The sequence below is a fragment of the Macaca fascicularis genome, chromosome 16 (genome assembly GCF_037993035.2).
Source record: "Macaca fascicularis isolate 582-1 chromosome 16, T2T-MFA8v1.1".
In the NCBI taxonomy this organism is placed as follows: domain Eukaryota; kingdom Metazoa; phylum Chordata; class Mammalia; order Primates; family Cercopithecidae; genus Macaca; species Macaca fascicularis.
The window spans coordinates 59,112,160-59,249,228 of NC_088390.1; the positions used below are offsets into that span (position 1 = coordinate 59,112,160).

Below are 137,069 nucleotides of genomic sequence, written 5' to 3' on the forward strand. Positions count from 1 at the left end.
AAATAGTGCAGTTCACATCTCCAGTGAGGAAAGAACATTGAGTGAATTCATTACATGAGCGACTTAAACTAATTGAGCCAGGAACTTAAAGTCACATTCTTCAAATGTGTACACTCCACAAAACTGGCGTTTAACATCAGGAAGTCAGGCTGGAAAACATTCATGAACCAGTGACTCTAAACAAGGAAGAAACACTTCTCAAGGTATGCATTTGCCAGCTTGTTACTTTGTTCACAAGTAGTCTTTAGTGATTAGCTTCATGTCTTAGGACATGGGTGGCAGCTCTGAGCATGGCACATTTAGCTTCATACAGCAAAGACTGAAAACACGTGGCTCTGGTTACATGGTCGGACAAGTGAAGGAGGCACAGCCTATCTTCATTACTGAAAATACACAAAATGCATAGAGTATAAAAACGTAGATGAGTTTGTAAGAAGAGAGTCACTTTTTTCCCTTCAATTTTTAGAAAATGAATACGACATGTATTACATTCATGAAAAATAAAATTTTAAATGAATAGTGGTTAGTGATATAATGTTCTTAGATGAACAGCAGTTGGTTACAAGATTAGTAGAAATGTAACTTTTTTGTTTTTTTGGAGACAGGGTCTCACTCTGTTGCCCAGGCTCTGTAGTGCAGTGGCACAAACACGGCTCACTGCAGCCTCCACCTCTTGGACTCAAGCGATCTCCCAACCTCAGCCTTCTAAGCAGTTGGGGCTACAGGTGTGTGCTACCACACCCAGTTAATTTTTCAAATTTTTTGTAGAGACAGAGTCTCACCATGTTGCCCAGGCTGTTACTTTCAATGATACACAAAAAAATACACTTGCATATACGAGATGTAGCTCAGGGTGGTCCAACAGAACTTTCCTAAGTGATGAATATGATTTGTATCTGTGCTGTCCAATACAGTAGCCACTAGCCTTATGTGGCTGCTGCACAGTTGATATATGGCTAGTTCAACCAAGCAACTTTTTTTTTGGAGACAGAGTCTTGCCCTGTTGCCCAGGCTGGAGTGCAGTGGCGTGGAGTGCAGTCTCCACCTCCTGGGTTCAAGCAATTCTCCTGCCTCGGCCTCCCTAGTAGTTGGGATTACAGGCATGTGCCTGGTTACTTTTTGTATTTTTAGTAGAGACGGGTTTCGCCATGTTGGCCAGGCTGGTCTTGAACTCAAGTGATCCACCTGCCTTAGCCTCCCAAAGTGCTGGGATTACAGACATGAGCCAGCCCCAAGCAACTTTTTATTTAATTCTAATTAATTTAAATAGCTACATATGGCTAGTAGCTACTGTATTGATCACACAGGTCTTCCATTTGCTGAGAATAAGAAATTAAGAGAAGGCCAGGTTTGGTAGCCAAGAGATCTAAGTCATGCACTATTTCATTATTTATCCAGTAGTCTATCTACTCTGTTACTGTTATAAGAAGGAATTAAGAGGCCAGGCACGGTGGCTCACACCTGTAATCCCAGCACTTTGGGAAGCCCAGGCGGGCGGTTCACCTGAGGTCAGGAGTTCAAGACCAGCCTGGCCAGCATGGCGAAACCTCGTGTCTACTAAAAATACAAAAATTAGCCAGACAGGTAGTGCGTGCCTGTAATCCCAGATACCCGAGAGGCTGAGGCAAGAGAATCGCTTGAACCTGGGAGGTGGAGGTTGCAGTGAGCCGAGATCATGCCATTGCACTCCAGCCTGGGCAACAGAGCAAGACTCCATCTCAAAAAAAAAAAAAATTAACTAAGGCCGGGCAAGATGGCTCATGCCTGTAATCCCAGCAACTTGGGAGGCTGAGGCGGGTGGATCACTTGAGCCTAGGAGTTCGAGACAAGCCTGGGCAACATGGTGAAACCCCACCTCCACAAAATCAACGAATTAAATTGGTGTGGTGGCACACACCTGTAGGCCCAGCTACTCAGGAGGCTGAGGTGGGAGGATCCCTTGAGCCCCGAAGTTCAAGGCTGCAGTGAGCCGGGATCGCGCCACTGCACTCCAGCCTGGGTGACGGAGACCATCTCAAGACAGAAAAGAAGAAAACAAAGAACTTCTTTGCACTTGTAGAGGGCACGGTATTAAGTTCATTCTATCACTTCTGTTTACATTCTGACTTACAAGTGCTCTGCTGATAGAAGAGGGAATTGACCTGTTAGAAAAGCAACAGCCATCTCATCCATTCTCATTCATCTCAAATATTTTAAGTGCTTTGTACTTTTTCTTGTAAGTTGTTTCCTTCCATCTCCCTTCTATTATTTTGTATGGTGTTCTTGAGACTTCTCCCACTAACCTAATAGCCATTCCACATACTGATTTTTTCTTCTCCTTATTTTTATTACTGTTACTTTTGTTTGTTCGAGACAGGGTTTTGCTCTGTCACCCAGGATGGAGCGCAGTGGTACCATCATGGCTCACTGTAGCCTCAACTTACTGGGCTCCAGCAATCCTCCTTCCACCTCAGCCTCCTGAGTAGCTGGGACCACAGGCACATACCACTATGCCTGGCTTTTTTGTATTTTGTGTAACGAGACGGGGTTTCGTTATGTTGCCCAGGCTGGTCTTGATCTCCTGAGCTCAAGCAATCCACCCACCTCGGCTTCCCAAAGTGCTGGGATTACAGGCACGAGCCACCACGCCTGACCCTATTATTGAGACAGGGTCTCACTCTCACCCAGCCTGGAATGCAGTGGTGCGATCATAGCTCAGTGCAGCCTCAGCCTCCTGAGTAGCTGGGACTACAGGCACATGCCAACATGCCCAGCTAATTTTTTTACTCTTAGTAGAGACAAGGTTTTACCATGTTGACAAGGCTGGTCTCAATCTCCTGAGCTCAAGTTATCTTCCCGCCTTGGCCTCCCAAAGTGCCGGCATTACAGGTGTGAGCTACCATACCTGCACCTCCTTAACTATTTTTTATTTTATTTTTTTGAGATAGGGTCTTGCCTTGTCACCCAGACTGGAGTGCAGTGGCATGATCTCAGCTCACTGCGACCTCCTCCTGCTGGGCTCAAGCGATTCTCCTGCCTCAGCCTCCCAAGTAGCTGGGACTACAGGTGCGTGCCACCACACCCAGCTAATTTTTGTATTTTTTGTAGAGCTGGGGTTTCACTATGTTGCCCAGGCTCATCTCAAACTCCTGGGTTCAAGTGATCCACCTGCCTCAGCCTCCCAAAGTGCTGGGATTACAGGCGTGAGCCACTGTGCCTGGCCCCCTCCTTAACTTTAAAAGTACAAGCTAATAAGCATTAAGGAAGAGAATGTCTAGATTAGTACAAATAATGCAAGGTAATCAGTGCCCTATTAAGAGTTGCCCAAAATTGCAGTGTCATGTAATATACCTGTAAAATTTGTCAAATTGATGATGAAGGTTAAAGTTGGTTAGAATAGGGGTAGGGGATGTCTCAGAGGACCATACTGGTACTGTCAGTCAAACCGTGGCAAGGATTATTTTTTTCTTCCTGGTAGTCATCTTAATTGATGTATAGTATATCTGCTGTTAGCTGCTACAACCTCCCTGACAAAGCACAGATCATGATAGTAAACTATGTTCATTCTCTGCCAATTCCTCCTCAGTGCTGGAAACAGAAGCCCAGTAGTGAAAGCTACAGCTGCCAGATACTTGCAGTGGAATCACAGGAGCAATCAGAGTTCTTTATAAATGGCAGTAACAACTCACTTGACTTTCCTTCACCTGACACTGTCACCTATCACAACATTGGCCATCAAACTGGTAGAACAACCAATCCTCTGATTTGGTTTCCTAGGGAAAGCAGTTGTTCAGCTCAATGTTTTGTTAACATCAAGGCTTTTATTCTCACATTTGACACCAAACACCTCAGTCATTTTGCTTGCACCAGGGTTGGTACAAGAAGGCATGGTCCTTCTTGGGTGGGTATTTGGCATTGTCGCAAATACTCATTTAGAGAAAACCAACTCTGAAACTCTCAAACTAGTATCTAGTAAAGGAAGAGATTCAGTTCTATCAGGCAATATATTATTCAATCAAGAATGATGCTGTAAGTATAGATTCACCAGTATAAACATATTACCAAAAGCTTGGATTTTTATTTTTATTTTATTCATTTTATTTTTGAGATGGAGCTTCACTCTTGTTGCCCAGGCTGGAGTGCAATGTCACGATCTTAGCTCACTGCAACCTCTGCCTCCCGGGTTCAAGCGATTCTCCTGCCTCAGCCTCCCAAGTAGCTGGGATTACAGGCATGTGCCACCACATCCGGCTTTTCTTTCTTTTTTTTAAGTAGAGACAGGGTTTCTCCATGTTGGTCAGGCTAGTCTCGAACTCCCTGGGTGAACCGCCCGCCTGGGCCTCCCAAAGTGCTGGGATTACAGGCGTGAGCCACCGCGCCTGCCTTATTTATTTTTAAATTAATTATTTTTTTGAGAGGGAGTCTTACTCTGCCGCCCAGGCTGGAGTGCAGTGGCGCGAGCTCAGCTCACTGCAACCTCCGCCTCCTGGGTTCAAGTAGATTCTCCCACCTCAGCCTCCTGAGTAGCTGGGATTACAGGCGTGCACCACCACACTGGCTAATTTTTCTATTTTTAGCAGAGATGGGGTTTTGCCATGTGGGCCAGGTTGGTCTTCATCTCCTGACCTCAGGTAATCCACCTGCCGTGGCAAGTGTTGGGATTACAGGCATGAGGTACTGTGCCTGGCCCACTTGCTTTTATTTAATGACTTGCTAAAAAACAAAAACAAAAAACATTAGCACTTACATGTGGCTCCGTGATGTCTTTCTGGTAATTCTGGAAACTTTTTGGGTTATAGAATTTGAAGAATCTATTTAGAGCTATAGAACTCCTCTTAATCCTCCTCAAATTGTACTCAACAGATTTATTCCTTGCTCCCTAAAACCTATCCTTAGAAATTGCAAGTTAAGAATTCACCCACCACTGCCCACTGTTCCAAAAAGCTTTACTGAATCTCATTAATGAAAAGTAATGTAAAACTCTCCATAGGAGGCATTAACATACTTGTTTCTTCCAAACCTTCTGATTTCCACTAATATTCATAACCAAAATATATTAGGAAAAAATAATTAAGCTTTAATGCTATTGCGTGGCCCCATCTAACTATGATCTTTTAATTGTGGAGACATGGCAGTTCCCTGGAAGACCACAGCCTTAGGAGACTAGCAAGCCTGGCTAGATCACTGGTTCTGATAGTTATTTTGCTGTATTAATTTACCTAACTTTTCTGAGTCTGCGTTCTCATCTGTAAAATGGGTGTATGACTTATGATAGGGAGCTACTTGAAAGACAAAACATCTGACACAGAAAAGGCTGGATTAAAAACCTTTAGAGACCCAAAGCAGCAGGGCTATTGTACCCAAATCACTCAAGGTATTCGTAGGAAAGAACACAAACTGAGGAAGGTTTAATAAAGGACTATTTACAAAGACATGGACAGAGTACAGGAAAATCAATGAAGAATAATGGCATAATCCAGGGCTGGTAACTGAGTTGACCAGGTTGGTCTCAAACTCCTGACTTCAGGTGATCTGTCTACCTCAGCCTCCCAAAGTGCTGGGATTACAGGCATGAGTGACTGCGCCCAGCTTGAGTCTTTTTTGTTTTTTTTTGGAGACGGAGTTTTGCTCTTGTTGCCCAGGCTGGAGTGCAATGGAGTCTCAGCTCACTGCAACCTCCACCTCCTGGGTTCAAGCGATTCACCTGCCTCAGCCTCCCGAGTAGCTGGAATTACAGGCATGCGCCACCACAACCAGCTAATTTTTGTATTTGTAGTAGAGACAGGGTTTCACCATGTTGGCCAGGCTGGTCTTGAATTCCTGACCTCAGGTGATCTACCCATCTTGGCCTCCCACAGTGCTGGGATTACAGGCATGAGCCACCGCACCCCGCTCTCAAGTTCTCCTTCCTTTTCCTAGATGTGAAGGAGCAAAGAGTAGGAGCCAGAAGCTAGAGGGGGCTGCTTGATAAGAGCTGTGGTCTTTGGTAAAGGGATACAGACAGCCCATGTGACCTGGCAATGAGAAAGCCAGAGTACTCTGACCATCTTTTCCTCATGTCTTTTCATCTTCTTTGGATATTACTAATTGGATAAACACAAGCTCAAGTCAGAGGGCAAAGGAGCCATTCATGCAGTCCATGTGGGTCAGCACCCACTGGGGTCCAGAGTGGGATGAAGAGGGGTTCTGAAAGGCAAATGGAAGACATCCAGTATAATCTCTCCCTGAATGTAATTCAAACTACTTATTACACAGAAAAATCGTGTGTATGCTGAAAGTAAAATAACCTGTTTCCAGAATTTCTGATTGTAAAATTCTGAGTTCTTCTATTAAAACTGCATTTTTCTCAGTCTTTTTGGTGCCCCTGCTTCACTGGTGCCTTAAGCACATTTGGAGAGCCTGAGGGCAGCCCTGAGCATGGTGCCTGGACTAGGGTACCTCAAAAGTAGGGACTGAGGAAGTCTCAAGTTCATTCCTGAATGCTGACTCTAAGAGTCTCCGAGAGAGTTTTGAGAATGTAGAACTGATTTAGAATGAATCTCAGGATTTTTCTGTTAGGATCTATAGATTAGGAATTAAGGAACTGGATTTTCTTGAATTTGAAAAATTCTATGATAGTATAACTTTGCATAAGCCTACTGAATAATAGGAAAGTTTTTAGTTTCTTATCAAAGAGAATAAAGTGAATCAGGACATCAATTTCACATTGACATTTTTATTAACGCCAACTGTTTTTTAATTATTATTTTTTTAAAACAATAGCACAAAAATGTTTCAAGGAAGCAGTCTCACAATCTGATGACCTTCTGAAATACAGTTAAGCCACACCAAATATGAATTTATGTTAATAACACAAAAAAATTTTTAAGAAAAAAAGAAAAAGGTAGGGAAAGAGGAAGGGAATGAGATTTAGATTTAAAACTCATTGGATTAAATAGGTGAGGCTTGTTAGTAGGATATACTGTTGAAGCAAACAGTGGCACACACAGGCTTACAGTCTGTTTTTTAAACCAGTTACCACTAATGTAGAAGCCCTGCAGCAGTTACCACTGACTTCTTGCACACATAAAATGAACCAGGAGAAACCAGTGTTGACACTGTTATGAAGAGGTTCAATAGTTGGCTTGTCAGACAACTAAGACCATTTTTAGCAGAATAACTCATTCAGAAAGGCCTGGCTGAAGATCTTTTTATTTCTATTGTCTCACCTGTGTGAATTTCAGGGTTCTTATAAGTCATCTTTAAAAAGAAAAAATAATGTGTATCAGTTTCTCTTATTTAACGTGGCTATGAAAGATGTTTCCTTATTATTTCTTTATCTCTAAGAAGGACCCTGGGGAATGGGGGTTGGGGTGGAACTAAAGGGAGGAAAAAAACCAGAACAGGGTAGGTTTTTTAACTTTTTTTTTTTTTTTTTTTTTTGGGGGGGGCCAAGGGGTCACAAAGAAGGGAAGGCAAGGAGGAAAACTACAATCCTTGGTTCAGATTGAGTTATGCAGGAAAATATATTTTCCTGGCCAGTCCCCATGCCAAAAAAAAAAAAAAAAAAAAAAGCCACTTGGAATTATGCACTGACTCCAACTATGTTATGCCAGCTATCAGCCTTTTGTGTTTAACCATTCCCAGAAATGGATGCCACCCTTGACTTATAGGCTGCTTGCAGAAACCACTTCACAAAAATCCTCTTCACCAAGAAGCCTCTAGTTTCCTTTTGGTAAGTTATAAAAACAGAACATCTGTCATTAACAGTAGAGTGTTAAATACTTTTAACCACTGACAAGGCTTCAGAAAGTTTCACAGTTTCGTTATGCTCTATTTTATTACTATCATATTTACATTTTTATTTTTTATTTATTTTTTGCTGAATTGCTGATTTTCCTTTTTCAATAGAATTTAATTCTGGAGTGTGAGCAGGAACCAGTTAACTACATTCATTGTCCAACCCCCACTGGTTTGAAAGAAGACTCCAAATTCTTGGCATATGAATCAGCTGTTCGATAGCTCCTTATCCCTGCAGCGAAGCAGCAGAACCGCCAATGGCGGCACCTCAGGATTCACACTGTAGGTAGTGAGGCCTTCCGCTGAAGGAGGTACTGGTGGATGCTCTCAGCATCTCGCTTTAGCCAAGCAGCATTCAGCAGAATATTTTCACAACACTGCTGGATGGTACGCTCAGCTGAAGGAGCTGGGTGACTCTCGAAGAAAGCCTGGAATAAAACAACCAAGAATGCAGGATCATTACTAGCAATAAGAAGTTAATATTACAGGTTATGAAAAAATAACCACTGGTCTATATGAAGGATGCATAACCTTCAGGCATGAGAATTTACCACTGCCACCCTCAGGCTAAAAGAAAACAAGCAACTGCATATAGGAATTCTCCCCTTAAATATTATATGCTTAACAGCCTCATCAAAAGTTAATAAAGAGACAGAACCTACTGCTTTTCTTTTAGGCTAATTGTGTAGTGGTAAATATAGTCTTTGGACTGAAGACTTGGAACTTGAATCTAGGCTTTGTCATGTACTAGCTTGTGAATGAGAAAATTAACTGTTCTAAGTCTCAGTTTTTTCAACTATGAGAAAATATTTACTCCAGAAGATTAAAGAGACAATCCATATAAACATTTGACAAAACACCTAGCACAGAGTACTTAAGGATTCAACACATTTTGGCTGCTTCAAATAAAGATTAATTTGTAAGAGATGATAATACAAAGAAGTTTAAATTGCTGCTGTGCCCTAATAATTTAACATCCCAGAGTCTTTTTTTTTTTTTTTTTTTTTTTTGAGATAGGGTCTCACTGTGTTGCCCAGGCTAGAGTGCAATGAAGCGATCATGGCTCATCGCAGCCTCAACCTCCTGGGCTCAAGTACATCTCCCACCTTAGTTTCCTGGGTAGCTGGGACCACAAGCATGCACTCCCAGGCCTAACTGATTTTTCCTTTTTGTAGAGATGGGGTCCTAGCATGTTGCCCAGACTGGTCTTGAACTCTTGAGCTCAAGCAGTCCTCCCACCTCACCCTCCCAAAATGCTAGAATTACAGGAATCCAACATTTTTAATACAGTAAAACAATTTCTAAGTTTATAATTTATCACAATGCTTAATGATTAAAAGTTGAATAAACTTTTCTAATGGTTTCACAGAAAACAAAGCAACTCTTAAACACCAACTGGCAAAATGATGGGGCTTTTCCTTTGAATTAGTCACCACAGGAGTGAAAGACAGAATGACTAATCCATCTGATTAAACATAGACCTTTTAGAAATCAATAACCCTATTTAGAGAGATGACAATTGCTACTGTTCCAAGACTCCTAAAAATGGTTCAGTTCTCAGGGCCTCAAGTCTTTTTCCCTTCCATCTCAGTAAGTAGTACCAACATTTACACACCAGAAACCTGGGGATTATCCTGGCTCATTTTATGCTCACAACAGAGAAGCCAATCAATAAATATTGTTGAACTAATGGTTAACAAATTCAAGCCCCTGAATCTCCTTCATTACTCTGTCTCCTCCACTACTGCCACGACCCTACTGTAAGCTATTCTATCATTCTTGCTGGGAGAGTTAGCTTCCCAACATCTTCTCTTCCTCATTCCAAACTATTATCTACATTGCAGCCAGACTGAAATTTTTATAACACAAATCAGATCAAGTCACTGCCTTGTTTATAAACCATCTGAAGGCTTTCCATCATTTTTAGGAAAAATTTTTTTTTTCTTTTTGAGACAGAGTCTCACTGTCACCCAGGCTGGAGTGCAACGGCATGATCTCAGCTCACTGCAACCTCTGCCTCCCGGGCTCAAGTGATTCTCCTGCCTCAGCCTCCCGAGTAGCTGGGATTACAGGTGTGCACCACTGTGTCCAGCTAATTTGGAGTTTCACCATGTTGCCCAGGCTGGTCTTCAACTCCTGACCTCAGGTGATCCACCCACCTCGGCCTCCCAAAGTGCTGAGATTACAGGTGTGAGCTACCATGCCCAGCCATTTTTAGGAAATTCTTACGGCCCTGCATGATGTCTTTCTCTAAACAAAAACACAGAGATGCTACAGTACATTATCCCAACACTATAATTACAATCAGGTTATTGATTTTACTTACTAGATTGAAAAGTGAAGAGTAAACAGTGTTTTCCTTACCTTAACCTCTCCAGCCATTTTATCAACTGCAAATCCCTCAACTGATAGCTGTAAAACAATGGTTTTAAATAGTAAGTGAAACTAAAAGAGGCTGGGAACAAACTTCCATTTACCCTAAAAACAAATCATTATGTTCTCTGCCAACTTCAGTCTGTTATAAAGGATGTGTGATGGGAGATGGAGACGTCCTTAAATAAAGCAGTAACTATTTAAGGAAACTCTTTTTTTTTTTTTTGAGACGGAGTTTCACACTCATTGTCCAGGCTGGAGTGCAATAGCCTCATCTCACCACAACCTCCACCTACCAGGTTCAAGCAATTTTCCTGCCTCAGCCTCCCAAGCAGCTGGGATTACAGGCGCATGCCACCACGCTCGGCTAATTTTTGTATTTTTAGTAGGGACAGGGTTTCACCATGTTGGCCAGGCTGGTCTCGAACTCCCGACCTCAGGTGATCCATCCACCTTGGCCTCCCAAAGTGCTGGGATTACAGGCGTGAGCCACTGTGCCTGGCCATAGGAAACTTTTAAAGAGCAAAGACCACCATGTATGGGTGTAGTGAATCATGGATGTCACTCAATAATATCCATGATTAGCAAGCTACTCAAAATTTTTCACATACCTTTATTAGTCTGGATATTAAGAATCCTCCCTGGTATCGGTTATAAAGTTCTTCCCAGTTGTCCTTTATGAATTTCCAAGCAGCTTTCCTTCCATGCTTGCTGCCTCCAGCTACTCCACCAATTACCGATACAGTGTCCTGTGGACGTACCTCTTCCTAAAAAAAGAAAGAGCTAAAAGTCTAGTGTACCAAAAACATATTCTGGTACCAGAAAGTGCAACATACTGTTGACACTGAAGTAATCACACTGAAGACACTTATTCCTTGTTTTAGGAATAACTGGCACCAGAAGTTCTCAGCAAAGAGGATAATGTTTAACCTAAAGATCAACCAAAATAAGAATGAGATACTGAGACAGGTTCAGACAGACAGACTGCTCAACAGATACTTGCTTAGGAGCCTATAGGTTTAAGAAAGGAAGAGACACAAAGTAAGCAAAGGCATAAGCCAGTTTCCCAGTTTTCAAGAATCCCTGTCCTCACAGTTTCCATTCTGGAGAGAGAATTCTGATTCTCGCCACTAGTGGGACAAAAACAGAAGTCAGTAACAAAAACTCAAGCCAGTTGATCTGGAAAAGGAAGCTTTAGTTAGGGTTAAGGCAGCTCAAGAGGATCAGAGCTGAATCAGAGACACTTGTCACAGATGGCTAATGATTCACTCTAAATGCAGTTTTCACTATAACTTACTGAAAGTGCAAACGTGAGGACTTTTTGAATCAGGTCAGGCAAAAGAGTAGCGCCAAGGACTCTTTCGATTCGGTTTTTCTCTTCTTGCATATCTGCTTGTTTATGAAGCTACAGGAAAAAAGATAAAGATTGGAATAGTTAACTCTCCCTTGGATGTTCTGTATATAATTACATGAGCTTCTTCCCCAATAAGGTAAAACTTAGGTTCTATATTCTCACTAGGTAAGAATGGCAGAACATTACATTAACAAAAGAGAATACTTTTCAAGAGAATACTTTGGGCTGGGTGCAGTGGCTCACACCTGTAATCCCAGCACTTTGGGAGGCCGAGGCGGGTGGATCACCTCAGGTCAAGAGTTCGAGATCAGCCTGGCCAACATGGTGAAACCCCATTTCTACTAAAAATACAAAAAAAAATTAGCTGGGTGTGGTGGTGCCCACCTGTAATCCCAGCTACTCGGGAGGCCAAGGCGGGAGAATTGCTTGAACCTGGGAAGTTGCAGTGAGCTGAAATCGTGCCACTGCACTCCAGCCTGGGCAAGAGCGTGAGACTCTGTCTCAAAAAAAAAAAGAGAAAAAAAATGATGCTTTGGCACTAAATTTGTCATCTGTTGTTACACTAAGTAAATCACTAGATGTAAATGCTCACCAGATGAACAGCCTGTCATTAGTTCAGACTAGTTTAACATCAAGATCTAAGAGGTAAAATCTATCACAGCCAAAAATTCTTTATATTATTGATATCTGGCTAATGTTCTGTGTTAAAAGAACAAACTAATCATTAGTAATCTTATACCAGTTCATCAAATTAATTTATAATAGTGAAAAACTGAAAATGAATACTGTAAGTACTTATAAAAATGCATTATTTAAAGTTATATTTTAAGAATATCTCATGATACAAACATGTTCTTATATTTAAGTATATGTAAGAAAGTAGATAAAGGAGAATGATCCTAAATTTAAAAAAAAAAATATATATATATATATATATATATGGCTGGGCACAGTGGTTCACGCCTGTAATCCTAACACTTTGGAATGCTGAGGTGGAGGTTGCAGTGAGCCCGTATTGTACCACTGCACTCCAGTCTGGACATCAGAGCAAGACTGTGTTTCCAAAAAAAAGGGGTGGGGGAGAACCCCTGGAAATACATCAAAATGGTAGTATTAATTAATGATGGTTTCTGATCAGTGGGATTATGCATCTTCACACTTTTTAACTGCAAAAGCAGCACATACTGAATGCAGAATATCTGAAAGACAGAGAAGCATAAAGAAAAAAATAAAATTACTACTATATGTACATTATCAAATCTGGAATGAGAGCATGTTATACATGCTGTTTTTGCTACCTGCTTTTTAAATTACAGGTAAGTTTTATTTTCCTCTTTACACTTTTCTAGTCTCTAAATCTTCCATAGTAAATATATAAAATATTTTTTTCATAATCAGAAACAAAATGTTATAATTCTTTTTTTTTTTTTTTTTTTTTTTTTTTGAGACGGAGTCTGGCTCTGTTGCCCGGGCTGGAGTGCAGTGGCCGGATCTTAGCTCACTGCAAGCTCCGCCTCCCGGGTTTACGCCATTCTCCTGTCTCAGCCTCCCGAGTACCTGGGACTACAGGCGCCGCCACCTCGCCCGGCTAGTTTTTTTTTTGTATTTTTAGTAGAGACAGGGTTTCACCGTGTTAGCCAGGATGGTCTCGATCTCCTGACCTCGTGATCCGCCCGTCTCGGCCTCCCAAAGTGCTGGGATTACAGGCTTGAGCCACCGCGCCCGGCCAAAATGTTATAATTCTTAAAAATTAGAACTATAAATGTATAAGAGCTATGTCTTCAAGACAATTTAGACTCTTTTGATCTTTTCTACCCCTTAAGATTTAACACTGACCAGAGTGTCGTGTCTGGAGACCTCATCAAAGCTCTCAGTTTCTTCTTCCTTTCCTTTGGACACTTTTTTTTTCCCCAATAAACAATTTTATAAGAACTAGAGATGGGGTCTCGCCATGTTGACCAGGCTGGTCTCTGTCTCTCTCGCTGTTTTTTTTTTTTTTTTTTTGAGATGGAGTCTCGCTCTGTTGCCCACGCTGGAGTGCAATGGTGTAAGCTCACTACAACCATACCTAGCTAATTTTTCTATTTTTAGTAGAGCCGGAGTTTCTCCATGTTGCCCAGGCTGGTCTCGAACCCCTGGCCCCAAGTGATCCTCCCATCTCAGCCTCCCAAAGTGCTGGGATTACAGGCATGAACCACACCAAGCCTGGCCCCTTTCGACTCTTGAGAAGCAGTGCAGTAAAACAGAAAGGACCTTGGGAGATCTGGATTCTACTCCCAGTTTAGCCTCTAGCTGTGTGATCTTGACTAAGTCCTTAATCCCTCTGGGTCTCAGTTTCCCCATGTGTAAAATGATGTGGGTGGACAGATAATTTCTAAAGCCCTTTTCAGCTCCAATATTCAAGGTCTGAACCTCTGGCTTTCAGGAAGCATCCTCCAAAGAGAACCTGTTATTCGAGTCCACTAGATGGCACTCTAACACCATATTTCAAATATACTTTGAATTAATGTTTTTTAACCCTGCCACATTATTCCTAAATTACCATCATAAGACAACCCTCCTCATCTCTTACCAAATGGCTTCTTGAAGAACCATGATTCAGCCTTCATTAGAGCTATTTCCATAGTGAAGCTGATTATCGTGAACTCCCTTGTGTTAAATAAATGCAAACTCTTAATAAATACACATACTCGTGGAAAATCTTAAAAGTGCCATGACATGAAAATGTCAAAGTATCTGCCATGAAATTTTCAGAACCCCTATTTTTTTCCATATCATCGTGGAATAGATGAAAAAAATATCAAATATCCCATTTCATACATATAATTTATAGTACACAGGTTCACAGAATATTAAGACTGAGAAGGGACCTAATGGTCAGGTGGAAGGTAAACCCAAACTTTATTTTTTTTAGGGTCTTTTTTTAGACAGGGTCTTGCTCTGTCACCCGGGATGGAGTTCAGTAGTGCAGTCATAGCTCACTGCAGGCTTGAACTCCTGGGCTCAAGAGCTCCTCCTGCCTCGGCCTCCTGAGAAGCTGGAACTACAGGTGCATGCCACCATGTCCAGCTCTCCCAAATATAACTCTTATATTCTTAGAAAGTAGGCCAGGCATGGTGGCTCACGCCTATAATCCTAGCACTTTGGGAGGCTGAGGTGGGCGGATCACAAGGTCAGGAGTTCGAGGCTAGCCTGGTCAATATGGTAAAACCCTGTCTCTACTAAAAATACAGAAATTAGCTGGGTGTGGTGGCAGGTGCCTGTAGTCCCAGCTACTCGGGAGGCTGAGGCAGGAGAATCACGTGAACCCAGGAGGCAGAGGTTGAAGTGAGCCGAGATCATGCCACTACACTCCAGCCTGGGCAACAAAGTAAGACTCCGTCTCAAAAAAAAGAAAGTAAACCTATTACAACATGGGTAAAGCAGTACATTTTGAGGCACAGTTTCTTAAAGTTTATCTTTTCAGACATCCTAATCATTTTTCAGAGGATTTGTTTAAAACCAAAATATCAGAATTTAGATCTGCAATTATGATCATTAGAGCTATTTCTACAATGAAGCTGATTACCATGAACTCCCTTGAAGTCAGAAGAGTGTTGTTAATCCATGAAAGGTAGAGATAGTAAAGCACATCCCACTCCTGTCCTAAGCGTGGATCTTTTAACAAATGGGTTTTTAGGCACGTTGTGCACATTTAATGATTAAAAAGTAGATTCAGCTACCTCCACTTCTCATGTAGCCAGTACACTCAAGCCATTTCCTTATAGACCGGTAACTATGGATAGGGACTGGAGATAGCATTTGCTTCACAGTACTACTGTTGATTCAAAGTTTCAAACAGATTGCTGCCATTATGAGGATATGGAAAGTTTTATCTATATTTTGTCTAAGTCAGAGTTTAATTATATGCTAACTACCCTGGGAAAACTAGAGAGGCTATGAAGGCAGGTGAATTAATTTCTTGTCTATTAATAAAGGACCCCGGCATAGCTCAAATGCTTGAGACACTCGATCATCATCTGTCTATCCCTTTTCTTTTTTTTTTTTTTTTTTTTTTGAGACGGAGTCTCTGCCGCCCGGGCTGGAGTGCAGTGGCCGGATCTCAGCTCACTGCAAGCTCCGCCTCACGGGTTCACGCCATTCTCCTGCCTCAGCCTCCCAAGTAGTTGGGACTACAGGCGCCCGCCACCTCGCCCGGCTAGTTTTTTGTATTTTTTTAGTAGAGACGGGGTTTCACTGTGTTAGCCAGGATGGTCTCGATCTCCTGACCTCGTGATCCGCCCGTCTCGGCCTCCCAAAGTGCTGGGATTACAGGCTTGAGCCACCGCGCCCGGCCTGTCTATCCCTTTTCTAAGCACAAAAACAAACCTTCTAAGCACAGAACCTAAGCACAGAAACAAGCCTTTTGCTTACAACGGGCAGAACCCCAAGTTTACACTGAAGATAAAATTTAAAGAAAGTGACTTGTTAATCAAAACGAACATTATTTCAGTGTTAAAATTTCAGCTGGGCACAATAGCTCATGCCTGTAATCCCAGCACTTTGGGAGGCTGAGGTGGGTGTATCACTTGACCCCAGGAGTTTGAGACCAGCCTGGGCATGGTGAAACCTTATCTCTACAAAAAACACAAAAATTAGCTGGGTGTGGTTATCACACTCCTATAGTTCCAGCTACTTGGAAGGCTGAGGCAGGAGGATCACTTGAGCCTGGAAGGCTGATGCTGCAGTGATCCATGATTATGTCACTTTAGCCTAGGTGACAGAGTGAGACCCTGTCTCAAAAAAAAAAAAAAAAAAAAAGATTTCAGATGTATAAAGTGAGTAAAAAAGGTAGGGAAAAGTAAGATGTCTTTGGCATCATACTGATAATACTGATATAATAACATATATAGACATATAATTCTTTCAGTTTTAAAATACTTGCATGGCCGGGCGCGGTGGCTCAAGCCTGTAATCCCAGCACTTTGGGAGGCCGAGACGGGCGGATCACGAGGTCAGGAGATCGAGACCATCCTGGCTAACATGGTGAAACCCCGTCTCTACTAAAAAATACAAAAAAAAACTAGCCGGGCGAAGTGGCGGGTGCCTGTAGTCCCAGCTACTCGGGAGGCTGAGGCAGGAGAATGGCGTGAACCCGAGAGGAGGAGCTTGCAGTGAGCTGAGATCCGGCCACTGCACTCCAGCCTGGGTGACAGAGCAAGACTCCGTCTCAAAAAAAAAAAAATACTTGCATGTCTACAATATGCATTTTTCTTTTCTAGGACTTTTTTTTTTTTTTTTAAACCATTTAGAGGTGTACTGTGTGTCTATCCAAGTTCAAAAGCAGGAAATGGGAGTCTTCTCAAATATACTTACTTTTAACATAATGTCTAAAGTAGTGCCATCACCATGCTTTAAAACAGTCAGATAGACCTACAAGAGAATACAGGGACAAAAAATAATTCATTTGATTAAATATACCTTGTTTCAAGTATTCTAATACTAAGAAAAGACAGAAAGCCAGTAAACAATATTGTAAATGTTGGCCGGCTGCGGTGACTCGCGCCTGTAATCCCTGCACTTTGGGAGGCCGAGGCAGGCGGATCACCTGAGGTCAGCAGTTCGAGGACAGCCTGGCCAACATGGCGAAACCCTGTCTGTACTAAAAATACAAAAATCAGCTGGGCATGGTAGCAGGCGCCTGTACTCCCAGGTACTCAGGAGGCTGAGGCAGGGAGAACTGCTTGAACCCAGGAGGTGGAGGCTGCAGTGAGCCGAGATCGTGCCACTGCACTCCAGCCTGGGTAACAGAGTGAGACTCCGTCTCAAAAAAAAAAAGTAAATATTATAAATGTGGATATTACACACGAACTGTAGTTAAGGAGCTAGCAGTGCCTGTCAGCAACCACAAAGGTAAATGGCATGTTGTACCAGCAGAGCACAGCAGCTATCATGGGTATGTGCACAGCTAATCACATTTCAGCACTGCAATGCTGACTGAGAAACGTGAAACAAATAAGAAGATGGCTATAAACCACTTAGATGGTATATATTAAAATAGAGTTAGATGTGGTTTGTGGGTCAGTTCTTAGGTCAATTTTGGCACTTAAAAAAAGTTCCAAGCTGGGCATGGTGGCTCACACCTGTAATCCCAGCACTTTGGGAGGCCAAGGCAGGTGGATCACCTGAGGTCAGGAGTTCGAGACCAGCCTGGCCAACATGGTGAAACCCTGTCTCTAGTGAAAATACAAAAATTAGCCGGCTGTGGTGGCAGGTGCCTATAATCCCAATTAGCCAGGAGGCTGAGGCAAAAGAATCACTGGAACTGAGGGGACAGAGGCTGCAGTGAGCCAAGTAGCCACTGCACTCCAGCCTGGGCGACAGAGCAAGACTCCCATCTCAAAAAAAAAAAAAAAAAGTTCCATGCTTCACAAAATGATGTAGTTACCTATAAGTTAAGGGAATTTATCATGAAAACCTACAGGACTCCTCAGATCAGCGGAGAGAATCTGTTTTCCTTCCACGTGGTCCTTAAACCGACGACGGGCTTCTTCTAACGTTGCTTTATGTCCTGCTTTTCCTAGTTTTCCCAGAACCAAGCCCCTCAGGAGTGCATCTAGATGACCTGATTTGAGAGGTAAAAGAAACATAAGACTACTTAAAAAGCCTATTTTTATAAATTTGTCATCTGGATATCTTATAATTGTGCTATACCATAACTCTATGGTCTTGAACAAACACACTCAATTAACTTAATACCTGAGAGAATACTTGTTTTACGTTTATCAAATCGTAAGAGTGATATGCTAAACAGACTAGACAAGCAAATAAAGTTGCTGACTTTCTCTGCAGTCACAAATGCCAACTATCTGAATTTACTAAATGTTTACTCAGTCTAGTTAACTACTCTGCTAAGGATTATGTGTGAAAAGGACAGGCTTACATCATGTAGTTTTGACCTAAGGTTCAAAGAAAGATCACATATGGTACTAGTATGTTCTATGTATAATAAATTGAAATCTTAGATTTTAAAAATGAAAATCTGATGGGTCCATTCCTCCAAGACACACAAATAGCCAATAAGCACATAAAAAGATGTTTAACATCATTAGTCGTTAGGAAAATGCAAATCAAAACCACAATGAGATACCAATTCATACCCACTATGATGGCTATAATAAAAAAGATAATACCAAGTTTTGGCAAGGATGTGGAGAAATTGGAACCCTCAAACACTGCTGGTGGGAACACAATATGGTATAGCCACTTAGAAAATCAGTCTGGCAGTCCCTCAAAAGGTTAAACATACAGTTATGGTCAGGCACAGTAGCTCATGCCTATAATCTGAGCATTTCTGGATGCCAAGGCAAGAGGATCACTTGAGCCTAGGAGTTCAAGACCAGCCTGAGCAACACAGCAAGACCGTTTCTACAAAAAACTTAATAATTAACCAAGCATGGTGGCATGTGTCTGTAGGCCTAGTTACACAGGAGGCTGGGGAGGGAGGATCGCTTGACTCCAAGAGGCTGAGGCTGCAAGGAGGTTGAAGCTGCAGTGAGCTATGATCACACTACTGTACTCCAGCCTGGGCACAGAGCAAGACCTTGTCTCTTTTTTCTTTTTTTTTGAGATGCAGTCTCGCTCTGTTGCCCAAGCTGGAGTGCAGTGGCATGATCTCAGCTCACTGCAGCCTCCACCTCCCAGGTTCAAGCAATTCTCCAGCTCAGTCTCCCGAGTAGCTGGGAATACAGGGGTGCGCCACCACGCCTGGCTAATTTTTTGCATTTTTAGTAGAGACAGGGTTTTGCCATGTTGGCCAGGCTGGTCTCGAACTCCTGACCTCAGGTGATCCACCCAAGTTGGCCTCCCAAAGTGTTGGGATTACAGGCGTGAGTCACTGCCACCCAGCCGATCGTCTCTTAAAAAAAAACAAAAGGACGGCCGGGTGCGGTGGCTCAAGCCTGTAATCCCAGCACTTTGGGAGGCTGAGACGGGCGGATCACGAGGTCAGGAGATCGAGACCATCCTGGCTAACACAATGAAACCCCGTCTCCACTAAAAATACAAAAAAATTAGCCGGGCGTGGTGGCGGCGCCTGTAGTCCCAGCTACTCGGGAGGCTGAGGCAGGAGAATGGCGGGAACCCGGGAGGCGGAGCTTGCAGTGAGCCGAGATCACGCCACTGCACTCCAGCCTGGGCGACAGAGCGAGACTCCGCCTCAAAAAAAACAAAACAAAAAAAAAACAAAAGGAAAGACGAGTGGTGGCTCACGCCTGTAATCTTAGCACTTTAGGAGGCTGAGGCAGGTGGAACATGAAGTCAGGAGATCGAGACCATCCTGACCAACATGGTGAAACCCCGTCTCTACTAAAATACAAAAAATTAGGTGTAGTGGCACGGACCTGTAGTCCCAGCTACTCGGAAGGCTGAGGCAGGGGAATCACTTGAACCCGGGAGGTGGAGGTTGCACTGAGCTGAAATCATGCCCACAGCACTCCAGCCTGGAGACAGAGTGAGACTCCGTCTCAAAAACAAAACAAAACAAAATAAAACAGTCATCATATGACTCAGCAATTTTGCTCTTAGATATATATCGAAAATAAATGAAAGCATACGTCTACACAAAAACTTGTATACAAATGTGAATAGAATTCATAATAGCCGAAAAGTGGAACCAGTCCAAATGTCCATCAGTTAGTGGATAAATAAAATGTGCTATGTATCTACACAGTGGAATATTGTTCATTTGTAAAAAGGAATGAAAGAGGCTGGATGTGGTGGCTCCCGCCTGTAATCCCAGCACTTTGGGAGGCTAAAGCGGGCGGATCACCTGAGGTCAGGAGTTCAAGACCAGCCTGGCCAACATGGTGAAACCCCGTCTCTACTTAAAATACAAAAATTAGCTAGGCGTGGTGATGCAAGCCCGCAATCCCAGCTACTCGGGAGCCTAAGGCAGGAGAATCTCTTGAGCCCAGGAAGTGGAGGTTGCAGTGAGCCGAGATCGCGCCACTGCACTCCAGCCTGGGCGATAGAGCGAGACTCTGTCTCTGAAAAAAAAAAAAAGAATGAAAGGTCTGGGCATGGTGGCTCACACCTGTAATCCCAGCACTTCGGGAGGCCAAGGCAGGCAGATAACGAGGTCAAGAGATAGAGACCATCCTGGCCAACATGGTGAAACCCCATCTCTACTAATAATGCAAAAATTAGCTGGGTGTGGTGGTGCACACCTGTAGTCCCAGCTACTGGGGAGGCTGAGGCAGAAGAATTGCTTAAACCTGGGAAGCGGAGGTTGCAGTGAGCCGAGATCGCACCACTGCACTCCAGCCTGGCAACAAAGCAAGACTCCCTTACAAAAAAAAAAAAAAAAAGGAATGAAGGACTGATACATGCTACAACACAGATGAACCTTGAAAATATTATGCTAAGTGAAAGAAGCAGATATAAAAGGCCAAGTATTTTATGATTCTATCTATATGAAATGTTCAGAATAGGTAAACCCATGAAATACAAAGTAAATTTGTGTTTGCCAGGAAATGGAGAGTGACTGCCGGTGGATACAAGGCTTTTTTTTGGTGGAGGGGGAGGGACTGAGAGTGGGGAAGGTGAAGAAATTGTTCTGGAAATATGGAGGTGATAGTTGCACAATCTTGTGAACATACTAACAAATACTGAATTGTATACTTTAAAAGGGTGAATTTTATGGTATGTGAATTATATCTCAAAAAAAGTTAACACCCAGGCAATAAATGATTGAGAAAAAAAAAACAACAGTTAACGACACACAAATCTGATGAATTGCAGCGGTACAATGGATAAATAAAATGTAGTATATTCATATGATGAAATACTACTTAGCAATAAAAAGCAATGAACAACCTGGATATATCTCAGAAACATTATGCTGAGTGAGAGAGGTAGGTTTAAGAACAGAACACACATTATATGATTCTATGTATATAAAATAGAAGAGATAAATATTAATGTAGGTGAAAGAAATCAGAATGGCATGTGCCTGTGTGGGGTGGGCAGGGGAGGCTCAAGTAGTAGGGACCAATTAGGAAGGAGCCTCAAGCAGCTTTCTGGGGGATGGAAATGTGGTATGTGTTTGCCGAAAGTCACGGAACTGTAACATTTAGATTATGCATTTTGCTATATTTAAATCATAATTTAACCAAAAATAATTTTAAGAAAACCATCAGAGATCAATAGATAACTACACATTATTGTGATGATTCTTACAAGAAGTAATTTATAATTCTGGCAGCTAGGAAATTGAAGGCATTCTCCCTATATTGTAAAGATGGTTTTGAAGTCAAAAAGTGTCACATTATCATCATGAAAGAAAAGTGCAACACCCATTAATTTACCTGCATCTGTGTCCATGTACTCCTATCTTGTCACTATTCATCTGTGCTCCTATCTAAAACCAACTCCTTAACTTCAGCACTGGATCTCAACTCCTCTTGATTATTCAGCTATCACTACAGCAATAACCCCTCTCTCTCACAACATGAATTTTTCCATTACTACTGCATTATGTTCAAATAGTTGCAGAAAAATGTAGTATAAAATCTCCCAACTTAAAAATTCCTTCCTTTACCCCACCTCTCTCTCGCCTACCCCTTTTCTCTGATCTTCTCAGCAAAACTCCTTTAAAAAGTTGTCTAAGTGTGTTGTCTCCATTTCCTCTCCTTCCATTCTAAAGAACCTGCTGCAAAAGTGGAGAATTCATTATTGTTCCCCACTACTACACAAAAATTGTTAAATGTAATATTGAATTAGGCTTCATCATTCTATTTGATTTAGTGTAGTAGCATCTGACACAGCTGATCACATTCCCTCTGCCTTCATCTACTGTTTCTTTTCATCTACTGTTTATTTAAATTCTGGGATACCCCTTCTCTCTCCTGGCTCTCCTACTTCTACCTTACTGGCCAGTCTGTCTCTTTTGCTGATTCTTCCTCTTCTACACAATCTCTAAATCCTGAACTCAGACCTCTTTTTTTCCACTTATACTCAGTCACTGGTTGATCTCACCCAGTTTTGTTTTGGTTTTTAAAGACATGAGGTTGCCCATGCTGGGCTTGAACTCCAGGACTCAAGCAATTCTCCTGTCTCAGCCTCCTGAGTAGCTGGGACTACAGGCGTGAGCCACCACGCCCAGTTAATTTTGTATTTTCAGTAGAGATGGGGTTTCACCATGTTGGCCAGGCTTGTCTCAAACTCCTGACTTCAGGTGTTCCACTCCCCTCAGCCTCCCGAAGTGCTGGGATTACAGGTGTGAGCTACCACGCCTGGCCCTTGATTCCCTTTTACACCCAAATATGCTTCCATGCCAGGCACAGTGGCTCATGGCTGCAATCCCAGCACTTTGGGATGCTGAGGCAGGAGAATTTCTGGAGTCCAGGAGTTCAAGACCAGCCTAGGCAACACAGTGAAATCCCATCGCTACAAAAAAAAAAAAAAAAAAAACATAGCTGGGTATGGTGCATGCCTGTAGTCCCAAATACTCAAGAGGCTGAGGCAGCAGAATAGCTTGAACCCAGTAGTTTGAGGCTGCAGTGAGCTATGACCGCACCACTGCACTCCAGCCTGGGCAACACAGCGAGACTTTGTATCTTTAAAAGAAAAAAATGAAGCCGGGCGCGGTGGCTCACACCTGTAATCCCAGTACTTTGGGAGGCTGAGACAGGCGGATCACGAGGTCAGGAGATCGAGACCATCCTGGCGAACACAGTGAAACCCCATCTCTACTAAAAATACAAAAAATTAGCCGGGCGCGGTGGCGGGCGCCTGTAGTCCAGCTACTCAGGAGGCTGAGGCAGGAGAATGGCGTGAACCTGGGAGGCGGAGCTTGCAGTGAGCAGAGATCGAGCCACTGCACTCCAGCCTGGGGCACAGAGCGAGACTCTGTCTCAAAAAAAAAAAAAAGAAAAAAATGTTTCTACGGCAGTCTTCCCTATCCCTATACACGGCAACTTCATTCTTCCAGTTCTGCAGGCCAGAATTTGATGACACTTCTCTTTCTTTCCACCACACAGTCCATCCTTCACCAACAGTTTCAGTTCCACCTTCAAAATATACAGAGACTTTACCACCTTTAAGTTCTAGTTGCAACCAGCATCTCAAATGGATTGCTAAAATAGCCTTCTGAATGGTCTCCCTGCCTCCTCTCGTCTTCTTTTAGTCTGTTCTTCAGAAAGCCGAGTAAATCAAATCAAGTTCCCCTGCCCAAAACTCCCTAATTAGCATGTCATATCACTCAATGTTAAAGTCAAAAAACTTCTCACTGTAGCAAACAGGTTCTATAGGATCAGAAAGGTCTCCCATTGCCCTCTCCTACTCAATCCTGTCCTGAACTCAGCAGCTTTCTTGTTATTCCTCGAATACCCTAAGCATGCTCCCATCTCAGGCCTTTGTACTTGCTGTTTCCTCTGTCTGAACCACTTTTCTTCTAGGTATCCTCATAACTCTGTCCTTCATGTCTCAGTTTATGCTCAATATCACCTTATTAGAGACAGTTTCCCCAAACACTTTCTAAAAAACAGTGGCCCAGCACTCCTTATTATCTGACACCTTTATTTTTCTTAATGATACTTCCTGCCACCTAGATCTTATACATTTAATTATTTGCTATGTCTCCTATTAGAATGTAAGCCATATAAGGCAATATTTGGGTTGCTGCTGTATCACCAGCTCTTAGAATAGTATATGGCATTTACCAGCTACATAAATATTTGTTGAATCAATGAAGAAAAGACATAGAAGCTGGGACCAGGTATAGTGGCTCACACCTGTAATACAGCACTTTGGGCAGCCGAGACAAGCAGATCGCTTGAGGTCCGGAGTTCAAGACCAGCCTGGCCAACACGATGAAACCTCGTCTCTACTAAAAATACAAAAATTAGCCAGGCGTGGTGGTATGCTACTCGGGAGGCTAAGGCAGGAGAATCGCTTGAACCCAGGAGGCAGAGGTTGCAGTGAGCCAAGATGGCGCCATTGCGTTCCAGCCTGAGTGACAAGAGCGAAACTGTAGCTCAAAAAAAAAAAAAAAAAGACAGAGCTCTAGGTATTGCTACTATTTTTATTACAAAAGACTTCCAGATCAAGACTGATCAGGAGGAAACACCACCTTTAGTTATCAGCAGATGATAAAAAATAATGATATGTAAAACCTTTAAATAATCATTCCCAATATTTCAGTGAGAGCAAAAAGAGTAAATATATACTTACAGAAATAACCACAGAGCAGAGAACACATGTAGAAAGCAAATAATTTCCTTAATTCAAAAAGCTGGCCCCTATGTCTCTCAGCGCCTTTACAAGTTATACATAAAGGTGCCTGGTATTTACGGTAATAATAAATAAAACTTGGGAGGCGGAGGCAGGCAGATCACCTGAGGTCGGGGGTTTGAGACCAGCCTAACCAACATGGTGAAACCTCGTCTCTACTAAAAATACAAAAGTAGCCGAGCGTGGTGGTGCATGCCTGTAATCCCAGCTACTTGGGAGACTGAGGCAGGAGAATCACTTGAACCTAGGAAGCAGAGGTTGCGGTGAGTCGAGATCGCATCATTGCACTACAGCCTAGGCAACAAGAGCAAAACTCTGTCTCAAAAAAATAAAATAAATAAATAAATAAAACAACCTAAAATTCCCTTTAGCTTTTCTTGACTAAAAATAGGCCTTTGGAATTCTGCAAAAGACTTTTATTTCCACCATGTGCACAAATTATATTTAGCAATAAACACACATAACCACTACTGTTTCTATGTTGGTAACCCATGTAACTTCACCAGCAGACTTAAAAGACTCAAGTCTTAATTTCTGGCTTGCTGAATATATATAGTAACATCCAGTAGATATAAAGATGATATTAATTATATTGTTAACCACATAAAAAAGTACCAACTTCTGCCTAATTCTTTCTCCATTTAGTATATGCATTACCTTCTCCAGGTTTGGGGTCCCAGCCCAGTCTCTCCCCTATAGGTGAAAAGACATCTTTCACAAACTCCTGGATTTCCTCATAGAAGTCTGTGTGGGACAAGAGAGTTGAGAGAATCCCCAGGTTACAGCTCAGGTCGCTCCATACAGTATAATTGGGCTCATTCACAAAAGCCTCCATGACTTTTAGAACCTCTACAGTGCTAATGATTCCAGCTCGAGCCTGGGATAGGAAAAAACATAAATTAACCTAGTCTTCAAACAAAACCAAAAAACATAAGCATGCATTTTTGGCATTAACTACTGCTAGCAATTTCTTTGGTTTAAGGAAATGGGACTGTATAAGTTCAGACACTGTTAGAATAAAAATCCTATTCAGACAACATTCCTTCTTTACTCTTTTGTTATTTTTTCTTTTTTTTTTTTTTTTACAGAAATATTAGAATGAATCATTTGCTATTTATACAAGAACTACTTTAAAAAATTAAACTAAAAGTCCCATCAATTTGAGAACAACAACAAACCAGTTAACTTCTATTTCTACTCAGTTTCTGGGGACTTGGTTTTGTTACTGTTTTGAAATTTTTCATACTTTCAGAAAAACTGCAAAAATAGTTTGAGCTTTAGTTTTTGACATTCTTTCAAAGCTGGACCTGCAAACTGTGTCAACTTAAGCCTCTCCTTTACTCATTTCTAAAAGAACATAAACTAGAAGGCACTACAAATTCAAAGTCCTTTCAGAACTAAGAGTTAGGAAAAAGAACTTCTGTGACAGCAGCCAGCTGCACAAACAGCTCACTCTCCTGGGACAGGTCTCTCTCGGCAATTAGATCAGCAGATGTGAGGTTTTGTGCATCAATGCTAATCTGTGTTTACACAAAGGCGGAATCCAAAACCAATGACTGCAGAGGGGAGGGAAAATTTCCAGTCCAATTTAAAGGAATACTAGGAGGAATATGACAATTTTATCATAAAGACATCTGGAAATTACCTAACCTATGCTGAAGTCATAAAGAAAATAATAATAATTGCTGCTTTAAATCCTTTCTGGAAGAAAGCCAAATATAATTCTAAAGCTAATGGGATACAATTTGAAATAAGAACACAATGTTTAAAAATTCTAGTTTTCCCAGCAAAGTACAACCACTATTTAGAAAAACATAAAATCACTCTGACTTAATTATTTTAAAAACCTATCAGTAGGGTCATTTCTTCAAGGCTCATATTTATTTCTACTGAAAAGCAAGGAATTTTTGCCTTACAAAGGATAGTTTAATTAAGAGTTTCAGAAAGCTGGCTCAGGAGTAGTGAAATGGGATTTAAATTATATAGCCTCAATCTTGTCATATTAAAAATCAGTCATTTGCTCTAGTCCCAAAGGTGTTTTTAACCTTCATGAAGACCCATATTCTTCTAATTATGTTTCAGACACTCCAGGAAAAACAAAATCTTTTAATCAGCAAAATCCATCATATTACTTAAGTCACAGATGCTTACCAAGGAGAAGAGGTCATTCTGTAATCCAAGTCGATCCACAGGGGGCAGAGAAAGGTCACGAATGCCTGGTAATAAACTTTCCAGCATGGCAGAGCTGTACTGGGTCCGATAAAACCCAACTGTTCCTAAGTTTAACTGCAAAGATATCCAGTAAGTACTATTAAACAGCTCCATTAATTTTTTAAATCAACCTTTTGTATGTTTACAAGGAGTTCTGGTTTTAGATATATATGGATGAAAAACAATTAAGACCATCTATGCCAACTAATGAATTAAAACAAGACAACACATCAAGAAAGAATGAATACGCAGACAAAAGAAAAGGGAAACTTGAAATTGTGGGGGCCAAAGTGAGAGACAGTAGAAAGAACATGGAAGGGACAAAATAATGTGGGTAAGTTTCTATTTCTAACCTCAATTTTAGGTTTACAGAAAATACTTAATATATATGAAAACACTTGGACAGTAGAATCTCTAAAAAAGCTTAGCCCTTTACAAACACTGATCTTATAAGCACAGAGACTGAACAGAATAACAATTTTCAGATCCCAATTTTAAAGAATTACATGGACCTAAAAGGCAATTTCATAAGATTTTTGGCGTGAGGTAATTACTGACTGCATTATTCTTTTATTATTATTTTTTTTGAGATGGAGTCTTGCTCTGTTACCCCGGCTGGAGGGGAGTGGCGTGATCTCAGCTTACTGAAACTTCCACCTCCCAGGTTCAAGTGATTTTCCTGCCTCAGCCTCCCAAGCAGCTGGGATTACAGGCACCCACCACCCACCACACCCAGCTAATTTTATATTTTTAGGAGAGACAGGGTTTCACCATGTTGGCCAGGCTGGTCTTGAACTCCTGACCTCAGGTGATTCATCGCACCTCAGCCTCCCTGGGATTACAGGCATGAGCCACTGCGCCTGGCAACTGCATTATTTTCTATAGGCTATTTACCAATAGCCAAAAAATATTTTTGAGAACATTTGTATTCAAAATAGTTTAATGGTAAAACAGTAAGATAAAAATATTTTACTATTTATATGTAAATATTTTAAAAACCACCCCTACAATTTTAATGCAACTATCACTTTATCGATTCCCTTTATTTAACTTAATCAAAATTGTACTGTACATAACTTTTTTCTCATTTATAAGAAATTTTTCATATTGCTACAACATAATCTTCCAGATTATAATTTCAAATGGTAATATTCCAGTGAGTGTATTTTAAATATATATTTTAAAAAGTAAAACAATGCCAGGCATGGTGGCTCATGACTATAATCCTAGCTACTCTGGAGCCTGAAGTGGGAGGATCACATGAGCCTAAGAGTTTGAACCTTGCAATATAGTGACACCCCCAACTCAAAAAGAAAAAAAAAGTTGATAAACAGAAAAATGGCTTCTTTTTTTGGGGGGGGGGCGGGAATGGAGTCTCGCCCTGTCATCCAGGCTGGAGTGCAATGGTGCGATCTCGGCTTACTGTAACCTCCGCCTCCTGGGTTCAAGTGATTCTCCTGCCTCAGCCTCCTGACTAGCTGGGATTACAGGCACACGCCATCACAACTAGCTAATTTTTTTTCTGTATCTTTAGTAGAGACAGGGTTTCACTATGTTGGTCAGGCTGGTCTCAAATTCCTGACCTTGTGATGCCTGCCTCAGCCTCCCAAAGTGCGATTACAGGCATGAGCCACTGCACCTGGCCGGCTTTTTTTTTCAAAAAAGCACAAATGTCTGATACAATGTGTAATTCCTATTAGGAACATATAATTAAGAGTTTGTAGTAAATACTTTCATTATGAAAGGTAGAGTACAGAATAATGAAAAATAATTCTTACCTATTGGTATTTCTGTGAAATGGTTTTGAAATACCAGCTACGGAATTTTACATTTCAGTGACACAAACCGATTATTATATATGTCTGCTCTCACTGGATTATAGTACTACACATATGGTGACAACACATCATTGAAGTTAACCTTTCATTATAATGGCAGGAGAGTTTGAAGGTGTGAGACTACAAATATTTTGGTTCATATAACCTTACACTCCATCTACTTTTTTTTTTTTTTCTCCTCTTAGTCCTATGCCTTTGGATCTGCTTCTCTACCACTACCTTCCCTAACATCTGACAAATGTCTGGACAATACTATTTGAAAATTCATCCTACGCCGGGCGCGGTGGCTCAAGCCTGTAATCCCAGCACTTTGGGAGGCCGAGACGGGCGGATCACGAGGTCAGGAGATCGAGACCATCCTGGCTAACTCGGTGAAACCCCGTCTCTACTAAAAAATACAAAAAACTAGCCGGGCGAGGTGGTGGGCGCCTGTAGTCCCAGCTACTCGGGAGGCTGAGGCAGGAGAATGGCGTAAACCCGGGAGGCGGAGCTTGCAGTGAGCTGAGATCGTGCTACTGCACTCCAGCCTGGGCGACAGAGCAAGACTCCGTCTCAAAAAAAAAAAAAAAAAATTCATCCTAAATTTCACAAAGGAAAGCTTAGGTTTTTTTTTTTTTTCTTTGAAACTACTAACCTGAAGCAGAATTTAAAGCCAGTCATAAGATGTATACATTAAGTGAGAGAAATCTGTTTAGGTAAGATTCTGAACTCACCTTCACCCATTGGTCTGGTTTGACATTTTTCAAAACCACATTCATCTCTGGCTTGTCCATTAGAATTTTTAGTTTGGCCTGGTTGGGGTCTTCACTAGTAGAGATTGTGATAGGGACCATCCACTGGGGACAATCTTCACCTAAGCAAGAGAAGAACAAATAAATTTTGCACTGGGACAAACAGAAGGTAAGGTGGAGAGAGGAGTGGTGTTGTTCTAACCAGGAGCCTAAGCCTAACTGTTAAGTCAGTAGTTCATTCTTAGTGGTACATGAACTCTTCCAGATAACCTGAATAGTATCAGTGCAAAGGAAGGGATAATCTACTAACAAAATCACAACATGTTGTCTAAAAAAAGAAAGCAGTTAACTCACTTGAAGAATCACAAATGCAATGACTTAAACTTCATTATCATTTTCCCCTTACAGAGCAAAGACAGCAATTTTACTGTTAAATTGTGAGGAGGTGAAGGCTCTCACATAGCATTTATTACTATATATGCATATGTATTTTTTTTTTTTTTTAGAGATAGAGTTTTGCTCTGTCACCCAGGCTGCAGTGCGGTGGCGTGATCTCAGCTCACTGCAACCTCCACCTCCCGGGTTCAAGAGGTTCTTGTGCCTCAGTCTCCTGAGTAGCTGGGACTACAGGTACGTGCCACCATGCCCAAAAACATACAATTTTTTTTTTTTGTACTTTATTAGTAGAGATGGGGTTTTGCCATGTTGGCCAGGCTGGCCTCGAACTCCTGGCCTCAAGGGATCCACCCACCTCAGCCTCCCAAAGTGCTGGGATTACAGGTGTAAGCCACTATGCCCAGCCTTCATATATCATTTAAAAACAAATTCTAAGGTGTAGGCCTTAACAGGTATACACACTGCTGAAATATCAAAGGGTTGATTTTTATTGTTGTGATAGACAGGATACATCCTGGGAGCTGTAATGTTCCATCACAGAGGACTCATATCTAAAAGCCAAAGCTTTTGTAAGGCAGAAACACTGTCTTATATATCAGACAGCAAAACAGACTTGGCATTAAGATGCCAAACAAAAAAGAGTCCTTGCCCAGTACCTTAATGGAAATGGAGCTACTTTAATAAATGACATAGCTTTATGCTATCAGGTTAAACCACAAAGTAAAATTTCTCCAATATTGGGATACTGCAAGTTTTAATGTTGCCTCTATTGGTCACAGAGTATTAGAAAAACCTGTCAGTACTACAATGTAGATTATAGGTAAGAGGCAGAAAATGACAACTGTAACATGTACAGATTTATTTGGATAATAAAACTGTCATCTGACTTGTTAGATATTTTTTTTTCCCCCAGATAGGGTCTCGCCCTGTCACCCAGGCTAGAGTACAAGGGCACGATCACGGCTCACTGCAGCCTCAATCTCATGGGCTCAAGCAGTTCTCCAACTCAGGCTCCCAAGTAGCAGGGACTGCAGATGCATGCCACCATGCCAAGCTAATTTTATTTATTTATTTTTTGAGATGAGGTTTTGCCATGTTGCCCGGGCTGGTCTCGATCTCCTGGGCTCAAGCAATCTGCCCACCTTGACCTCCCAATGTACTGACACTACAGGTGTGAACCACTGTGCCCAGTCTTGTTAGATATATTCATTAAAAGAATAATTCTGTAGACGGGCACAGTGGCTCACGCCTGTAATCCCAACACTTTGGGAGGCTGAGGTGGGCAGATCTCGAAGTCAGGAGTTCAAGACCAGCCTGGCCAACATGGTGAAACCCTGTCTCTACTAAAGATACAAAAAAGTAGCCGATCATGGTGGTGTGTTCCTGTTAATCCCAGCTACTTGGGAGGCTGAGGCAGGAGAATCGCTTAAACCCAGGAGGCGGAGGTTGCAGTGAGCCAAGATTACGCCATTGCACTCCAGCCTGGGCAACAGGGCAAGACTCAGTCTCAAAAAAAAAAAAAAAAAAGTAACTCTAGGCTGGACATGGTGCTCACGCCTGTAATCCCAGCACTTTGGGAGGAAGCTGAGGCAGGCGGATCACCAGAGGTCAGGAGTTCGAGACCAGCCTGGCCAACATGGCGAAACCCTGTCTCTATTAAAAATACAAAAATAAGCCGGGGGGTAATGGCACGCGCCTGTAATCCCAGCTATTCAGGAGGCTGAGGCAGGAGAATGGCTTGAACCTGGGAGGCAGAGGTTGTAGTGAGCCGAGGTTACACCACTGCACTCCAGCCAGGGCAACAAAGCAAGACGCTGTCTCGCCAAAAAAAAAAAATCAGGCCGGGCACAGTGGCTCATGCCTGTAATCTCAACCCTCTGGGAGGCCAAGGCGGGTGGATCACGAGGTCAGAGTTCAAGATCAGCCTGGCCAAGATGGTGAAACCCCGTCTCTACTAAAAATACAAAAATTAGCTGGGCATGGTCATGGGTGCCTATAATCCCAGCTACTCGGGAGGCTGAGGCAGAGAATCGCTTGAACCTGGAAGGCAGAGGTTGCAGTGAGCCGAGATCATGCCACTGCACTCCAGCCTAAAAGATAGAGCGAGACTATGTCTCAAAAAAAAAAAAAAAAAAAGAAAAAACTAATTCTAACTGCTAAGGAAGGTTAAGGGCAGAAGGCCATACGTCTTAACTGAGTTGAATGTATCAGATTTTTAGTGGGTGGAACATGACAAGGCATTGATGATTCTCATATATACCTCCCCTTTGTTGAGAACTGTTGTTTTAAAGGAAGCAAGAAAGATATAGACAAACACTTTACTCCTTGATTTTTTCAACTAATCTCTTAATTTCCTGGGTAAAATTTTATAGCTAAAAAGAATCTAATGACATGTGGAAATATATGAAAATGGTAGTTAAGAGCATAAATTCATGGAGTCCAATTATTTTGAATTCCCACTCTTTACCTTCTTAGATAGGTGACCTTGAGCAATTTAACTAAGCTATGCTGCAGCTTCCTCATCTGTAAAATAGAAATAATGTGGCCTACCTTATAAGGAAGCTGAGAGAGTAAAATAAGAGCCAGTTATAGTATGTAGCACAATGACTGGTATATAATAAATGTAAATAATCACTGGACTTTACTCACTTATTTACTTATTATGCCCAAGCATTAAAAAAAAGAATTACCTACCCCCCCCCCCCACCTACCCCTCACCCCTGACACATACAGTAAAGTCCTCTTTTGGAAGATTAAGGGTAGAGACGTCACTTCCTGGGTATTACTAACTTTCTTCATTCATCATAGCCTCCAATAACACACAGAAACATGGAATTTCAAAAACTAAAAAAGTGACTAAATACTATAAATACCTTGTGAATCTCCTTTTTTATTTCCTAAATTTTTTTCTTATTTCTATTTTGAGACAGGGTCTTACTCTGTCACCCAGGCTGGACTGTAGTGGCACAATCATGGCTCACTGCAGCCTTGAACTCCTGGGCTCCAGTAATCTGCCTCCCTCAGCCTCCCAAATACCTAGGACTACAGGTGTGCACCACTATGCCCAGCTAAGATTTCTCTCTTTTTTTCTTGTTTTTTTGAGACAGAGTTTCACTCCTGTTGCCCAGGCTGGAGCACAATGCCTCGATCTTGACTCACTGCAACCTCCGCCTCCTGGGTTCAAGCAATTCTCCTGCCTCAGCCTCCCGAGTAGCTGGGATTACAGACATGAGCCACCACGCCTGGCTAATTTTGTATTTTTAATAGAGACGGAGTTTCACCATTTTGGCCAGGTTGGTCTTGAACTCCTGACCTCAGATGATCTGCCCACTTTGGCCTCCCAAAGTGCTGGGATTACAGGCGTGAGCCACTGCGCCCCGCCTTTTTTTTTTTTTTTTTTTTTTTTTTTTAAGAGACAGGGTTTCGCCATTTTGTCCAGCCTGCTCTCAGCCCCTAAATTTATTTTTATTTTTAATTAATTAATTATTTATTTATTTTGAGATGGACTATCACTCTGTTACCCAGGCTGGAATGCAGTGGCATAATCTCGGCTCACTGCAACCTCCGCCTCCCAGGTTCAAGCGATTCTCCTGCCTCAGCCTCCTGAGTAGCTGGGACTACAGGTGCCTGCCACCACGCCCAGCTGTTTTGTATTTTTAGTAGAGACATAGTTTCACCATGTTGGCCAGGCTGGTCTCGAACCCCTGACCTCTGGCGATCCGCCCGTCTCAGCCTCCCAAAGTGCTGGGATTACAGGCGTAAGCCACCGTGCCCGGCCCTAAATTTCATTTTTTGTTCTAATATCATCATCTTGCTTTTATTTAATTATATTAAAACTTAAAAATTTTCAGCTGGGCACAGTGGCTCACACCTGTAATCCCAGCACTTTGGGAAGCTGAGGTGGGTGGATCACTTCAGGTCAGGAGTTCAAGACCAGCCTGACCAACATGGTGAAACCCTGTCTCTACTAAAACACAAAAATTACCCGGGCGTGATGGCAGATGCCTGTAATCCCAGCTACTAGGGAGGCTGAGGCAGGAGAATTGCTTGAACCCAGGAGGTGGAGGTTGCAGTGAGCCAAGATCACGCCATGGCACTCCAGCCTGGGCAACAGAGTGAGACTCCTTCTCAAAAAAAAAAGACAAATTTCCTATTAGTTGGAATACTACTGGTATTAGTTAATATCCAAATTTATCAATCATATCCCACTTACAGCCATTTACCTACCAACATATGATCCACCGGCACAGAACTTCTTTTGGGACAACCTCAATAATCTGTCATCTTCTACCTAAAGAAGCAAAACAAAGGCTGTAATAGTACTGACACCATTTGGGGTTTTTGTTTTTGTTTTTGAAGAGGAGGGAGACAACATTTCTGTGACAAATGCTGGAACTAGCACAACCAAATGTCTCATGAGTATACAAAGTACAATTGTGATGAAGACGGTAATACTACAGAGAAAAGTCCAAATAACTAAAACGCCAGAGGCAACAATGGTAAGTACATATGTTTACAAAACACTTCAACAATATGCAGTCATTTGTGTCATTTATTAGTTACCACATCCTGGATTTCAAATAACACAAGATAGGCCGGGCGCGGTGGCTCAAGCCTGTAATCCCAGCACTTTGGGAGGCCGAGACAGGCGGATCACAAGGTCAGGAGATCGAGACCATCCTGGCTAACACGGCGAAACCCCGTCTCTACTAAAAACACAAAAAATTAGCCGGGCGAGGTGGCGGTGCCTGTGGTCCCAGCTACTCGGGAGGCTGAGGCAGGAGAATGGCGTGAATCCGAGAGGCGGAGCTTGCAGTGAGCTGAGATCCGGCCACTGCACTCCAGCCTGGGCGACAGAGCGAGACTCCGTCTCAAAAAAAAAAAAAAAAAAAAAATAACACAAGATAAAACAGACTTAAGATCACCTAAATCAGGCCGGGCGCGGTGGCTCAAGCCTGTAATCCCAGCACTTTGGGAGGCCGAGATGGGCGGATCACGAGGTCAGGAGATCGAGACCATCCTGGCTAACACAGTGAAACCCCGTCTCTACTAAAAATACAAAAAAAACTTAGCCGGGCGAGGTGGCAGGCGCCTGTAGTCCCAGCTACTCGGGAGGCTGAGGCAGGAGAATGGCGTGAACCCGGGAGGCGGAGCTTGCAGTGAGCTGAGATCCCGCCACTGCACTCCAGTCTGGGTGACAGAGCGAGACTCCGTCTCAAAAAAAAAAAAAAGATCACCTAAATCAAATGTAAAATTGGGCTAATGAGCTACATGGACAAACTTACTACAAGAAATAGAATTGAAAAACTAAGAAAAAATTTAAGTGAGAAAGCAATGGCCACTTTGATGCCATAGGGAAACTATTAATGAACGTTAACACTAGAAACTAATTATATATATAATCAGTTATATATCACACAGATTTCCTTGAAAAAGTTGAAAGCTTTTACATTGATTCAGAATTAGAGCAAAAATATTTAAATTTGGGGAATGTAAAGTGAGAAACAGATCATAATCAAGATATGTTACACAGCTTTCCTATTCTTAAAAGAGTTAAGAGTTGGCCGGACACGGTGGCTCACACCTGTAATCCCAGCACTTTGGGAGGCCGGGTGAGTGGATCACAAGGTCAGGAGATCGAGACTATCCTGGCTAACACTGTGAAACCCCGTCTCTAATAAAAAAATATAAAAAATTAGCCAGGCACGGTGGCGGGCGCCTGTAGTCCCAGCTACTCGGGAGGCTGAGGCAGGAGAATGGCGTGAACCCGGGAGGTGGAGCTTGCAGTGAGCCGAGATCGTGCCACCGCACTCCAGCCTGGGCGACATAATGAGACTCCATCTCAAAAAAAAAAAAAAAAAAAAGAGCAACAGACAGGACTTTAATTTAATTAATATATTTTTAATTTATTTTTAGTTTTTTAGAAACAGGGTCTCACTATAATATTGCCCAGGATGATCTCCAACTCCTAGGTTCAAGCAATCCTCCTGCCTCGGCCTCCTAAAGTGCTAGGAGTATAAGTTTGAGCCACTGCACCAGGTCACTGGCCTTTTATTACAATGCAAAATGGAGGAGGAGTTCAGCTGTGCCTGTAGACAAAAAAAAAAACAAAAGAAAGCAAGACCTTGAAAGCCCCTGGATGGAAAGAGTTTCAGTAACACTTAGAAGTGTGGCATTAGTGTTCTCTGTTCTAACTGATAAACCATTATTTCTTAAAAGTGTGTTCTGCTTTAAGAAAAAAATTACGGATTAGGCCGGGCGCGGTGGCTCAAGCCTGTAATCCCAGCACTTTGGGAGGCCGAGACGGGCGGATCACGAGGTCAGGAGATTGAGACCATCCTGGCTAACACGGTGAAACCCCGTCTCCACTAAAAAATACAAAAAACTAGCCAGGCGAGGCGGCGGGCGCCTGCAGTCCCAGCTACTCGGGAGGCTGAGGCAGGAGAATGGCGTAAACCCGATTGGCGGAGCTTGCAGTGAGTTGAGATCCAGCCACTGCACTCCAGCCTGGGCGACAGAGCAAAACTCCATCTCCAAAAAAAAAAAAAAAAAAAAAAGAAAAAAATTACGGATTAATAATCTGCTTTATGTGTAATCATTAACATTTCAATCGTTTTGGGTTTGTTTTTTTGTTTTGGTAGAGACAGTGTCTTACCATGTTACCCAGGCTGGTCTCAAACTTCAGAACACAAGTGATCCTCCCAAAGTGCTGGGATTACAAATGTGAGCCACTGCAACTGGCCAATAGTTTGTTTTTTAATACATGGTCTTGCTCTGTTGACCAGCTCACTACAGCCTTAACGCCTCCTGTGCTCAAGCGATCCTCTCAACTCAGCCTCCCAAGCAGCTGGGACTATAGGCACGTGCCACCGTGCCCAGCTAGTTTTTTTACTTTTAGTAGAGATGAGGTCTCACTATGTTGCCCAGGCTTGTCTTGAACTCCTGAGCTCAAGCAGTCCTCCCACCTTGGCCTCCCAGTATTGTAAGTACAGTTGTGAGCCACTGTGCCTGGCCCAGCCAATAGTTTAATAGTTTTGAGGGAATGAAATGCCCAGAGGTGAAAAGTAACAATAATTTTTGTATGCTAATATTCCTTTTTTTTTTTTTTTTTGAGACGGAGTCTCACTCTGTCGCCCAGGCTGGAGTGCAGTGGCCGGATCTCAGCTCACTGCAAGCTCCGCCTCCTGGGTTTAAGCCATTCTCCTGCCTCAGCCTCCGGAGTAACTGGGACCACAGGCGCCTGCCACCTCGCCCGGCTGGTTTTTTGTACTTTTTAGTAGAGACAGGGTTTCACCGGGTTAGCCAGGATGGTCTCGATCTCCTGACCTCGTGATCCGCCCATCTCGGCCTCCCAAAGTGCTGGGATTACAGGCTTCAGCCACCGCGCCCGGCCTAATATTCTTAAAAGAGTCAGTCTATATGCAGTGTCAACATTAAATTCAATTAGTCATCTCCTGTAACAGATTAGTCCCAAGTGCAGAAAAAAGACTGCAAAGAAATAGAATGGTCACAATGGTAGGTGACTAAACTTACAGGTATTCTTTTCCACTAAACATCATCCATCAACTGCTTTCCCTAAATTGCCTTTCCAAGTTATTGCAGCCAGTCTAACTGAGAGGTCCTCCAATGTGCACACTTTAGTGTAAAATCCAATCATGTTTAAAGTTAAGATTTGGCTCTGAAAGGGTAATCTGCAAGCTTACATATGAAAATGTTCCATGTAAATTTGGGAGCATTTTGAGTGCAAGAATTGGTTTAAATGTCACCTAGAATACAAAAGTGCAGAAAAGCAAATTTATAACTTAGAGTGCCACATTGATAAATTATTTGTAAAACATACTTAGCTTTGGCTGGGTGGGCAGTGGCTCACACCTGTAATCCCAGTACTTTTGGGAGGCAGGGATGGAAGGATCACTTGAGCCCAGGGGTTGCAGACCAGGCTGGGCGATATAGTGAGACCTCATCTCAAATTTTAAAGTATAAAAATAATAATAATAAAATACTTCGCTTTGTGGACAATGTAGGACCACAAGAAAAAACACATACTAAAAAAGAACTATGAATCCACTTCCCTAAAAATGAACAGGAATTAATTCTCCATGCAGCTCACAAAACCATGGCAATGAAATTGAAGAGAACAATTTCATTTAATGAAACTGAGTTAAGATCACTTTTTGGTAGGCATTAAAGGATGATGTGTAATTCTTAGTCCTTTTGAAGTATAGCTCATACTGAAGTACTCCTCTCTGAATTCAGATAACAGTCCAATTAATGAATTGCAATTCTAATCAAAATCACACTGCTGTCCAACCAACATTAAAAATCTACTTTACACAATCGATATTATAAGTGGGTATGAAATTTTACCAAATGTTTTTTCTACATCTAATCAGTGATGATGTGCTATTTGCATTTGATTCTGTTAATGTAGTGATTATACATCAATATATTGATTTTTTTTTTTTTTTTTTTTTGAGACTGAGTCTCACTCTGTTGCCTAGGCTGGAGTGCAGTGGCACAATCTCAGCTCACCGCAACTTCCGCCTCTTGGGTTCAAGCAATTCTCCTGCCTAAGCCTCCCAAGTAGCTGGGATTTCAGGCGTGTTCCACCAAGCCCAGCTAATTTTTGTATTTTTAGTAGAGACAGGGTTTGACTACATTGGCCGAGCTGGTCTCAAACTCCCGACCTCAAGTGATCCACCCGCCTCGGCCTCCCAAAGTGCTGGGATTAGAGGCATAAGCCACCATGCCCAGCCTAATTTTTTAAAAAATGTTAAACCAATCTTGCATTTCTAGAATAAACCATATTTGGTGGTTTTAGAATTATATCAAAAATTTACAGTATTTTCCCCAGAGACAAGACAAGCAGGTAACATTTTATTTTCTATCTTAAGTACATGTAACTTTAATGATGCAGGCAGTAAAATTACTGAGAAAAGAGTAACAGCGCTGGTTTAAATGTCACTAGAAAACTTAAAGTACAGAAGCCGGGCACGGTGGCTCAAGCCTGTAATCCCAGCACTTTGGGAGGCGAGACGGGCGGATCACAAGGTCAGGAGATCGAGACCATCCTGGCTAACACGGTGAAACCCCGTCTCTACTAAAAAATACAAAAAACTAGCCGGGCGAGGTGGCGGGCGCCTGTGGTCCCAGCTACTCCGGAGGCTGAGGCAGGAGAATGGCGTAAACCCGGGAGGCGGAGCTTGCAGTGAGCTGAGATCCGGCCACTGCACTCCAGCCTGGGCGACAGAGCCAGACTCAGTCTCAAAAAAAAAAAGAAAACTTAAAGTACAGAAAAGCAAACGTGATACATTGTACTGATTTTCATTTAATACAGTATCAGACAAATGGAAAGACTTCATATGTTTACCTGTTCAGCTTCCACATAAATGAGGGGAAATCCCATTTGTTTGGTCCAGGTATTCATCACAGCTGCTATAGGTTTACCACTTGCATTTTCTAAACTTTCCCAGAGATCCTCTAGAAGATAAACAATGATAATCTAAAATGTTTATATTTTTATTTTCCTAAACAAAGCAAAATTTTATTTAACTTTTGACACTACACTGCTGACTAATTCTTTGGTTCTTTCAGGTTCAGGAAACAGTGGGCCAAATTAACATTCCCTTTGCCAGCCCTCTTCTGCAACTAAGTAAATTCTATCATAAAAGCTGGTATTTTTTGAGATAGGGTCTTACTTCGTCACCCAGGCTAGAGTGCAGTGACATAATCACAGCTCACTGCAGCCTCGACCTCCCAGACTCAGGTGATCTTCCCTCCTCAGCCTCCTGAGTAGCTGGGACTAGGTGCACACCACAACACCTGGCTAATTTTTTTTTTTTTTTTTTTTTTTTTTAAGATGGAGCCTTGCTCTGTTGCCAGGCTGGAGTGCAGTGGCATGATCTAAGCTCACTGCAACCTCTGCCTCCCAGGGTCAAGCAATTCTCCTGCTTTAGGCGCCTGAGTAGCTGAGATTACAGGAATGCACCACCATACCCGGCTAATTTTTGTACTTTTAGTAGAGATGGGGTTTCACCATGTTGACCAGGTTGGTCTTGAACTCCTGACCTCAGGTGATCCATCGCCTTGGCCTCCCAAAGTGCTGGGATTATTGGCGTGAGCAACTGCACCCAGCCCATAATTTCTTGCAATTTTTGTAGAGATGGGGTTTCACCATGTTGCCCAGGCTGGTCTCAAAGTCCCAGGCTCAAGCAATCCGCCTGCCTTGGCCTCCCAAGGTGCTGGAATTACAGGTGTGAATCATCACACCTGGCCAAAACTGGTCTTTTATTCTGAGATATACTTAATCATTCTAATTTATAAGAAAAATGACAAATTATAATAAACAGATGAGTTAAGGAGAAACAAAGAAAGAAATTGAAACATGTTCAAGATCACTACTAAACAATCACTGACAAACTTAAGACCATTATACCCATTCAATTAACTTCAATTTAAAAATATCCAGGCTGGGCGCAGTGGCTCACGCCTGTAATCCCAGCACTTTGGAAGGCCAAGGCGGAGGGGGGATCACCTGAGGTTCAGAGTTCAAGACCAACCTGACTAACATGGAGAAACCCCATCTCTACTAAAAATACAAAATTAGGCTGGGTGCGGTGGCTCACACCTGTAATCCCAGCACTTTGGGAGGCCAAGGTGGGTGCATCACCTGAGGTTAGGAGTTCAAGACCAGCTTGGCCAACATGGTGAAACCTTGTCTCTACTAAAAACACAAAAATTAGCTGGGCATGGTGGCATGCACCTGTAATCCCAGCTACTTGGGAGGCTAAGACAGGAGAATCACTTGAACCCAGGAGGCGGAGGTTGCAATGAAGCCAAGATCACATCACTGCAATCTAGCTTGAGAGACAGAGCAAGACCCTGTCTTTAAAAAAAAAAAAGAAAAAAAATACAAAATTAGCCAGCTGTGGTGGCGCATGCCTGTAATCCCAGCTACTCAGGAGGCTGAGGCAGGAGAATCACTTGAACCCGGGAGGCAGAGGTTGTGGTGAGCCTAGACTGTACCACTGCACTCCAGCCTGGGCAACAAGAGCAAAACTCCGTCTCAAAAAAAATAATAATAATCGAAAAAAATCAAAAAGTTTAAAAAAAAAAAGTAAATTTAAAATGTTACAGTAAGCTAAGGTTAATTTATTATTCAAAAAATAAAAATTATTTTTATAAATTTAGTGTAGCCTAAGTGTAAAGTATTTATAATGTCTATAGTAGTGTACAGTAATGTCTTAGGCCTTCATATTCACTCACCACTCACTCAACTAGAACAACTTCTAGTCCTATAAGCTGCATTCAGGTGTAGCCCCTTATTTTCTTTTGAGACAGCACTTTGCTGTTGCCCAGATTGGAGTGCAGTGGCCCAATCACAGCTCACTGCAGCCTCGACCTCCCAGGCTCAAGTGATCCTCCTACCTCAGCCTCCCAAGTAGCTGGGACTACAGGTGCATGCCACCACACCTAGCTAAGTTTTGTACTTCTTATAGAGACAAGGTTTTGGCATGATGCCTAGGCTGGTCTTGAACTCCTGGGTTCAAGCAATCCACCTGCCTCGGCCTCCCAAAGTGCTGGGATTGTAGGCATATCAGTAGGCTGGTGGAGCATCTTTAATACCGTATTTTTACTGTACCTTTTCCATATTTAGAAATGTTTAGGTATACAAATACCACTGTGTTATAATTGCCTATGGTATTCAGTATAGTAACATGCTGTACAGGTACTTTACAGCCTAGGAGCAACAGGGTATACCACATAGGCTAGGTGTATATGGCCTAGGACATACTGTGTAGGTTTATGTAAGTCCATTCTATGATGGTCACATATTGATGAAATTGCCTGACGACATATTTCTCAGAACATATCCCTGTTGTTAAGCAACACATGACTGTATTCCCTTTATTTTTTATTTTTTCAGAGACAGGGTCTTGTTCTGTTGCCCAGGCTGGAGTGCAGTGGTGCCATGATTGCTCACTGTAACCTCAAACTCCTGGGCTCAAGTGACCCTTCCCACTTAAGCCTCCTGAGTAGCTGGGACCACAGGTACATACCACCACACCCGGCTAATTTTTTTTTGTATTTTTTGTAGAGACGGGGGTCTCGCTATGTTGCAGGCTGGTGTCGAACTCCTGGGCTCAATCAGTCCTCAAATCCTGGCCTCCCAAAGTGCTAGGATTACAGGCATGAGCCACCATACCCGGCCCAGACTCTCTAAATTGGCAAAATATTCAGTTATGGAAAGCAGAATGCTGGAGGATGACGAAAGGGATAATGAGTCCTGATTCATGTTGACCCAATGACTTGTTGCAGGTTTAGTATCCCTTATCCGAAATGCTTGGGACCAGAAGTGTCTTCAATTTCATATTTTTTTTGGATTTTGGAACATTTGCATTATACTTGCTAGCTGAGCATCTATAATTGGAATATCCAAAATCTGAAATGTTCCAATGAGTTATTTCCTTTGAGCATCATGTTGGCACTCAGAAAGTTTCAGATTTTGGATGGAAATTGAACAATGAGAACAACTGGACACAGGACGGGGAACATCACACACCGGGGCCTATCGTGGAGTAGGGAGCTGGGGGAGGGATAGCATTAGGAGAAATACCTAATGTAAATGATGAGTTAATGGGTGCAGCAAACCAACATGGCACATGTATACTGATGTAACAAACTTGCACATTGTACACATGCACCCTAGAACTTTAAAAAAAGAAAAAGAAAGAAAAGTAAAAGTTTGGCCGGGTGCAGTGGCTCACGCCTGTAATCCCAGCACTTTGGGAGGTCGAGGCAGGTGGATCACAAGGTCAGGAGTTCAAGACCAGCCTAGCCAATATGGTGAAACCCTGTCTCTACTAAAAATACAAAAATTAGCCGGGGGGCTCCTGTAGTGGCAGGCGCCTGTAGACCCAGCTCCTTGGGAAGCTGAGGCAGGAGAATCGCTTGAACCCAGGAGGCAGAGGTTGCAGTAAGCTGAGATCGCGCCACTGCACTCCAGCCTGGGCGACAAAGGGAGATTCCGTCTCAAAAAAAGAAAAGAAAAGAAAAAGTTTCAGATTCTGGAGCATTTCAAATTTCAGATTTTCAGATTAGAGATATTCAACCTGAACACAGCTTCAAATAAGGCTAATTTATTTATTACATAGATCCTGACCTTGAGTTAAGTATTCAGAACAAAAATAAAATGTCCCAGCCTGGATAGAGTGACAATACTTTCTCTCCATTTCTATCTCAAGCTATTAAAGATTACCTGTGGCAGCATTCTTTTGTTGGAACTTGGTTAAATACATGTTCATTCCTTTCTTAAAGTCCTGAGAAAACACAATTTTTAAAAATCCAGATCTCAGAATTTATAGTATATTTGTATATTAATCAAAAACAAACTTACTCAAATACTCAAGTATCAGATACACTGAAATATATATATCCCTCTGATGCCTACTGCCTTTTATTTAATAATGCATACTCTATGCCTTCTATTCTTGCTCTTAAGTTTTACACCAGCCTCCCATTCCCACTCCTAAACATACTTGCACATCATTCATCTAAGAGACCACAGTAGTCAACTTCAAATAATTGAATTCTCATTCTTTTTGGTCATTTAAAAAAAAATGACAAGCCAGAAACTATTTGGGAACTTAATCCAAATAAAGAGACTTTTTTTCATGCAAAACTCTATGATTTCACCATAAAAAAATGAAATATTAAATTTTTTTTTTTACCTTATCCCCAATGTAGTCATGCAGCATTCGGATGACAGATGCACCTTTGCTATATGATATAGCATCAAATATCTCATCAACCTCAGATGGATGGCCCACACTGACCTGGCAGACAGTGTGATTCAGGGTTATGACAGGAAGCAGACAGCCTGTAATACTGAATTACATAAAACGCTTTCTAGGAAAACCCTTCTAACTTATATTTTTCTGCCTTTAACTCACTCATAATGTATAATGATGGTCCTCAAAAAAATGTAGTAACTAGTAATACTAAAGTTGAATAGAACTTGATTCCTGTCATCCCTCAGAGCCTGGGTTCTAGTCCTGGCTTTGTTCTGCTGGGAGAGAAGCCACTATGGTTCTGTTTATTCTTGGGGTAGTTGCAGAGGAGTGATGAGGAAGACGTGGAGGTGAAGAATATTAGATTTCTTGCACTAATTGTAATGACTTACAATTATACGGGAGCCTAATAGGATTATAACTCTAGTTCTTTAGATACAAAATTTATATATATAAATTGAACTAGGGATAGGCTAAGTCAAGAGAATTAAAGTATTCACAAAACAGACCCTGACAATAAAATATGTCCAGAATTTTCCTTGATATAAACAATGGAACCATAGTGTTAACCAACAGGTATGATTTCTCCCATACTATTCTTTTTTTTGGCAGAGTTTTTTGCTTTTGTTGCCCAGGCTGGAGTGCAATGGCACGATCTCGGCTCACCGCAACCTCTGCCTCCCAGGTTCAAGCGATTCTCCTACCTCAGCCTCCCCAGTAGTTGGGATTACAGGCATGCGCCACTGTGCCCAGCTAATTTTATATTTTTAGTAGAGGCGGGGTTTCTCCATGTTGGTCAGGCTGGTCTCGAACTCCTGACCTCAGGTGATCCACCCGCCTCAGCCTCCCAAAGTGCTGGGATTATAGATGTGAGCCACCGGGCTTTTTTTTTTTTTTTTTCTTTTTAATAGAGATGGGGGTCTCGCTATGTTGACCAGGCTAGTCAAACAATTCCTCAAGTGATCCTCCCATCTTGGCATCCCAAAGCGTGAGCCACCGCACTGGCCCTCTCCCATAGTATTCAACAGAAATGTATTTAATGAATGTGTATGGGTACATAGGCCTTGCTCTACGAAGACCAATTTTTTTTTTTTTTTTGAGGCGGAGTTTCGCTTTTGTTTTCCAGGCTGGAGTTGCAATGGCGCAATCTTGGCTCACCGCAACCTCCGCCTCCTGGATTCAAGCAAACCTCCTGCCTCACCCCACCGAGTAGCTGGGATTATAAGCATGTGCCACCACGCCCAGCTAATTTTGTATTTTTAGTGGAGATGGGATTTCTCCATGTTGGTCAGGCTGGTCTCCAAATCCCGACCTCAGGTGATCCGCTCACCTCAGCCTCCCAAAATGCTGGGATTACAGGTGTGAGCCACTGTGCCTGGCCAGACCAATTTTTTTTACTGCCTAACTTAAAAAGAAATGTTAATTAGAACTTAGACTTATTAGCTTTTCAAGACTAGAAATATGAACTAGTAAAATCACCCATGCTATTTTCTTTTCAAAGTCCAAAGTATCTATATAACAAATTATGTATTTCACTGTAAATGAGAGCAGTCATAGGCTAATGGTTAGAAAGTATGGCTCACTTCAATAGGATGGCTGTTATCTAAGGCATCAAGCTCCTGGGCACGGGTGTAATCAGCAGAAACAAACTGAGTCCAGATATCATACTCTGGGAAGCAGTGGTCTACACACAGATACTCAATCCAGGATGCAAAACCTTCATTTAACCAAAGATGAGTCCACCATTCCTAAAAACAAAAGATGAAAATACTTAAAGAAAATGAAATGATTGTCATTCTACTAATCTAAAACACTCATATGTCCCTTCCACTATACTCCAAAACTTATAATTTAATGACCTAAAATTCAGTTCAAAACATTTGGCAAAGAACTCACATTTCTGAAAAAGAGGGAAGACTAAAAGAGATGTCAAGAAAGGCCAACTGGTGATATTAGAATTATATCTGAGGGTCATTTTCTTTTCCTTTCTTTTTTTTTTTCTTTTGAGACAAAGTCTTTGCTCTGTCACCAGGCTGGAGTGTTCCCCAGTAGCTGGGATTACAGGCATGCATCACTATGCCTGGCTAATTTTTGTATCTTTAGTAGAGACAGGGTTTTACCATGTTGGCCAGGCTCGTCTCGAATTTCTGACCTCAAGTGATCTGCCTGCCTCGGCCTCCCAAAGTTCTGGGACTACAGGTGTGAGCCACCGCACCTGGCCAAGGGATATTTTTATTTTATTTTTCTTTTTTTGAGACGGAGTCTCGCTCTGTCGCCCAGGCTGGAGTGCAGTGACCGGATCTCAGCTCACTGCAAGCTCTGCCTCCCGGGTTCACGCCATTCTCCTGCCTCAGCCTCCCAAGTAGCTGGCACTACAGGCGCCTGCCACCTCGCCCGGCCAGTTTTTTGTATTTTTTAGTAGAGACGGGGTTTCACCAAGTTAACCAGGATGGTCTCGATCTCCTGACCTCGTGATCCACCCATCTCGGCCTCCCAAAGTGCTGGGATTACAGGCGTGAGCCACCGCGCCCGGCTGGGATTTTTTTTTTTTTTTTTTTGAGATGGAGTCTCGCGCTGTCGCCCAGGCTGGAGTGCAGTGGCCGGATCTCAGCTCACTGCAAGCTCCACCTCCCGGGTTTGCGCCATTCTCCTGCCTCAGCCTCCCGAGTAGCTGGGACTACAGGCGCCCGCCACCTCGCTCGGCTAGTTTTTTGTATTTTTTAGTAGAGACGGGGTTTCACCGTGTTAGCCAGGATGGTCTCGATCTCCTGACCTCATGATCCGCCCGTCTCGGCCTCCCAAAGTGCTGGGATTACAGGCTTGAGCCACCGCGCCCGGCCTGCCCGGCTGGGATATTTTTAAAACATTGTAAATAACTTATCCCCCAAACCCAGACAGGGTCTCATTCTGTTGCCCAGGTTGGAGTGGCAGTGGCACCATCATAGCTCACTGCACTCCTTGAACTTCTGGGCTCAAAAGTGATCCTCCTGCCTCAGCCTGCCAAAGTGCTGGGATTACACACGTGGGCCACTGCACTCAGTCCTAAGTAACTTTTTAAATACCAAAGGTAGAAAAGGAAGAAGAGGGGGAAAAAAAAATAAGCCCATACATGGAAAAGGAAAAGACAGCAGATAAATATAGGCAAATGGAGGTGGAAAATATAATCATGTAGAATTTAGCATATAGTAAAGGATTATCTCTGAAAAACAAAAACAGAAAACTATCAGAGCCAAATAAAGAAAAGTGGAAATGACTGGGGAAAACCTCTGACTAATGACTCAAACTGAAAAAAGAGTACTGCTTATATAAAAATTATGTGAAATTAAACGGAAATGTAGTTCAGTAATGAATGGTGTTTAGGCACTTATGGAATATAAAATTATCACCTGTTAAATAAGAATGTATAGTAAATGGAATGGACAAAGAATATGAGTGACAGATAAAATCAATTTAAAAAAATTTTAAAGATCTTAATCTAAATTTTATTAAAGTTGATTAAGCCTATTAGTAAAAGAAAGCAGGCCAGGCATAATGGCTCGCTCCTGTAATGCCAATACTCTGGGAGGTCAAGGCAGGAAGATCACTTGAGCCCAGGAGTTTGAGACAAGCCTGGGCAACACAGTGAGACTCCGTCTCTAAAAACAGTTTAAAAAGTAAATTAAAAAATTAGCTGGTCATGGTGACACACACCTGTGGTCCCAGCTACTTGGGAGGCTGAGGTAAGAGGATTAAGCAAGCCCAGGAAGATGAAGCTGCACTGACCCATGATTGTGCCACTGCACTCCAGCTTAGGTGACAAAGTGAGATCCTACTCCTCACCCCCAACCAGTCCCCCAAAAAAAGGCCAGGTGTGGTAGCTGATGCCTGTAATCCCAGCACTTTGGGAGGCTGAGGTGGGAGGATTGCTTGAGCCCAGGAGTTTGAGACCAGTTTAGGCAACCTTGTCTCTACAAAAGGCAACATAGTGAAACCTTGTCTCTACAAAAAGTGCAAAAATTAGCTGGGCATGGTGCCACACACCTGTAATCCCAGCTACTCAGGAGGCAGAGCCAGGAGGATCGCTTGAGCCCAGAGGTCAAGACTGTAATGAACCATGATTATGCCACTGCACTCCAGCTTAAGTGACAGAGTGAGACTGTCTTAAAAAGATATATATATTTTGATATTAAGTGATAAGTGGCTATTTGCCTAGTAGCTTCCTAAAATAAACTGGTATAAAATGAAACTTATTTTCCAACCTATCCCTCAGTCCTTGGAATTTCAGTTCTAATACCTAGAATAGTTATATAAAACCAGTAAAAAGTTGTTTAATAAGAATGTACACATTTCCCCTACTAAAATTTATTGCTTGCAGTTTCAAAATAAAATAATACAGTTCTCTCAAAGCCAAGCAAAAAAATTATGTGGTACAAAGTAGCAAACTTGTTGCATTAGAAGAAAAGGCCATTTCTTCACATATTTGAATACAGGAACCAACACATAGTTTCACATGAAATTATATTTCTTTTCCTTTTTTTTTTTTTTTTTTTTTTGAGATGGAGTTTCGCTCTTATTGCCCAGGCTGGAGTGCAGTGGCGTGATCTTGGCTCACTGCAACCTCTGTCTCTCAGGTTCAAGCGATTCTTCTGCCTCAACCTCCAGAGTAGCTAGGATTACAGGCCCACACCACCACACCTGGCTAATTTTGTGGGGTTTTTTTTAGTGGAGATGGGGTTTCGCTATGTTGGTCAGGCTGGTCTCGAACTCCTGACCTCAGGTGATCCACCCGCCTCGGCCTCCCAAAGTGCTGGGATTACTGGCGTGAGCCACCGTGCCCAGCCTGAAATTATATTTCAAAGAATTGTTTTCACCTGTAAAATTTTAAACATCTAAAATAAAAGGAAAAGATTTATTTTCAAGGGTTGACTTTCTGTAGAAACTCTCAGACATGGCCGGGCGCGGTGGCTCAAGCCTGTAATCCCAGCACTTTGGAAGGCTGAGACGGGCGGATCACGAGGTCAGGAGATCGAGACCATCCTGGCTAACACGGTGAAACCCCGTCTCTACTAAAAAATACAAAAAACTAGCCGGGCGAGGTGGCGGGTGCCTGTAGTCCCAGCTACTCGGGAGGCTGAGGCAGGAGAATGGCGTGAACCCGGGAGGCGGAGCTTGCAGTGAGCTGAGATCCGGCCACTGCACTCCAGCCTGGACCACAAAGCGAGACTCCGTCTCAAAAAAAAAAAAAAAAAAAAAAAAAAAAATCAGAAACTCTCAGACATGTAATAGTTGCTAAATGTTTTACATTCTTATTTATATGACATATGGACTCAATCTACATTCAAATCAGGTTCTGCTCTTTGGCAGCCTAAAATGCTGTCAGGGAATCTAGCTGGCTCCAGAATATCCAGTTATTTAATTGCAGAGGTACATCTAGTTCACTTATTAAATCCTGTGTTCCCAAGCTGTAACACAGTTGGCATTCATAAATAGTATTTATTTAGAGTAAGAGTGAAAAATCAGGACTGAAGGACAGAGATCATTTACTGCAAACATTATAAGGATTTCAAAAGAACAGTTGGAATTGTAATACAGCTTTATTCTGCAGTTACTTTGCAGTTTGTTTACTTTTATTTCATTAAATTTCAACTTAACATTTTAGGCAATGAAAAAACTGACTCCTAAAAACATTTCTCTCTAATTAAAGATCTCAGTTTGTTATTCATCAGGTTACTTTTCAGCTGTGAATCAGATTAACAAGTAAGACTCAAGAAACTACAGTTAGTCTGGAATCTCACTGCGTGATTCATTCATCTACACCTAAGAGGAATATTTTTCTCTCACCCAAATTAGTACTTTGACTTTTCCCATTTGCAGACAAATTGTAGAACAGTTTAGGAAGTGTTTGTTGAATAAAGACTGTCCATATGTCCTTGTTCAATGCAGAGATTCTGATAAGCCCTTTCAAAGTGGACCTTTTAAAATAATACTTTTCTATCACTCAATCATTTTTTGGCACAGTGTTGCAGCCAAACTTGAAATACTATGTAGTCAAAATATTGTGGAGTAGGATGAAGATAAATATATTTGAGCACTTAAAAATATTAAATACCATAGTAACAAGATTTCCAAACCATTGATGGGCGAGTTCATGTCCCACAACCAGAGCAACCCACTGGCGGGATGAAGAACAGGAATTTTTTGGATCAATAAGCAATGCAGTCTCCCTGTGTTTTAAAAAAAAGAAAATTTAAACAATAAAAGTGGGCATGCATAAGTTGGGAAGATTCAGACAGTAAGTGAGATGGACAAGTTAGGCTTTAGAGATATTAGGAAAATATTTCCTAATGTGACACAAGTTTAATTATCAGTTTGTACACTTAGCTCATCTAAGAAGGCAATTGAAAGTAGAAAGCAAAAACTTGTTTACAGACAGACTCTGCTTTTAAAAGTTATTCAACTCACACGTTTATGTTGTGGTGACAGACATGTAAAAATTTGGCTAGAAGATATGAAATTAGGGAAGGTTCTCCAAGCTGGATAAATAGCTATGAAACTACTGGCAGGAAAGAAAGGCACTGCAATGAGAAACTTAGCCAAGAATATATCTACAAATGCTACTAACGCCAGATGCTCACTTTAAAATCTTATACCCTCAGACAGTAGCACCAAAGGGAGGAGTCTCCATCTGCATTCTTGAAATGTGCATGGACGGGGGGAAGGTAGAAAAATTTATACCAGATCAAAAAGCAGAAGCTACTCAACTGTGATTAGGAGGGAAGCCCTTTTGAAATCAGTGATTGAAAAGATAAGGCAGGGTAATACATCATTAACATACCTATAAGTAACAAGGCCCCAGTTCTCCATGGCACCTTCATAAAATAAATATAAACATTTATTGATATATATACATACTCTTGCATCAAAAGTCACACAATTTTAAAAAGTTATTACAATTCAGCAATAAAATGAAATTTACTTTACCAGCTGCAAAGTCTGCAATAGCAATGAGATCAATTTTAGGTAGAGGATAAGGAACATTGAAGTAGTCCTTATAAAAAGGCAAGGTTTTAGCAGCAACCTATAAAAGTATAAACAAAATAACCATCTAATAAATATTTTATTATAATTCATATTGAAACCCACAAAGGAATCCTGTTGCAAGCCAATGTATCTTAAATTACTAGAAATGAATCCCGGGGAGCCCTACCTCCGAAGACTGCCTTAGCTCCAAACTTTGAATACAATGGTCAAACTTTAATCCACTTACAACTTGATATGAAAAATGTAACTACGTATTTTCCCACCCATTCCCTAGAGAAATCACTCTTATATTCTCTTATTATTTTGTAAAATAACAAAACACCAAGGTTGGCATTTCCAAAATTCTATTGAAAATAAAAACCAAGTAGCACAACTTTCAGATTAAATTATAAATAACTGTACTAATAATTGACCAGAAATGTAAATTCCCCAACCTGGAGTTATGGACTGTTGGAACAATCCTCTTCAAGTACATTTACCTCTAACGCAAATTTTCCTTGCTCTGCTTTGCCAACAGGAGTGTAAACACGGACACACACACCATCTTTTGACCTTGTTTCTACAAAGTCATATTCACCCACAACAAATGCCACCAGATATGTAGACATAACAGGTGTGCGGGCAAACTTCACTTCCACTAAATTTTCATCATCAGGGTATGGTTTCCGGTCAATTACATTCTTTAAGAAATAAAAAAAAAAAAAAAAAGAAAAATTTAAATAGGTTTACATTAATACTGTAGAGCAAATACCAGCCCAAAACAGTAGGCTTTATTGCATCTCTTTCCCCCTTTCTATTCTAGCATGGCTTATTTCTCTACCCCAATTCATCCAGTGCTTTTATGCTGTCTTTAAGAAGGAAAGTGGTCTGATAAAACACTCATACTAAAAAGCTGAAGGCTGAAGTGTTAAAACTACCAAGGACCTGTGAAAGAAAAGAGGAATGGACTTTTCTTGAATACTTATTATAAGCCAGGCATTGGGATGATTTAAGTAAGGGCTTCATACTTTTCAACTGACATGTTTAGGAGAAAATGACTATTAATAAAAATGAAACAGGGGCCAGGCACAGTGGCTCATGCCTGTAATCCCAGCACTTTGGGAGGCCAAGGCAGGCGAATCATGAGTTTAGGAGATCGAGACCATCCTGGCTAACACAGCGAAACCCCATCTCTACTAAAAATACAGAACATTAGTGGGGCGTGGTGGTGTGCGCCTGTAGTCCCAGCTACTTAGGAGGCTGAGGAAGGAGAATGGTGTGAACCAGGGAGGTGGAGCTTGCAGTGAGCTGAGATCGTACCACTGCACTCCAGCCTGGGTGACAGAATGAGACTCCTTCTCAAAAATAAGTAAGTAAATAAAATAAAATATAATTGCAGAATCTCCCATTTCAAAGGATACAAACTTCTAGATCTAGGGCATTTTCTACCAAAGTTGGCTCTAAGCTTATTTGAAGAAATTTCAACTTTACCTTTGGAGTCCCTAATTTCCTTTGGTGTTCTCCCTCTTTTTCCTATTCAGGCTCTGTTTCCTCAAGCTTCTTCCTTCCAAGGAAGACTTATTCAAGAACACACTGATAAATTCACTCAGACTAAAGTGTGAATGAATATTTCCGTTTAATATATTAGCCTCCTCTTCTAAGAATATGTGAGAAGAGAATGACATTCTATTTATGGGATCCTCTCCCCTAGTAAATACGTAAAAGACAGTTATTTTCAGGTGCAGTAGGTTTTTCCATGTCCCCCACACAAGACTGTCCTAGACAATACACTTCAGGTGGCGAATGCTTACCCTGTTTATGAATGAGATCAATAACACTGGTGAAGAGAATACATTCCAAGAATACAAACAGCCAGAAACCTAAATATACTTCATTATGCAGCTGTATCTTTTGAATTGTTTTAACTTTTTAAAAAAATAGAGACAGGGTCTTGCTCTGTTGCAACTTTTTTTTTTTTTTTTTTTTTGAGACAAAGTCTTACTCTGTCACTCAGGCTGGAGTGGAGTGGCATGATCTCAGCTCACTGCAGCCTCTGCCTCCCAAGCTCAAGCAATTCTCCTGCCTCAGCCTCCCAAGTAGCTGGGATTACAGGCACCTGTCACCATATCTGGCTAATTTTTGTATTTTTAGTAGAGATGGGACTTCACCATGTTGGCCAGGCTGGTCTTGAACTCCTGGTCTCAAATGATCCACCTGCCTCAGCCTCCTGAAGTGCTGGGATTACAGGCATGAGCCACCATGCCTCTATATTTTTTTTAAGAGATGGGGTCTTGTTCTGTCACCCAGGCTGGAATACAGTGGCGCAATCATGGTTCACTGTAGCCTCAAACTCCTAAGTTCAAGAGATCCTCCCACGTTAGCCTCCCAAATAGTTAAGATTATAGGCATGTGTCACTGTACCTGGCTAATTTTTAAGTTTTAAATTTTTTGTAGAAATGAAGTCTCACTATGTTGCCCAGGCTGGTGTCAAACTCCTGGCCTCAAGCAATCCTCCTGCCATGGCCTCCCAAAGCACTGAGATTACAAGCAAGAGTCACTGTACCTGGGTTTCTTTTGACATTTAATAAGTCAAGACCTTTTTTTCTTTTTTTCTTTTTTTTTTTTTTTTTTAAGATAGGGTCTGGCTCTGTCACCCAGGCTGGAGTGCAATAGTGTGATCTCAGCTCACTACAACCTCCACTTCCTGGGTTCAAGTGAATCTCCCACCTCAGCCTCCCAACTAGCTGGGACCACAGGTATGCGCAACCACACCCAGATAATTTTTGTATTTTTAGTAAAAACGGGATTTCGCCATGTTGGCCAGGCTGGTCTTCAACTCCTGACCTCAAACGATCTGCCTACCTTGACTTCCCAAAGTGCTTGGATGACAGGCGTAAGCCACCACATCCAGCCCAAGACCTTTTGCTTTTAGTTATTATAAATCTATGAAACTTGTCACTTAATTTACCTCTCTAAATTAAAAGAAGTAGATAATCTTATAAATGTATTTAACAAGGAATTTGACAAGGAGGAAAATCCTCCAAAAATAAGGCTATCAAGAAAAAGAGGTCTTGGCTGGGCATGGTGGCTCATGCCTGTAATCCCAGCACTTTGGGAGGCTGAGGCAGGAAGACAGATTGAGCCCAGGAGTTTGAGACCAGCCTGGACAACATAGTGAGACCCCCAACTCTACAGGAAAAAAAAAAAAAGAAAGAAAGAAAGAAAAAGAGGCTTATTGAAAATAAAGAAAACTATTATTTATGTTCCTATAATATACCAGGACTGTGGTAGGTGGTTTCATATTATCCCATCTAATCAGCAAACTAAATCTGGTAAAGCCTATTAAAATTTTAGATAAACTTATAAACACATACATACCATGTTTGATAAAGCTACTCTGTCTTTAGGAACAACCAATGAGATATCAAAAGTTGCTTTGATAGCAGGCTCATCCCAGCAAGGAAAAGCCCTCCGGGCATCAGTAGCCTTAAGAAAGGAATATGAAATATAAATACCTTAGAATTAACCTAACAAGTTATTTCATAAAGTAGTCACCATTTCCCTCTGTCATTCATTCATTCCCTTGTTCAAATATTTACTTTCTCTTCAGTGCCAGGCAACAAGCTAGGCATTAACTAGAAAGAAAAGACAACACTTGCTACCACTGCCATTCCAGCATAAAAATTATCCAGGAACTGTGTCTGCTATGGATTTTAACAATATATTATAATTATTTACAATTAAATTTTTGTTTACATTTTAACATTTCAAATTTAATGCAAATGCCTTCAAATCAATAATGTTAACATAACAGAGCACAGAACAGTAAAGAGTATGCTATAAGAATTCAACGTTGGGAAAACATGGTAAGTTGTCTCTCTGGTTTTTATTTTTTAATTAAAAATAAAAATATTCTTAATCTTTGATGTGCTTTGTTCTTTATCTGGAATGGCAGCAATAGGAATAAAGACAGATACTCTATCAATTCAAAACAGGTCATTCATTTAATGGCACTTCCATGTGCTACACATAAAACTGTCGCCACTTGACCTACTTGAGTCCTTATTCTTTCATTAAAAATTTTAAGAAGAGCAAACTTATGAAAGCAAAATAAAACTTAGTGGTTCTGCAGGGTATCAGTTATAAAAGAAGGAAACTTTAGTAAACAGAATGTTCCATTTATTTAGTAAATAAAATGGAACCAATGACAAGATTCTGTATCATGAAAAGAAACAACAGGCCAGGTGTGATGGCTCACGCTTGTAATCTCAGCACTTTGGGAGCCAAGGTGGGTGGATCACCTGAGGTCAAGAGTTCGAGACTAGCCTGGTCAACATGGTGAAACTCCCATCTCTACTAAAAATACAAAAATATGCCAGGCGTAGTGACACATGCCTGTAATTTCAGCTACTCAGGAGGCTGAGGCAGGAGAATGGCTCGAACCTGGGAGGCGGAGGTTGCAGTGAGCCGAGATCCAGCCTGGGTGACAGAGCAAGACTCCGACTCAAAAAAAAAAAAAAAAGAAAAGAAAAACGAAGAGGTAGAAAAAGCTTATAGAAAAGGGTTTCTCCAAGGAAAAAATTTTAGATGGCTGACTACATTCTCAAAAACATTAAATAATGAATTCTATCAATGAATAAATAAGACATCTGAAAAGAAGGGAGAGTATATGGAAAGAAATGGCAGCACAGAAGCATTTAAATTAGAAGCAGCAGCAGTAGAGAAATGAATTTATACTAGAGGAAATTAAACTAATGACATAGATAACAAGATTTAAGTTTGAAAATATCTAAAGGACAAAGTGATAAAAGCAATTAAACATACATTTGAGAGACAGATTCTAGAGCTAAACAGTATTAACTGAGAAGGGAATGGAACGGATATCACAGTGAAGATATAACAGAAAAACTCATGCTGAAAAAATATCTCAATCTAAAAATCAATAGGGTTCACCAAGTACTATGCAAAAATCAATGAAAAGTGAACACCTGGTTTAAAAAACAGTTTAATTTTCAAAGTCAAGATATAATTTAACAAGCAAGCAGGAAGAAAATAAAGCAAAATGAAACAACATCTTACCTACAAAGGAAGAAGTAACATTTTAGTCTGTGACCCCTCCTCTTGAAAAAGTGAGATGTAAAAGACTTCGGAACAATATTCACAGACTTTTGAAAGTGAAAAATTGTAAGCCGATTGTACTACTCTTACAATTGAACGAGTTGGGCCTATTACTCATGGCAAGAGATAACTCACACCATAGGAAACCACTGGTGTCTCCGTAAGAATGTAAGAAAGAACCCATCACACGATTTGGGATTTGGTTTACATGATTTGGAAGAGGGTCTAAGTAACCAGGGATTCACTCTAGACTGAGTGCTGCAAGAAGTCCTATGAGGCAATTCGATGGGTAGGTATCTCAATAAATCTTAACTATACGGAGGCCAGACTAGAGCAAATCTAAAACTGTAATTAGTAAAGAAGCAGTAGTCACTCATTTTAACTGAGAGATGGAGATGTTTGTTATTTTGCAGGTAGCATAGTGATCTTGTATGCACTGTGCCTAGGCAAAATTATGGATGCCCTTGTCTCACTTTATTATGGTCTCAAGTAGCCTTGTCTAAAGTTGGTATTCTGTAATATTATGTCTAATAGGGAGAATAACATGGGCTAGCTGTGAGTGCCAGACAACTTCTGGATGTCAAAAGTCGCTCTTTTTACTTTTTTTCCATCAACAAATCTATATACCCACTAAATCTGGTCATGTATAAAGGCAAATGAAAAATTTTTCAGATATGCAAAGGCTCAGGAATTACATTACCCACATACCTTCTCCTAAAAAAAATTGTTTAGAGACATACATCAGCCAACCATTCCAGGATGAAGTGTTCAAAGCAGGTAGAAACAGGCATTGGAATCATTCAAACATAGAATTAAACCTAAATATCTGTGGCAATATTATTCTAAACAGAAGGTAACATAAAATTATTGAAAGAGAAGATACATCAGGTAAAACAAATTAGGAGTAAACTGGATAAAAAAGTTCAGGTTATCCCAAACAAGCAAACAATATAGGGATATGGGCAGAAACATAAGAATGGATATCATGAATTATTTCTTTATCCATATTGAAATTTATAGAAATAAATTTAATTAGATTTAACACTTAAAAGTACGACTAGCAGATTCAAAACAATTTATATAATTTGCAAATACTTGATAAATAAAAATCACCCTGGCCTACGTAGGACAGTAAATATATATATATATATACACACACGCACACACACACACACACACACACGGAGAAAAAAGAAAAAAAAAAATCAAAGACAGCACAGATACTACAGTAAGATAAACAAAAGATGTCAAAGAAGGAAAGCAATGCTAAAAAACAGCTAATAATGCTGTAGGAAAAGCCATAGATATCAAACACTAAGAGGACAATTTTAAGAAAGGTACACAGTTTACAGGCAATTCAGGTATCAAAATGTGTCGTGTGTTTCAGTGTGTGTGTGTGTGTATAACTGTATATAATCACTCCCCACTCCGTACCCTTAATTCCCTCCTTTCTGTAGGCTAAATATAAAATAAAAATTCTATTTTTATTAGATTGTGAATTATTATTTATTAGTTGTGAATACAATCATGGCCAAGGGCACCTAGCCTCAAATAATCACCCCACATAATAAAACACAGCTTTGTCAGAATGCCTAATTTAAGAATAATACTATTTTAGAGAAGAAAAACCCATACCTCAAACTGTGTTACAGCAGCATAGCGCACCTCTCCAGAAGGGGTAGTATATTTACTTCTATAGAAACCTTTCATTTTGTCATTCAGCTCTCCAACAAAATCTATCTTTAAGGTTCCTGTACCTGTGATTGAAGATAAATAAAACACACTTTTATGGAGATGTTAAACACAGTTATCAAAAATATATCCTCAAGACACTATATTCAGTTAGCTATTTACAATGTTCAAATCATTCCTTCTTTTTCAAATATTCCTCCTGGCAATGGAGAGAATACAGTACTTACTAAAGTAAAAGGCAGACTAATCCTAAAATAACTCTTGAAAGTCATGTTTAGGGTTACTGCCTAGAAAGTTATTAACTTAGCCTGAAACTACCAATATGTGAAAATAAGAACAAGAAAGGAAACAAACATTTATTTTTAAATGCCTGACATGTGCTATTGTGCATAGTGCTTTTAAAATATATATAATTACTTATAAACCTGGAAGTAGATATTGTCCCCATTTTTTCAGATGAGGAAACTGAGGCTGAGAAGCTAAATAACTTGCCCAATGTCATACAATTAGTAAGTAATGAGAATGGGATAAAATGTTTAAGTCCAGAATTCATGCTGTCTGCCAATTATACATGTGAATTGGTCCTTTTACACAACTTCATGCATAGAAAGATAAACGTAGCCAATTACTCTATCATCAAGATAAGACACTAAATGTTTACTCCAAATGGAACACTGATTCCATAATTTTGTAAGGAGCTATAGGGAAGACTAATGATCTGATGAGCAACAGGGCATAAAACAAATTCTTACAAGTCACCTCAATCATTTGAAATCTGACAAAGAAATACATTTAATTAATAAATTATTAAATGCAAATAAAAATACAACTTAAATATGTATTCTATTGTTGTATAAGAGCAAAAATAATTTAGACAAAAAATGTGAGCTTTTTTGAGTTTATTAGTTTCTTTTTACAACATAAAAAATTGTAATTATTATCTAGTAATCATCTGCTAAATACAGATGCATGGCAAAACAGTAATCCCATTCTGTGTTTTACAAATCAAGTCACAAAAAAAGTAGAGGAATGTTGACTTTTTAGTTGATCCTTTTAAAGGCCCTACTTATATCAAGACTTAAAGCATGAGAAGTCTAACAAATCAAAGATAGGGCATGACTATAAAGTAATTAACCAATCATACCAAACTTTTATATCCTGATGTTTCAAATTGTCATTTTGGAATGCTGAAGAGCAACAACATTTGACATTGTTCAAAATGTTATGACTTTCTCTTTTTTTTTTTTTTTGAGACAGAGGCTCACTCTGTTGCCCAGGCTAGAGTACAGTGATGCAATCTCAGCTCACTGCAGCCTCCCCCTCCTGGGTTCAAGCAATTGTTGTGCCTCAGCCTCGTGAGTAACTAGGACTACAGGCGGGTACCACCATGCCTGGCTAATTTTTGTATTTTTAGTAGAAACAGGGGTTCGCCATATTGGCCAGCTGGTCTCAAACTCCTGGCCTCAAGTGATCCGCCCACCTCGGCCTCCCGAAGTGTGGGATTACAGGAATGAGCCACTGTGCCCGGCCCCTCTGACATTCTTTTGAATGATCTCAAAGTCAAATATTCATCTTATAAAATTGAATTTGCTTTTGGAAAGGACCGAAAGTTACAAGGAGTGCAAGTCTACAGAATAAGTGAATGACAAACTACAAATTGTTTCTAGCATGATGCCTCAAACTGGTTCTGAAAGTAATTTAAGTGAAAATTTCAGACTTTTAGAGCAAAGTCATCACCAATGAAAGTACTATATTCTTAATGATTCTGAGAAAAACACAACTCAACTGAAGCTTAATTGAATAGACATTTGTAATGTTTATTTTTTAAAAATCAGATATTTGTGAATATCTAAAGAGGACAATGAATACTTTTTTCTTTAAAGAGAATGACAGGTTACTGGGACAGTATATATGAATATAGTAAAATCATTGATAATTCTAAATGATGCTAAAAATTAAACTATAAAGCAAAATTTAAATTAAAAATTTTTAATTTCTATTTTCTTTAGAAATTCACTTAGTTTTTTAAAAAAGCAAATGTATTCACATTAATAAAGTTTGCAAAGAAGTAGTCTAACAGATTATAAAAACCTACTACCTTTAATGGAAACTATATGATGGAATTTTATGTTACAATTCCATAAGTGGAATTGCCCAATCTGTTTCACTAAGTCAATCAACTATTAAGATGTTTTTTAAAAATAATTCATATTTCATGGTAAATCTACTTGCATTTTTTCCTAGTTGGAACAAAAGTGGATTTAAAACTCATAACTAAATAAGAAAGGCTGCTTACACTTTTACTCGGTTTTAAATCTCCAAGGCCATCAAACCATAACAAGATATTGACAGTGACCACTTCCAAAAAGTGGCATACTAAACAAAATACAAAGTATTGGAAAGAGTTATTACCTGAAATTCAAACAAAACACAAGTTAAAGTATTTAAAAATCATTAATAAATTTAATTAGTGTCACATTATATGATACCAATTACAAAGTATTTACTTACTATTCAAATAGAATTTTAAGGCAAGTAGGAGAAAAAAATGACTTTTTAATAAACTTCATTTATCAAATTTACACCATATTAATGAACTGATTGCCAAATTGTCTAATTTTATACCTATCAACACACAAAATTTACACCACTTCCTCAAATTAGATACCTTATTTCATATCCAATGTGTGAAATATTTATCTGTTTGGGGTTATAAACCTTTTGAAACATACATCAAGCTCATTTATAATGTAAACAACTGAAAAATTGGGACTTCCATCAAAAACCTTAAATGTTTAAAGCTTAGGAGAGTATAACAATTGTAAAACCTGGAATAAATCTTGAAATACTTTAATAATAAGAAATTTAATGAGCCTACTAAATGCTATAAAAATAAAGAGATTAATTTATACAAGAAGGGAATAAAGGTCTTTGCCTTTGTGTCACCACTTCTTTTTTTCTTTTGGAAATGGAGTCTCAGTCTGTCACCCAGGCTAAAGTGCAGTGGTGCAATCTCGGCTCACTGCAACCTTCGGCTCCCAGGTTCAAGCAATTCTCCTGCCTCAGCCTCCTGAGCAGCTGGAACTACAGGCGTGTGCCACCAGGTCTGACTAATTTTTGTTTTTAGTAGAAAAAGGGTTTCGCCATGTATCACCACTTTTTATTACCTTGTTTTTGACTCTTCAAAATGCTGACAACTACCAGTGTTTCTCCATATAAAAGCCATTCTCAGGACCCTTAGCCACTAATTCTAAGGTGGTTAGACCTTACAATAATTATGGTAATTTAATCACTATTCCAGAATGGTGCCAATTTCAGAAAAGTAGGTTTTACTTAGCTGTATAATAGCTTGCATTACTGTTAAATTTGATGACGCTAAACACAAAGGTTATTAATGTCCTCCTAAGATAAGCTCAGTATTTGCTTCAATATCAGATAGATCACTTGTGCAATCTGTCTTGAAAAAGATTAACTTCATTCTTAAAGCAAACCTTGGGAAAATGTGAAAGCCAATGATTTCAAGCAGATATTCAATAATTCAATATTGTTGGCCAGGGGTGATGGTTCACACCTGTAATCCCAGCACTCTGGAAGGCCGAGGCGGGCGGATCACGAGGTCAGGAGATCAAGACCATCATGGCTAATACGGTGAAACCCCGTCTCTACTAAAAATACAAAAATAAAATTAGCCAGGTTTGGTGGCGAGCACCTGTAGTCCCAGCTACTCGGCAGGATGAGACAGGAGAATGGCGTGAACCCAGGAGGCAGAGTTTGCAGTGAGCTGAGATCATGCCACTGCACTCCAGCCTGGGCAACAGAACAAGACACCGTCTCAAAAGAAAAAATAGTAATAATGACAATAATAATTCAATAGTCACATCTGCAAGATAATTTTTCTGTTCTAATATTTATATTGTTGTTATATTAGCTCGAAATTGTTATACTGGCCAAAAATGTCAAAAATTATGTTAAATTATACTATACTAATGGTCATAACCTTCTCTGACTTGTTTCTGTTATTATTTGAAATAGCTTCACCATTTAGCATGTCTGCTGTAAACAGACCTTATCAAGAATGATGCATCTCTTATATACTACTAATAAATGGCCTCCAATATTTACAGTTAAGGGGAAGAGAAGAAAGGTGCAGAACATTATGTATGGCATGGTGATTTCTGTGTTCTTAAAAAGTATAAATGCTTACAAAAGCAGGGTATTGTTTTGAAAGGAAAATTTCATTTCATTCCGTTGAGGAATGGAGATGAGAAAGAAGACAGGGTAGAATGGCAAACAAAATTTCACTGATAGCATTTGAATTTCAAACTATGTAAATGTACTATGTTTTTGAAATATTTAATTTGAAAAATAAAGATAGCACAATGTGGTGGTTAAAAGTGCAGACTTTTGAGTTAAACTGCTTGGGTTTAAATCCCAGCCATGCTACTTACTAGCTATGTTACCTTGGACAAATTATTTAAGTTAATGAAATCATTTTTCTGCCTTAGTTTATCTATAAAATAGAAGTAACAGAATCTGGCTGGCATACTGGCTCATGCCTGTAATCTCAACATTTGGGAGGATGGCAAGATCCTCACTCTGAGGTAGGAGGATCACCTGAGGCCAGGCATTTGAGACCAGCCTAGGCAACATAACGAGACCCTGTCTCTACAAAAAAAATTTAAAAATTAACCAGATGCAGTGTCATGTGCATGCAGTCCTAGCTACACGGGAGGCTGAAGTGGGAGAATCACTTAAGCCCAGGAGTTCGAGGCTGCAGTGAGGCATGACTGCACCACTACACTCTAGCCTGGGTGACAGAGAGACTTTGACACAAAAAAAATCCACCTCAAAAGGTTGTTGAAAGGATTAAATAAATTAATATTTCTGAGGCACTTAAAACAGTACTTGGCACAGATTATGTCTCGTGTGTGTGTGTGTGTAATACATATGTTCTATCATGTTAGAAGTTTCTGTCTACTCTTCCCTGAATTCTAGCAAATAAACTGATTCCTTTTGATAAATATAGAATGTTTAACTTTTTAAACTGAATGAACAATGGTTACCATATTTCCTAATGCTGAACAATTCAATCTATGCTTTTATTTTCTATACTGGCTAGGTTTATATATCTTTTGGGACTATTTTTAAATATCAGTTTTTTTAATATTTCTGCCCCTCACTTATTTCATTTGTTTCTGCTCTTAAACCTTTCTTCTGCTTTCTCCAAGTTACCTTTTCTTTTTATGAGTTTAATGATTAGCTAATTAATTTTCAGTCTTTCTTCTTAACTAAATATCCTAACATTTTATCTGCATATGAAACATGTTTATCCCTCATGTTTCATATGTGGTAATTTCATTATTCAGTTCTAAATATTTTCTAATTTCCATAACAAGTCTTCTTTGACTCAATTATTCAGAGGTATAATTTTTCCAAATATATAAGAAGGGATTTTTTTTCATTTCTCTTTTTCTATTGACTTCTAATTTTTTCACAATGTAAACACAGAATATATATAGTCTGTAATGATACAGATTTAAAACTCTAAAAATTTTTAAATTTTTGCCAGGCGCGGTTGCTCACGCCTGTAATCCCACCACTTTGGGAGGCCAAGGTGGGTGGATCATGAGGTCAGGAGATTGAGACCATCTTGGCTAACACGGTGAAACCCCATCTCTACTAAAAATTCAAAAAATTAGCTGGGCGTGGTGGCAGGCACCTGTAGTCCCAGCTACTCAGGAGGCTGAGGCAGCAGAATGGTGTGAACCCGGGAGGCGGAGCTTGCAGTGAGCCTAGATGGCGCCACTGCACTCCAGCCTGGGCAACAGAGCGAGACTCTGTCTCAAAAAAAAAAAAAAATTTTAAATTTCTATCAAAGTAATAGTTCATAGTTTAAAATATGTAAGCTCCAGGTCCTGCTCAACACTATCCTACTCCCCACACCCTGCCCTTAGAAGCAATCAATTTCAAACTCTGTGACTTCTAAATGTCTTGCTTACATAGCTATTTTTTTCTATGACAGAGATACTCTTACTCTGTTGCCCAGGCTTGAGGGCAGTGGTACAATCACGGCTCACTGCAGCCTTAAACTCCTGGGCAAGCAATCCTCCCACCTCAGCCTCCCAAAGTGTTGGGATTACAGGCATGAGCCACCACACACAGCCTATTTCTTCATTTTTCAACTATAGACATTTTCTCTTTACTGTAGAAAGTCATGCTTTAGCTAACCCATCTCCCACTCCAATATCTTTTACAAAGAATCAAATTTTCCATGACCTTGCAAATCTGAAAATATCTTTATTGTACTCTGAAATTCAAAGTTGGGCTAGGTATGCAATCTTATGCTGAAAATCAGATTCATTTTGTATTTTGAATGAACAGCTTCATTAGAGTCTAAGTTTCCACTGTTTCTAACGGTAAATCTAGGACTACTCTGATTCCCAAATTGTAAAGGTAGTATGCTACCTACTTCCCTCCTATTGCCCCCTATGCCAGACAGGAACTTTTTGAGAGTTTTACTTTATCCCAAAAGTTCTAGAATTTGAGTCAGTGTGGGACTTTTTACATTTTTTAAGCTAGTCTCAATGTTGTACCTTTGCAAACTGAAGGCTCCTGCTCTATCAGTTCAAGGAAAATTTCTTGTCTTTTTCAAAATTTCTCTTCTGGCCAGGTGCAGTGGCACACGCCTGTAATCCGAGCATTTTGAGAGGCCGAAGTGAGCAGATCACCTAACGTCCAGAATTCGAGATCAGTCTGGCCAACATGGTAAAACCCCAACTCTACTAAAAACACAAAAATCAGCTGTGGTGGTGCGTGCCTGCAATCCCAGCTACCCAGGAGGCTGAGGGAGGAGAATCACCGGAACCCATGAGGCAGAGGTAGCAGTAAGCTAAGATCGTACCACTGCACTCCAGCCTGGGTGACAGAGTGAGACTCTGTTTCAAAAAAAAAAAAAAATCCTCTTCCCATTTTCTCTGCTTTCTGGTTTACTACATGGATGTTGGTTCTGCTGGACTGGTTCTCAAATCTACTTTTCTGTTTTCTATCTGTTTTTCCTACTGCTTAGAAGTTTCCTCAACTTCATCTTTAAAACTTCTACTGGGTTTTTTATACCTATTATAATTTTCAAGTTTTCCTGCTGTTAATTCTTCCTATCTGATGGCATTCTGTCCTGTCCTTGTTTAATGAACGCAATGCTTTCTCTTAACTCTCTAAGGATAGTAATTAGCTTTGGGTTTTTTTTTTTTTTTTAACTTTCTTTAGATTTGTCTTTGCTTCTTCCAACTTCGTTTATTTCTATTATACTTAAAGTTTTGCTTTTTGCCCTATCTTTAATTAGAAACTTTCCTCAAACGTCTGTTAAATGCTACCCCAGGGACTCTGGGCTTGGTATGCTATTTGCTTTGGCCAATGAAATGTGAGTAGACATCAAGTATAACACTATCATATAGAAGTTTTATTTTTTATTTTTTATAGAGACAACGTCTCACTGTATTGCCCAGGCTGGTCTCGAACTCCTGGGCTCAAACAATCCTCCCGCCTCAGCCTCCAAAAATGCTGGGATTAGAGGCGTAAGTCACCACGCCTGGCCATGCAGAAGTTTTAAATGTGTCTTTGTGGTCTAGCTTTCTCCCCATACCTAAGCCTCTGCCCTCTGCCATGCATGATACAGATAGAGGCTGCTCGCTCACTACGGTCCTGGAAAGACAGTTGGGAGCCAAGTGGAGCCAGCGGAGTTGGTGATATGGCTGCATATGATCAGCAGTCTTCATGGCTCATGTGTAAGAAAGAAAGAAATCTCAGTGGTTATAAGCCACCAAGATTTGTGATCCTATTTGTGGGTTAAATTACACACATAAATTTATATATACATAGGAATATTTCTAGACAGATTTACCAGACAACGGAAGTAGAAGAAATCAGAGAATCTCCCTCCTTTTCATGTTATATTCTTCAATAGCTTTTAACACATGTTCATGGCAAAACATTTTTCATTTTGTTTTGTTTTATGAGACGGAGTCTCGCTCTGTTGCCCAGGCTGGAGTGCAGTGGCACAATCTCAGCTTACTGCAAACTCCACCTCCCGGGTTCATGCCATTCTCCTGCCTCAGCCTCCCAAGTAGCTGGGACTACAGGCACCCACCACCACACCTGGCTAATCTTTTGTGTTTTTAGTAGAGACGGGGTTTCACCATGTTAGCCAGGATGGTCTTGATCTCCTGACCTTGTGATTCGCTCACCTTGGCCTCCCAAAGTACTAGGATTACAGGCGTGAGCCACTACGCCCGGCCCATTTATTTTTATAATAATTACATATAAAAGGCCTCCAAGAGCACTGAAATAAAAGACTAAACATCTCTGATTTGTTTTTTTCTAAAAATAATTTTATATTAATTCAATAGATTCTCAGTAGGAAAATTCTGAAAATCAGATAAAAGACATAAATAAGAATAAAAATCACCAATTATGTCAATACCCAGACATAACCCAGACATAATTATCATTTTATTTGTGCCATTTAGAGACATGATTCATCACCTTAAATATGTAATTTTATATTCTGCTTTTCAATTTTACATTATAATAAGCACTTTACAGTGTTAAGAATTCACAAACCTCACTTTTAATTGCTAAGTATATTTCACTATATAGATGTGTCATTCCTGGCTTAATCATTTCCTTAGTGTTGAACAAATACATTAATTATAATTTTTTACTACCATAAGTAATATCTCAGACACTTCTGGGCATAAAGTATTTTCTGTATTTATGACTTTTCCTTGGGATATATATATTCCTATTAGCAGAATTGCTGGGTCAAAAGACGTGAGCATATTTAGGCTCTGGATATATTGCCAGGACACTTTTCAAAAAAATTACATGGATTTATACTCCCCCCAGCAATATCAAGGCAGCCATATCATTGGGAATTTTTAAAATTTCAGCTCACATGAGAAGCAAAAATTTCTCATTACTAGGAGGCTCAATATCTTTTCACATGTTTATTAGTCATTTACAATTTTTCTTTTGAATTATCTTTTCATTTGCTCATTCATCAAAGTCTTAGTACTTCACCAACTGATTTGTATATAATTTCTTCCACATACACTAAGCTCAGAAAGTCTATTTCTTTGTGCTTTTATACCTAACAATAGTAACATATCAACGTATCTTTCTTTCTGTGCACTCTGTAACATAATACCTATCTGATCTCTGGTTGTACATTAAAATCATCTGTGACCATGCACTTCGGGGATTTGGATTCAATTAGTAGAAGATGGGGAGCTAGGTAAAGGTATTTTATTTGTTTATTTTAGACAGAGTCACACTCTATCACCCAGGCTGGAGTGCAGCGGCACGATCTCGGTTCACTGCAACCTCCACCTCCTGGGTTCTGGCGATTTTCCTGCCTCAGCCTTCCGAGTAGCTGGGATTATAAGGATGCACCACCACACAGGGTAATTTTTGTATTTTTTGGTAGAGACGAGGTTTTGCCATGTTGGCCAGGCTGGTCTCTAACTCCTGGCCTCAAGTGATCTGCCCACCTTCACCTCCCAAAGCGCTGGGATTGCAGGTGTGAGCCACCATGCCTGGCCTAGGTAAAGGTATTTTTAAAAAGGTAAAACTGAAAAGCAATCCATTACATTCTAGAGTAGAATGATCTTTAGTTTTTGTCCTGTTTTTCTCGGCTTGTTTGTTTAAAGAGAATATAGAGTGACAGGAGGTGGAAATCTTGCTTTTCATAGCCCAACTTCCGTAGAAGGAAATGCTGGTGGCCCAAAAGTTGCAATAAAACTCTTTAAAAAGCTCTTAATATGGCTGGGCGCGGTGGCTTACGCCTGTAATCCCAGCACTTTGGGAGGCCAGGGCGGGCAGACTGCTTGAGATCAGGAGTTCAAGACCAGCTTGGCCAACATGGTGAAACCTTGTCTCTACTAAAAATACAAAAAAATTAGCCAGTGTGGTGGCAGGCACCTGTAATCCCAGCTACTCAGGAGGCTGAGGCAGGAGAATTGCTCAAACATGGAGTCAAGATCATGCCACTACACTCCAGCCTGGGCAACAGAGTGAGACTCTGTCAAAAAAAAAAAAAAAAAAAAAAACAGCTCTTAATACTTTATCTGTTAATAACAATGAGGGAAAAAATGGCATGCAATAAATTTCTCTGGAAGAAGTCAGATGTCACTGTATTCATCACGAGATTTTACAAAAGCCATGTCTCTCACCTGTTTGCAGAGTACTAGGGAAAGACAAGGTGACTTTTTCATCCTCATTCTGATAGTTAAATCCTGTAGCATGTATTTCTGGAATAAGAAAAAAAAAATTACTTCACAATTCTGACTGGCCTGACAAGAAGAAATCAAGACTGCAACATTTTCAAAAGCAAAATCTCTACAAAGACTAAATATTCTTAATTTGGTGAATTAAGTTCCTATTAGCAAGAGTTTCATTTCAAATTAGCCTATTCTAGGCTACATTACCTACATTAAATATGCTCCTTAAAAATAACTACAAATTCTTTATAAATTCACAAAACGTCAGTGACGTACAAGAAACAAGGCTTTATAAATGTGATGTTTTCTATCAGATTCCTGTGTGACTATAATATTGTGATATTGCCATCTTACTCATGAACATTTGAGACGTGGCAACTTGCCAAGATTTCAGTGTTAAAGATACATCAAGAAAAGGTCTGTTCCCCCAAAGATAAGTAGCAATTCAAACTAAGATATAAATCATACCCACTTCTGGTAAAATTCTTTGTTGTGGCTGGGCGCAGTGGCTCACACCTGTAATCCCAGCACTTTGGGAGGCCAAGTCAGGCAGGTCACCTGGGGTCAGGAGTTCAAGACCAGCCTGACCAACACAGAGAAACCCCGTCTCTACTAAAAAATACAAAACTAGCCAGCTGTGGTGGTGCATGCCTGTAATCCCAGCTACTTGGGAGGCTGAGGCAAGAGAATCACTTGACCCCAGGAGGCAGAGGTTGCAGTGGGCCAAGATTGCATCATTGTACTCCAGCTTAAACAACAGCAGCCAAACTCCACCTCAAAAAATATATATATTATTTGTTGTTAAATGAAAACAGGTGTGCAAATTGAATTAAGGCTTTGACTTACTTTCTGCCAGGAATGAGAAGAGACTGCTTATTTGACTGATACTTTAGGATGCTTGGACATGTTAGGGAAATAACCAAAGAGACCAACTTCCAACTATGTCCTATACCCATTCCAGATGAAAAGCTGGCCAATCAGGCCAGAAACGATGGCTCACACCTATAATCCCAGCATTTTGGGAGGCCAAGGAGTGTGGATCACCTGAGGTCAGAAGTTCGAGAACAGCCTGGCCAACATGGCAAAACCCCATTTTTACTAAAAATACAAAACTTAGCCAGGTATGGTGGCAAACGCCTGTAGTCCCAGCTATGCGGGAGGCTAAGGCATGATAATTTAGAATCACTTGAACCCAGGAGGCAGAGGCTGCAGTGAGCCAAGATTGTGCCGCTGCACTCCAGCCTGGGTGACAGAGCAAGACTCTGTCTCAAAAAAAGAAAAAAAAAAAAGTATAACGGAGGATGTAGAAAAGCTGGAGCATATATTGCTAGTGGGAATGTAAAATGGTGCAGCCACTTTTGGAAAACAGTTTGGCAATTCCTCAAAAGGTTAAATATAGAGGTATCATATGATACAGCAATCCCATTCCTAAGTATATATCCAAGAGAAATGAAAACACATGTCCACATAATGTTTGTATATAAATGTTCATAATAGCATTATTTATAATAGCCCCACAATTAAAACAACTCAAATGTCCATCAACTGATGGAATAGATAAAATGTGGTATATCCATACAACTGAATGTTATTTGACAATAAAAAGAAATGAAATAGCTGACACATGCTACAACGTGAATAACCTTGAAAACATTATACTAAGAAACCAGCCACATATTTGTCCATAACAGGGCAATCTATGGAGGCTGAAAGTAGATTCATGGTTGCCTAGGGCTAGGTGATAGAGGGGAAATAGGGAGGGTACTTTCTTTCTGGAGAGTAAAGAAAGTGTTCTAAAATTGATTCTGATGATGGCTATATAACTCTGTAAATAGACTAAAAATTACTGAATTGTATGCTTTAAATATTAATAGATTACATGTATGGTATGTGAATTATACATCGATAAAGCTATTATTGAGGCAGGGAGAAGGGAAAGTATTACAGAAAGACAAGGGAGGGGAGGTGGGCATGAGTACCTTATCAGTCACAGGATGATATGGGTAACAATGATTCAGATTACGTAACGTATTACAGGCAAGATGCCCATAATTCTTCCTTTCTTTTATGAATCACCCAAATACAGGATTTCAAATGTTTCTATTGTCACTATGGTTCACACATTTTTATAAAGCCAAAATCTCTACAAAACCAATTAAGAGACTATAATTTCAGATTTTAAAAGGCCTTTAATAAATCCTCGAATCAAATCTTCCTCATTTTATAGTGAAGAAAATGAGACGTATAAAGTTAATGGTTTGTCAAATGTTAACTAGCTAGACTACAACTCAGTTTCGTTACTTCTATTGCCAAAATTATTTCTACAGTCATAAGCTAGCTCCTAAATTTGTTTGGTTTTGTTTTGTTTTTTTGAGGCAGGATCTCACTTTGGTTGCACAGGCTGGAGTACAGTGGCGCTATCTCAACTCACTGCAGCCTTTCCCATCAGGTTCGGGAGATTCTCCCACCTCAGCCTGCAGGGTAGCTGGGACTACTAGGCCCATCTAATTTTTTGTGTTTTTAGTAGACACAGGGTTTCACCATGTTGCCCAGCCTGGTCTCAAATTCCTGTACTCAAGCAATCTACCCACCTCAGCCTCCCAAAGTGCTGGAATTACAGGGGTGAGCCACAGTGCCTGGTCCAGCTCCTAAATTTGAATAGAAATCAAATTTGACAAGAATCACTTCAATGCTTAAGAATGTTCCTTTCTGGGCTGGGTGCGGTGGCTCAAGCCTGTAATCCCAGCACTTTGGGAGGCCGAGGTGGGTGGACCATGCATGCGTGGTGGTGCATGCCTGTTAGCTACTTGGGAGGCTGAGGCAGGAGAATCGCTTGAACCTGGGAGGCGGAGGTTGCAGTGAGCCGAGACTGCGCCACTGCACTCCAGCCTGGGAGACAGAGTGAGACTCCGCATCAAAAAAAAAAAAAGAAAGAAAGAAAGAAAAATACCTACAGCTGTTGAATAAAAAGGTAAACAACCCAATTTAAAAATGGCAAGACTAGGCCGGGCGCGGTGGCTCAAGCCTGTAATCCCAGCACTTTGGGAGGCCGAGACGGGCGGATCACGAGGTCAGGAGATCGAGACCATCCTGGCTAACACGGTGAAACCCCGTCTCTACTAAAAAATACAAAAAAACTAGCCGGGCGCGGTGACGGGCGCCTGTAGTCCCAGCTACTCGGGAGGCTGAGGCAGGAGAATGGCGTGAACCCGGGAGGCGGAGCTTGCAGTGAGCTGAGATCCGGCCACTGCACTCCAGCCTGGGCGGCAGAGCGAGACTCCGTCTCAAAAAATAAAATAAAATAAAATAAAATAAAAATAAAAATAAAAATGGCAAGACTTAAACTTCACAAATGAAAATATATAAATGGCCCAAAAAAAAAAGCACATAAAAAAAGTGTTCAACATTATTAGTCATTAAGGAAAGGCAAATTAAAATCACAACGACCTAGGCCGGGCGCGGTGGCTCAAGCCTGTAATCCCAGCACTTTGGGAGGCCGAGGCGGGCGGATCACAAGGTCAGGAGATCGAGACCACAGTGAAACCCCGTCTCTACTAAAAATACAAAAAATTAGCCGGGCGCGGTGGCGGGCGCCTGTAGTCCCAGCTACTCAGGAGGCTGAGGCAGGAGAATGGCGGGAACCCGGGAGGCGGAGCTTGCAGTGAGCCGAGATCCCGCCACTGCACCCCAGCCTGGGCAACAGCGTGAGACTCCGTCTCAAAAAAAAAAAAAAAAAAAAAATCACAACGACCTATCACTACACATCCACTATTAAATGACTGACAATAAAAATGTTGCCCAGGGCCAGGCATGGTGGCTCTTGCCTGAAATCCCAGCACTTTGGGAGGCCAAGGCAGGAGGATCGCTTGAGCCTAGGAGTTCAAAACCAGCCAGGGCAACACAGGAAAAATTTTTAAAAATTAGTCAGACATAGTGGCACAAACCTATGATCGCAGCTACTCCAAAGGCAGAGACAAGAGCATTGCTGAAGCCTACGAGTTTGAAGCTAGAGTGAGCCATGATCATGCCACTGCACTCCCATCTAGGTGACAGAGTGAGACCCTGTCTCAAAAGAGAAAAAAAAAAAAAATGTGCAGGGTGTAGCACAATAACTAGAAGTCATGCTGCTGGTGCCTCTTTTACGATTCAAAGACCGCAAGCATTTTCCAACCCCAGGGTTTCTGAACCTGCTTGCAAAGTCTTTCTCCAGATATCTAAACACTTTATGTCATTCAGGCCTCTGCTTAAATCACCTTTTTTTTTTTTTTGGAGACAAGGTCTCATTCTGTTGCCCAACCTGGAGTACAGTGGTACCATCTCAGCTCACTGCAACCTTGACCTCTCAGGTTCAAGTGTTCCTATCAACCCAGTCTCCCAAATAGCTGGGACTCCAGGCTCCCACCACCACACCCGACTAATTTTTTTATAGACATGGGGTTTCACCATGTTGCCCAGGCTGGCCTCAAACTCCCGAGCTCAAGCGATCCTCCTGCCTCAGCCTCCCAAAGTGCAGGGATTACAGGCATGAACCACCACACAAAGCCTCAAATCACTTTTTTTTTTTTTTTTTGAGATGGAGTCTCACTACGTCGCCCAGGCTGGCATGTAGTGGCATGATCTCGGCTCACTGCAACCTCCGCCTCCCAGGTTCAAGCGCTTCTGCCTCAGTCTCCCAAGTACCTGGGACTACAGGCGCACACCACCACGCCTGGCTAATTTTTGTATTTTTAGTAGAGACAGGGTTTCAGCACGTTGGCCAGGACGGTCTTGGTCTCTTGACTTCATAATCTGCCCGCCTCGGCCTCCCAAAGTGCTGGGATTACAGGCATGAGCCACTGCACCCAGCCTCAAATCACTTATTTAAAGATCTGTTCTATCAACTTGAAGAACAATCCTCACCCTATACCCTCTTGTGATTTTACAGCACTTATCACTACTTTATATCACATATTTGCTTGTTGCCTATCTTCTTAAATATCAGAAATGTTGATGCTTGGTTTTGTTCACAGCTCTACTTCCAATGCTAGCGGTTTCTGGCACATAGTGTGTGTTCTGTAAATATCTGTAGAATGAATGAATCATTCAAAAGCAACAGACTAAGTAATTATGTCATGGAGATCATTAATGTTACTCATATGAAATATATTAATGAAAAATCACATTTACTAATGTTATGTGAATAGAGACATGGCTAGGGATAAAATTTCCAGTCACAACATAATATATGGATTCGAATATGGATCTATCTCAAACACCTTAGAAGATAATAATTGCTCTGGAACTGTTAGATTGTCAAAGAGTAGAAACCCATAAATATTGAAGATGCATATGAGAAGTCTGACGAGGTTTCACTGGAGAAAAAAGTATTTCTAAATTAATGTTTACATTAATACTAATATGCAATTAGTATATATATTATAGTAATACATAATACTGATGATAAATGAATATTCACTAATAACTAATATAGTTTGCAATATATTCATATTTGGAAAGTATACATATGTAAATTAAGCACTGTAAATAGACACTTTATATAGTGTATCAGTATAACTTAAACTTGATCAAAAACTTTTTTTTTTTTTTTTTTTTTGAGACGGAATCTTGCTCTGTCGCCCAGGCTGGAGTGCAGTGGCCGGATCTCAGCTCACTGCAAGCTCCGCCTCCTGGGTTCACGCCATTCTCCTGCCTCAGCCTCCCGAGTAGCTGGGACTACAGGCGCCCGCCACCTCGCCCGGCTAGTTTTTTGTATTTTTTTTGTAGAGACGGGGTTTCACCGTGTTAGCCAGGATGGTCTCGATCTCCCGACCTCGTGATCCGCCTGTCTCGGCCTCCCAAAGTGCTGGGATTACAGGCTTGAGCCACCGCGCCCGGCCAGATCAAAAACTTTTTAAAATGTAATATGACAGAATCTTATAAGGTATACATGATTATTCAATTCACTAAGCCTCTGTTTCCACACCTATAAAATTAAAATCATATCATTACCTAATTCTTTCTTTTTAAAACTGAGATAAAGGTCTCACTATGTTGTGCAGGCTGGTCTCAAACTCCTGGGCTCAAGCACTGGCAATCCTCCTACCTCAGTCTCCTAAGTAGCTGAGATTATAGGAGTATACCATTGTGCCTGGCATCTGCTTCTTAATTAAAGATTGGGGGCCAGGCACGGTGGCTCACACCTGTAATCCCAGCACTTTGGGAGACTGAGGTGGGAGGATCACTTGAGGTCAGGAGTTTGAGTCCAGTCTGGCCAACATGGTAAAACTAAACATATGAAAATTAGCAGGGCACAGTGGTGTGCGCCTGATCCCAACTGCTTGGTTGGCTGAGGCAGAAGAATCGCTTGAACCTGGGAGGTAGACGCTGCAGTGAGCTGAGATCGCACCACTGCACTCAGTCTGGGCAACAGAGTGAGACTCCGTCTCAAAGAAAAAAAAAAATTATATATATACTCTTATGTAAAACACACAGCACAGTTTCTGGTTATTGTTAAGAAACACTTTTCAGGGCCGGGCGCAGTGGCTCACGCCTGTAATCCCAGCACTTTGGGAGGGCGAGGCGGGTGGATCACAAGGTCAAGAAATCGAGACCATCCTGGTCAACATGGTGAAACCCCGTGTCTACTGAAAATACAAAAAATTGGCTGGGTGTGGTGGCACGTGCCTGTAGTCCCAGCTACTCGGGAGCCTGAGGCAGGAGAATTGCGTGAACCCGGGAGGCAGAGCTTGCAGTGAGCCGAGATCGCGCCACTGCACTCTAGCCTGGGCGACAGAGCGGGACTCCGTCTCAAAAAAAAAAAAAAAAAAAAATGGCATTATAAAATGACCATAAGCAAAATCAAAAGAAGAATTAAATACTGGGGAAAAAAATGCTCCAACTCATGATGGAAGGTTAATTTCACTCACATATAAAGACGTCATTTTAAAAAATCAATAACAAGAATAACACTTCAATTAAAAATGGACAAATATGAATTACAGAAAAAGGAAATACAAATGGTTTTTAAAATATAATGAAAAGATTTTTTTTTACAATTAACTAATTTTTTTTTACAATTAACTAAAGTTGGTATTTCACTAGGACGATTTAGCAGATGAAAAGGGTTTAAGTTTAAAACACCATTTCTTCTTCCTTATTACATTTCACTTTTTAAGGTTAGCCCTCTAGAAACACATACATATATATACACACACATACACTCTGCATCAAAAAAGCCTTCCTACATTAATACTTGAGCATGATAACCTTACAATGAAAGGTAAATCATTAGTTGAATCTTGTGGAGAAAAATCAAATTGCTTTTCCTCTGCTCTTACACCACAATCATCAACACAGTAGACTTCTGTGACCAAATGTGTGGGGATTTCTCCCCACCAACAAGCAAGCAATCAGTTCTGCAGCAGATACCACCAGCTGAGCACCTTCTAATCCAATTCAATGTTAATGCTATCTACCTGGAAATAGCATTACATCCCACAGGCTGAGAGAGGGCTCAGTCCCACAAGACTGCCCCCACTTCAGACACTAGTTGTAAGGCCAGGCCTCATCCAGAACTTCTCACCAACCAGCTTCAAGTCAGTGTTCCCATGATCCCCTTCTTAGGTTTGATTAATTTGCTAAAGCAGTGCCCAGAACTCAGGAAAACACGTGTACTAGTTTATTATAAAGAATAGTACAAAGAATGCAGATGAAGAGGTGCACAGAACAAGGCATGTGGGAAGGGGTGCAGAGCCCTCATACCCTCCCTGGGTGCACCACTCTCTAGGCCCCTTCGCGTGTTCAGCTATCCAGAAGCTCTCTGTACCCTGTCCAGGACTTCACTGGACAGTCACGACCGAAGCACGGACAACCATGTAGAAATATGATTGGACAAAAGTAGGATCTAATGCTAACAGACTGAGTGGGGAAACCCAGCAAGGCCTCTTTGTTCAGATTCTTCTTGGCCTCTCTGTGCAACATTCTTTCCTCCCAAGTATGGGACAGGACCCCTTCTGAAATGGGGGTCTTATGACCTCCAATCAGACAAGGTAGGTCATATCATTTCTTTGTGGTCAGCTCCAAGACAGAATGTTGGGGGATGATTAGAGTATATTTTTAGTTTATATGGCCTGCTTGGGAGGAGGAGCAGACAAAAGGCAGGCAAGAAAAGGTCAGAGAGAGATTGCTTTCTGAAGCCTGCTTCTGAGGTCTAAAGTGCCTCAACATTATTACAAAAGACCGTCTTTCAGTTTTATTGTTCTGAAGTTGTTCCGAAGCCACTTCAAAAACCAAGAATAAAAGGCCAAATATTTCAGTAAAATATGTTTATTGTTTTAGTCACGTAGGAAATAACAAGGACTATGGGTGTTCTATGACAGAAACTGGACAAAAACCAACATATATATCATAATATCATAACTACCCCCAACCTTTTTTTTGTTTTTTTTTGTTTTTTTTTTTGAGACGGAGTCTCTCGCTCTGTCGCCCAGGCTGGAGTGCAATGACCGGATCTCAGCTCACTGCAAGCTCCGCCTCCCGGGTTTAAGCCATTCTCCTGCCTCAGCCTCCCGAGTAGCTGGGACTACAGGCGCCCACCACCTCGCCCGGCTAGTTTTTTGTATTTTTTAGTAGAGACAGGGTTTCACCATGTTAGCCAGGATGGTCTCGATCTCCTGACCCCATGATCCACCCGTCTCGGCCTCCCAAAGTGCTGGGATTACAGGCTTGAGCCACCGCGCCCGGCCCCTTTTTTTTTTTTTTTGAGACGGGGTCTCACTGCATTGCCTAGGCTGGACTTGAACTCTTGGGCTCAAGCAATCCTCGTGCCTCAGCCTCCCAAAATGCTGAGATTGCAGGCATGAGCCACTGTGCCAGGCCCCCTTTATGTCTATACATGATAAAACTTAATCACATAGAAGGAGGTATAGGGAAAATAAGAAGTACAAGATGGTATTCTCAAGAGGCCACATTAAAAAAGAGTGAAATTTTTAAAAATAGCTGAAATATTTATTGCTTACACCATCTATACAAGCATCTAGTGGATTCTGCCTTGGCATTACATTGAGATACAGAAATAAAATCTAAAATTCCAGTATCAGAAGTGCCAAGTCAACCGTACTTCAAATTTTCCTTTACAAATTATCTATTTGAAACTCAGAATGTGTTTTCCTCCAAGCCACTGCTATACTTAAATAACAAGTAACCTAAATCACAAAACGCTATATAGCCCACATATACCAGTGTAGCTCAGTACTAGATCAAACACATTGTGAGGTTTTGTTTTTTTATTCAGATGGCAACTTTCCTATCATATTGTTTATGTGGTTTCAGAAAGCAGTTCATGGTGCACAAAAATAAGGTTCACAGTTCAAAGAAGGCCTACAGTGACCACCTGCTACTTGGAACATACTTTGTTTCTCCACAACGCTGAAAATAATGTTGCAATGGGAAAGAAAACACACCATTCTGGAGGATATCCAAGGGGGATTCAAGTGAAAAACTGAACCAAGAACTTACTTTGTAAAGTTTCAAGGTGACCTCCTGCTCACCCTAGGGCATAAAAGCCAATCAGATATATGCATAGTTACAGTTCAAGCAGTACCTATACTGACAGTCTCGTATTTTCAAATAGATTTCATATTTATATAACATAGTGATGGTCCTATCTTATTAGGCTATCTAAAAAGAATGAGCATGTGCCAAATATAAATCTGGTTCAACAGAACCAAAAAATTCCTTCTAGGGTGCCCCTGCTCTTAATAAATGACTGTGAACTATTTCATTAAAATCACTCAGAATTCTGGACCAGGATTTCCATTGATTATGTGGTCTTACACTGTTACTTAATTTGTCTAGGTCTCAGTTGATCTTTTTTTTTTTTTTTTTTTAAGGACTTCATTTCAGGTAATGGAGGAGTATATAACTCAAACTAATTCTCTCTCTTCTACTTGACACCCACAAAACTAAAAAAGCTGGAAGGAAGGGAAAACCTCTTCAAAGAATTATAGAACAAGATAAGGTGATCAAGATGAAGAAGAGGATGAAATTCCATAAAGAGGAAGCTTTGCATTCTAGGCCATTTTTGCTCTGGGGTCATTTGCTGATCTAGCAGAGATATAGCAGATTTGGAAGTGAGGCTGTAGGCCCAGGGACAAAAGTGGGAATCCAGGGCCCATCAACACTGGGGGGCTTTGTGGCTGGGTGGGCACTGTGAGGTGTAAGCCACCTCACAGCGTGAACCACCACACACGGCCGCAAGACCCTATCTTAACAAAAAAAAGAAGCCAGGAGCGGTGGCTCACGCCTGTAATCCCAGCACTTTGGGAGGCCGAGGCAGGAGGATCACAAGGTCAAGAGATCAAGACCATCCTGACCAACATGGTGAAACCCCATCTCTACTAAAAATACAAAAATTTAGCCGGGCGTGGTGGCACATGCCTGTAGTCCTAGCTACTCAGGAGGCTGAAGCAAGAGAATCGCTTGAACCCAGGAGGCAGAGGTTGCAGTGAGTTGAGACTGCACCACCGCACTCCAGCCTGGGTGATAGAGCAAGGCTCCGTCTCAAAAAAAAGAAAGAAAAAGAAAAAAGAAAATATATCCTCACAGACAATCCTTTTTTTTTTTTTTCAGCTGCTTAGTCAGTAAGTTCATTGTCTTTATCTGAAAAATCCTCACATACAATTGTTTGATTTAGCTCTCAGCAGCCTCTTCCCAAGCTCTGAGGAAGTTTGCCTTCTTTTGAGCTACCCAATCTTTCTTCTGGGGAAGGGACATTTTGGGACTGTTCCACCTCTTTAACTTTTTTCTTGGGCTTCTAATAGACTAGATTCTATCATATAGCAGCATGAGCTTCCTTACACATCTCCTCTCCCATGTCTGGAGTTACTCTGTTCTTTATGTACTGAGAGAACTCTTTCTTGTAAGCATCTTCATCTTCTTCCATTAGGTAACGCATGTAACCTGCAACACTCTCACCATGATGTACTTCGATGCACTTCTGCATTAAATTCCTTGGTTTCAGAATCATAACCAGGGAATCATTTCATACTGCGAAGAACAGACAAGCCTCCATCTATAGCTCACTTCAGGGCCCCAAAAACTTTTAGCCAGTGGTAGTTCTGGCAAGGCCTGCATCCAGACGCACCAGGCTGATCGTCAATGCTTTCCTTGTTGTAATGCATCTCTAATCACCTCCACTTGGCCTTCATAGATGCTTTCCATGCCAATCCTACTGAGAAGCCTATGGGCCAGCATAGGCTGGTTCAACATACTGCAGCATAATTTGTCAGGTCAACCTTCATACCATATTTTGGCAGTTTGTGTGCATTCACTATGCAGATTATCATATCCTCTTCTATATGGGTATAAGCAACTTGACAAATGGTATCTGTTTGTTACGCTAACTATCATCCTGTAGTTGGGTGTGTTGTATTTATTTTTATCCCGTATCACCAAGCATTTCCAAGCATAGCAATCAGTTTTATCCTCTCATCATCTTCTAAATTTCACTTGGTATCTCTTAAAGTAGGCCACATTCTCGACAATTTTAACAAACCCCATCCTAAAGAACAGGGATGACTTGACACAGTCCTCTCCCTCACAGACAATCTTAAAAGCACATTAGATACAGCTAAAGAAAGAATTCATGAGTTGAAAGATAAATCAGAATGAAGATCCAAAATAAAACACACGGTGGCAAAAAAGATTAAAAACACAGAGGAGGAAAAAAAGATGCAGGATACTGTTTGAAAGCCAAACATAAATTTAAAAAAGCATTTAAAAAAGATATAATTATGGCAGGGCGCGTTGGCTCACGCCTGTTATCCTAGCACTTTGGGAGGCCAAGGCAGGCAGATCACAAGGTCAGGAATTCCAGACCAGACTGACCAATATGGTGAAACCCCATCTCTACTAAAAATACAAAAATTAGCCTGGCATGGTGGCGCACACCTGTAATCTCAGCTACTCAGAAGGCTGAGGCAGGAGAATCACTTGAACTGGGAGGTGGAGGCTGCAGTGAGACAAGATCATGCCACTGCACTCCAGCCTCGGCGACAGAGCGAGACTCTGTCTCAAAAAAATAATGATAATAATAGTAATAATAATTACAGTTGGACACGGTGTCTCACACCTGTAATCCCAGTACTTTGGGAGACTCAGGTTGGAGGATTGTTTGAGCCTTGGAGATCAAGACCAGCCAAGGCAACACAGTAAGACCCTGTCTCTACAAAAATTTTTTTATATTAGCCAGGCATGGTGGCACACATCTGTAGTCCCAGGTACTCAGAAGGCTGGGGTTGGAGGATCACTTGCACCCAGGAGGTCAGAGCTGCAGTGAGCTGTAATTGTACCACTGTACTCCAGCCTGAGCAACAGAGTGAGACCCTGTCTCAAAAGAAACAAACAAACAACAAAAAAAAACACTACCTGTTAAAAAACATGGAAATCGCCACGTGCAGTGGCTCACGCCTATAATCCCAGCACTCTGGGAGGCCAGAGCAAACAGATCACCTAAGGATAGGAATTCAAGACCAGCCTGGCCCACATGGTGAAACCCTGTCTCTACAAAAACACAAAAATTAGCCAGGTGTGGTGGTGAATGCATGTAATTCCAGCTACTTGGGAGACTGAAACAGGAGAATCGCTTGAACCCGGGAGGCAGAGATTGCAGCGAGTGGAGATCTAGCCACCACACTCCAGCATGGGTGACAGAGCGAGACTCCGTTTCAAAAAAAAAAAAGTGGGGGGTGGGCTGGGTGTGGTGGCTCACACCTGTAATCCCAGCACTTTGGAGGCTGAGGCAGGTGGATCACTTGAGGTCAGGAGCTCAAGACCAGCCTGGCCAACACGGTGAAACCCCATCTCTACTAAAAATACAAAAAATTAGCCAGAAATGGTGGCACAAGGCTGTAATCCTAGCTATTTGGGAGGCTGAGGCAGGAGAACCATTTGAACCTGGGAGGCGGAGGTTGCAGTGAGCCGAGATCACACCACTGCACCCCAGCCTGGGCAGCAGAGCGAGACTCCATCTCTAAATAAATAAATAAATAAATAAAAATTAACTAATTAATACAAATAAAAACCCACAAAAATTAGTATGGTGGCGTACACCTGAAGTTCCAGTTACTCAAGAGGCTGAGGCATGAGAATTGCTTGAACCCAGGAGGTAGAGGTAGCAGTGGGTTGAGATAGAGCCACCGCACCCCAGCCTGGGCGTCAGAGTGAGACTCTATCCAAAAAAAAAACATGGAATCAAATCGTAATTGCCTGGAGAAGGAGCAGGGAAAAGGGGAGAAAAGGATTATAAAGGGGCATGAGGAAATGTTCTGGGGTGATGAATATGTTCATTATCCTGGTTACATTTATGAGAAAACTTACCAAATTACATATTTTAAGATGTACCCTTTACAGTGTGTCAACATTACAATTACTCTAACAAAGCTATCAAAAAGAGGAAAGAAGCAGCAGTAAGCACCAACAGCCATAACTACTGCCTGGAGAATTTCCCCCAAAACAAACAAACTAAAAAAAGTGTGGGCTGCAGCTAAAAGTAGTACATTTTTAGGATGAAAATTTATAATTTAAATGAATATACAGAAAGAAGGACTGAAAAGTAACAAGCCAAACATCCATCTCAAGACTTCTGTTTGTTTTTTGTTTTTTTGTAAGGGTAGTCAAGTGAAGCAGTGGGAGTGGAGAAGGAATAAATAAATCTGTAACTGGCTATGATTGATAAATTATAAACACCACTGCACTGGGACCAGCCTAAAGAAGATTTTTAAATCTGCAAAGTAGACCAGGCACGCTGGCAGTGGCTCACACCTGTAATCCCAGCACTTTGGGAAGCCAAGGTGAATGGATCACTTGAGGTCAGGAGTTTAAGACCAGCCTGACCAACGTGGTAAAACCCCGCCTCTACTAAAAACACAAAAATGAGCTGGGTGTGGTGGCACATGCCTGTAATCCTAGCTACTCAGGAGGCTGAGGCATAAGAATTGCTTGAAACCAGGAGGCAGGGATTGCAGTGAGCTGAGATCATGCCACTGCACTCCAGCCTGGGCAACAGAGCAAGACTCCGTCTCAAAAAAAAAAAAAAAAAAAAAAAAAAAAAAAAAAAAAAAACCCTTGCAAAGTAAACCCAAAGGAAGTAGAAGTTAATAAAGAAATAATAGTCAACTGAGGTCTAGAAATCAATGGTTAGTTCTTTGGAAAAAAAAAAAAGCAAGAAAACTGAAAAAGATCTGGGGATCAAGCAAAAAGTAAAACAGGCCGGGTGTGGTGACTCAGGCCTGTAATCCCAGCACTTTGGGAGGCCATAGCAGGTGGATCACAAGGTCAGGAGTTCGAGACCAGCCTGGCCAACATGGGGAAACCCCATCTCTACTAAAAACACAAAAATTAGCCACGCGTGGTGGCCCACATCTGTAGTCCCAGCTACTTGGGAGGCAGAGGCAGGATAATTGCTTGAACCCGGAAGGCAGAGGTTGCAGTGAGCCGAGATCACGTCAGCACGAGACCCCATCTCAAAAATAAAAAGGAAAACAGAAGGCACAAATAAATAAAATGAGCACTGACTATACTACCTAACTTCCCTTCTAATTCTATTAACTTGAAACTCTATAGCAGAGCTTCCCTAACTGTGGCAGATCCAAACATGGATTACAGGTTTATCAAGATAATTCCCTCGGCCCTTGGATCAGCCTGGTAGAGCCTAGAACAATGAGAGATCTCTGATACCCTCCAGTTGTGAGCCTCCTCTTCCTTAAGTACCAGGAAAATATCAGTTTCTACTAATGCCTTGAAAAAAAAAAGGAAGCATTGATTTGGAGAACAATTAACTCTTACAGCTTCGCACTTAAGAACAGCACTTTGGGAGGCCGAGACAGGCGGATCACGAGGTCAGGAGATCGAGACCATCCTGGCTAACACAGTGAAACCCCGTCTCTACTAAAAAATACAAAAAACTAGCCGGGCAAGGTGGCGGGCGCCTGTAGTCCCAGCTACTCGGGAGGCTGAGGCAGGAGAATGGTCTAAACCCGGGAGGCGGAGCTTGCAGTGAGCTGAGATCCGGCCACTGCACCCCAGCCTGGGCGACAGAGCAAGACTCTGTCTCAAAAAAAAAAAAAAAAAAAAAAAAAAGAACAGCATATGTGGCTGGGCGTGGTGGCTTGCGCCTGTAATCCCAGCACTGCCGGAGGCTGAGGGCAGGAGGATCACCTGTGGTCGGGGGTTCGAGACCAGCCTGACCAACACGGAGAAACCCCATCTCTACTAAAAATACAAAATTAGCCGGGCATGGTGGCGCATGCCTGTAATCCCAGCTACTCAGGAGGCAGGAGAATCACTTGAACCCAGGAGGCTGAGGTTATGGTGAGCCGAAATCATGCCATTGCACTCCAGCCTGGGCAGTAAGAGCGAAACTCCATCTCAAAAAAAAAAAAAAAAAAAAAAACAAAGAACAGCATACACTACAATGTTATTAATATGATTCAATGTTTCCTCTCCATTTAATGCAAAAACTACATAATTTACAGCAGTTTTTTATGCTTTCCATTTTCTAAATATTTAAAACACTGTAAAGAATCTTTACAATTAGTAAATAACATGATGGTATTCCTCAAAGGGAGGTAAAATACAAGTTAAAGCTGGTAACAAAATAATCCCAAATACAAAATAATTTTGTTACCCATAAAGTTAACAGAATAGAGCACATGAAGAAATGCATACCTGACAAGTCCCCCCTTATCCGCAGTTTCACTTTCCATAGTTTCAATACCTAGAGTCAACCACAGTCTGAAAATATTAAATGGAAAATTCCAGAAACAAACAATTCATAAGTTTTAAACTGTACTGTTCTGAGCAGTGTGATGAAATCTTGTGCCCTCCCATTCCATCCTGCCCAGAACATGAATCATCGCTTTCTCCGACCTATCCATGCTGTATATGCTACCAGCCCATTAGTCACCTCGTAGCCATCTCAGTTATCAGATTCACTGTCAATGTATCACAAGGCTTGCGTTCAAGTAACCTTTATTGTACTTAATAATGGCCTCAAAGCACAAGAGTAGTGATGCTCGCAGTTTGGAAATGTCAAAGAAGAAGGGTGAGTACAATACAATAAGATACTATAAGAGAGGCTGAGCACAGTGGCTCATGCCTGTAATCCTAGCACTTTGGGAGGCTGAGGTAGGAGGATCGCTTGAAGCCAGGAGTTCAAGACCAACTTCAGCAACAAAGCCAGACCTGACTCACAAAAAATTTTTAAAAATTAGCTTGGTGTGTTGGTGCATACCTATAGTCCTAGCTAACTGGGAGGCTGAAGCAGGAGGATCACTTGAGCCCAGCAGTATGAGGCTGCAGTGAGATATGATGGCACCACTGCACTCCAACCTGGAAAACAGAGTGAGACTCTGCCTCTAAAAATAAATAAATGAAATAAATTTTTTTAAAAAGAAGATATTGGCTGGGCACAGTGGCTCACGTCTGTAATCCCAACACTTTAGGAGGCCGAGCAGGGAGGATCACCTGAGGTCAGGAGTCTGCAACCAGCCTGACCAACATGGAGAAACCCTGTCTCTACTAAATATACAAAATTAGCCAGGCGTGGTGGCGCATGCCTGTAATCCCAGTTACTCAGGAGGCTGAGGCAGGAGAATTGCTTGAACCCGGAAGGCAGAGGTTGTAGTGAGCTGAGATCAGACCATCGCACTCCAGCCTGGGCAACAAGAGTGAAACTCCATCTCAAAAAAAAAAAAAAAAAAAAAAGACACTGTGGCTGGGCGCAGTGGCTCACACCTGTAATCCCAGCACTTTGGGAGGCCAAGACAGGCGGATCACGAGGTCAGAAGACGGAGACCATCCTGGCTAACACGGTAAAACTCCATCTCTACTAAAAACACAAAAAATTAGCCAGGTGTGGTGGCATGCAACTGTAGTCCCAGCTACTCAGGAGGCTGAGACAGGAGAATCACTTGAACCCGGGAGGCAGAGGTTGCAGTGAGCCGAGATCACACTACTGCACTCTAGCCTGGGTGACAGAGCAAGACTCCATCTCAAAAAAAAAAAAAAAAAAAAAAAGATATTCTAATTGGGAGGCCGAGGCGGGCGGATTACCTGAGGTCAAGAGTTGCCTGGCCAACATGGTGATTACCTGAGGTCAAGAGTTACCTGGCCAACATGGTGAAACCCCATCTCTACTAAAAATACAAAAATATTAGCCAGGCATGGTGACGCGTGCCTGTAATCCCAGCTACTCAGGAGGCTGAGGCAGGAGAACTGCTTGAACCCCGGAGGCAGAGGTTGCAGTCAGCTGAGATCACACCATTGCACTCTAGCCTGGGCAACGAGCAACGTCTCAAAAAAAAAAAGAGAGAGAGAGAGAGAGACACACACACACACAACATTCACGTAACTTTTATTACAGTATATTGTTATAATGGTTCTATTTTTTATTAATGTTAATTTCTTACTATTTCTAATGTAAAAATTAAACTTTATGATAGTACATATGTATAAGGAAAAACATAGTGTATATAAGTTTTGGTACTATCTGTGGTTTCAGGCATACCATTGGGGGTCTTAGAATACAACCGCCATAGATAAGGAGGAACTACTATATGACAGACTTACTCCATTTATCTAAATTTTCTTCATTTCATTCAATGTATATTTATTAAATCCCTACTATATGTCAGATACCAGGGAAAACCACAAATGAAAAAAGAATGAATCACGATTACTGGTCCTCAAGGATTTTTTTTTTTTTTTTTTTTTTTTTTGAGACAAAGTCTCGCTCTTGTCCCCCAGGCTGGAGTGCAATGGCGTGATCTTGGCTCACTGCAACCTCTGCCTCCCGGGTTCAAGTGATTCTCCTGCCTCAGCCTCCCAAGTAGCTGGGATTACAGGAGCCTATCACCACGCCTGGCTAATTTTTGTATTTTTTTTTTTAGTAGAGATGGGGTTTCACCACGTTGGCCAGGCTGGTCTCGAACTGCTGACCTCAGGTGAGTCGCCTGCCTCAGCCTCCCAAAGTGCTGGGATTACAGCCATGAGCTACCATGCCTGACCCCTCAAGGATCTTAAGATTCCATTGAAAAGCAGTACATGGCCGGGCACAGTGGCTCACGCCTGTAATCCCAGCACTTTGGGAGGCCGAGGCGGGCGGATCATGAGATCAGGAGATTGAGACTATCCTGGCTAACACAGTGAAACCCCGTCTCTACTAAAAATACAAAAAATTAGCCGGGCTTGGTGGTGGGCGCCTGTAGTCCCAGCTACTCAGGAGGCTGAGGCAGGAGAATGGCGTGAACCTGGGAGGCGGAGCTTGCAGTGAGCCAAGATCGTGCCACTGCACTCGAGCCTGGGCAACAGAGCGAGACTCCGTCTCAAAAAAAAAACACAAGAATAGGTCGGGCGCGGTGGCTCAAGCCTGTAATCCCAGCACTTTGGGAGGCCGAGGCGGGCGGATCACAAGGTCAGGAGATCGAGACCACAGTGAAACCCCGTCTCTACTAAAAATACAAAAAATTAGCCGGGCGCGGTGGCGGGCGCCTGTAGTCCTAGCTACTCAGGAGGCTGAGGCAGGAGAATGGCGTGAACCCAGGAGGCGGAGCTTGCAGTGAGCCGAGATCGCGCCACTGCACTCCAGCCTGGGCAACAGCGTGAGACTCCGTCTCAAAAAAAAAAAAAAAAAGGCCGGGCGCGGTGGCTCAAGCCTGTAATCCCAGCACTTTGGGAGGCCGAGATGGGCGGATCACGAGGTCAGGAGATCGAGACCATCCTGGCTAACACGGTGAAACCCCGTCTCTACTAAGAAATACAAAAAATAGCCGGGCGAGGTGGCAGCGCCTGTAGTCCCAGCTACTCGGGAGGCTGAGGCCGGAGAATGGCATGAACCCGGGAGGCGGAGCTTGCAGTGAGCTGAGATCCGGCCACTGCACTCCAGCCTGGGCTACAGAGTGAGACTCCGTCTCAAAAAAAAAAAAAAAAAAAAAAAAAAACACAAGAATAGTAGTACAGACATGACACAAATAATTGCAATATGGTAAGGTTACATTAATGACAGGCAATACAGTGGCAAGTACATGGACCCTAGATCCAAACCGCCTGGGTTTGAATCCTGGCTCTAACATTTATCAGTTTTATTACCCAAAGTAAATTAGATAACCTCTCTGTGCCTAGGGTTGTTCTCTATATGAACATGTAATGTACTTCGTGCCTGGTATAGAGTAAACACTGAACTCATCATTATTTTTATAATTATCACTATTAAACCTTATATTATGAAAAACGTTTCACTTGGTTAGGCACCTAACCTGAACTGGTTCCCTCTATAATCAGTAACATAAAACATTCCCTCTGCCGGGCGCGGTGGCTCAAGCCTGTAATCCCAGCACTTTGGGAGGCCGAGACGGGTGGATCACGAGGTCAGAAGATCGAGACCATCCTGGCGAACACGGTGAAACCCCGTCTCTACTAAAAAATACAAAAACTAGCCGGGCAAGATGGCGGGTGCCTGTAGTCCCAGTTACTTGGGAGGCTGAGGCAGGAGAATGGCGTAAACCCGGGAGGCGGAGCTTGCAGTGAGCTGAGATCCGGCCACTGCACTCCAGCCCAGGCGACAGAGCGAGACTCCGTCTCAAAAAAAAAAAAAAAAAAAAACATTCCCTCTATAATCAGTAATAAGCCAACTAAATTCCTAAAACAGCAGTCACTAAAGCAATCCATATCACCTTAAGGCTATTTAAATAATGTTTTAAAACTTACCAAATATAACCAAGACAAAATTTAAAACTATTCTACACTCATATACTTTGTATATAGCCATATGGAAACCTACACAGGTTCTTTATCAGACAGCCCCTGAATATTATTCAAAACCAACAAATGTAAAAGTGAAAGAATGCAAATACACTGTAAACTTCATGTTCTTTATCTCTGATTTGCACTAAAAAGGAATAAAGGGGCTGGCTAACTATCACTTGCTCCTTCTAACGCTGATATTTCTTTATTTGACTCCAGTTTGAACTAATGATACTTAAGCGTTATTTGAGAATGGATCCATCCTGCATAGAAAACAGAATATATTTCACAGATAAGTGTAGAAATCCAAACAAGGGCCAGGTACAGTGGCTCACTTCTGTACTCCCAGCACTTTGGGAAGCTGAGGTAGGAGGACTGCTTGAGTCTTGGAGTTTGAGACCAGCCTGGGGAACATTGTGAAAAACCACCTCCACAAAAATTTAAAAATTAGCCAGGTGTGGTGGCACATGCGTGCCATCCCAGCTCTTCAGGAGGCTGTGGTGGGACAGTAACTTGAGCCCAGGAGGCTGCAGTAAGCCATGACTGTACCACTGCATTTTAGTCTGGGTGACAGAGAAAGGCCCGTCTCAAAAAAAAAAAAAAAAAAAAAAGAAAAGAAAGAAATTCCAACAAACAAGATCAGAAATTAGAAACTTAAGATTCCTGTCTTTTTTTTTTTTTTTTTTTTTTTTGAGACGGAGTCTCGCTGTGTGGCCCAGGCTGGAGTGCAGTGGCGCGATCTCGGCTCACTGCAAGCTCCACCTCCCGGGTTCACGCCATTCTCCCGCCTCAGCCTCCGAGTAGCTGGGACTACAGGCGCCCGCCACCACGCCCGGCTAGTTTTTTGTATTTTTAGTAGAGACGGGGTTTCACCATGTTAGCCAGGATGGTCTCGATCTCCTGACCTCGTGATCCACCCGCCTCGGCCTCCCAAAGTGCTGGGATTACAGGCTTGAGCCACCGCGCCCGGCCCAAGATTCCTGTCTTAATGTTAACACTATATAAACCATTCCTCTTTGAAAAATATGCCTTCTGTTTGTCACTATTGTCTTGGCAATTAGTTATAGCTTCTGGCAAGCAAAGAAACCTATTTCAGACTTGCGTTCACACATTAAACTATCACTTAAACAGGAGTATTTAAGGTCTGGTGCAGTGGCTCACGTCTGTAATACCAGCACTTTGGGAGGCCAAGGTGGGCAGATCACCTGAGGTCTAGAGTTTGAGACCAGCCTGGCCAAAATGGGGAAACCCCATCTCTACTAAAAATACTAAAATTAGACATGTTTGGTGGCACACATCTGTAATCCCAGCTACTTGGGAGGCTGAGGCATGAGAATCGCTTCAACCCAGGAGACAGAGGCTGCAGTGAGCCGAGATCCCACCACTGCACTCCAGCCTGGGCGATGAGTGATACTCTGTCTCAAATAATAATGATAATAATATTTAATAAAAACTCCTTGAATGACACAAATTACTACTTAAGCAAAAAGAACCTTGATATTTACAGGGGTAAAAAGTTCAAATAAATACTAAATTTCATTTATTATTATACATAAGCCAAGGGAATTTACTATATGCAAGAGAATCACTGTTCAGACAGTGAGCTGAGGGGCCAGAATTTGTGAAATAGAAGGGGTCCTTTTCACACAGTATTTACTTGAAGTTTCACAATAATCAAAGGTATCTGCTTCTAGCCCAATTATTCATGCATACACATCAACAAGATTTAAATTAACCAAAATGTTAAATGTGTATTAAGCAACCACCATATAATGTAGGTTTGGGAACCAGTATTTAAATGGAAGAGTGTATATTCAGAGTAAAGTTCCACTGAGAAATAGAAAAGTCTGTAAAAACCGGTCTTGTCTTAATACAAGAAACTGATGCTGACTTCTGTAATATAGCTAGTCTCTTGATGTGTAGTTGGCACAATTCCAGAAATCTAAACTGCTAGCAAATTTGCTTACATCTGGTATAACTGTTACTATATCTAAAGAAAGGGATGAGAGGCCGGGCGCGGTGGCTCAAGCCTGTAATCCCAGCACTTTGGGAGGCCGAGGCGGGTGGATCACGAGGTCAGGAGATCGAGACCATCCTGGCTAACATGGTGAAACCCCGTCTCTACTAAAAATACAAAAAACTAGCCGGGCGTGGTGGCGGGCGCCTGTAGTCCCAGCTACTCGGAGGCTGAGGCAGGAGAATGGCGTGAACCTGGGAGGCGGAGCTTGCAGTGAGCTGAGATCGCACCACTGCACTCCAGCCTGGGTGACACAGCGCGAGACTCCGTCTCAAAAAAAAAAAAAAAAGAAAGGGATGAGAAACAAACCTTTAATCTCTACTTGAAATGATCTCTTTTATTTTTGCAAAGAGAAAAGGGTACACAACTAATATCCAAACAGAGTTAACAAAAGGCCTATTAAGGATTATTTTAAAACAAGTTCTTTATAAAAAAACAGAAAAGAAAGTTCTACTAGTTCTAGAATAAGTCCCAAGATTATTCAGTGACTAGATGGTCACAAAATGTTAATTAGGAGTTCTAATTTGTAGACTTATAATACCACATATTAAATCAAGTTTAGAAACTTTAAAGAGTATAAAAATCTAAAAAGATAGCACAAAAGAGAACTCAAGCTGAAGATGCAAAATATCCTTTTAGTAAGTCAAAGACTAACCATGAAAGTAGAAACCTAATTTAAAATTCACTCAGCCAGGCGTGGTGGCTCACGTCTGTAATCTCAGCACTTTGGAAGGCCAAGGCAGGTGGATCACCTGAGGTCAGGAGTTTGAGACCAGCCTAACATGGTGAAACCCTGTCTCTACTAAAAATACAAAAATTAGCCCAGCGTGGTGGTGCGTGCCTGTAATCCCAGTTACTCCAGAGGCAGGAGAATCGCTTGAACCCAGGAGGCGGAGGTTGCAGTGAGCCGAAATTGTGCCACTGTAGTCTAGCCTGGGCAATACAGCAAGACTCTGTCTCAAATAAAAAAAAAAAAAAAACAGGCCGGGCGCGGTGGCTCAAGCCTGTAATCCCAGCACTTTGGGAGGCCGAGGTGGGTGGATCACAAGGTCAGGAGATCGAGACCATCCTGGCTAACATGGTGAAACCCTGTCTCTACTAAAAATACAAAAAACTAGCTGGGCGCGGTGGCGGGCGCCTGTAGTCCCAGCTACTCGGAGGCTGAGGCGGGAGAATGGCGTGAACCCGGGAGGCGGAGCTTGCAGTGAGCCGAGATCGCGCCACTGCACTCCAGCCTGGGTGACAGAGTGAGACTCCGTCTCAAAAAAAAAAAAAACAAAAACAAAAACAAAAACAAAAACAAAACAGAGACATATGCCCATAGGTCTTTCAGGATGACTGCACATATCACAAAAAAATGGCCTTTTTCTTCAAATAAAAAGTTACACGAAGAAGCAACAATTTCATGCCTTAAAAGTAATTTTGATTTTACTTTTAAAGTGCCAAGATTTAGTGGCTGCAGATACCTAAATCACTCTTGCAGAAGGCAATCATAAGTATCAACAGGCACTAGATGAGATTAGCTGGGTTTAAATATGACTTCTCCTATTGACTCATTTATTCCCATCACCAGCATACAATCCTGGAAAGAACTAACAAATTTGTAACTCCCAGTTTCTGAAGAAACATGTTATAACCTCACATAAGGTAAATATAATGAAATGCTACCATGTCCAAAGGCAAAAGTAAGCTCTGTGTGTGTATGTGTGTGCATATATGTGTATGTATGTGTGTGTGTGTGTGTGTGTGTGTGTGTGTAAGGCCAAATCTATCCCTGTTGCCGATCCAAACTTTTTTTTTGTTTTTGAGAGTCTTGCTCTGTCACCCAGGCTGGAGTGCAGTGGCACAATCTTGGCTCACTGCAACTTCCGCCTCCCGGGGTCAGGCGATTCTCCTGCCTTCAGGCTCCCAAGTAGCTGGAATTACAGGCGCCCGCCACCACGCCCAGCTAATTTTTTTTTTTTTTTTTTTTTTGAGATGGAGTCTTGCTGTGCCACCCAGGGTAGAGTGCAGTGGCACGATCTCGGCTCACTGCAAGCTCTGCCTCCTGGGTTCACGCCATTCTCCTGCCCCAGCCTCCCAAGTAGCTGGTACTACAGGGGCCCACCACTACGCCTGACTAATTTTTTTGTATTTTTAGTAGAGACAGGGTTTCACTGTGTTAGCCAGGATGGTCTCGATCTCCTGACCTCGTGATCCGCCCGCCTCGGCCTCCCAAAGTGCTGGGATTACAGGCGTAAGCCACCGCACCCGGCCGCCCCCAATTCAAACTTTAACAACTCATACAACTTCCCATTATCTTAAACTGTAAAATTACATGGGCTTACACGACTCCAGGTTTTTCCTGCTGCTGTGGTAGAAAAGTGTTGAGAAATGTACCTTAGCTAGTTCTGAAGGAAAATATTTTTTTTTTAGACAGAGTCTCTCTCTGTCGCCCAGGCTGGAGTGCAGTGGCGCGATCCCAGCTCACTGCAACCTCCATCTCCCGGTTCAAGCAATTCTCTGCCTCAGCCTCCCGAGTGTTGCGGGAAGTCAGGGACCCCGAACAGAGGGACCAGTTGAAGCCGTGGCAGAAAAACATAAATTGTGAAGATTTCACGGGCATTTATTAGTTCCCCAAAATTAATACTTTTATAATTTCTTTTTTTTTTTTTTTTTTTTTTTTTTTTTTTTTGAGACGGAGTCTTGCTCTGTCACCCAGGCTGGAGTGCAGTGGCCGGATCTCAGCTCACTGCAAGCTCCGCCTCCCGGGTTTATGCCATTCTCCTGCCTCAGCCTCCCGAGTAGCTGGGACTACAGGCGCCCGCCACTGCGCCCGGCTAGTTTTTTGTATTTTTAGTAGAGACGGGGTTTCACCGTGTTAGCCAGGATGGTCTCGATCTCCTGACCTCGTGATCCGCCCGCCTCGGCCTCCCAAAGTGCTGGGATTACAGGCTTGAGCCACCGCGCCCGGCCAATACTTTTATAATTTCTTATGCCTGTCTTTACTGCAATCTCGGAACATAAATTGTGAAGATTTCATGGACACTTATAACTTTCCCAATCAATACCCTTGTGATTTCCTATGCCTGTCTTTACTTTAATCTCTTAATCCCATCATCTTCTTTGTAAACTAAGGAGGATATATGTCACCTCAGGACCCTGTAATGATTGCGTTAACTGTACAAATTGTTTGTAGACCATGTGTGTTTAAAACTTGCTGGTTTTACGGCTTGGGGAGCATCACGGAACCTGCCGACATGTGATGTCTCCCCCAGACATCCAGCTTTAAATTTCTCTCTCTTGTGCTCTTTCCCTTTATTTTTCAACCCAGCCAAGACAGGGAAAAAGAACCCACGTTAAATATCGGGGGTGGGGTTTCACCCGATACCTGAGTAGCTGGGATTACAGGCACCCGCCGCCACACCCAGCTAATTTTTGTATTTTTAGCAGAGATGGAGTTTCACCATCTTGGCCAGGCTGGTCTTGAACTCCTGACCTTATGATCCACCTGCCACAGCCTCCCAAAGTGCTGGGATTACAGGTGTGAGCCACCGCCCCAGCATTGAATACATATTATGTATCTAAAATAATTTAATGTTTTATCAGAATCTCTCTCCAAATCTTCTTTTCCATTAAGTTTTCATCACTCTCTTGACTCTCTTAGTAAGAACACTAACTGGGCTTCCGTGATATACAAATCATTATGAGCTTAGCACCATTCAGTTATGCATATTCAAAACTTTTCAGTCAGGTCGGGCACAGAGGCTCACACCTGTAATCCCAACACTTTGGGAGGCTGAGGCAGGTGGATCACAAGGCCAGGAGCTCAAGACCAGCCTGACCAACATGGTGAAACTCCATCTCTACTAAAAATACAAAAATTAGCCGGGCGTGGTGGCACATGCCTGTAATCCCAGCTAATCAGGAGGATGAGGCAGGAGAATTGCTCAAACTCAGGAGGCGAAAGTTGCAGCAAGCCAAGATTGTTGGGTGACAGAGCAAGACTCCATCTCAAAAAAAAAAAAAAAAAAAACTTTTCAGTCACCTGAATTCTATCAACATTTTTAGTACAGGAAGATAAAAAACAAACTTGAGCTGAAACCATGCCAGCTGGAAGGTGCACATTTATATTACTAGATCTACCGATCTACATACCACTTTAAAACCATACATCGAATTTAAACATTCTCTACCTGCAACAAAGAAAGCCTTGTTGATTTGATATACCTGGCTAGAATACTTCTATTTTTCTCCACAGTTAAAGAAATTAATTCATCACTCTTTCATTTACCAGACAATTTTTCAAAAGCTGGCACTCACTCAAGTCCATTTGAAGAATGTTTTCCCAGCAGTTTGATCTAATTTACAATCAATTGAACTTAAGTACTTCTTGGGAATAGTATGTTCAACTGCTACTACTTTGACTTTCTATAGACAAAACAGTTTAAGAAAAAATCATAAATGTTATGAGGCCTTAAAATGAAACTTCTTTTCAGTATAATGTAAAGGAGAGAAAATCAAAATATAAAATGTAAGTTAAAAGATCAAATCTGTAAATTATTTTATATCAAAGAAGTCTCAGAGTAACCAATAAACCATTTTGACAAGGAATGTCTAGGTGAAATCAAAACTAAAAAGGCGACCAGGTGTGGTGGCTCTTGCCTGTAATCCCAGCAACCTGGGAGGCTGAAGGGGTCAGATGCCTTGAGCCCAGGGGTTCAAGACCAGCCTGGGCAATATAGTAAGACCCCATATCTACAAAAAAATACAAATATGAATATTAGCCAGGCACGGTGGTACACGCCTGTAGTATCAGCTGCTTGGGAAGGTGAGGTGGGAGGATGGCTTGAGACCAGGAGACAGAGGTTGTGGTAGTTGAGATCATGCCACTGCGCCCCAGCCTGGGTGACAGAGCGAGATTGTCTCAAAAAAAAAAAAAAAAAAACAAGTAAAAAGCAATTCAGCTTCAATACTGATGTACTTGTAAGAGTTTATGCCAAACTTGGTATCTATTTAAAAAGCAGCTTAGGCCGGGCGCGGTGGCTCAAGCCTGTAATCCCAGCACTTTGGGAGGCCGAGACGGGCGGATCACGAGGTCAGCAGATCGAGACCATCCTGGCTAACCCAGTGAAACCCCGTCTCTACTAAAAAAATACAAAAAACTAGCCGGGCGAGGTGGCGGGCGCCTGTAGTCCCAGCTACTCGGGAGGCTGAGGCAGGAGAATGGCGTAAACCTGGGAGGCGGAGCTTGCAGTGAGCTGAGATCCGGCCACTGCACTCCAGCCTGGGAGACAGAGCGAGACTCCGTCTCAAAAAAAAAAAAAAAAAAAAAGCAGCTTATACGGGAATAAGATTTCCAGTCAAAATGGACTGCTTTCATACTAAAATTATAAGGTCTAAAATAGTTCTCATTTTATAGACACTAACGGAGTTCCACATTCTATACCATGTTTCTTTTTAACATGTTCTTCCCCTATAACTAACTCCATTATCTAGCGTCTAATCTTCATATTGTCTCATAAAGCAAATGTTTTTCTCCCAATTATGAGTATGACTTATCTCAATTTTAAACTATAGTACAAAAAGGAAAAAAAAAACTTCAAGAAAAACATAAAAACGGAGCCTCTTTAAGGAGACTTTCATGTTCAAAGTACTTAATTTTTCGAATAACTCATCAGCTTTATTATGCATATTATATCCATTTTATATGTATGAAAATGTGATTTCCCTAATATCACAAAATAAGTTAGTTTTGGAAATAGAATTTAAATTGTGACATTTGGCCGGGTGTGGTGGCTCACGTCTGTAATCCCAGCACTTTGGGAGGCAGGCAGATCACCTGAGGTCAGGAGTTCAAGACCAGCCTGGCCAACATGACAAAACTCTGTCTCTACTAAATATACAAAAATTAGCTGGGTATGGTGGCAGGCACCTGTAATCCCAGCTACTCAGGAGGCTGAGGCAGGGAGAACTGCTTGAACCCAGGAGGCGGAGATAGCAGTGATCTGAGATCACGCCACTGCATTCCAGCATGGGTGACAGAGCAAGACTCTGTCTCAAAAAAAATAAAAATAAATTTAAAAATAAAATAAATTGTGACATTTACTTTATTTCACAATCCTGTTAGGTTATACTATTCAATATTTCCCATAAACATTTACCCCTCTTTTTTTTCTTTTTCTTTTTTTGAGTCAGGGTCTCACTCTGTTGCACAGGCTGGAGTGCAGTAGTACAATCATGGCTCCCTGCAGCCTCGGCCACCGGGGCTCAATAGATCCTCCCACCTCAGCCTCCCAAGTAGCCGGGACTACAGGCACACCCCACTATGCCTAGCTAATATTTCTGTTTGTTTGTCTGTTTGTTTTTGTTTTGTCATGTGGCCCAGGCTGGTCTCAAACTCATGGGCTCAAGGATTTGCTCGCCTCGGCCTCCCAAATTGCTGGGATTACAGGCATGAACCACTTCACCCAGCTGAATTTACCCATTTCTAAAGTAACTAACATTGAAATCTTAACCTGAAAATGTCTCTCTCTCTCACTTACACACACACACCCACCCCCCACATATGCACATGCAGACAGCAAATTAAAATGGAAAACAGCTCTTACCTTCATCTCCTTCTGGTGCATATGAAGCTGTAATAATATCAATATCAGCACAATTCATCACAATCTGATTAGTTGCCTGCCTCACCTAAGGGGAAAAGAAAAACCAACAGTGTCAGAAACAGCCTACATTAACAGTATACACAACTTGACCAGGTGTGTTGGTGCACACCTGTAATCCCAGCACTTTGGGAGGCCAAGCAAAGAGGATCGCGTGAGCCCAGGAGTTTGAGACCAGCCTGGACAACATGGCGAAACCCTGTCTCTACAAAAAATACAAAAATTGGCCAGGTGTTGTCATGTGTGCCTATAGTCCCAGCTACTCGGGAAGGTGAAGTGGGAGGACTGCTTGAGCCCAGGAGGTTGAGGCTGCAATAAGCTGTGATCGTGCAGCTGCACTCCATCCTGGGCAACTGAGCAAGACTCTGTGTCTCTCAAATAATAATAATAACGATAACAGTAACAGACTTGGACTAATATCAGAGTCAATTTTTTAAAATCCAGACTTTGCTAAAACCTAGACTGAGAATTTATGCATCAATGGTATAAATAAATGAAGTTTTAGTAATCCAAAACAACTCATATTTTCCAAATTATATTAAATAATGAATGTTTAAGTATTTCACATCACTTACATCTAACCAATGAGCCAAATAAAACAATGTTTTCTATTTAAACCTTGATTTTAAACTATTTAAGGGCTGGGCACAGTGGCTCATGCCTGTAATCCCAACACTTTGGGAGGCTGAGGCAGGAGTATTGCTTGAGGTCAAAAATTCAAGACCAGCTTGGGCAACATAGAGACAAAAAAATTTTTTTTAATTAGGTGGCTGTGATGGTACACACCTATAGTCCTAACTACTCGAGAGGCTGAGGGAGGAGGATCCCTTAAGCCCAGGAGGTCAAGCGAGGCTGCAGTGAGCTATGATTACACCACTGACCTCCAGCCTGAACAACAGAGACTCTGTCTCAAAAAATAAAAGTAGGTTGGGGGCTCACACCTGTAATCTTGGCACTTTGGGAGGCTGAGGCAGGCGGACCACTTGAAGTCAGGAGTTTGAGATCAGCCTGGCCAATATGGTGAAACCCCATCTCTAATAAAAATTATCCGGGTTGGCTGGGCACAGTGGCTCACGCCTGTAATCCCAGCACTTCGGAAGGCCGAGGCAGGCGGATCGTGAGGTCAGGAGATCGAGACCATCCTGGCTAACACGGTGAAACCCCGTCTCTACTAAAAATACAAAAAATTTGCCATGCGTCATGGCGGGTGCCTGTAGCCCCAGCTACTCGGGAGGCTGAGGCAGGAGAATTGCTTGAACCCAGGAGGCAGAGGTTGCAGTGAGTCGAGATCGTGCCATTGCACTCCCACCTGAGTGACAGAGAAACACTCCGTCTAAAAAAAAAAAAAATTATCCGGGCCTGGTGGCACACAACTGTAATCCCAGCTACTCAGGATGCAGAGGCAGGAGAATCACTTGAACCCAGGAGTTGAGGTTGCAATGGACCGAGATCGCACCATTGCACTGCAGACTGGGCAACAGAGTGAGGCTACGTCTCAAAAAAAAAAAAAATACAAAAATTAGCCAGGCAAGGTGGCATAGGCCTGTAATTCCAGCTACTCAGGGAACTGAGGCACGACAATTGCTTAAACCCAGGAGGTGGAGATTGCAGTGGGCTGAAATCGTACCACTGCACTCCAGCCTGGATTACAGAGTGAGACTCTATCTCAAAAATAAATAAATAAATAAATAAACACTTTCAATTTCATAAAAATCTTAATTAGGAAACATTTCTTAAAACATATTGCAATAATTATATATTTTAATCTGCATTATCAAACTCACCATGAGGCCCTCTGTGAGGATAGAGGAAGAAGGCTGAGACCATAACTTTATGTTAAAACTTTATACGATAACCCTCACCACCGAGTGCAGTGCCTCACACCTGTAATCCTAGCACTTTTAGAGGGTCAGGCGGGCAGATCACTTGAGGCCAGGAGTTCAAGCCCAGCCTGGCTGACATAGTTAAGACCCCATCTCTACTAAAAATACAAAAATTAAGGCCGGGCATGGTGGCTCACACCTGTAATCCCAGCACTTTGGGAGGCCAAGGCGGGCGGATCATGAGATCAGGAGATCGAGACCATCCTGGCTAAAATGGTGAAACCCCGTCTCTAGTAAAAATACAAAAAATTAGCTGGGCATGGTGGCGGGCCCCTGTAGTACCAGTTACTCGGGAGGCTGAGGCAGGAGAATGGCGTGAACCCGGGAGGTGGAGCCTGCACTGAGCCGAGATAGCGCCACTGCACTCCAGCCTGGGCAACAGAGCGAGACTCAGTCTCAAAAAAAAAAACTTAGCCGAGCATGGTGGCACACGCTTGTACTCCCAGCTACTTGGGAGGTTAACACACTAGAATCACTTGAATCCAGGAGGCAGAAGTTGCAGTGAGTCGAGATCATGCCGCTGCACTCCAGCCTGGGCAACAGTGCGTGACTTTGTCTCAAAAACGAAACAAAACAAAACTTCATAAAATACTCTTTAATTTTTTTATTTAGATTTAAATGTAAATCTAAAATTGAATTGAAATTTTTTAAATTTAAAAATCTTTTAATTTTATTTTCCCAAAGAGACATTTCAGACGTAATACATACTAATGACCCACCACCCAAATTAAATCAACTTTTAAGATTTTGTCGCTGGGCATGGTGGCTCACGCCTGTAATCCCTGCACTTTGGGAGGCCGAGGCAGGTGGATCACAAGGTCAGGAGATCGAGACCATCCTGGCTAACACGGTGAAACCCCGTCTCTACTAAAAATACAAAAATTTAGCAGGGCATGGTGGCGGGCGCCTGTAGTCCCAGCTACTCAGGAGGCTGAGGCAGGAGAATGGCGTGAACCTGGGAGGCGGAGCTTGCAGTGAGCGGAGATCGTGCCACTGCACTCCAGCCTGGGCAACACAGCGAGACTCTGTCTCAAAAATAAATAAACAAACAAACAAACGAGCATCTTGGTCCATGTTTTCCTGTGCACACGTGAGAGAATTTTTCCAGGGAAAGAAACCAAATAGTGGACTTTCTGGATTGTTGGACATAAATCTTCAACTTTACCAAGAACTGCCAAACTATCCTCTAGACTGGTGTCAGTTGACATTCCCATGAGCAAAGAATAAAGAAATCCCACTTTCAGCATGTTCTGAAAAACTTTAATATTTTTGACAATCTAATGGGTATTAAATGATAGTCCTGGCCAGGCACAGTGGCTCACACCTGTAATTGAAGCACTTTGGGAGGCTAAGGCAGGTATATTACTTCAGGTCAGGAATTCACCACCACCCTGACCAACATGGTGAAACCCCGTCTCTACTTAAAAAAAAAAAAAAAAAAAAGGCCAGGCACGGTGGCTCACGCCTGTATTCCCAGCACTTTGGGAGGCCGAGGTTGGCGGATCACGAGGTCAGGAGATTGAGACCATCTTGGCTAACATGGTGAAACCCTGTCTCTACTAAAAATACAAAAAATCAGCCGGGTGTGGTGGTGGGCGCCTGTAGTCCCAGCTACTCAGGAGGCTAAGGTAGGAGAATGGCGTGAACCTGTGAGGCGGAGCTCGCAGTGAGCCGAGGTCGCGCCACTGTACTCCAGCCTGGGTGACAGAGCAAGACTCCGTCTCGGGGAAAAAAAAAAGAAATACAAAATTAGCCAGGCATGTGGCGCATGCCTGTAATCCCAGCTACTTAGAAGCCTGAAGCAGAAGAATCACTTGAACCCGGGCAGTGGAGGTTGCACTCAGCTGAGATTGAGCCATTGCACTCCAGCCTGGGAAACAAGAGCACAACTCTGTCTCAAAAATAAAAAAATAAAAAAATTTTTAATGACAGCCCATTGGTTTAATCAGAATTTCCCTGATTACTAATAACATTGGTTACTATGCATCTTTTCTCATAGACATATGTGTGTGTGTGTGTGTTTCATTAAGTTTTTCCACTGTGAATTGCTTAAAACTCTTGTGCATTTTTTGTTGTTGTTGTTTTTGAGATGGAGTCTCGCTCTCTCACTCAGGCTGGAGTGCAATGATGCTATCTTGGCTCACTGCAACCCCTGCCTCCTGGGTTCAAGCAATTCTCCTGCCTCAGCCTCCTGAGTAGCTGGGATTACAGGTGTATGCCACCATGCCCATCTAATTTTTGTATTTTCAGTCGAGATGGGGTTTCACCATGTTGGTCAGGCTGGTCTCGAACTCCTGACCTCGTGATCCACCTACCTCAGCCTCCCAAAGTGCTAAGATTACAGGCGTGAGCCACCGCGCCTGGCCACTTGTGCATTTTTCAATTTAGTCATAACCTTGCCTATATGCATTTATTTTGCTGTTTTAAATACAACTTCAAATTCATTTCCAGACATCTGAATGTTCTAAATCTAAAATAACAAAAACACAGATGCCCTAAATCACAAAGAAATGCCTCCAGAAGCAGGTAAGTACAGCAAGCCATGTGGAAGCTGTGCACAACCCCTTAAAAGGAGGAGATGGTAGCCATTTATTGCAGCCAATGAATTATTGCTATGGTGACTGGCAGGTTTAGTGCTGACAGATCTTCCAATTTTTTTTTTTTTTTTTTGAGACGGAGTTTCGCTCTTGTTGCCCAGGCTGGAGGGCAGTGGCGCGATCTCGGCTCACCGCAACCTCTGCCTCCCAGGTTCCAGCGATTCTCCTGCCTCAGCCTCCCCAGTAGCTGGGATTACAGGCATGTGCCACCATGCCCGGGTAATTTTTGTATTTTTAGTAGAGACGGGGTTTCTCCATGTTGGTCAGGCTGGTCTTAAACTCCCTACCTAAGGCGATCCGCCCCCCTCGGCCTCCCAAAGTGCTGGGATTACAGGCATGAGTCACCGCACACAGCCTGATCTTCCAATTTTTTAAGAAAAAACTATAAATTCAGATTTCATGTGCAATATCTCAATTTTTTATTAATGGTAACTAATTAAAGTTTTCAGAAACATTGTATAGACCAAACAAAATCTGTGTGCAGGTCAACAATGCTCTTAGACAACTGAACATACCACAAAACTAAGAACATCAGAGTAATATGATATCTGCATGAAAAATCTATATATGAGTAATCATTTTATTAACAACCAATATATATTTAAACATGATTAGCTGGCAACTAAAATTACCTGACCTAAATGAGAGAGAGTAAGTTACAAAGTCTACAACAAGCTATTCAAAATATCTAACACATAAAGTGAAAATATCTTGGCTCACAAAAAAAAAAAAAAAAATGCTTCTCATAAATCTTCGTGATTCAAAACAAAGATGTCACTTCATGAATGGCTTATCTTTAAAGTGGCAATATTCCTTCACACTGTTTATTTCACCAAAACATACCTAAACAATACTAAAACCTGTATGTCCAACTGGCCATTTTTAGCACTACAGTTGAACAAAAAAACAAAAAGAATTCTTGGCCTATTCAGAAGTTGACTTAAAAATTCCGCAACATAAGTTGCCGGGCATGGTGGCTCACGCCTGTAATCCCAGCACTTTGGGAGGCCGAGGCGGGCGGATCACGAGATCAGGGGTTCAAGACCAGCCTGGCCAACATGGTGAAACCCCATCTCTACTATAAATACAAAAATTAGCTGGGCGTGGTGGCGGGCACCTGTAATCCCAGCTACTCGGGAGGCTGAGGCAGGAGAATCGCTTGAACCCAGGAGGCAGAGGTTGCAGTGAGCCGAAATCGCGCCATTGCACTCCAGTCTGGGTGACAAAAGCAAGACTGTATCTTAAAAAAAAAAAAAAATCAGGCCGGGTGCAGTGGCTCAAGCCTGTAATCCCAGCACTTTAGGAGGCTGAGACGGGCGGATCACGAGGTCAGGAGATAGAGACCATCCTGGCTAACACGGTGAAACCCCGTCTTTACCAAAAAATACAAAAAACTAGCCGGGCGAGGCGGCAGGCACCTGTAGTCCCAGCTACTCGGGAGGCTGAGGCAGGAGAATGGCGTAAACCCAGGAGGGGGAGCTTGCAGTGAGCTGAGATCCAGCCACTGCAGTCCAGCCTGAGAGACAGAGCGAGACTCCGTCTCAAAAAAAAAAAAAAAAAGAAAAAAAAAAAAAATTTAGAAACACAAAAGAAATGAAGAACTTACTGGGGCATGCTCCAATGGGTAAAATGAATAAAAACCTTTCTGAGTTTGAAGCGTATGCCAGCAAAATAATAACCATGGTTTAGTCACTGGTCTTAATCATTATCTAGGCAACCAAACTTTCACCCATCAACATCTACAGTGAATTTCACAGTAGCCAAGCAGTTAATCCACCAATGTCAAGATACCTGTACAACATTATACATGCCAAATCACACTGCGCATTACTATTGCAACCATTTGAGAGAAAGTATTTGTGCATTTTGGAAAGGCACCATGCACAACATCCAATTACAAGTTCCAACTCCTCCTGTGTTTAAGGGAAACTCACCTGTTTACACTAATGAATTAAGCTGTTTCTTGAATTGCTACTAATTTTTTTTTTCCAGGATACTACCATTTCTGGAAGGGTGGGAGGGAGGAACCAAAGGAACAAAGGTACTTATCTTAAAAATAGAAATCCATTCAAATTTTAAAAATTGGTCAGTATCCTACCTCATATTAGAGATGCACTGATTTAAAAGTTGACCAATAATGGGATAATCTACGGAAAGTGTCTGTTTTAGCACTTAGTGCCTCATATGTAGTCATCACTTAACAGATGTTAAGACATACACATACACACACAGGTTAAACTGTACTCTCATATCATCTAACAGCACTCACCTAACAGTTTATAAAGCTTCTGATCAGAATGATACGAAGTTTAAAAACAATGTATTGTATTATATGGCACTTTGGATATCAGCATACGTGTACTACCCCAAGAAGGTAATTTCAAATATCTGTTTGGACATAAGTGTATGTGCTGACTACAATGCAGTATAACACTGCTCTTTGTGATGCTGCTCTTCCCAACAGTAGTGCTGACCTGATGATGTAGTACATGATTTCTCACCTTTGACACCTTCATGATAGTAAATATTAGCTGTGTGTTCCACTATCGAAAAAACAGGTAATAATTCAAAGAAATTTCAGCATTAAAATCTTCAGTTTCCAAGTTTAAAACAGAAGTAAAACAAGGTTGGCATATAAAAGTACATTGATAACAAGCTCATTTTCAATTTTTCTACTTGTTGTTATTAAAGAATACAATGTTAGTGTATCCTTGCTTTGTTTCAAACCCAGGGTTAAGTCTTGTTGGCCTCCTATATAGACTGTACTTCAACTGAGTCAAATACTAAGTAAGGGCTGTACCAAAGAGGCAGCTTGACACCTGGTAACAACTTTACAATGGAAGTTTCCTATGAGCTAGGGAGGCGAAATCGCAGATAACATTTTCCTGAATGAATCTTTACTACAGTCACTCAGGAACATATCTTACATTTACTACAGTAAGACTCAAGAGGGGTTTTTCCTGATTGCCAATGTCCTGAGATTTTAGTAAAAGAAAATCTCCAGTGTGACAATTCCAAATGCCAATCAGTCTGAAGCCTGAGTCACTTTTGCCTAATAAAACTGATTTCACCATTAAAATAGCAATAATTGTTGCCTTGGTGGAACAGTTTTATAATAGCTAAAGACAGTAAGAAGCAAATAATCAGTAAACTCAAGTTGAGCCAAGTTTTCCAACAAGAGACACTGAAAAGAGCCACTTGCAGAAGGTCAAAAATAATTGCCATTAATGTAAAAATGCAAAACGCACAGAATATTGGTATGTGATGTTTGTGGTTACTAACATGCAACTAGACTTTTAAACTATACATAGGAATGAAAATAAATAATTACGCACCTACCTGAAGACAGAAGTTACTTCTACGGGTGGGGTGGGAAGAGATGGAAATGGGCTTTACTGGTATCTGTGACATTTTATTCCCCCCCAAAAAAGCATGCAGTCTGATGAAAATGGGGCAAAATGTTAATATCTGTTTAATCTCATAGTGTGTGACTTTCTTGTATTTCTAAAATATTTCCTAATTTAAAATAAAATTTTAAAGAGATTACAAGTGACCAAATAAACCAAGAACCACATACTTGCATGGTGTTCAAAACGAAATCACTAAAATCTAGAGAACTAATCTCAGTTAACAACAAAAGCCATTAGAAGGCTCAGTTCTTTCCCACTGACTCACATACAGATTAGAGTAAGATTTACTTTACAATAAGAGCAGGCTCATTTATGTGGCAAAGTTCAGAGAAGCTTCACAGATAATTTACTACTCAAGACCACATTTACCCAGGTTGTATCAGAGTATCAGTTATATCTAGAACCAGGAAGTTTAAAAAAAAAAAAAAAAAAAAAAAAAAAGGCCTGGAGGAAAAGCCAAAATAGGTGATACAAAGTCCATACAATAAAACGCATATCCTTTACTCAGAAGAGAATCCAACAAACTCTCACATAGAGATTGATTTTTTAGCCCAAACAAGCTTGTTTATCTGGCTACTAAGGCTTCTTCAGATGAAGTTTAGTAAAATACGAGAGGGAAGAAATTGCACAATAGGCAGCAATAAGGCACAATAAGCAGCAAGAAGAATATGAGGGTAAGGAAAACAAAACAACTTTAAAGAACAGATATGGGCCGGGCGCGGTGGCTCAAGCCTGTAATCCCAGCACTTTGGGAGGCCGAGACGGGTGGATCACAAGGTCAGGAGATCGAGACCAGCCTGGCTAATACGGTGAAACCCCGTCTCTACTAAAAAATACAAAAAACTAGCCGGGTGAGGTGGCGGGCGCCTGTAGTCCCAGCTACTCGGGAGGCTGAGGCAGGAGAATGGCGTAGAGAGCTGAGATCCGGCCACTGCACTCCAGCCTGGGCGACAGAGCAAGACTCCGTCTCCAAAAAAAAAAAAAAAAAAAAGAACAGATATGGGCTGGCCGGGTAATACAGGTAATACAGACATGGGCTGGCCGGGTAATATAGGCTCAGGCCTGTAATACAAAAATTAGCTGGCCTTGGTGGTGCACACCTGTAATCCCAGCTACTCTGGAGGCTGAGGCAGGAGAAACGCTTGAGCCCGGGAGGCAGAGGCTGCAGTGAGCCGAGATCGCGCCATTGCACTCCAGCCTGGGCAACAAGAGCAAAACTCCGACTCAAAAAAAAAAAAAAAAAAAAAAAAAAAAGAAAAGAAGCTGGGCGCGGTGGCTCACGCCAGTAATCCCAGCACTTCGGGAGGCTGAAGCGGGTGGATCACCTGAGGTCAGGAGTTCAAGACCGGCCATGGAGAAACCCAGTCTCTACTAAAAATAGAAAAAATTAGCTGGGCGTGGTGGCGCATGCCTGTAATCCCAGCTACTTGAGAGGCTGAGGCAGGAGAATTGCTTGAACCTGGGAGGCGGAGGTTGCAGTGAGCCGAGATTGTGCCATTGAACTCCAGCCTGGGCAACAAAAGCAAAACTCCATCTCAAAAAAAAAAAAAAAAAAAAAAGAAAGAAAATATGCAGAATTTGGGCAAAAAATTTGTAATACAGGATTGACAATAACCATTTAGGTGCCAAATTTTTCACCTGCCAAACAAACTACTATATCAGCAACTCTTCACGTAGTGCCAATTTGGTTATCTCCAACATGAATATTTTGTCAGTAGAGGCCAGGGGTTGGCTAGGATATCCTGATTTCTGGCCTTGAATGATAAACTTAGTTTCTCTGGCACAGGTAAAATATTTCCATAAGAGAAAGCCCAGCTGGGCACGCCTGTAATCCCAACACTTTGGGAGGCCGAGGAAGACAGAATGAGGTCAGGAGATCAAGATCATCCTGGCCAATATGGTGAAACCCCGTTTCCAGTAAAAATACAAAAAAATTAGCCAGGCATGGCGGCGCGTGCCTGTAGTCCCAGCGACTCAGGAGGTTGAGGCAGGAGAACTGCTTGAACCCAGGAGGCAGAGGCTACAGTCAGCCAAGATCGCGCCACTGCACTCCAGCCTGGGCAACAGAGCAAGACTCCGTCTCAAAAAAAAAACAAACAAAAAAAAAAGAGAATGCCCAATTATTGTACCAACCACTACACACTCATAATCATTAATAGTAGTCACACACAGAAACTTGTAATTCATTTTAATTAATTATCCACAAAGGGAGAGGATCAAAATATGAAATATCTACAAAAGTCCACTGCTCTCAACTATCCAGTGTAAAGGGAGGGGACAGGGAATGAAATAAATTTTGGGCCTAGAGAAACTTCTGTATAATAACAAATTTTCAAAACCAGATAAATCACACTAATGTGAAAGACAACTAATTTTTCAACCACTGAACATCGACTAATTTCTTCACCTTCTCCAGCAGTCCACACCCCAGTCTAGGTTAAAAATCCACTAAGTTGGCTGGGCATGGTGGTTCATGCCTATAATCCCAGCCCTTTGGGAGGCCAAGGGAAGGGGATCACCTGAGGTCAGGAGTTCGAGACCAGCCTGGCCAACATGGCAAAACTCTGTCTCTACTAAAAATACAAAAATTAGCTGGGTGTGGTGGCACACACCTGCAGTCCCAGCTACCCGGGAGGCTGAGGTAGGAAGACTCGCTTGAACCTGGTGGGGGGGCAGGGTGGAGGCTGCAGTGAGTCAAGATCATATCACTCACTCCAGCCTGGGCGAAAGAGCTAAACTCCATCTCAAAAAAATAAAAATAAAAAATAAAATAAAATAAATCCACTAAGTTTCTAATATGTAACCTGTACAAATACTCTGGGTTTATCATAAAATTCTGTAACTAAAGCAACTAAGCAACTTGCATGTTTTGCATTACGTGATTCCAACTGTTACAAAACTGATCCAATATCAGTTATAAATATGTTTCCACAGATAAGAATTTTGTCAATATTTTTAAATTCCCACAAGATACCACCTAATGCCACAATTTAAATGTACTGCTCTAATTCATGGATTTCAAAAACTTTAATATATGCTTTTTACTTCTTACCAATGTTAATTCCTCTTTTACCCTTCCAAACATGTCAATTAGTACAATTTAAAAATCCAATCATCCTTTAATAAAACCTGTTGGAATTCACTATTGTGTCATCCTTGTGTTGCCATCTAGCCTGAAAAGAATTTCTGGAAAAAAAGTGTTTTAAAAAGTTCATGTTACTTTAAAAAATCCATTTATTTCCTTCCATCAAATTAACAAGCCCCTGTTAATATCTAGTATATCACCATATGCTCCCTCAATGGCACAAACCAGTCTTCCACAAAAGTAGAAGAGAGGTAAGGAGAAACATGTCACTGTTTCTTGTTCTATCCTGATACTTAAACCAAACTCAGTTCTTTAATAAGTAATCATTTAAAAAGCTGTACTTTTTTCTGGACTTTTCCCAAAATATGTTTGCCTCCGAAAATTATGAACCCATTTTGGCAACTAATAGGGTGAATAAACAAATGTTTTTTTAATGTTAGTCTTTTCACATAATGCAAACCCATTCATCACTAGGTTCTCTTTCCCAAAGGTTTGCCAAGTCACAAGACACACTACTGTTTACAATCCCTCCCATCTGCCCCTTGCCAATATATATCAAACACTCTAGTCACTTGGCTTAAACCATAGTTTCCCAAATAACCTTTTCAAATTCTAATTTAGACCCAAGATTCATTCATTCTGATTCATATTTTTAATGGAAAATTTTTAAATCACCTGATTTTCACTAAGTTCTGCCTTTTGATGCTGCCAAATCCTAGAGCCCTCTTGCTTTCACACCAGTGCCCCAAATGAGACAGCTATGTTATCTGTCACAGATAAGTATATAAATAACTGTACTTTTAAATTCTGTACTTTATATTTTTAGTCTGAATACCGTACCCTCTTGGCTTTCAAAGACAACTACCAACATTCAATTCATTCGAGTACCAGTCTTCATTTCCTTCATTTCATTGCTATATACACCATGTTCTTTAAGGTTGGAGCCTACTGATTTCCCCCCACCCCAGACTGCAGTAGGAAGAGAAATGAAACAAAATATATTTACTAACATTCTATTTACAGATAACTATCAAACAGTTCCCATTTTTATTACAGGCTTCCTATTACATAGTATCATAAATGCCTATTGTTCAGGATGTTTGTCGGGCATCTATACTGATGGTCTCCAAAATCAAACAGATAATGCTGCGGGAGGAGGGAGGGAAGTATGATTCACCAAAAACTGCAGTGAAGAGTAATGGAATATTTTCACCAGTGCTATGTTATAACTAATAGCTTCTTTCTTTCTTTCCTTTTTTTTCTTTTTTTCTTTTTTGAGACAGTCTCACTTTGTCGCCCAGGCTGGAGAGTGCAGTGGCGCGATCTCGACTCTACAACCTCTGCCTCCCAGGTTCAAGTGATTCTCCTGCCTCAGCCTCCCCGGAAGCTGAGATTACAGGGGCCCACCACCAAGCCCCGCTAATTTTTAGTAGAGACGGGGGTTTCACCATGTTGGTCAGGCTGGTCTCGAACTCCTGACCTATAGTGTGCCCGCCTCGGCCTCCCAAAGTGCTGGGATTACAGGCATGAGCCACCGCGCCCAGCCAGCTTCTTAGAGGAAGGTACTGCTAAGCAACCATCACGGTAGCAATAAATCCACCAGCTTCGAAGGCTGCAAAGCTAGGAAGATAGGAGGAAAAGCGGAGATGGGGTCCTCTCGCAGCTTCTCTAGAGGTTAGAAGAGAACAAAGTCACTGCTGCACTGTCACTTGAGGGAAAGGGGGAGGGGGCGGATCATCTTGGAAACCCAGCCCCTGGGCTGGAGCAGGCGGGGAGAAGTCAGCGAGGCTGCCTGGGATTAACATTCTCGTTCTCACCCTCTTCCCCTTCTAGAAGGTCCCCTCCTCGCTCCAGCGCGGCGGCCAGAGTCCCAGATGACCACCCCCTCCAATGTATCACTCAAGGGGTGTAGAGAGAAACCAAAGAAAGAACTGAGTCAGGTGGTTGAGGCAGAGCGGGGACTCCCATGACCTCTCCGTCCTCCCTCAACACCCTCCAGCCTCCCCCAGAACACTATCAAGCCCAGAAGGGTCCGGGGCGGGGGGAAAAGCCCAACACAGGTGTGCTCGTCAGGGAGGGGCGCAAGGGCCGGGCCGCGGGCTCCACAGAGCTCCCGCAGCGCGGCCCCAGCCCGAGCCCCAGCCCCAGCCCCAGCCCCAGTCTCAGCTCTGGCCCCAGCCCCTGCTCCGGCCCCAGCCCCAACCCCAACCGAGCAAGGCAGAGCACGCCGACCCCGGCGCCCCGCGGCCGCCCAGCCCCGACCCGAGGCCCGCCCGCCCTCCCGGCCGGGCCCTGAGTCCAGCCCGCGGGCGCGGCCTAACTGCTCGCCCCGCAGCTTGCCCCGGCGCCCGAGGGTCGCTGTACCTGGGCGGCGGCCTCCAGCTTGCCCTCGAAGGTGAAGTCCAGCAAGTCGGGCTTGAGGCAAAGGCTGTAGTTGATAGGGGAGACATCGGCAGGCAGCCGCTCGAAGGGCCTCTTCTCCGGCATCGCGGCGAGGCCCAGGCTGTGGAGGCGGCGGCGGCGGCGAGAGGAGCGGCTGAAGAGGAGAAGGAGGAGGGGAGGAGGCGGAGGGCCGAGGAAGAGCAGGCGGCGAGCGAGGGAGGGGGCGGCAGCTGCCAGCCACATCCACCGAGCGCGGGCGACCGCCGGAGGAGAGCGACCTGGGGAGCCTGGGGGGCTGGGGAGAGACCCAGCCAGAGCGCTAGGGGCTGGGTGGGAGGCGGTGCGGGCGGACTGGCGGGCGAGCTGCCTACGGGTAAGGGGGCGGAGGGGAGGGAAGGGGAGGAGGGCCCGCAAGGAGGGAGGGAGAGAGAGAGGGAGGGGGTGGCGGCGGCGGCTGCGTGCGCGGCCCCGCCGGCCGAGCGCGCCCCCGTGAAGGGCGCGCGCACGCCGGGGCAGAGGGCGGAGCGGCGAGGGCGAGGGCGCGGCCGGCGGGGCGGGCGGGCGCCGGGTGTCCGGCGCGAGCGCGGGGCGGGAGGCTGCTCCCGGTGCTGCACCTGTCGGCGCCGCTCAGGACTGGGGGCGGCCTTCCAACTGGAAGGAGCCGGGAAGGGCTTGATCAGAGGAAGGAAAGGCTTAAGGGGCCCCTGGGCTGCCTCGGGAAGTTGAAGCCTACGCAGTTGGTCAGTTCAGCCAGGGTCGCATGCATAAAATACCAGTTACAAGCAAAACCCCAAACTGGATTCTGCCTCCAGGTCAGCGAAAAGCCCTGACTTGAGGCTCTTTGTCCTCAATTCCTGTTAAGTAGCAAATTCAAAGGATGATTTGAAAATGTTTTGTCATAAAACCTTTAATAATCTAGGTTATATCAACCAATGAGATTTGGACTTTCGAGGGAGTGATTTCAAAAACTAGATTTTTGTTTCCATGATTTAATGTTTAAAATGGGATGTTTCGGCAGGGCGCGGTGGCTCACGCCTGTAATCCCAGCACTTTGGGAGGCCGAGGTGGGCGGATCACAAGGTCAGGAGTTGGAGACCAGCCTGGCCAATTACGTGAAACCCTATCTCTACTAAAAATACAAAAATTAGCCTGGTATGGTGTCATGAGCCTGTAGTCCCAGCTACTTGGGAGGCTGAAGCAGGAGAATCGCTTGAATCGAGGAGGCAGAGGTTGCAGTGAGCTGAGATCACATCACTACACTCCAGCCTCAGCGACAGAGCGAGATTCCGTCTCAAAAAAAAAAAAAAAAAAGTGGGCCTAAGTGTGGTGACATGTGCCTATGATCCCAGCTACTCAGGAGGCTGAGACGAGAGGATCACTTGAGCCCAGGAGGTGGAGGCTGCAGTGAGCTGTAATGGTGCCACTACTGCCCTCCAGGTGACAGAGTGAGGCCCTGTCTCAAAAAAAAAAAAAATGAAATAACATTTTTTAAATGTTATTTAAAGTGTCAAAGGCAAGGAGATTTATTCCATAATCCTCATATTTCTTTACAGAAATTTCTCAGAACCCTGTAATTTCCAAAACTGAATGTAGTATGTTGTAATGTCCAGCAGAAACATACTGTGAACCACTAGGTAGTATTAAATCTTATAGTACCCGCATCACAAAAAAGTAAAAAGGAAACAAATGAAAACACATCTTATTTAACCCAACATATCCAAAATATCATCATTTCAACATGTAATCAATATAAAAAATATTAATGAGGTTGGGCACGGTGGCTCACGCCTGTGATCCCAGCACTTTGGGAGGCCAAGGCAGGTGAATCACCTGAGGTCAGGAGTTCAAGGCCAGCCTGACCAACATAGTGAAATCCCGTCTCTACTAAAAATATAAAAAAGTAGCCGGGCATGGTGGTGCATGCCTGTAATCCTAGCCAGCTACTCTGGAGGCTGAGGCAGGAGAATCACTTGAACGCAGGAGGCAGAGGTTGCAATTAGCTAAGATCATGCCACTGCACTCCAACCTGGGCAAAAAAAGTACAACTCTGTCTCAAAAAAAAAAAAAGTAATGAGATATTTTACTTATTTTGTTCACACCAACTTTGAAATCCAGCGTGTACTTTACATTTATAGCACATCTAAATTCTGCCTATCCACATTTCACGTGATCCATAGTCACATGTGGTTAGTAGCTCTTGTACTGGGCAGCACAGTTTTGGACTCTGGGCCTGGCCTCTTAGCCTCTGAATCCTACATACTTTTCAGAAAGGCAGACTGAAAAGCTGCAATCCTTTCAAATTAAGGTGTGAGATGGGACCTTTTGTTATATATATATGTAGTTCTATGACCACTTACTGGTCAGAGAAATAATAATTTAAATAACCTTTTTTTTTTTTTTTTTTTTTTGAGCTGGAGTCTCCTCTGTCACCCAGGCTGGAGTGCAGTGGCATGATCTCAGCTCATTGCAACCTCCATCTCATGGGTTCAAGCAATTCTCCTGCCCCAGCCTCCTGCGTAGCTAGGGTTACAGGCACCCACCACCATGCCCAACTAATTTTTGTATTTTTAGTACAGATGAGGTTTCACTGTGTTAGCCAGGCTGGTCTCAAACTCCTGACCTCAAGTGATCTGCCCACCTAAGCCTCCCAAAGGGCTGGGATTACAGACATGAACCACCGTGCCCAGCCCATATAATAATAATTTAATTAACTGTAATTGAATATTTATCGAGTTATTTCACTAAACACTTTTTTTTTTTTTTTTTTTGAGATGGAGTTTCGCTCTTGTTGCCCAGGCTGGATTTCTATGGCATGATCTTGGCTCATGCAACCTCTGCCTCCTGGGTTTAAGAGACTCTCCTGCCCCAGCCTCCTAAGTAGCTGGGATTACAGGCCCCCGCCACCATGCCCGGCTAATTTTTGTATTTTTAGTTTTGTTTCTTTCTTTCTTTTGTTTTGTTTTGTTTTTCTTATTTTTTTATTTTTTATTTTTATTTCTTTTTCTCTTTTTAATTTTTATATTTTTAGTAGAGACGGAGTTTCACCATGTTGGCCAGGCTGGTCTCAAACTCCTGACCTCAGGTGATCCACCCACCTTGGCCTCCCAAAGGGCTGGGATTACAGGCATGAGGCACCGCGTCCAGCCCATATAATAATAATTTAATTAACTGTAATTGAATGTTTATCGAGTGCTTACTAAACACTTTGGTTTGTTTTGTTTTGTTTTGGGTTTTTTTTTTTTTTGAGATGGAGTTTCGCTCCTGTTGCCCAGGCTGGATTGCAATGACGTGAGCTCGGCTCACTGCAACCTCCACCTCCTGGGTTCAAGCGATTCTCCTGCCTCAGCCACCCAAGTAGCTGGGATTACAGGTGCCCGCCACCATGCCTGGCTAATTTTTTTTATATTTTTAGTAGAGACAGGGTTTCACCGGGTTGGCCAGGCTGGTCTTGAACTCCTGTCCTCAAGTGATCTGTCCACCGGCCTCCCAAAGTGCTGGGATTACAAGCGTGAGCCACCATACCCAGCCAACAGTTTTCATGTATTAGTTCATTTAATTCTTCTCAACAACTCTGTGAGGCGGACATCTTTATCCCCATTTCACATTTGAGGAAACAGGCACACAGAAATTCAAGAACTTGCCTAAGGTCATACACTAATAATTGCCAGAGCTACAGTTAGGACCTAGGCATTTTTTTTCTCTCCTGAGAATCTTGCAGCAGATTCCCTGTTGTTCTAACTCTCCAGTTTTATTTTGTTTTGTTTTAATTTGTTTTGTTTTAGAGACGGAGTCCCGCTCTGCCGCCCAGGCTGGAGTGCAGTGGCGCGATCTCAGCTCACTGCAAGCTCCGCCTCCCAGGTTCACGCCATTCTCCTGCCTCAGCCTCGCGAGCAGCTGGGACTACAGGCACCCGCCACTAGGCCCGGCTAATTTTTTGTATTTTTAGTAGAGACGGGGTTTCACCGTGTTAGCCAGGATGGTCTTGATCTCCTGACATCGTGATCCGCCCGCCTCGGCCTCCCAGAGTGCTGGGATTACAGGCATGAGCCACCACACCCAGCCCTAACTCTCCAGTTTTATTTTATTATAGTTCATCTGTTTCTTGGCTTCTCAAAATGTTATTTTCATTATGTCTGTTAAAGCAAATTTCATTCATAACCATTTAAGGCTCTCCATGAACTGTCCTTATCATTTTCCCAGACTTGTTTTTTCTTATCCTTTAACATATATTCTCCAGTCTGAACAAGCTAACCAGTTTAATGCTTGGCCCTTACAGCTTGTTCATTCTTCTCTTCTCTACCACTGCTCATGCATTATTGCTGGAACGACCTCCTCATCCTTTTTCGCAAACGGGGACCCTTCCCTTCCTTCAAAACTCACCTTTTCCAGAAAGTCCTCATTGACTAACTCCACCCAACTCTAACTCTTTTCCCATCAGTTCACAAGTACTGGCTTGTGCTGATTTATTTGTACTTGTTCTGTCTGTTACTCTGTAATTGTGCCATTGTTTTTGTTCTAGTTTTTTTTGAGACAGAGTTTTGCTTTTGCTGCCCAGGCTGGAGTGCAATGGCACGATGTCGACTCACCACAACCTCCACCTCCCGGGTTCAAGCAATTCTCCTGCCTCAGTCTCCTGAGTAGCTGGAATTACAAGCATGCACCACCACGTTCTGCTAATTTTTTGTATTTTTAGTAGAGACGGGGTTTCTCCATGTTGGTCAGGCTGATCTTGAACTCCCAACCTCAGGTGATCCACCCACCTTGGCCTCCCAAAGTGCTGGGATTACAGATGTGAGCCACCACACCCAGCCTGTAATTGTGTTTTAAATTTATTTTATATGTGTACCTTTGCAAGATGTACTACTAGTAAGAGCTTGTTTTCTAATTCCTTTATTACTCTCAGTACTGGACCCTGCACAAAGTACATCTCAATTGTTATTGAGCTGACTAACCAATTAACCAAGAGAGAATAATTTACCCAGTCTGTAGCCTTTCCTGTATGTACAAGATGTGTGCCCCATAGAGAAACTACGTGAACCTAAGACTAGAGGCAAATTTCTTTTATAAAATCATAGAAAAGATTAAAAACAAAACACTAGGCCAGGCACCATGCCTCACACCTGTAATCTCAGCACTATGGGAGGCCAAGGTGGGCGGATCACCTGAGGTTGGGAGTTCAAGACCAGCCTGACCAACATAGAGAAACCCCATCTCTATCAAAAATACAAAATTAGTTGGGTGTGGTGGTGCATGCCTGTAATCCCAGCTACTCCGGAGGCTGAGGCAGGAGAATTGCTTGAACCCAGGAGGCGGAGGTTGCAGTGAGCCAAGATCACGCCATTTTACTCCAGCCTGGGCAACAAGAGTGAAAGTCCATCTCAAACAAAAACAAAAACAAAACACTAGGGCCACAGACTTCATGGCAGCAATGATTTTTGATCCTGCTGAGGAGAAAGAAGAGAACCTTACTTGGCCCCATCCTTGTTCCCATGATTCAGGAGATTCCAATGCAGCAAGTCAAGAATAAACCCACACTTAGAATTCGGGATAGGCCGGGCGCGGTGGCTCAAGCCTGTAATCCCAGCACTTTGGGAGGCCGAGACGGGCGGATCACGAGGTCAGGAGATCGAGACCATACTGGCGAACACGGTGAAACCCCGTCTCTACTAAAAAATACAAAAAAACTAGCCGGGTGAGGTGGCGGGCGCCTGTAGTCCCAGCTACTCGGGAGGCTGAGGCAGGAGAATGGCGTAAACCCGGGAGGCGGAGCTTGCAGTGAGCTGAGATCCAGCCACTGCACTCCAGCCTGGGTGACAGAGCCAGACTCCATCTCAAAAAAAAAAAAAAAAAAGAACTCGGGATAGAGAAATGGAAGGTAACACACAGTTCCCTTAAATATGACTGGATGACCACCTAACATATGCTCCATACAGGCTTCTCTGAAATAACTGAAATTAGAAGAACACAAGGGCCCTTGGAAATTCATTTCCCTCCATGGTGCTTCAGGAGGAATGGGAAAGTCAGTAATGTCCCAAGATCCTTAGCCCTACTTTTAACAGGCTTCTAGGCTTCTCTGTTTACCAAGCCTTTGAAAATCTGCAAATGAAAAACCTATGGAAGTTCATATATATCAATAAAAAGTTAACAAAGATTTGGGAGACTGATGACTTGAGGCCAGGAGTTCAAGATCACTCTGGGCATCATAGTGAGACTCCCATCTCTACAAAATAAAAATAAAAATAAATTGGCCAGGCGCAGTATCTCACGCCTGTAATCCCAGCACTTTGGGAGGCCGAAGTGGGTAGATCACGAGGTCAGGAGATCGAGACCATCCTGGCCAACACGGTGAAACCGCATCTCTACTAAAAATACAAAGAAAAAAAAATTAGCCAGGCGTGGTGGCGGGTGCTCGTAGTCCCAGCTAGTCCCAGCTACTCGGGAGGCTGAGGCAGCAGAATGGCGTGAACCTGGGAGGCGGAGCTTATAGGGAGTCGAGATCGCACCACTGCACTCCAGCCTGGGCGACAGAGTGAGACTCCATCTCAAAAAAAAAATTGTTTTCAATTAGCTGGGTGTGGTGGCCTATGCCTATAGTCCTAGCTACTTGAGAGGCTAAAGTGGGAGGATTCCTTGAACCCAGGGGTGTGAGGCTGCAGTAAGCTATGACTATATCACTGCAGTCCAGCCTGGGCAACAGAGTGAAATCCTGTCTCTGTTTGGTTTGGGTTTTTTTGAGATAAAGTTTTGCTCTTGTTGCCCAGGCTGGAGTGCAGAGGCACAATCTCGGCTCACTGCAACCTCCGCCTCCCGGGGGTTGAGGCGATTTTCCTGCCTCAGCCTCCCAAGTAGCTGGAATTACAGGTGCCTGCCACCATGCCCAGCTAATTTTTTGTATTTTTAGTAGAGAGGGGGTTTCACCATGTTGGCCAGGCTGGTCTCGAACTCCTGACCTCAGGTGATCCACCCGCCTCGGCCTCCCAAAGTGCAGGGATTACAGGCTTGAGCCACCGCGCCTGGCCAAAATCCTGTGACTTTAAAAAAAAAAAAAAGAAGTTTAAGAAAGAAAAGAAAGGAAAAAAAAAATCAGTCATTCTAGCCAGAGCCACTATTGTTTTCAGTTTTCAAGTACTAGCCTGACAAATATGAGGACACAAAAATAAATAGTTTCAATATCATCACTGACTTTATGACCTAAAACAAGTCCTAGCAATTCTCTGCCTCAGTTTCCCCATATGTAAAGCAGATATGGGCATAATGCATGCTTATCTCAAAGAAAAGTATGATTTCTCCAGTGGTTTGAGAATTCTTAAAAAACCTATTTTTGGGCCGAGCGCGGTGGTTCATGCTTATAATCCTAGCACTTTGGGAGGCCGAGGCGGGCAGATCACTTGAGGTCGGGAGTTCAAGACCAGCCTGGCGAACATGGTGAAACCCCATTTCTACTAAAAATACAAAAAAATTAGCCGGGCGTGGTGGCGGGTGCCTGTAATCCCAGCTACTTGGGAAGCTAAGGCAGGAGAATTATTTGAACCCAGGAGGCGGAGTTTGCAGTGAGTCAGGATCACACCATTGCACTCCAGCCTGGGTGACAAAACGAGACTCCATCACACACACAAAAAAAGCATATTATTTTCTTAATGTGAGAATGGTCTTTGTAGCAGGACTAGTAAAAAGCTGAAGGCCGGGCACGGTGGCTCAAGCCTATAATCCCAGCACTTTGGGAGGCTGAGACAGGTGGATCATGAGGTCAGGAGATCGAGACCATCCTGGCTAACACGGTGAAACTCCATCTCTACTAAAAAAAATACAAAACACAGCTGGGCACGGTGGCTCATGCCTGTAATCCCAGCACTTTGGGAGGCCGAGGCAGGCAGATCACAAGGTCAGGAGTTCAAGACCAGCATGACCAACATGGTGAAATCCCATCTCTACTAAAGAATACAAAAATTAGCCGGGTGTGGTGGCACACGCCTGTAATCCCAGCTACTCAGTAGGCTGAGGCAGGAGAATCACTTGAACACGGGAGGCAGAGGTTGCAGTGAGCCAAGATTGCACCACTGCACTCCAGCCTGGGTGACAGACTGAGACTCTGTCTCAAAAAAAAAAAAAAAAAAAAAAACTAGCCGGGCGTGGTGGCGGGCGCCTGTAGTCCCAGCTACTCTGCACGGAGGCTGAGGCAGGAGAATGGCGTAAACCCGGCAGGCGGAGCTTGCAGTGAGCTGAGATCCTGCCACTGGACTCCAGCCTGGGCAACAGAGCGAGACTCCGTCTCAAAAAAAAAAAAAAAAGTAGGCCGGGCGCGGTGGCTCAAGCCTATAATCCCAGCACTTTGGGGAGGCCGAGACGGGCGGATCACGAGGTCAGGAGATCGAGACCATCCTGGCTAACACGGTGAAACCCCGTCTCTACTAAAAATTACAAAAAACTAGCCGGGCGAGGTGGCAGGCGCCTGTAGTCCCAGCTACTCGGGAGGCTGAGGCAGGAGAATGACGTAAACCCGGGAGGCGGAGCTTGCAGTGAGCTGAGATCCGGCCACTGCACCCCAGCCTGGGCGGCAGAGTGAGACTCCGTCTCAAAAAAAAAAAAAAAAAAAAAAAAAAAAAAAGTTGAAGTATAGAGAGAGAGCAAATGTAAGTCATCGAAAGAAGTATTTCAGAGCAAAGATAATGTAAAGGAATTGGACTAGGGAGCCAAAACATTCAGGCAGGAAGGAGGGAAACCCCAGCTGTGGAACACAGAAAGAGAAAGATGTGGAGAGTTTGAGAGAACCATTACAAAACCACCAAGTTAGATCAAAACAAAGCATTACAGTTACTATTTAGCCTCTCTGACTTACAAATTATGGCCTTCAATGTCAATTTCAAGCATACAAATTATAACTCAAATTCCACTAATATGTGTCTTACCTGTGGAATATGATGAAGGGGTTCCAAAGGCCAGGAACACAAAACGTAGGAGAGCAATCCATGGAAAGTGATGCCATGAGGTCCCAGCCTTGTCTCTTCCGTAACTTAAAATGGCTGTTGAAATGACAGTTGGAAATGTGAGTAGATGGAATGCTGCCTACCCATCCTGTGTTCTTCATGAAAGGAAAGTAGATTAATTTCACGTGCTTTAAAATGTTTTTAAAATGCTATACTGATTGATAACTTAGTTTGTCATAATAATATAGATTGGATAGACTGATGGATAGATACATAGTTTTATTTATTTGGGGATAGCAATATGACATTATGCACATAAAAATGTGGCCAAAGGAAGGTCCTATCTGGTCAGAGTGTTATTTCTCTTGGTATCTTTCCATCAGGAAGTTGAAAAAGTCATACATTTCCACCTTTCTCACTTCCTTTCTAGCCCTCCTTTTTTTTTTTTTTTTTTTTTTTATTTTCTTCAGTACTTCTTCCCTTTTCACAATTACTGCTGCAGGTCTGTTTACCAATCCCAAGGGAGTGACAACTACAAGACCAAACTTGACCCCTTTGTTGATGATCTTCAAACTGAGATGACCTGTTTGGCTGTGTCCTGTTGTAAAGGGTTAGCCACCAGGGCTCTGCAGAATATAAGTTAGGGAGCCAACTTATATGATATGATATATGGCTTATATAACATATAAGCCAACTTATATGATAAATACAACTTATATTAGTAAAGCCAATACCCTCTGCTGCAAAGAGTGCATATGTCTATGTCTGATGTGTGGGTCTCTGGAATGCTACTGTAACATTTCTCCTGAAATCCCAAGTCTTTTTTTTTTTTTTTTTTTGAGACGGAGTGTCTCTCTGTCACAGTGGTGCGATCTTGGCTCATCGCAACCTCCACCTCCCGGGTTCCAGCAATTCTCCTGCCTCAGCCTCCCGAGTTGCTGGGACTACAGGCGCATGCCACCACGCCTGGCTTTTTTTTTTATTATTATTAGTAGAGACGGGCTTTCACCATGTTGTCCAGGCTGATCTCAAACTCCTGACCTCAGATGATCCACCCGCCTCGGCCTCCTGAAGTGCTGGGATTACCAGCGTGAGCCACCGTGCCCACGAAATCCCAACTTTTTAAAAGTTACAGTGCTCTGGAGCTGGCATGCTAGAATTGGGTTTGTAATGATGTTTGCCTTGACGTCAAATCCAAAAATGTCAGTGTGAGCTCAGGTTGAACCAGACCAGTGGGGTAGCTAAGAGGATTAGAAGTCGCAGCAGCTTGGTAAGTCAGGGGGCCTCAGTTTCTCCACCCTTGGATCTATTTCTGTTTGCTTCTTAAATCCTTGACAAGAAGAATTGACATCAGAATAGTCCTCACCCAATATGCGATCCAAGGCCTAGCAAAGAGAATAAGCTTAACCCAGGTTAAGGGTGGGGTGAAGAGAAGAGACCCAAGACATTAAGGCCTGCTAATCTGGCAGAATCACATCTCATGGGGTGTGATTTTATGGGAGCAATTTGCCTTGGAGTCTTAGGCACATAAATAACTAAGGATAAGAATCTTCTGCTGCCAGCCTCCCTACAGTTTGAGAGAGCAATTTGCCTTGGAGTCTTAGGCACATAAATAACTAAGGATAAGAATCTTCTGCTGCCAGCCTCCCTACAGTTTGCATAGGAGTCAAGATTAATAAATACTTAAAAAGTGTAAAGGGAGCTAAAAATTGGCTTGTGACCTGCTTATTCACAGGACTGAACCAAAAGTCATAGTGTCCCTAGTAAACAAATAATGCTAGAGCTAAAGAGAAACCATAAGGTAAGCATCTGAGACCCTTTCATTTTCAGATATACATGTTTTAGAAAAATTGTCTTGGCATGGAGACTAGCCTTTGGGATCTAGTGCCTTAAAAAAAATCTGATGGTAACATCTCTATTTTGGTAAATTGATTCAAGAAAAACGCAAAGAGACAAAAAGCAATTCAAACTGCTCATACTCTTTAGCCCTGAGAAGGCTGCACCGGCAGGTTTCTGGATATGGTCTATTTTAGTTCAAAGTGCAATCACACTGTATAAAATATAAAGTCACTAAGAATGAGGCATAGCACAAATACCCTAGGGACCTGACATCAGGAATTAGGGCAGGTCACACAAAAAAAAGAGGAAACTCAGAGCTTCATTCTTGTTGCCCAGGCTGGAGTGCAGTGGTGCAATCTCGGCTCACTACAACCTCTGCCTCCTGGGTTCAAGTGAGTCTCCTGCCTCAGCCTCCCAAGTAGCTGAGATTACAGGCATGTGCCACCACGCCTGGCTAATTTCGTATTTTTAGTAGAGACGAGGTTTCTCCATGTTGGTCAGACTGGTCTCGAACTCCTATCCTCAGGTGATATGCCCCCGCTTGGCCTCCCAAAGTGCTGAGATTACAGGCGTGAGCCACTGTGCCCAGCCAAGACAAAACTCTTTAGGCAAAAAGGCACAATTTAGGCTGGGCACGGTGGCTTACGCCTGTAATCCCAGCACTTTGGGAGGCCGAGGTGGGATCATGAGGTCAGGAGATCAAGACCATCCTGGCTAACACGGTGAAACCCTGTCTCTACTAAAAATACAAAAAATTAGCCCGGTGTGGTGGTGGAAGCCTATAGTCCCAGATACTCCGGAGGCTGAGGCAGGAGAATGGCGTGGGCCTGGGAGGCGGAGCCTGCAGTGAGCCAAGATTATGTCACTGCACTCCAGCCTGGGTGACAGAGTGAGACTCCGTCTCAAAAAAAAAAAAAAAAAAGGCACAATTTAAACCATTCAAGAGATATTTATATTCTTCTTGCCCCAAACCTACATTAGCTGTTAAGTGGAGGTCACAGTTTTAGCAACTCTACTTCAGGAAACCCTGAACTCTTGTTGTGCCCTATCCCGATATGTCTCAGTGCCAAGAGATGCCAAACGATGTCACCTTTGTTTAGCTCTATGTACTTTTGCTAAAGTGATTCATTACTATCTTATCTCAATGTAAGAGGATATCAGTAGATGCAGGGGAGGGTGACAGAATCAAAGGAATGGAGGAGGTGAAAGAGGAGGAAAAGGTATCACTATTTTACAGAAAAAGTGCTATTATTGGTGTCTGACAAGGTAACTCGTTTTCTTTAGTTTATAAGCCCTACCTCCTTTTATTTTTTCCAGAAATTAGAACACTAGTTCTATCCAGGTTTGGTTCAGACTTGAAATTTACAAGTTGCAGTTCTTAGAGTAGATACCAGGATCCCATTCTCTCACCCAGGCTGGAGTGCAGTGATGTGATCTCAGCTTACTGCAACATCTGCCTCCCAGGTTCAATGATCCTTTACCTTAGCCTCCTAGGTAGCTGGGACTGCAGACATGCACCACTAGGTACATCTAGTTTGGGTGGAGATTTTTGGTAGAGATGGGATTTTACCATGTTGCCCAGGCTGGTCTCAAACTCCTGGGCTCAAGCGATCCTCCCGCCTCCCCAAAGTACTGGAATTATAGATGTAAGCCACTGTGTCTGCCCTAAAATGGTAAAATCTTTAAGACTCTTATTTTCCCTAATTTTTCCTCCCCTTCATGGTAAAGAAGTCCAGTACGCTATGTTACTAACACTAGGATTCATAACTTACATTTTAAGGATAGCCAAAGTAAGTTGAAAATTATTTCCTATTGTTTTGTTCTTTATAATTGTTTTAGGGGGCTTCAAATACAAGGGGTCAAAAACTGACGTAGGACAAAAATAGATGCAGTCATTCACCCAGAGTTAACTGCAAAGCAATGACCAAAAACCACGATGAGAAGAATTTCTGACTCTCAGGCCTCTCTTCTTTCCGAATATCCTTGCTGTCCTAGATAACTGTCAGAGGACAAATGTTGAAATGTGCTGACAAGTGTTGACAAGGAGGACCACACATACCCTAGATTTTCCAGGACAGTCCTGATGGCAAATATTCTCCACTGTCATCAGAAGCCATGTAAATAAATGTCCTAGAAATACCAATATTCTAGCATTTTGGATTAAAGAAAATGAAAGAACTGTATGCCTGGGAGTCAAGGGAAAAAGGGCACATGATAGTTGGTGTCAAGGCCAGGTGACAGGAAGGAGACAGAAAGATCTGATTGCTAGAATAACCAGGCAGCTCAAATGAGGGTAATAGAATCTTGTACGGCAGAGCATCAGCTGATGCTGAAAAAAAATGCTCCTTCCATAAGTGCTTAAAGCAGACTCAGAGAAAAGTTGCTGTTTTCAACCCACCTCTGGAGTACTAGTAACCCAGCCTCCATTAGTCAGGCTTTCACCCTGGAGATCTGACATAGTATGACAAGTCCTACAAAGCCAAGCAATGAGGTCATCCTTTGTAGGTTACTTCATTGTGGGTGATAACTTCATCAGGAAAAAATATGTTCATTCAGCATTTTTCAAGTCCTCAAACTGCTTTACAAAATCAAGTCTGTTCATTCCTCTCTAGGAAGAGCAAACCTAGCAAGAGAAAGAAGTTCTCTAGGTTTATAAATCTATATGGTTAATCCTAGGCTCTTAGCCCCCACCCAAACAAATCCTAACCCTAGAGATCTAAATGAAATATTATCTTTATTTAGTATAATTAATCCATTGCCACTGTGAAGAACTGGAAATATATTTAAATGCTTTTCATAGTGTGAGAGACAGAATGGAAATCCATGGAGCAGAAGAAAGGCTCAGTTCTTCTCCTTTTACCATGATCATGACAACTTTGTAATTCCTTGTAGTAAACCCTAAGGACACGTTCTCATCAGCCAGGTTAGAGCCCCTTGTTCTACAGATTAATGAAAGAGTTAGACCAAGTAACTTTCCCCAGTAATAGGGTGGCCAAGTTAAAAAAACAGGACACCTAGCCGGGCGCGGTGGCTCACGGTTGTAATCCTAGCACTTTGGGAGGCCGAGGGGGCGGATAACGAGCTCAGGAGATCCAGGCCATCCTGACTAACACGGTGAAACCCCGTCTCTACTAAAAATACAAAAAAATTAGCCAGGTGTAGTGGCGGGCGCCTATAGTCCCAGCTACTCGGGAGGCTGAGGCAGGAGAATGGCGTGAACCCTGAGGGGCGGAGCCTGCAGAAAAAAAAAAAAAAAAAACAGGACACGGACTTAAATCAGAATGTCAGATCAGATAAAATGAGTAGTTTTTTAGTGTAAATAGTCTCAAATATTTCATGGGACAGCTTAGACTAAAAATATGCAATAGTTTGCCGGGCGCTGTGGCTCACATCTTTAATCCCAGCACTCCGAGAAAGGCGGAGGTGGGCAGATCACAAGGTCAAGGAGATCAAGACCATCCTGGCTAACACGGTGAAATCCCGTCTCTACTAAAAATACAAAAAATTAGCCGGGCGTGGTGGCGTTTGCCTGTAATCACAGCTACTCGGGAGGCTGAGGCAGGAGAATGGCGTGAACCCGGGAGGCGGAGTTTGCAGTGAGCTGAGGTCGCACCACCGCACTCCAGCCTGAGCGGCAGATCGAGACTCCGTCTCAAAAAAAAAAAAAAAAAAGCAATAGTTAGAAGTTAGGGTACTAAATACTAAAAACTACTCATTGTTTATCTGAAATTCAATTATTATTATTATTATTTTGAGACGGAGTTTCACCCTTGTTACCCAGGCTGGAGTGCAATGGCACGATCTCAGCTCACCGCAACGTCTGCCTCCACCTCCCGGGTTCAAGCGATTCTTCTGCCTCAGCCTCCCCAGTAGCTGGGACTACAGGTATGCACCATCACGCCCGGCTAATTTTGTATTTTTAGTAGAGCCAGGGTTTCTCCATGTTGGTTAAGCTGGTCTCAAACTTCCGACCTCCAGTGATCCACCCGCCTTGGCCTCCTAAAGTGCTGGGGGGCTTTTTGGTTTTCTTTTTTTTTTTTCTTTCTTTCTTTGTTTTTTTTGTTTTTGTTTTTGTTTTTGTTTTTTCGAGATAAGGCCTCACTCTGTGGTCCAGACTGGAGTGCAGTGGCATGATTACAGATGATTACAGCTCACTGAAGCCTTGACCTCCTGGACTCAGGAGATCCTTCCACCTCAGCCTCCCAAATAGCTGGTACTACAGGAATACATCACAACATTTGGCTAATTTTTTTTTTTTTTTTTTTTTTTTTTTTTTGTTGAGACAGAGTCTCACTCAGCCACCCAGGCTGGAGTGCAATGGTGCAATCTCGGCTCACTGCAACCACCCTCTCCCGGATTCAAGCGATTCTCCGGTCTCAGCCTCCCGAGTAGCAGGGATTAGAGGCACCCATCATCATGCCCAGCTAATTTTTGTATTTTAGTAGAGACAGGGTTTCACTATGTTGGCCAGACTGGTCTTGAATTCCTGACCTCAGGTGATCCACCCACCTCAGCCTCCCAAAGTGCTAGGATTACAGCTGTGAGCCACCACGCCCATCCTTTTGGCTAATTTTTGTACTTTCGTTTTTTAAGAGATGGGACTTTGCCATGTTGGCCAGACTTGTCTCAAACTCTGGGCTCAAATGATCTGCCTACCTCGGCCTCTCAAAGTGCTGGAATTACAAGTGTGAACCACTGCGCCTGGCCGGAAATTCAAATGCAATTGGGCATGCTGTATTTTTATTTGCTAAATATAGTAACCCTACCAGTACTCTGCTTTCAGATTTTTTTTTTTTTTTTTTTGAGATAGAGTTTTGCTCTTGTTGCCCAGGCTGTATTGCAATGGCGTGATCTCAGCTCACTGCAACCTCCACCTCCTGGGTTCAAGAGATTCTCCTGCCTCAGCCTCCTGAGTAGCTGAGACTACAGGGGCCCGCCACCACGCCCGGCTAATTTTTTTTTTTTTTTTTGTATTTTTAGTAGAGACGGGGTTTCACCATGTTGGCCAGGTTGGTCGCAAACTCCTGACCACAGGTGATCCACCCACCTCAGCCTCCCAAAGTGCTGAGATTACAGGTGTGAGCCACCTTTGCCCGGCCTGCTTTCAGGGTTTGGTTTTTTTTTTTTTTTTTTTTTGAGACGGAGTCTTGCTCTGTCACTGTCAGGCAGGCTGGAGTGCAGTGGCACCATCTCAGCTCACTGCAAGCTCCGCCTCCCAGGTTCAGGCTGTTCTCCTGCCACAGCGTCCTGAGTAGCTGGGATTACAGGGACATGCCACCATACCTGGCTATTTTTTTTTTCTTTTGAGATGGAGTCTCGCTCTGTCACCCAGGCTGGAGTGCAGTGGCACAATTTTGGCTCACTGCAAGCTCCACCTCCTGGGTTCACATCATTCTCCTGCCTCAGCCTCCGGAGTAGTTGGGACTACAGGTGCCCGCCACCACTCGCGGCTAATTTTGTTTTGTTTTGTTTTGTTTGTATTTTTAGTACAGATGGGGTTTCATTATGTTAGCCAGGATGGTCTCGATCTCCTGACCTCGTGATCCGCCTGCCTCGGCCTCCCAAAGTGCTGGGATTACAGGCATGAGCCACCGCACCAGGCCCATACCTGGCTAGTTTTTACATTTTTAGTAGAGATGGGGTTTCACCATGTTGTCTAGGCTGATCTCCAACTCCTAACCTCAGGTGATCCACCCGTCTTGGCCTCCCAAAGTGCTGGGATTATAGGCATGAGCCATCGCACCCAGGGTAAATAGGGATTTTATTTATTTATTTATTTTGAGATGGAGTCTCACTCTGTTGCCCAGGCTGGAGTGCAGTGGCCGGATCTCAGCTCTCTGCAAGCTCCGCCTCCCGGGTTTATGCCATTCTCCTGCCTCAGCCTCCTGAGTAGCTGGGACTACAGGCACCCGCCACCTCGCCCAGCTAGTTTTTTTGTTTTTTTTTTAGTAGAGACGGGGTTTCACCGTGTTAGCCAGGATAGTCTCGATCTCCTGACCTCGTGATCCGCCCGTCTCGGCCTCCCAAAGTGCTGGGGCTTGAGCCACCGTGCCTGGCCAAAATAGGGATTTTAAAATAGCTTTGTGTGCTGGCAAATATCTTTTTCTGGAGAGTTGAATGACATTCTGTCATGTTTAACTTTTTAGGCTATGAAACTGCTAAAAGGATTATCTAACTCTCTTCTCCTTTTCTCATTCCCTAGGGTATTCACTTTAGTGAAAAACAGCATAGGTAAATATCAAATGGCTCCATAAAAATCAACTTGTCCTTTTAAATATATTAAATACTTTAGGCCGGGCGCGGTGGCTCAAGCCTGTAATCCCAGCACTTTGGGAGGCCGAGACGGGCGGATCACAAGGTCAGGAGATCGAGACCATCCTGGCTAACACGGTGAAACCCTGTCTCTACTAAAAAATACAAAAAACTAGCCGGGCGAAGTGGCGGGCGCCTGTGGTCCCAGCTACTCGGGAGGCTGAGGCAGGAGAATGGCGTAAACCCAGGAGGCAGAGCTTGCAGTGAGCTGAGATCCGGCCACTGCACTCCAGCCTGGGCGACAGAGCCAGACTCAGTCTCAAAAAAAAAAAAAAAAAAAAAAATACTTTAAATACTTTTTTCCAATATTAAATATCCATGTTCAGAATATGGTGGTAATTATGCCATATTTAATAAGAGAAATTACTTTGAGAGTGATGTTGGCAAGATTATGTCAAGTAGCAGCCAAAGGCTGATATACCACACTGTCAAACCAATGATTTTCTTTCTTTCTTTCTTTTGCCACTGTTACTATATTAATATACTTTTAGTATTTCCACTCACCTGAAAATGATGCAGGCAGACATTATAAACCTCATTCTGCCACTCCTGCAAATATCAAAGCTTAAACATTTTAATGGGGAGGAAAAAAAAAAACACTGTGAAGTATAAATATTCATAGGATTTTAATCCAGAAGTATCTCAACAGGCGCAGTGGCTCAAGCCTGTAATCCCAGCACTTTGGGAGGCCGAGACAGGCGGATCACGAGGTCAGGAGATCGAGACCATCCTGGCTAACACAGTGAAACCCCGCCTCTATTAAATATACAAAACGTTTTAGCCTGGCGTGGTGGCAGGTGCCTGTAATCCCAGCAACTTGGGAGGCTGAGGCAGGAGAATGGCGAACCCGGGAGGCGGAGTTTGCAGTGAGCTGAGATCGTGCCACTGCAGTCCAGCCTGGGCGACAGAGCAAGACTCCATCTCAAAAAAAATAAAATAAAACCAGCCAGACGTGGTGGCAGGCACCTGTAATCTCACTACTAGGAAGGCTGAGGCAGGAGAATCACTTGAACCCAGGAGATGGAGGTTGCAGTGAGCTGAGATTGTGCCACAGCACTCTATCCTGGGTGACAGAGTAAAACTCCCTTTCAAAAAAAAAAAAAAAAGTATCTGGCCAGGTGCAATGGATCACGCTTGTAATACCAGCACTTTGGGAGGCCGAGGCGGGCGGATCACGAGGTCAGGAGTTCAAGACCAGCAATGACCAACATAGTGAAACCCCGTCTCTACTAAAAATACAAAAATTAGCCGGGCGTGGTGGCATGTGCCTGTAATCCCAGCTACTCAGGAGGCTGAGGCTGAGGCAGGAGAATGGCTTGAAACTGCGAGGCAGAAGTTGCAGTGAGCCGAGATTGCACCATTGCACTGCACTCCAGCCTGGGTGACACAGTGAGACTCTGTCTCAAAAAAAAAGTACCCCAACAGAGTTTCACATTTTACCACAACCCACAGGAGGGAAATCTTTTCCATAATCATTAATAATTTGGTTCTTTAGAAAAATCATTTCCTGGCTGGGCACGGTGACTCAAGCCTGTAATCCCAGCACTTTGGGAGGCCGAGACGGGCGGATCACGAAGTCAGGAGATCGAGACCATCCTGGCTAACCCGGTGAAACCCCGTCTCTACTAAAAAATACAAAAAAAACTAGCCGGGCGAGGTGGCGGGCGCCTGTAGTCCCAGCTACTCGGGAGGCTGAGTCAGGAGAATGGCGTAAACCCGGGAGGCAGAGCTTGCAGTGAGCTGAGATCTGGCCACTGCACTCCAGCCTGGGCGACAGAGCGAGACTCTGTCTCAAAAAAAAAAAAAAATACAAAAAACTAGCCGGGCGCAGTGGCAGGCGCCTGTAGTCCCAGCTACACGGGCGGCTGAGGCAGGAGAATGGCGTAAACCCGGGAGGCGGAGCTTGCAGTGAGCTGAGATCCGGCCACTGCACTCCAGCCTGGGTGACAGAGCGAGACTCCATTTCAAAAAACAAAAAAAACAGAAAAAAAAGAAAAAAGAAATATCATTTCCTCTTCATGTGATTTTTCTTGTTTTAGACGTGGTCTCATGATGTTGGCCAGGCTGGCCTCAAACTCCTGGGCTCAAGTGATCCTCCTGCCTCAGCCTCCTGAGTAGTTGGGACTACAGGGATGTACCACTATGCCCAGTCTTCACTTGTTTATCAAGCAATTATTGAGTACCTAGTGTGTGCCACTCAGTGGCTTCTAAGTGGCAGAGCCAGTGGCAGAAGTCAGGTTACCTTGACTCAGAACAGGCACTCTTTCCTAATACTTGGTTTTCCCATGATTTCTTTCTGGAAAACCCAGGGCTGATGTAATATAACCCAAAGAATAAACTGGAATAAGACAAAGGTAAATAAAGCTTGAGTTTCCATTTAGCTCTTCCCTAACAGGTGGTACATAACTTAGCCCATTCAAGAGCAGATGAGTTTCCATCACCTGTTTTGTTTAAATATTAAGAACTATTAAAAAACATTATTTTCCCTTGATGGTTATCAAAATCCTCTGATTTTCCAACAGTGCCACCCAAATCCTTTATCTGTCTAGAACCCCTTGGTGTTTCAGTTTCTTCATCTGTAAAATTAGGTAATGGATTAGATCATCTTCAAAGTTCTTTCTGGCTCTTAAATTATTTTATTCTACTAATTTTCTGTGGAAAAAAATGATTATGCTCAGCTCCATCAGCTTTGGCTAATGAGGGCTGCACTCCACAGTTTGAAAAGTTTAGGAAATTCCCAGCCTGGTGTGGTGGCTCATGCTTGTAATCCCAGTACTTCCAGAGGCCAAGGCAGGCAGAATACTTTTGCCTTCAAGTTCGAGACCAGCCTGGGCAACGTGGCAAGATTCTGTTTCTAATAAAAAGGTAAAAATGGCATATCATCCATGGCCTTTTTACTTTTCTAACACAGCCAAGGAAATTATTAAAAACAATAACATCTCTACAGAGTACTCTTTCCTAATTACTTTGAATGTTTTCTTTTCTCACAATGTCATTGAGAGACAAGAATGTATTATTCATCCACCAAAAATGAGAAACCGGACATACAGATAGGTCGTGCCATCCTGCACTCCTTTTTTTTTTTTTTTGAGATGGAATCTTGCTCTGTCACCCAGGCTGGAGTACAATGGCACAGATCTCTGCTCACTGCAACCTCCACCTCCTGGGTTCAAGCGATTCTCCTGCCTCAGTCTCCTGAGTAGCTGGGACTACAGGTGCATGCCACCACACCTGGCTAATATTTTGTATTTTTAGTAGAGACGGGGTTTCATAAGTTGGCCAGGCTGGTCTCAAACTCCTGACCTCATGATCTGCCCACCTTGGCCTCCCAAAGTGCTGGGATTACAGGCGTGAGCCACCATGCCCCGCCTAGATCGTGCACTTCTAAAACTCACAGAAAGTGGGAATAGATCCAAAATGAGAAAGTGGATCTCTCTGCTGACTGGGTCTCTTTTCCAGACTTTTTATCCACAATAAGCTTTCTGGTTAATGTAGAGAATGTGTTATGCTCATTAATTGCTCTTGGAAAATGAACCTGCCTCTTCCTCCCTTCCTACTTCAAAAAAACACACACACACAAAAACAGAAAAACAATAATACCCTCACTTTATTAAATGAGCAAGAGGGAAAAAAAAATGAATCCAGCCAGGTGAGGTGGCTCACGCCTGTAATCCCAACACTTTGGGAGGCTGAGGCAGGTGGATCACTTGAGGTCAGGGGTTCAAGACCAGCCTGGCTAACCCTGTCTCTATTAAAAATGCAAAAATTAGCTGGGCATGGTGGCACACACCTGTAATCCCAGCTATTGGGAAGGCTGAGGCAGGAGAATCACTTGAACCTGGGAAGCGGAGGCAGCAGTCTGTTGCCTGGGCAACAGAGTGAGATCCTGTTTCAAAAAAAAAAAAAATCCATAATAGACTGCCATCTGGAATGGCTCAGGTGATAGCCAGTCACCTGGAGCAGAGAAAAAGCTGTGGTCACTAGTAATTTCTGTATTTCAGTGATTTTTCCCACCACCAGCTGTCATCACAATTTCCAGAAAAGCTGCCAAGAAAAAGCAGGAATTCGCATTTCACACAACCCGAAACACACACACACACACACACACACACACACACACACACACACACACAAAATGGATCTTGGAATGGTTTCCTGACTGCTCTTTGCCCTCATACCTTCCTTCCCTCAAGCATTCCAGATAAACAGGTAAGGTATTTGACTCACCTGCAGCAGAATAACTCAATACTCTTGAAGGCGCCTCCCTTCTGCCAGCAATCCTTACTCAGTTATTCTTTCCTTCCCTGATCTGGATTGTTTCCTTGAAACCAAAAACCCCAGTCATAGGTGCCTTATCCTTACTTCCCTTTTTTCCTTTCTCCTCTTGCCATCCCTTATTCCAAACAAAACACTCAGGTCTGTAAGGATCTAGGCTCTTATCACACTTATAGAGGTAACTGGCCATTGACTTGCTTATCTTTATTTTTACAACATGTGACATGTTTATGTTCTATTCTAATCCAGCACAGTGTCTGCCCCATTGTTGGGACTCAACAAATGTTTGTTGAATGGAACTTGCCTAAATTGGCCTCAGGCACCTCCTAAATTTCACAGTATGCTGAGTTCCAGGGAAAATTAGACCAACTAAGCCAACTGCTCCCTTCCTGTCTGGGAGGACCCACCCAGAGAGCAGAACCGGAAAGCTGCACCTCTGCAGAGGGAGAGGGTTTGACTGATGTCCCTCCTCTGCCTGTGATCCCACCCCATTCTTTCTTCTCTGCCACAGGCTAAGGCAGTCCAGGAATGTCTTCCCCCCCGACCCCAAAGGCTGATCCAGGCCATTGGAGTATACTCCAGTAAGTGCTTCATTTCTTTGTGTTTCTGATTTTTTTTTTTTTTTTTTTTTTAAGATAGAGTCTTGCTTTTGTCGCCCAGGGTGGAGTGCAATGGCGCGATTTCGGCTCACTGCAACCTCTGCCTCCTGGGCTCAAGCGATTCTCCTGCCCCAGCCTCCCTAGTAGCTGGGATTACAGGCGCTCACCACCAAGCCCAGCCAATTTTTGTATTTTTAGTAGAGATGGGGTTTCACCATGTTGGCCAGGCTCGTCTTGAACCCCTGACCTCGTGATCCACCCGCCTTGGCCTCCCAAAGTCCTGGGATTACAGGCGTGAGCGACCGTGCCCGGCCATGTTTATGAATTTTTTTTTTTTTTTTTGAGACTGAGTCTCACTCTGTCGCCCAGGCTGGAGTGCAGTGGCCGGATCTCAGCTCACTGCAAGCTCCGCCTCCCGGGTTCACGCCATTCTCCTGCCTCAGCCTCCCGAGTAGCTGGGACTACAGGCGCCCGCCGCCTCGCCCGGCTAGTTTTTTGTATTTTTTAGTAGAGACGGGGTTTCACTGGGTTAGCCAGGATGGTCTCGATCTCCTGACCTCGTGATCCGCCGGTCTCGGCCTCCCAAAGTGCTGGGATTACAGGCTTGAGCCACCGCGCCCGGCCTTTTTTTTTTTTTTTGAAACAGAGTCTCGCTCAGTTGCCTAGGCTGGAGTGCAGTGGCGCGATCTCAGCTCGCTGCAAACTCCGCCACCCAGGTTCACGCCATTCTCCTGCCTCAGCCTCCCAAGTAGGTGGGACTACAGGCGCCCGCCACTACGCCTGGCTAATTTTTTTGTATTTTTAGTGGAGACGAGGTTTCACCGTGTTAGCCAGCATGGTCTCAATCTCCTGACCTCGTGATCCGCCTATCTCAGCCTCCCAAAGTGCTGGGATTACAGGCATGAGCCACCGCGCCCGGCCAGATCCAGGCCATTTTACATGGCAGAGCTGCTAATAGAACAGGCTGTGTATTAAATAGGGTTCTGGGTAGAGATCAGAGCCTGAATTTTATTGTAGGGATCACTAAGAAAGTTAGATTAGTTTATGTGTTTTCTTTTTTTTTTTTTTTTGAGGCAGAGTCTCGCTCTGTCTCCCAGGCTGGAGTGCAGTGGCGCGATCTCGGCTCACTGCAAGCTCCGCCTCCCGGGTTCCCGCCATTCTCCTGCCTCAGCCTCCCGAGTAGCTGGGACTACAGGCACTGCCACCAGGCCCGGCTAATTTTTGTATTTTTAGTGGAAACGGGGTTTCATTGTGTTAGCCAGGATGGTCTCGATCTCCTGACCTCGTGATCCGCCCGTCTCGGCCTCCCAAAGTGCTGGGATTACAGGCTTGAGCCACCGCGCCCGGCCTTCTTTTTTTTTTTTTGAGATAGAATTTCGTTCTGTCCCCAGTCCCCAGGCTGGAGTGCAGTGGTGCGATCTTGGCTCACTGCAACCTGCACCTCCCAGGTTCAAGTGATTCTCCTGCCTCAGCCTCCTAAGTAGCTGAGACTACACGTGTGTGCCACCACACCCGGCTAATTTTTGCATTTTTAGTAGAGATGGGGTTTCACCATGCTGACCAGGCTGGTCTTGAACTCCTGACCTCTGGTGATCTGGCCGCCTCAGCCTCCCAAAGTGCTGGGATTACAGGCATGAGCTACTTTGCCTGGCATTAGATTAGAATTTGATATGAACCTAAGTAGACTAATCTAAGAGAGGTGTCTGTAGGGGTTGAGAGTGTGAGCTCTAGAGACCTACTGTCTAGGTTCAAATAGTGTCAGTGCAACTTTTTAACCATTTGACCTTACACAAGTTACTTAACTGCTCTATACCTCAGTTGCTTCACTCATGAAATAGGGATAACAGGCTGGGCTCAGTGGCTCACGCCTATAATCTTAATACTTTGGGAGGCCAAGGTGGATGGATCACCTGAGGTCAGGAGTTTGAGGCCAGCCCAGCCAACGTGGTGAAACCTCATCTCTACTAAAAATACAAAAATTAGCTGGGCATGGTCGAGGGGGCACCTGTAATCCCAGCCACTTGGGAAGCTGAGGCAGGAGAATAGCATGAACCCAGGAGGCGGAGGTTGCAGTGAGCCAAGATCACCCCATTACACTTCAGCCTGGGCAACAGGAGCGAAACTCTGTCTCAAAAAAAAGAAAAAGAAAAAGAAATGGGGATAATAATAGTACCTGTATCACAAGATTGTCCAAAGGATTAAATGAGTTAAAATATGTTAGTGCTAGGGCTGGGCATGGTGGCTCATGCCTACAATCCCAGTGCTTTGGGAGGCCGAGGCAGGAAGTTTCCTTGAGGCCAGGAGTTCCAGACCAGCCTGGGCAACATGGTGAGACCCTGTCTCCACAAAAAATTTTTACAAAATTAACTGGTCATGGTGTCATGGGTCTGTAGTCCCAGCTACTCAAGGGGTTGAAGTAGGAGGATTGCTTGGGCCCAGGTGGTCAAGGCTGCATTGAGCCATGATCACACCACTGCACTCAAGCCTGGACAACAAAGTAAGACTTTGTTGGCCGGGTGCGGTGGCTCACATCTGTAATTCCAGCACTTTGGGAGGCAGAGGAGGGTGAATCACGAGGTCAGGAGATAGAGACCATCCTGAGTAACATGGTGGAACCCCATTTCTACTAAAAATACAAAAAATTAGCTGGGCGTGTTAGGAGAGCCTGTAGTCCCAGCCGCTTAGGAGGCTGAGGCAGGAGAATGGCATGAACCTGGGAGGCAGAGCTTGCAGTGAGCTGAGATGGCGCCACTGCACTCCAACCTGGGTGACAGAGTGAGACTCTTTCTCAACAACAACAACAACAAAAATATACTAAAAATAATTTAATTTAAAAATAAGGATAAAACCATGTTAGTGCTCAATATTGTTATTACTGAGGAGAATGGCTCTTGAATGGCAGCAAGTTTACTATGTTGAGGTTTGTATTTCTTTCTTTCTTTCTTTCTTTTTTTTTTTCTGAGACAAGAGTTTCACTCTATCGCCCAGGCTGGAGTGCAGTGGCGCGATGTCGGCTCACTGCAAACTCCGCCTCCCAGATTCAATCGATGCTCCTGCCTCAGCCTCCGAGTAGCTGGAATTACAGGCTCACAACACGATGCCCAGCTTATTTTTTTTTGTATTTTTAGTAGAGATGTGGGGTTTCACCATGTTGGCCAGGATGGTCTCTATCTATTGACCTTGGGATCTGCCCGCCTTGGTATCCCAAAGTGCTAAAATTACAGATGTGAACCACTGTGCCCAGCTTTTTTTTTTTTTTTTTTTTTTTTTTTTTTGAGATATACTCTTGCTCACTGCAATCTCCACCTCTGGGGTTGAAGCGATTCTTCTGCCTCAGCCTTCCAGAGTAGCTGGGATTACAGGCACCTGCCACCACGCCTAGCTAATTTTTGTATTTTTTAGTAGCGACAGGGTTTTGCCATGTTGGCCACGCTGGTCTTGAACTCCTGACCTCAGGTGATGCACCTGCCTCAGCCTCTCAAAGTACTGGGATTACAGACGTAAACCACTGTGTCTGGCTGAGGTTTGTATTTCTTTTTTTTTCTTTTTCTTTTTGAGATGGAGTCTTGCTCCGTCGCCCAGGCTGGAATGCAATGGCATGATCTCAGCACACTGCAACCTCCACCTCCTGGGTTCAAGCGATTCTCCTGCCTCAGCCTCCTAAGTAGCTGGGATTACAGGAGCGTGCTACCACGTCAGGCTAATTTTTGAATTTTTAGTAGAGACCAGGTTTCACTTTGTTGGTCAGGCGAGTCTCAAACTTCCAACCTCAGGTGATCTGCCTACCTCGGCCTCCCAAAGTGCTGGGATTACAGGTGTGAGTCACTGCACCTGGCACAGTTGAATTTTTTTTTTTTTTTCTAAACTAAATGGGCCAGGCACAGTGGCTCACGCCTGTAATCCCAGCATTTTGGGAGACCAAGGTGGACATGCTTGAGGTCAGGAGTTCGAGACCAGCCTGACCAACATGGAGAAACCCCATCTCTACTAAAAAAAAAAAAAAAAAAAAAAAAAAAAATTAATTGCACAGGAAGGAATAGGACTGGTTTGACAGTATGTTGTGTGAAAAGGGTTCAGGTCTCACCAAACCCAATGCAGTCAGTTTCATGAAAAGACATGCTGTCAGATCCAGAGAGAGAATAGTCTCCCTGCATTTTAAACTGACTGGTTCTGACTGTCCCATATTTTTTTTTTTTTTTTTTTTTTTGAGACAGAGTCTCGCTCTGTCACCCAGGCTGGAGTGCAGTGGTGCGATCTCGGCTCACTGCAAGCTCCGCCTCCCGGGTTCACGCCATTCTCCTGCCTCAGCCTCCCGAGTAGCTGGGACTACAGGCGCCTGCCACCTCGCCCGGCTAAGTTTTTGTATTTTTAGTAGAGACGGGGTTTCACTGTGTTAGCCAGGATGGTCTCGATCTCCTGACCTCGTGATCCGCCCGTCTCGGCCTCCCAAAGTGCTGGGATTACAGGCTTGAGCCACCTCGCCCGGCCCTGACTGTCCCATATTAAGAAAGATATTGAGGGCTGGGTGCGGTGGCTCATGCCTGTAATCCCAGCACTTTTGAGAGGTCGAGGTGGGTGGATCACCTGAGGTCAGGAGCTGGAGACCAGCCTGGCCAACATGGTGAAACCCCATCCCTACTAAAACTACAAAATTTAGCCGGGCATGGTGGCACACACCTGTAATCCCAGCTACTCAAGAGGCTGAGGCACAAAATCACTTGAACCCCAAAAGCGGAGGATTGCAGTGAGCCGAGATTGTGCCACTCCAACCTGGGTGACATAACGAGACACCATCTATTGCTATTTTTATAGATCAAAACAGTTGAACATTGACAGTTTTACACTGTCAGCCTTATTATACCTGTTTGAGAACAGGTATTATTTATTACATTAGTCTTCTCCTCCCCATCAATAATATCTCCAAACTCCATCAAATTCTTTCTCACCTGGTAAAGTTATGAGATCTTTTTAAAATATGATCTCTCATTAGGCATATTCTTTCTTTTTTTTTTTTTTGTTCGATTTTTGTTTGTTTGTTTTGAGATGGAGAGTCTCACTCTGTCGCCCAAGCTGGAGTGCACTGGCGCAATCTCGGCTCACTGCAACCTCTGCCTCCTGGGTTCAAGTGATTCTTCTGTCTCAGCCTCTCGAATAGCTGGGATTATAGGCGCCCACCACCAGACCCACCTAATTTTTGTATTTTTAGTAGAGACGGGGTTTCAGCATGCTGGTCAGACTGGTCTCAAACTCCTCACCCCAAGCGATCCACCCACCTTAGCCTCCCAAAGTGCTGGGATTACAGGTGTGAGCCACTGCGCCTGGCCAAATTTTTATTTTAATTTTAATTTTATTTATTTATTTATTTACTTACTTACTTACTTATTTATTTATTTTTGAGACAGAGTCTCGCTCTGTTGCCCAGGCTGCAATGCAATGGCGCAATCTCTGCTCACTGCAACCTCTGCCTCCCGGGTTCAAGTGATTCTCTTGCCTCAGCCTCCTGAGTAGCTGGGA

At 42.7% G+C, this 137,069-nt stretch overlaps 1 protein-coding gene across 5 annotated transcripts; it reads right to left on the minus strand.

Moving 5' to 3' along the window:
- Positions 1 to 6,678: 6,678 nt before the first annotated feature.
- Positions 6,679 to 109,981, minus strand: NPEPPS (aminopeptidase puromycin sensitive). 5 transcript variants are annotated; one of them, XM_065531431.1, is made up of 24 exons: positions 109,589 to 109,981; positions 96,193 to 96,277; positions 67,759 to 67,836; positions 57,476 to 57,597; positions 54,101 to 54,208; positions 51,223 to 51,423; positions 50,684 to 50,780; positions 50,538 to 50,571; positions 49,812 to 49,926; positions 45,307 to 45,471; positions 43,664 to 43,768; positions 43,192 to 43,252; positions 39,304 to 39,413; positions 34,161 to 34,224; positions 29,520 to 29,659; positions 26,909 to 27,043; positions 25,415 to 25,634; positions 17,947 to 18,089; positions 16,841 to 16,897; positions 11,429 to 11,536; positions 10,743 to 10,898; positions 10,535 to 10,629; positions 10,123 to 10,170; positions 6,679 to 8,186 (listed from the first exon to the last, which is right to left on the minus strand). In XM_065531431.1, the coding sequence occupies exons 1-24, from the start codon at positions 109,847 to 109,849 to the stop codon at positions 8,114 to 8,116; spliced, it is 2,781 nt and encodes a 926-aa protein (XP_065387503.1). In that variant the 5' UTR covers positions 109,850 to 109,981; the 3' UTR covers positions 6,679 to 8,113. The 5 variants fall into 5 exon arrangements, with proteins under 5 accessions (XP_065387503.1, XP_005583563.1, XP_015293685.1 ...); XM_005583506.4 differs by lacking the exon at positions 10,535 to 10,629; XM_015438199.3 differs by lacking the exons at positions 10,535 to 10,629; positions 67,759 to 67,836; positions 96,193 to 96,277; positions 109,589 to 109,981 and adding an exon at positions 59,829 to 59,847.
- Positions 109,982 to 137,069: the final 27,088 nt, after the last annotated feature.

Bases quoted from the DNA above. Each gene is read 5' to 3' on its own strand.
- NPEPPS (XM_065531431.1), bottom strand. From the start codon at position 109,849: ATGTGGCTGGCAGCTGCCGCCCCCTCCCTCGCTCGCCGCCTGCTCTTC. The intron at 96,278-109,588 runs GTACAGCGACCC...TTTTCCCCTTAG, and splicing joins AGCTGGAGGCCGCCGCCCAG to GTGAGGCAGGCAACTAATCA. The intron at 50,572-50,683 runs GTAAAGTAAATT...TATTTTATGAAG, and splicing joins TATTGCAGACTTTGCAGCTG to GTGCCATGGAGAACTGGGGC.